Raw genomic sequence first — 119,700 nt, 5'->3', positions numbered from 1 at the left:
TTTGAAAGCTATTAAGTTTGCTAATTTGTTACAATAGCCATAGTTAACTAACATAGTCTCATGCTGTTTCACCCATGAAGTGGTCGCTCTGGCAAGTTTTCCTGGGTGTTAGTGGGCATTTTCCCCCCTGTGGCATGGGTGGCATACACTGGAACCGGGCCAGGCCTTCCCCCTCCCTTTGTTTCTCTCTCCTCTCTCTCTCTCTCTCTCTCTCTCTCTCTCTCTCTCTCTCTCTCTCTCTCTCTCTCTCTCTCTCTCTCTCTCTCTCTCTCTCTCTCTCTCTCTCTCTCAACCCAATGTTAAGCTCAGTGTGAATATATCTCATTGTGCCCTTCCTTTCTTTGTGAGAAAAGCCATTTAGGCACAGCTGTGCCTCCAGAAGAGCCCACACAGACTAAGCAAGCCACTTACCCCAAATCTGCCTCCATCAAAAGTACACTTGGCTTCCTGCCTGCATGCTGTGGTTGGATTGCCATTTGCATCCTGAACTTCAGGATTATAGTTAACAAAAGCATATCCCAGCCATTAGTCATCGGTCCATTTTTACCCAGAAATGATTGGTTTACTCATTTTCCTATTCTTCCCTTTGTTCTGCCGAATGGCAGCTTCTTTTAATTGTGAGAGTCTTTTTGTTCTGCCACCATTGTTTGCTGTTGCCCTTCTGTCTACAAGAGCAATTCATTCTGAATTGCCATTAGAGAGTGCCATTAGGAGGTTCTGGGCTCCAGTCACCCTAACACAATGCAGATTAGACAGGTACCTAGGGTTGCCACTTACTGAGGGGACTGGTTGTAGCAGGTCAGCATTCAGGATGAGCCTTTCTATACCTGCTTCTCAGGCTGGTTTGGGTCATCTTGGCATGAAGTAGTGATATGCATCTTTAAGAGACTTCCTGTCTCTAGGTTTGGGGGCAGGGAAGCAGCAGACTGGACAGCCACATTTGGAACCACATCTGAAGCCACATCTGGCCTGCCAGATCCCACCTCCTGGCAAAGTCTGCACTGAGAGGGCAGAAGGAGACTGTCATCTGGCAGGACAGGTCCTGCACCATCCTTGGGGGATTTCCCAGGGCATGCACAGGAATCCCAGCACTTCCTGAGGGGCTCTGAATTGTCCATCCCTGCTCATTTCCTCAAGACTTGACTTACCCCAAGCCTTTGCAAGCAGTAAGTCAACTAGGGCTGGGGCCATGGGTGGGTTTCCCTTTTGGCATGGTGGCTTGCTCCAGGGATGAGACAGCACCTGGAATTTTAATCGTACTGCCTAACCCTATGCAGTTACAGTGAACATAGAGGTGATATTTGCAAGAGCTATCCACTAGAACCCAGGATACATACTCGGGTGACCTGCCAAGGATAAAAATGGGGAGAGTTCAGTTTTCATATCATACAGTTTAGTGATTTTGTTGTTTTGGGGGAGCAGTGTCTCACTATGTATCCTTGATTGTCCTGGAACTTCCTATGTAAACTAAGCTGGCCTAAAACTCACAGAAATCTCCCTGCTTGTGCCCCATGCATGGCACATGTGCCCACATACATCATGGGTACACTTGCATGTACACACATTCTCACATCTTTAAATAGCAACTTTAAGAGGCAAATTTCAGAAGACTATCCATTCTGCACTCAAACAATTATAATAGAAATAATTATTGTGTATAAAAGTAAAATACTTTTTAAATGGCTTTGAAACACTGGATGCAAATTAGGTATCAGTGTCCTATAAATGTCTTTACCACACTACCTATAGTTTCTCAATTTCTGGTGTGCTATTACCGTGAGTGTAGCCCTTACCCTGTGCTTCTGTAGGCCCTTGGAAAATACCTGCTGTGACAGGCTGAGCAAAAGTCTGCAGCAAGTTGACCAGGCAGCTCCCACAGCTTACACTATCTAGGGCACCAGCCTCTCTGCATGAGGAAGACCTATTAGGTGCAGATTCAATTAGAGAAGTCTCCCTGTATCTCAGGCAGTTGAGCAAAGCTAAACCAGTGGATTAAGGTCTCTGGAACTCGTGGATGAGACTCCTTGAACAGAATAGTTCTATTACTCATATTTTCCTAGCCTGGCCTTGCTCAACATTTTCCAGTGCCCCCCCCACCCCCCGCCAGGATGGCATTCCTCCAGTTATTCCAAGGCCTGCCTACACATCCCGCTACTGACAGCAAGGCCTCTACTGAGGAAAGCCTCTCTTCTGTTTTGAAGAGCTGTTTCTAAGGCTACATTTGTGACAGTTCTGGTGGCTCTGACACCGCCACATCACCCTGCTAGTCCCTGTTGACTCATAGAGGGCCAATCACCACAGCAGCCCTTTCCCTAGCTTTTACTTTGAGAGTCTGTTTCTTACCATAGAAACTGCTTGAGGTTTAGAGAATATTCACATTCCCACCCAAGATGTGTCACTAGATCAACAATGAAAAACAAAACAAACCAACCAGTGCTCTATGGAATTGTAAAACAGCAACTGATGCTTATTTATTTTTAATTTTAACATTTAAAACCAATTGTGTGGTGGGAAGAAGATGTGGCTTGAAAAAGAATGTGAATAGAAAATATCTCAATCATTATGTAGAAAGGAAAAAGGAACTGCCTCTCCCATCATCTTACCATTCCCAGGGTGGGATACAGAAGTGGTTTTCTACCCTCTGGGCAGTCGGTTGGTCCCAGCATTTAGTGTCTGTGGAAAGACATGCTGGCACAGCCCATCCCACTGACCACACGCTTTTCCTAGTCCCTCTCATACAACCGCCCATAGAGAGCTGCTGTCACCAGGCCAGAGGACAGTCCACTCTTCCTCAAGAAATAGTGGTCATTCATCCACCCAAGCTGGTTAGGGGTATCCAGAGTCATCCCAGAGGTGAGAAATAAAGGAAAGATATAGGAAGTGCTGAAGTTGCCCCACAGGTGAAAGTCAAATAGGCCCTGTGCCTCTGTGATCTCTTGGCCACAAGTGTCAAAGCCAGGACCCCCACACTTGACCAGGGCACAGACTTGAATGTAGTACGTGCCGTGCACTTTGTGGAGTCCGTCAAAGACACCCAGGGCGTACAGCTCTTGGGACAGGGTGGGCCTTTCGTAAAGTAAGTGACAACAGAGGCTGTTAGAGCAGACCTGGAGATAGCCTTCCTTTCCCCAGACAGGGACCAAGGTGAAATTGTCATACATCATCTCTGAGTGGAAAGTAGGTGGTACATTCATGTTCCACTTGGCAGCCTCATCACAGTGCACTTCCTGGGCATCCTTCTCACAGTATGGGTCACCAGACAGGATTTTTAAGAACTTACTATGGGATGGGTCCGTTTCACTAGTTGCATTCTCTGTCCCAACTAGGCCCAGTGGGTTTGTGGCTACCTGGGCAATTATAAGGTGGCCGCTGGGGTTGTCCATGTCATGGTACCAAAAGGACTGAAGAGGGGTGTGTATGCCACTGCCAGTCATCCCCAGAGTTGGGTGGTGGATGTTAGCTGCCAGAACACTGACACTGAAGGCAGTGGCCAATGCTTTCTGAATTTCAATGGCTGCCAAGAGTGGCAGCTGGTTCATCCAGGCAGTGGGGTATACAATGTGCTTCACCTCAGAGTCTCTGAGAAGACGGATGGTGGGGTCAAAGAACAGGATGTCAAAGCAAGTGAGCATGCCAAACTTGCCAGCAAAGGGGGTATCAAAGGTGATGAGGTCCACAGTAGCTGGGGAGTCAAAGGCTGCCTCAAAGTACAGGTTGTGTTTACGGTAGCGGTCAACAAGGGTTCCATTGTTGCTGAACACCACATTTGTATTAAACTGGTATCTCCCATCATGTGGGCACTCGGGGTCACTGTGAAGACAAGGCTGTTTTGTTCCAAGATTGGCCACCAAGAACATCTGTCCTTTCATGGCCATACAACTCAAGCGCTGGAGGACCTGGGGTGGGTAACAAATAAAGTAAGTTTAAACCTGCCTTTTGTGTCATATTTTTAGTAGAAAAGTTCCTGCATTGTGTCTATTACATATAAACAGCTATCATAAGTCAGTAAGAAAAAAACTTGTGAGTGTATACAAAGTTATAAATAGGTGAATCACAGGACAAATATAAGAAGCACTTGCAACAATTCTTAAACAGAATAGGGACAAAAATGTAAATTCAGTGAGATAGTTTTCACCTTTGCTAGAAGAAAGTATTACATCTCATTTATTTATTTATTTATTTGATTTTTCGATAGTGTTTCTCTGTGTAGTCCTAGCTGTCCTAGAACTCACTTTGTAGACCATGCTGGCCTGGAACTCACAAAGATTCACCTGCTTTTGCCTCCTAAGTGCTGGGATTAAAGGGATGTACCACCACTGCCCAGTGAGTATTCCATCCTATGTTGACCCAAGGGCACAAAAGTAATCTCATAAACTAGTACTGGAGATACATAAAGTGAGATAAACACCTTTTAATCTCTAAATATAGTATTTGAAAAATGCATTAAACATGTATAGCTTTTGAGAAAATCAATTTCCAAGAGTTTAAAGGAAAACTTGAACATGCTTACAAAAATGTATGTGCAGGATATTCATTGAAACATTGCTTAAAATAGCAACAGTTAAGAAGGAGGAGCTTCACCAACAGGATGTTGGTGAAGGGGAAGCATGGCACGCCATTGTTAGAAGCCTCCAGAAAATGGAGTGGTGAGGACTGGGCATTGGTGGGGGTGAACTTTGACAATGTTTTGCTTAAACTTGTTTAATATGTTTCAGTTCATTTGTTTCTTATGTAATTAATTAACCAATGAAAAGACATTGAACTGAGTAATGTCCCCTATTAGCCCAGAGCCTGGGGAGTTTAGGTTTGGTGGTTTGGATCTCAGACCTCCTTCAGACTTCAGGCAGCATGCTGTGGCTTTTGGCCATTGTTCTGTTCAACCTGCTGGATTCCTTGCCTACCTCCGTGTCATTGAACCGAAAGGGCTCCAGACAGGGGTTCCACCTGACCATCCTGGGAGATGGCATGAAGTCCAAGAATGGGTAAATGGATGTTCTTGTGAAGTTGAACCCATGGATGCCATCTTCTGGGAACACTATAATCTGCACACCCTGTAAGGGGAAAGACAGAGGAGAGGGCCATGAGGTAAGGAAGCACCATGTCCTTTGCTGTCAGACAGCAGCAAGCTGACTGCCTGGGGCTGTGAAGGAGATGGCTTGACCCTCAGCTTGGATAGAAACTGGAAAGGCTTGCTCTCGGGTCATCAGCTGACCGCCCACGTGCTGGAGAGTGGTTGCGCATGTGTCAGTGTCCTCTAAGAAGAACCATGAGCATGTGGGGATGGAGGGGACTTGAGCAGCTCTGCTGAAGGCCCACCAAGCTCACCAAGTGAACAGTTAGGCCACCACCTTGCTGGCACAGTGGGAGGTCAATTATGAAGCACCTAGAATATTGGGCCTGTTCACAAATGGGATATCTCCAGCAGTTAATGCCTATCATCTCATATCTAAGTCACTTCTGGACAAACACTGATGTGGAGGTCCATCCATAAAACAGTTGACTGGCCGGGCGTTGGTGGCACACACCTTTAATCCCAGCACTCTGGAGGCAGAGGCAGGTGAATCTCTGTGAGTTCAAGGCCAGCCTGGTCTACAGAGCTAGTCCCAGAACAGTCTCCAAAGCCACTGAGAAACCCTGTCTCGAAAAACCAAAAAATAACAACAACAAAAAAACAGCTGGAATGTGGGTGCGTCCTGGCTGCAGTATTTAAGATTCCTCAGTAGTCACAGTTGGACTCTGGGGCATGAGTGAGCAGCAAGTATGCTGTACACATAGCAGCTCCTACAGGGGACCTAAGAGTCCCTTTAAGGGCTCTCGCTGCTCTCTGGGCCTCTCTCCACACTGTGGCATCTACAGCACCATAGGGAGATAGAAATAAACAGGGCAAGACACAGCTCTCTTCCCACCTCATTCCCCCAGGGTTCTCCAGTTCTGTGGATTAAAATGTCAAGCCCAATGCAGAGGGTGGAGGTGGCAGGCAGTGACAGTGTCTCATCTACAATAGCATGTGTGAGAGCACTTACTTCCTCAGTGAGCTGCAACTTTATTTAGGTTTGTTTTCTCTCTGTTCTGGTTATAAAAGCTCCAAATTTTAATCCATAAAAAATTTGGAAGACCAAAAAAAAAAAAAAAAAAGAATTTATTTACATCTTCTAACAAAGACGCTTGTTAACATTCTGCTAGTCCTTTTCCCTCTACGTATCTGGGTACAGTTGAGATGGGATATTGGGATATTGGGTAGCATGTGTCTTTCCCATAGAGAACATTCAGAAATGCTGTCTGTAACGGCCACCTCATGTAACATGCCACCATTTCTCCTCCATTGATCACCTGAATCCAATCTCTGTAATAAAAACAAGCATGTGGCAGTTATCTGAGTGTGGTATGGTCAGATCACTCCCTGATCATTTCCTTAGAATAAAGTGGATTGCACACATGAAACCACTGGGTTAAAGAGCAGGTAAAGTTTTACTTTTTTGAGACAGGGTTTCTCTGTGTAACCCTGGCTGTCCTGGAACTAGCTCTGTAGACCAAGCTGTCCTCAAACCCACAGAGATGCTCCTGCCTCAGTCTCCTGAGTGCTTGCATTAAGGGCATGCACCACCAGCCCACAAGTCTTACATTCTTAGTATGCATCAGCAAACCAGTGTGGCTCCCCATTGCCCAGAGGGATAATGACCTCTCCATTGCACACACATCCATGAATGTGCAAACAAACTGATCACAAACTCAGTGATCAGAAACCAATAATGAAGATGGCCTGCCCTTCCAGATTTGTAGGCTGGCCACAGAGTCAGGTGATTTGATTATGTTTAGAATGTACCACTGTTGGCTTTTGTCATTTAGGAGGATGCCAGAGGCTCTAGAGCTCAAGGCTGGTCTAGCAAATAGTTCAGCCTGTTTCATCAAAATCAAAATGGAACAAGTTCTCACATTAAAGACTACATCTATGTCTTATGGGATATTAGCCAGTTTTTTAGCCAACAACAAATTCTCCTAGCCATTTCTGGGCTGACTAACTGGCAATATTTCCATTTCTCAAATCCCCATCATTTCTAATGAGTTAAATAAAAACTGTTCGTTATGCCTTTGTCTTTGCATGAGTCACTTTTTTGTTTTTCCAGATAGGGTTTCCTCTGTGTAGTCCTGACTGTAGACCAGGCTAACCTTGAACTCACAGAGATCTGCGTGCCTCTGCTTCTGGAGTGGTTGTTTGATTAAGGCCTGCAACATCACCGCTGGGCTATGAGTCGCACTTTTAACTTCTTGAAAATTATGCAAGAAGTTTTCCTTCACACAAGAAAAGAAAAAAAAAAAAAAAGAAGAAGAAGCATGCCTTATGGAGCCTGTCCTTTCAGTTATGTCTACACATTGACTATGTGGCTTTGGCTGAGCCCTGACAGCTCTAACAAGGTCAAGAACTCCTGAAGAACGAAGGTCGCCAACCCTTGGAACTGCACAGTGTAAATCATCTTCAAAGTACACTCATCTTCCCACTGTGCCCATGGAGTCTGTGAGGAACTCCTGTCTCCAGTAAGACTGACGTAAAACTCACAGACAGCAGAGGAGCCACCCTGTGAGCAGCTGGCATGACTCACGATCTATGTGTGGGAGCTCCAAGCAAGGGATTCGGTTGTCACCATGGACAGATGGAGAAGCCAGAAGAGGTGAGCCTGCAGGTGCTGTGGTGGCACCGTGCCATTAAACGCCTCCACCACAGGACTTGCCCTTGTCTGGGTCATTGCTGGTAGAAGGCCTGAAGACACAGCCGGGATTTATTTTACACTGACTTCAGCAGAGACATAAATGGAATAAGTATCAAATGCATGAATGCTATGTAGATGTCAGTAAAGATCCCTAAATAGCCCAACATGCTGGAGTAGTGAGCAGCTCTGATGGAAAGCTTGCTCAGGTTGTCAGCTGACTGCCTGGGTGTAGTGGGGCAGTATGTGTAAAGGAACAGGACTCTTAAGTTCCTTGGAAACTGATGTTATTGCCAGAAGTCTACTGGGGACAGCATCTGCAACAAGAACTCTGAGAGAAGCCTGCCACCCACCCTGCCACCCAGCACTGGGAATGTGCCCACAATTCTAAGTAGAAGCCTGAAGAGGCCTGGAAGCTCAGTCTTTTCCTGTGGGACTGGGTCAGTAAAACTGTCCCCAGGCGTGCAGAAGATGGAATTCAGCTGCTTTTTCTGAGCTCAAGGCCAGAACTGTGGTTAAAACCTCCCCAGAAGTTGCACAATGGAACACATGGGCCTGAGAAATAGTATGTTCTGAGCTACTGAGGGGAGCCAAGAAGCCAGGTGCCAGGCTGGAACATGAGAGGAAAGCCATCCATGAGGACCAAACACACTAACTAGCCCAGGATTTTAAAATGTACCAAGAAGTGGTAGCCGTGTCCTTTCAGGTCATGAGGTGTAGGCAGGAGTGTGATGGAATCTACTGTTATGGCCAAGGTCTACACCAGCAGCAGAGGCATGGCCAGGTCTAATTAGCAGCAGGGGCAGACAGAGGTTTGGCTCACTTGCCATTCAGCACAGCAGGCCTTCCTCAAGGAGTGGGCACTTACAAGTTCCCATATGCTTTGAATGCTTTTCAGAGGTGGAGCTCATTGTGCTCAATGGTTTTTTTCTTTCTGAATATCAGTCCCGGGGGTGGGGTGGGGGGAGGGCAGGCTGTGCAAATTCCCACTGCCCAAACTGCACCCACAGCACCAGACTCAAAGCCTTGCTCTTGTTTATAGTTCACCATCGAATCCCAGGCCAAAAAAAAACAAAAAAAAAAAAAAAAAAAAAAAAAAACAAAAAAAAACAAACAAACCAGAGATTTAGGTAGGCAGGGCTTCTTCAACTTGGGGAAAACACTCCTTGGGGGTGACCTTGCTTAACAAGCTGGTTCTGACTCTGGAGGTCAGGGACTGGAGCAAGATGCCAGTCAGCTGACCCGTCAACTCCCATCTGCAAGCTGACCCGATTTCTCAGGGGGACCTTGAGAGCCCAGGGTTTCTCCTGGTTCAGAGCAGCTGGCTCTGAGACAGGACAAGAAAGCTGCTCTTGCCTTCTGAGCTGCAGCTATCACTTGCTGTTCATAGACGTCGAGGTTCTGCTTCATGAGCTCCAGGGCCTGCTGGCGGCTGCTGAGCTCCAGGGGGTTTTGGCTCAGGACGGATCTGTGCTCATACACTGCAGCCACGTAGTACTCAGTCTCGCGGCGCTCCTGGGAGCCCGAGCCGACGCCCAGCGCAAGCGCAGAACAGCCGAGGAGGAGGAAGAGAGCGGGCGCAGTGAGGGCTCCAAACATAATGCAGACCATAAATCTGGAATGAACCGGCAAGGGGAGAAGAGCTGAATAAGGAAGGCTGCCAAAGACTGAACTTTCGCAGCTGTGATTTATTAATCCTGGCAATTACACTCACCCGCAGCGATGCTGCGGCTCAAAGAGTTTGTTTCATGTCCCTAATAAAAGCCGGTGTGTTTCTCTCCAAACACGTAGAGCTGCATTTCAAACAGCTCATTGTGTTAATAGACCAGTTTCAGAACATTTCCAAAACAGACTCGTGTTTACCTCTGTTTTTTTTTTTTTTTTTTTTTTTTTTAATGCAGCGTGCAAGAAGCCTGCAGTGCACCAAGGCCTACACTGTGCGCTGCAGGAACTGTGCGGAATTTTTGACATATTTGACGCTATGTCAGAGTTGGTTTTTTTGTTTTGTTTTGTTTGTTTGTTTTTTTGTTTTGTTTTGTTTTACTCAGCTGTACAGATCAGCCCTCTAGGACAGTCCTGAGGCTCCTGAACGCAGAGCAGCTTCCCAGCTGACATTCTTCAGTCTATTTGGGGGCCCTCTGGAATCCTAGCATCTGCTGTATTACCCAAAGCGCAGCTGTGAAGAAGTCTCTCAGTCAGAGCCCCACAGGGCTTTCTGCCTTGAAGCTGAGTGAGCTTTGCTTCCCCCACCCTTATGTGTGCCACTCCAGTTCACTTGCTAAAAAAGACACCTGTAGGGAAATACAATCTTTCTTACAGTGCAGTGATAACATGGAATTTTCTAGAAAATAAATTGGAATTTTTGTATCGAGTAGACTCTACTTACCATAAAAAATGAGACACAAGAAGTGAATGACACTTCTATATCCCTTCCTGACACAGAAATGGTTACTCCCCATAACTTTGTGTGTTACTAAATGTTTTTCAGTGAGTGGCCCAATTCTGCTTTGAAAAGACACGGTGGCCTCCTGGCTAAGCCTCTCCCCTGGCACAAATATTTATCAAGCAGTATAACACAGCCAAGTGGCTGCCCAGTGAAGGCAGACAGCAGCTGACAACTGCCCAAGAAGAATACTGGTTCAATACCAAGGTAACAGTGACAAATCAAGGAATCCCACTACCGTTCTTTAAGAAGGAAGTGGCACCTCCCCCAAAAACCAAAAAAAGACATATGTCCAAATCTCAACTCGGGATGTTTATGTTTATATTCCCAAACAAACTCCTTGGCTACTAGCTTCCTTTTTATTATTTGGCGGACAGTTCCAGAAACAAGCCATAAATATTTCAGCCACAGAATAGACGGAGGAGGAATCCTCATTCAGAACCCTTCAACATCAAATGCTCCACAGGGAGAAGCCTTCTCCCTCCCACCCCCACCCATCTCAAACCGACATTTGTTTCCCCAGGGAATAAATGTACCATACAAAGCCCAGGGTTTGCTGCTACTTATCTGGACACTGTAAGCTATGTTCTATGGCAAGAACAAGGGGCCTTTGAGTGAGCAGTCATGAGTTTTGGAGTAGAAACAAAAGTGTAATTGATAAGCTTTCTTATTGGAACTTTGTCTCCAAAGTCACCAAGGGATAATTTTACATAACTCAAAAAATCTACTTTGCATTCCATTTTAAAAGGATGATAATGGAGTAGCTTGGGTGAGGTCACAGTCATAGTGACAATACTTTTAAAGTCCAAGTTGATGGCCCTCTTGAAGAGGTGTAGAAACAGGCTGAGGTAGAGACACATGAGGCAGGCTTTGGTGGTGGCCATGAACTCCCATGCTAGGAAGGGCCTTCGTAGTTTCTGTATAACAGATGTGGGCACACAAGACTCTCTGTACATTAGGGGAACTTACATATAGCAGCCTAGGGCTCTATCACTGAACCTCAAACCAAGCCCTGGGAGATAGAACATCTAACTCTAATCCAGAATATCTAATTGTAATCCAAAAAACAAACAACAGAACCAGTAGAATACCATATTCCTTTCTATTTTCAGGGGGAAAAATTGTATTCTTTGTAGAAGTCCAGTAAGAAAGCCCTAAGTGGCAATCATTCGTGTGTGTGAACAAAGTTAGATAATAATTAGAGGCTATGCACGTTTAACCAGGTATTCATGCTTCAAAGATTCAGGCTTAATGAGGTAGGAGAGAATGAGTAATTACAATAAAAATAGCAGCAAGAGTTTGCCCTTCCCGAACAGCAGTAAAGCAGAAGACATTTGCCCTAATGTGAAGCTGGCTTTCTCTCTGCACTTGGCATCAGAAAAAACCTAACAAGGCTGAGCAAGGACACTGAGGGCTCAGCAGCAGCAGCAGAAGGGGTGCTCAGTTTAAAGTGACAGGGCTGTCATCTAGTACCTGTTGGAAACAGAAGCAAACACCCACAACTAAACACTGAGCAGAACTAGAATCCAGATGCAGAGGGAGAGGACAAGACCAGGCGGCAGAAACACATAAAGACAGCTGACCTGACAAGGAGGAGCTAACGGGCCCCCAGACTGATAGCTGGGAAGCCAGCATGGGACTGACCCAGGCCCCCCTGAATATGGGTCTCAGCCAGAAGGACTGAGCAGTCTAAGGGACCTCAGACAGTGGAACCAGGATGTATCCCTGGTGCACAAAAGGACCTTGCAGACACATACCCCATGGAAGGATACTGCCTTAACCTAGAGACAGGAGAGAAGCCCTATCCCTACTTCAAATGACTTGACAGATTTAGATGAGCCCTCCTGAATGTCATCACCCTACATGTGGAATTGGGGTGGGGGGATGGGAGGGGAGGGTGGTCAGGGTGCATGTGAGGGGGCAGAGAGGGTAAGAGGGAGGGAGAAGGAACTGGGATTAACATGTAAAATAAAAATAATTTTAAAAATATAAACAAATGGAAATCCAGGATTTGAAAGAAAAATAAATAAAAAATAAAATCAAAACCCTGACTCTGAAAAGAAAGAAAGAAACCGTGGTACATTTACACATTTACACAATGAAGTACTGCTCATTGGAAACACACAGACAAACAAACAAAAGTGACAGGGCTGGGAACTGGGGATGTAACTCAGCTGCACAAACCAGGCAGGTAGTGTATGCCTGTAATCCCAACACCCAAGAGGTGGAAGCGGAAGAGTCATTAGTGCAAGGACATGGGCCAGGGGAGATGGCCTGGTGAGTAGCCATTCTAAAGTCAGATCCCCAGGAGCCACGCACGGCTGGGCATGGTGGCACACCTGTGCCCCCAGCACTTGGAGAAGTAGATAGGTTGATCCTGGGACTCAGCAGTCAGCTAGTCTAGTCACTGAATTCCAGTTCAATGAGAAGCTCTGTCTCAAACCAAACCAAACCAAACCAAACCAAGACAGTAGAGAATGCTAGAGGAGGTCTGCTGATGTTCACCTCTGGCCGCCAATGCACACGTCCATCACATGTATCACATCAAAAAACAAAAGGAAATTCAAGGTCATCCTTACACAGGCAGCTCAAGGCCAGCTCATGTTAAGAGAGGAGGGAGACAGGGAGGAAGGGAAGTACTAGAGTGACCAGCACTCCCAGATGTATGTACATGAGGCAGTTGCTAGGCGCTGGATCATGACCACATGTACAGGTACACTGGGACCCAGAGCTCCCTGGAACAAGGGGCTCTGAAGACAAGCAGTTCTTGGAAACCCAACCGGAAATCCATCTTTGGAGGCAGTTGGGAACATGACCCTCAATAAAACAACTAGAAGTAAGCGTCTGGCCCAACATGGTGGTAACATAGTCCTTTTGCTGAAGGACACAGAGGACTGCACTGTAGCAGGGCCTGGACCAATACACAGCTGTAGGGACAATGTACCTGTTCTCTGTAGGCATGCCCCTCTCTGAGACAGGGCTTGAGCTCTGAGGTACCCCACATCTAAGAAGATACTCACATCAGACATCCATATATTAGCAAACCGAGTCAGGTGCAGGCACAGGTCTGGAATGCAGCAATGAGCAAACAAGGTCTGGAGCTCATTGCTGAAAGCACAGGAGGCTGGACATAAGGAGACCAATCTGTATGTGTCAGATAGCAATGTGTGCAAAGGAAAAGCAGGCAGAGAGTGTGGGGTGGGCACAGTCTGTGACTTGTGGAGAAGGAAATATGAGATGTTGATTCTAAGCAAACACCTGACCTCAGGCGGAGAAGGCGGAGCATCCAGGCAGAGGGCCTGAGGTAACAGCATGCCCTCCATTCAAGAGATGGCAAGAGGGGCTGTATGGCTGGAGCACAGGAAGCAGATGGGAAGGGTGGCCAGTGGAATTACAGGAAGAGTAGTGTCTGTTTACATGACTGAAGACCTCCATGCACATCACTTGTCCTCCACCCACATCTCATTAGAGGCCTTAAGTGGAATTATGACATGGTTATTGTTTTCATTTGGAAATTAAGCATGACATAAGGAGATGTCATTGTGTGTCAAGTTGACAAAGGGTAGACTTGTTATAACCAATCTTGGTTGTCAACTTGACTACATCTGGAATCAACTAAATTCCAACACTCCTTCCAGGGATTTTTTAAAACTCAAGCAGGAAGATGTATCTATGTCTGGGCCCCACCTTCTTGTGGTAGGCCATATAAATGGGCACAGGGGAAGGAAACTGCCTGCTTGCTTGCCCTCAGTCTACCTGGCCAGTTCATTTATCCTGTGGCTGCTGGTGTTAAATCCGACTTCTTCAGGATTCCACTGTAGAGAGAAAACCAGCAGCTCTCCAGGAACCCTCCCAGACCCCAGTCTCAGATTGGGACTGCAGTGACAACCAGCCTTATGGATGGACAATTCTGTTGTGACTCAGCCATTGCTGGGCTACGAGGATGATAGCCTGCAAGCCAGATGGAAAGGTCGAGTGTTAATAAACACAGTGTGACAAGCAGTGATGGTGTGAGAATTCACAGCTGAGCACACAGGGAACAGTAAGGAAAGGGTCAGGTCCTCTGAGGTCTAAGCTGTGACTTCGCTTTTCCTTTAAAGAAATGACAGGCAGAAACGACTGCACTGTGACTCAGACAGGGGCCAAGCCCTGCTTCACTAACTAAACAACTTAAGTAAAAGAGAAATCCAATGCTTATGACATGTTAACCTAAATGTTGTCTTTCTTTCTCTCAGTAAAACCTCCTGAACTAAGGATGTGGCTCTGCCATACAGCATTTGGCCAGTTTGTGCAAGGCCCTAGGTCCAGGCCCACTTCTGTAAGCATCTTCCTGCACTGCCAAAGGGTTTCTGTAAGAGGGATTTTTGTTGTTGTTGCATTTGAATTAAAATATTGGAGTCTTTGTGTGTACCACCATATGGGGGAATCCCAGCTGATTTTACAGGTGTGACTGCCACCTGGTGGACCATCCAAGAATCACTACCATCATGGGTATTTGACAGGCAGTTAACAGGTGGGATTTTGTTTTCTTTCTTCCCCTCTCCTTTCACTTCTAATAGCTCACCTGTCTATTTCATAATGAAAAACAAACAAACAAACAATATCTTAATACATCTGATTTTTCTAGAATTTGTTCTTCCTGAACCAGGACTCAGAAATAGCACCTTCATTTCTCAGGTGCTTTGCCCATAAGGCTGAAAGGATCTGGGCAGATTTCCAAGTATTTTCATGAGCTCCAAGGGAAAGGTGCTATGAAACTATAATACCAACTATTCAGGAGGCTGGGGCAAGAGGATGACCTAGTTCAAGACCAGTCTGGGCAACAAATCGAGAGAATTTGTCTTAAAATAAAACGAGAGATGTGTGCCTCGATGGGCATCAGTGGGGGAACTGTGGAAATTTTCCTCTATTTTCCATTGAATTAACTAAAATTTAAGTCATAAGAGCCACCCCTAAAGGACCCAAAGGTGGCAACACAACTGGCCTGGAGTCACCCGTCGACCTCGCCAGGGAAGACAGACTCAGAAGACAGAATGAAGGCTGCCTTTTCTATTAAATGCTTGGTGGGCACCCAATCTCTGAGTGAACAATGGACATAACGTCTGTAGATGTGTGGCCGACAGAACCAGACATCTGCCACAATCAGTCCTGACAGTTCTCAGGAGGGAGAGCTGAAGGCATAGAAGAAGGCAGCACGTAATAGGGCCAAGGAACCTTGCTCCTCACATCAAAGTGGAAGTCCTTCACAGGTCAGTCTTTAACAGACACCACAACTAAGTGACAGTAGAAAGTGCGAAAGAGAAAAACCACAAAAGCTGAAGCAATAGTCCCACAGGAAACACGCAAAGGCCCCTTCTTCCAGGAAGAGGTGAGGGGTGCACACTGGCAAAGGCAACTAGGGCCAGCAAGAGAGGAACAGAAAAACTCATGGATCTTGATGCTGCCAGTTCCTAGATCAGGAGGAGAAGGAAGCATGTGACAGCATCATGTGAGACATAGGTATACCACAGAGAGAGGCTGGAGCATGATAAAAATGGCAGCCCCTGCCCGGGCCATTTATCCACTCAGCACATTTTTCTCACCAACAGAAATACAGATGTGAAGAAGTGAATCACACCTGCAGCATTGCCTAGGGGCACTGAGCATCTTTGTCTGGTCAGGAATGATGTGGGTACCTTCTTTTTCTGTAATAGAGGTACAGTCCCACCTCAGCTGTATCCTGACCCTAATACAAGTCCTACTGTCCTATGCTTTGCAGACTCTTTTTTTTTTTTTAAGTTTTTATTTATTTGTTATATATTTGTTATATTTGTTCTACCTGCATGCCAGAAGAGGGCACCAGATCTTATTTTAGATTGTTGTAAGCCACTATGTGGTTTTTGGGAATCGAACTCAGGACCTCTGAAAGAGCAGCCAGTGCTCTTAACCTCTGAGCCAACTCTCCAGCCCCCACTTTGCAGACTCTTAGCAGGACTGCAAAAGTTGCAGCTTTACCAAGCTTGAGGGGCCAAGTCCTCCAGACCTGGAGCATGCCAAGGGTACTGGGAATACAGCTGGGAAGGGAGGTTTCAGTGCCTTGCATGAAAGTTGTAGGTTCTATACTGCTTAGCATTAACTAACTGCAAAGCAGAGGAAGGCATCCCTGCTCCTTGGTTGGAAAGAGGTTGCTCTTTGGCTAGAAAGGGACTGAAAAGCCACAGCCAGGATTTCACACATGTCAAAGCTCACAGTCTTTTTTATGCCTCGCTCAAAAAAAAAAAAAAAAAATGGAGGGAATGTTGATTGAAGAAGTGAACCTGGGGAGACTAAATAAAAATTTGGAAAAAAGTTCAAACAGCTTGTGACATACACAAACTACTCCTGGACATCAGCTACCTATGAGTTGAAGCAGTTAAAACGATCAAAGAGCAGACTGACAAGATCTACATGCAAAATAGAAACATCAAAGCAGCACTTAACAGACAATGATGAACAGATTTTAACAAGAAAGTGAATCATAGGCACAAGAAAGAAAAGCCTTTGAGTAGAAAGAAAAGCCTTTGAGTTTACCTAGGAAACAAAAATTCAAACTGGTACCTCCCCAAATTTTGAGTTTAGAAAAAAATTAAGGCAAGAAAGTGAAATGATAAGTCATCTCTAACTGGCATAAACAAATCTGAAAATTTTTATTCTGAGTCACAGTTTGCTTCTGGAACTTTATCTTAGGGAGTCACTCAAATGAAGGAGGAGGGTGCTGGAGTGAGTGACATAGCATGGAAGTAAACAAAATGGACTTTCAAGTTTCAATATACAGCAGTTTATAAACCTGCTCTGACCCTTGCAATAATATAATAAAGTTAGAAAACTAAGCTTTCATTCCTTCTTCTACATGCTGAAAAGAAAGCATGTGATGTAGAGTGCTGAGTGTTCAATTCACTGGCATGGCTGATACTGGAGATACTGGAGTCCAACAGGAAAGTGATGAGCCGATCAACTTACAGCAGGAAGAAAGTCATGGAAATCAATGCATGTCAGCCACATGGAGTATCAAGCAGAAGTTTAAAACATAATTACGAAGAAACTTGATAATGAAATATGCTTAATATATGCTATAATGGGAAACTCCACAGCAACTGTGATGGCGTTGGGTAAAAGTATGTATACATGTCAACAAAGACTGTAAAGATGATGGACAAGTGAAAGCATACGTGTTATTTTATGGTGACTGACCATGTTTTGTGGTTTTGCTTTGTTTTGAGACAGGGTATCACTATGTAGATGGGGCTGGCCTTGAACTTGCAGTGAACCTCCTGCCTCTGCCATATATAAGGAGAGGAAGGAGCAGGGTGTGGCTCAAAGCTGTGACTGACAATTCCTAGATGACTACCAGGGCAGTTTAGCTGATAAAGCAGGTGCTTCAGGGTGAACCCTTAAGCTAGCAGGCTCCTCTGAGCAGCTGTGCAAGTCAGAAGAGCCAGGGTAAGTACATTCCAGGGAAGAACACTGGGAATCAAGAAAGTGCCAGAGAGAATCTCACAAGGATGGAGAAACACAAAGCTGCTGCAGAGAAAATAATGGAGCCTCAGCTCAGGCCCTGGCTCCCTGAAGTAGAAAGGGGCATGAGGTAAGCCTGGCAGCCTTGGTCTCAGACTGCAATCCTAGCCACAGAAGAAACCCTCTGTTCCCCCAGCCTTAAATCCTGGGCAAGCACTTGCCTGGTATGACAGGCCAGCATTGGAGATGTCCCTGGCAATGATTCCTAGAGACTTAAACCACTCGAGCCACAGTGGGGAGGCAAGAATGATGAGGGTGCCTGAAGGCATCTAAGCAGAGTCTGGTTGGGAAGTAGCAATGGGAGTCAGCCATGTGTAACAGTTTGAATGAGAAATACACCCCCTGAGCTCGAGTATTTGAACGCTTGGTGCCCAGTTGGTGTTGCCGTTTGATGAGGTGGTGGGTGCAACCTTGATGAAGGAAGTATGTCACTGAGGGAGTGGGGCTTTGAGAGTTCAGATTCCAGCACAACTTCCTGTTTGTTGTCTCCGCTTTGTCTTTGTGGCTGGAGATTAGATCACTCAGCTTCCTGCTCCAGATGTCTGCTTCCATGTTCTAATTCTTTAGAACTGCAAGCCAAAATCAACTCTGCAGTAAGTTGCTTTGGTCATAGTATTTTTATCACAGCCTCAGAATAGTAACTACTGCACAGCTGGAAAAGGAGAATTGAACATCAAACAGCTGACAGTCATGGTGTGGTCAGTGGCCTTGCCTTCTGGTGACACGTGAACCCTGTCACCTGTAGTGAGATGTCCAGCCCGCCCATAACTGTTGTGCTGACCATGTTGGGGCGTGGGAACAGATGTGGGCATGACTGGTGGAGTCTAGGTCTGGGTCCCACCATGGACACACTCACTCACTTCCTGGTTGGAGACAAAGATAAGAGGACATCCTTGGAGTGGAACCTGCTGAGGTCATCTGTTTCTTGTGTAAGTGAATTCTCTTCGAATAAACCTCAATCAGCCTGTATTGTGTGCCAAAATCTTTTTTTTAACTTTTTTATTTTATTTACTTTTACATATCGATACCAGTTCCCTTTGCCTCTCTTCCCTCCTTCCCTTCCTCCCTCCCACTTTTCCTCTCTCCCAGCTCACATGCACCCCGACCAGCCTCCCCTCCAATCCCTCCCCCCACCCTCCACATGTAGGGTGATACCATGCAGGAGGGGTCATGTAAATCTGACAAGTCATTTGAAGTAGGGACTAGGACTTCTCTCCTGTCTCTAGGTTAACGGAGTTATCCCTCCATGGGGGATGGGCCTGCAAGGTCCTTTTGTGCACCAGGAATACATTCTGGTTCCACTGTCTGAGGTCCCTTAGACTGTTCAGTCCTTCTGGCTGAGACCCATGTTCAGGGGGCCTGAGTCAGTCCCATGCTGGCTTCCCAGCTATCAGTCTGGGGGCCTGTTAGCTCCTCCTTGTTCAGGCCAGCTATCTCTATGTGTTTCTGCAGTGTGGTCTTGTCCTCCCTCTCTGTATCTGGATTTTAGTTCGGCTCAGTGTTTAGTTATGGGTATTTCCTTCTGTTTCCAACAGGTACTAGATGAGGGCTCCATGATGGTGGATAAGTTAGTTGTTGATCTCATTATCAGGGAAGGGCATTTATGGTAGCCTTTCCACTGTTGCTCAAATTGTAGTTGGAGTCAGTCTTGTAGGTATCTGGACATTTCTTTAGGTTCAGTTTTCTCTTCAATCCTATAATGGCTCCCTTTTTTATGTTCTCTCTCTCTCTCTCTCTCTCTCTCTCTCTCTCAGTCTCTCTCTCTTTTCTATCTTCTATTCCTCCCCTGACTCAATCTTCCTAGTACCACGTGCTTTCCTCTCCTCCCCTTCTCTTTCTCCTAGATACCTCTCCACAAACTACCTCCCCTCCCATGTGCTCTAGAGAAATTGTCCCTTCCCCCTTCTGTGAAGGACCTTACATGAATCTCTTAGAATTCACCTTGTATCCTAGTTCCTCTGGCGGTGTGAATTATAGGCTGGTGATCCTTTGTTCTAGGTCTAAAATCCACATATGAGTGAGTACATACCATGTTCCTCTTTATGTGACTGGGTTACCTCATTCAGGATGGTTTCTTCAAGTTCCATTCATTTGCCTGTGAATTTCAAGATTGTTTTTTTCTGCATAGTATTCCATTGTGTAATATGCCACATTTTCTTTATCCATTCTTCAGTTGACAGGCATCTAGGTGGCTTCCAAGTTCTTGCTATTACAACTAATGCAGCTATGAACATAGTTAAACACATGTCTTTGTTGAATGGATGTGGATCATTTCGGTATATGCCTAAGAGGGGGATTGCTGGATCCTGTGATAGACTGATTCTCATCTTCCTGAGGAACCGCCATACTGATCTCCAAAATGGCTGTACAAGTTTGCACTCCAACCAACAGTGAAGGAGCTTTCTCTACATCCTCTCCAACATAAGCTGTCATTGGTGTTTCTAATTTTAGCCATTCTGGCAGGAGTAAGAGGGTATCTCAAAGTTGTTTTGATTTGCATTTCCCTGACAGCTAAAGATGTTGAGCACTTTCTTAAGTGTCTTTCAGCCTTTTTTGATTTCCTCTATTGAGAATTCTCTCTTCAGTTCTGTACCCCACTTTTTAATAGGGTTATTTGGTGTTTTGTTGACTCATTTCTTGAACTCTTTGTATTTTTTATTTTGGAGATCAGCCCTTTGTCAGATGTAGGATTAGTGAAAATCTTCCTAGTCTGTGGGCTGCCGTTTGGTCTACTCAACTGTGTCCTTTGCCTTACAGAAGCGTGTGAGATTGAAGAGGTCCCATTTATTAATTGTCAATCTCAGTGTCTGTGCTACTGAAGCTAAGTTCAGGAAGCAGTCTCCTATACCAATTTGTTCAAGGATACCTCCCACTTTGTCTTCTAAGAGGTTCTGTGTGGCTGGATTTATGACCAGGTCTTTGATCCATTTGGACTTCAGTTTTGTGCGTGGCAATAGACATAGGTCTATCTGCAGTCTTCTACACACCATCATCCAATTGTGCCAGCACAATTTGTTGAAGATGCTTTCTTCCCCCTCATTGTATACTTTTAGCTGTTTTGTCGAAAATCAGGTGTTCGTAGGTGTGTAGGTTAATATCAAGATTTTCGATTCGATTCCATGGGTCTACTTGTCTATTTTTGTGCCAATACTATGCTATTTTCAGGACTATAGCTCTGTAGTAGAGCTTAAAGTCAGGTGATGCCTCCTGAAGTTCTTTTATTGTACAGGGTTGTTTTGGCTATCTTGGGTCTTTTGTTTTTCCATATAAAGTTGATTATTATCCTTTCAAGGTCAGTGAAGAATCGTGCTGGGATTTTAATGGGGATTGCATTGAATCTGTAGATTGCTTTTGGCAAGATTGCCATTCTACTATGTTGATTCTACCTATCCAAGAGCATGGGAGATCTTTCCATTTTCTGGTATCTTCTTTCATTTCTTTCTTGAAATACACAAAGTTCTTATTATATAGGTCTTTCACTTGTTTGGTAAGCATTACCCCAAGATACTTTATGTTGTTTGTTGCTATTGTAAAGGGTGATGTTTCTCTGATTTCTTTCTCCGCCTCTTTGTTGTCTGAATAAAGTAGGGCTACTGATTTTTTTGAGTTAATCTTGTATCCTGCTAGTTTGCTGAAGGTGTTTATCAGCTGTAGGAGTTTCCTGGTAGAGTTTTTTGGGGTTGCTTATGTAAACTATCATATCATCTGCAAATAGTGACAGTTTGACTTCTTCCTTTAATTCGGATACCCTTGATCTCCTTTTTTTTTTTTTTTTTTTTTTTTTTGTCTTATTGCTTTAGCTAGAACTTCAAGTACAATATTGAAGAGATATGGAGAGAGAGGGAAGCCTTGTCTTGTTCCTGCTTTTAGAAGAATCACCTTAAGCGTCTCTCCATTCAGTTTGATGTTGGCTGTTAGTTTACAGTATATTGCTCTTATTATATTTAGGTGTGTTCCTGTTGTCCTTGATCTCTCCAAGACCTTTATCATGAAAGGGTGTTGAATTTTGTTGAAGGCTTTTTCAGCATCTAGGGAGATGATCATGTGGTTTTTCTTTTTCAGTTTGTTTATATGGTGGATCACCTTGATAAATTCTCATATATTAAACCATCCCTGCAACCCAGGGAAGACGCCTACTTGGTTGATGGATGATTTCTCTGATGTATTCTTGGATTCAGTTTGCCAGTATTTTATTGAGTATTTTTGCATCAGTGTTCATCAGGGATATTGGTCTGTAGTTTTCTTTCTTAGTTGTATCTTTGTGTGGCTTGAGTAGCAAGGTGATTGTGGTATCGTAAAAAGAGTTTGGCAATGAACCTTCTACTTCTATTGTGTGGAACAATTTGAAGAGTATTGTTATTAGCTCGTCCTTGAATGTCTGATAGAATTCTGCACTGAAACCATCTTGTCCTGGCTTTTTTTTGGTTGGAAGACTTTCAATGACTGCTTCTATTTCATTAGGGATTATAGGTCTATTTAAGTTGTTTGTCTGTTCTTGATTTAATTTTGGTAAGTGATAGTTGTCCAGAAATTTGTCCATTTCCTTTGAATTTTCAAATTTTGGGGAGTACAGGTTTTCAAAGTATGACCTGAAAATTGTCTGGATTTCCTCTGTGTTCGTTGTTATGTTCCCATTTTTGTTTCTGCTGTTAATTTGCATGTTCTCTCTCTGCTTTTTCATTAGTTTAGATAAAGGTTTGTCTATCTTGTTGATTTTCTCAAAAAACCAACTCACTGTTGTTTTCCTGGTTTCTATTTTGTTGATTTCAGCCCTCAAATTGATTATTTCCTGTTGTCTACTCCTCTGGGGTGAGTTTGCAACATTTTGTTCTAAGGCTTTCAGTTGTGCTGTTAATTCTCTAATGTGACTATCGTCTGTTTTCTTCATACGGGCATTTAGTATAATAAAATTCCCTCCTAACATTTCAAAATGTCCCATAAGTTCGGGCAGGATGTGTCATTCTCGTTGAATTTTAGGAAGTCCTTAATTTCTTTATTTCTTCTTGACCCAGGTATAGTGCAATTGCACATTGTTCAGTTTCCATGAGTTTGCAGATTTTCTGTGATTTGTGTTGTTGAATTCCAATTTTAAAGCATGGTGGTCTGATAAGATACAGGGGACTATTCCAATTTTTTTTTATCTGTTGAGGTTTGTTATGTTGTTTAGTATGTGGTCAATTTTAGAGATGGTTTCATGTGTTGCTGAGAAGAAGGTATATTCTTTTGTGTTTGGATGGAATGTTCTATAGATGTCTGTTAAACCCAATTGAGACATAACTTCTGTTAGTTCTTTTGTTCTTTATTAAGTTTCTGACCGGTGGTCCTGTCTAGTGGTGAGAGTGGGCTGTTGAGGTCTCCCACTATAAGTGTGTCAGGTTTTATGTGAGCTTTGAGTTTTAGTAGTGTTTCTTTTATGAATGTGGATGCCTTTGTATTCAGGGCACTGATGTTCAGAACTGAGATTTTGTGCTGATGGATTTCTCCTGCAATGAAAACAAAATGACAATCTTCATCTCACTGGATTAATTTTGAAGTCTAACTTGTTAGATATTAGGATAGCCACACCTGCTTGCTTCTTGGGTTCATTTGATTGGAAGATCTTTTCCCAGCCCTTTACCCTGAGGTAATGTCTATCTTTGAAGCTTAGATGTGTTTCTTGTATGCAGCAGAAGGATGGATTCTCTCTTCATATTCATTCTGCTAGCCTGTGTCTTTTTATAGGCAAGTTAAGACCATTAATGTTGAGGGAGAGTAAGGACCACTGATTGTTAATTTTGTTTTAGATTTGTTGTTGGCAGTGGTACAGTCCTGCTTTACTCTTGGGTTCTGGTGAAGTGATCTTATCTATTGCCTATGTCTTTGGGAGTGTCGTTAACATCCTTGGGTTGGAGTTTTCTTTACAGAACTTTCTATAGGGCTAGATTTGTAGATATGCATTGTGAAAATCAGGATTTGTCATTAAATATCTCGTTTTCTCTGTCTATAGTGTTTGAGAATTTTGCTGGGTATGGTAGCCTGGGATGGCATCCGTGGACTCTTAGTACTTGTAGAACATCTGTCCTGGACCTTCTGGCTTTGAGAGTTTCAATGGAGAAGTCAGGTGTAATTTTGATAGGTCTGCCTTTATATGTTACCTGTCCTTTTTCCTTCACTGCTCTTAATATTCTTTCTTTATTCTGTATGTTAGGTGTTTTGATTATTATATGTCGAGGAGTCCTTTTTCTTTGGTCCAGCCTATTTGGGGTTCGGTATGCTTCTTGTACTTTCATGGGCATGTCCTTCTTCAGATTTGGAAAGTTTTCCTCAATGATTTTGTTGAATATGTTTTTGGCACCTTTGAGCTGGGCTTCTTCACCTTACTCTATGTCTATTATTCTTAGGTTTGTCCTTTTCACCATGTCCCACATTTCCTGGATGTTTTGTGTTAAGGATTTGTTGGATTTACGATTTTCTTTGGTCAATGAATCTATTTCCTCTAGTTTATCTTCCGGGCCTGAGATTCTCTCTTCTATCTCTTGAATTCTGTTGGTTATGCTTGCGTCTGTAGTTCCTGATTGTTTGCCCAGTCTTTCTATTTCCAGCAATCCTTCAATTTGTGTTTTCTTTATTGTCTCTATCAGTTTTCAAGTCTTGAACCGTTTCCTTCACCTGTTTGTTTTTTCTTGGCTTTCTGTACTTTCTTTAAGAAATTTGTTCATTTCTTCCACTTCTTTTCTTTGTTTTTTTCTTCCACTTCTTTAAGGGATTTTCTCACATAGTCTTTGAGGGCCTCTATCATTTTTATGACGATAATTTTTAAGTCGTTCTCTTCTGCTTCATCTGCTTTGGGGTGTTCATATCTAGTTGGTGTAGAGTCCCTAGATTCTGGTGATGTCATGCTTGTCTTTCTATTGTTAGGTGTTTTCTTGTATTGCTGTTTTCCTATCGCTTCTTCCAATAGGTGTAGGTGGGGTCTCTCTCTCTCTCTCTCTCTGATACTCCCCAGGTGGGCTTAGGTGGGTCAGAAGTTCTATGTCTGTAGCTCTAGGTGGTCCAAGCGCTCTAGGATGACTCTCCTCAGGCAGGGGCCCAGCGATGGGGGGGGGGGGGGTCAAAGATCCCGAAGGATGTTCGACGTGTGGATAGGTGGACTTAGTCTGGGCCTGGCACTCTCCAGCTGAGGCCTCTTTAGCAGCAGCCTGGTGATGGGGCTGAAGGAGCTAAGGCAGGGACTGAGAGTGGCCCCATGGAGATAGGCAGATCTCTGGGAGGGGCCTGGAAGTCTGGTAGAAGACCAGCGGTGGGAGTCAGAGACCAGGCAGGGGTGGATTCTGGGTGGTCCCGCGTGGATAGGTAGGTCTAGTGTGCTTAGAACAGCTCCAGGAACTTCTCCGAAGGTGGCAGGATTGTTGGTTCTACCCTCTGTCCCAGTGCTCAAGCAGAGGGGTGGAACAGTGGGCAGGGTAGGGTACCGGGTAGGGGGAGGGCAGGCTCTTCGTGGGGGTGGGTGGGTATCAGAACATCAGGTGTGCTCTCAATGGGGACAGGACACAGGGGGAGCGAGATCCGGGGCTAATCCAGGGAGTTCCCAGGGAAGGGTGTGTATGGGGGGGGGGATTCCACTCGAATTGGTCCCAGACTCACCTCTAACAGAAGTCTGGCGATGGGGGTCAAAGACTAGGCTGTGATTCAGGATGTTTCCACATTGATAGGTGGATCTAGCTGGGAGTGCCAAAATCTTATTACCCACATTAGAGCAGAGATTGGCAGCCCTGATCTCATAGCTGGAAAACTGTTCAGCCTTAGGAGCAGCCTTACTCACTACTGTGTGTACCTGAAGCCCAGTTCTGCTGAACTGCTGGATTTCCATAGCTTCCTCCTTCCTTGTAGGATGAATGGATATCCATAACCACTGTGTTTGTTACCAAAAGAGGGTCTGTAAATACTGTAGGCAGAGTAAACCCAAATGTCAACCATAAGTTTTGGATGATGATGGTAGATCAATACCAGCTCATCAATTCTACCAAACACATCACACTCTGGTCTAGTATGCTGATAATGATGCAGGCTATACAAGAATCAGGGCAGTGGATACAGGTTAAGTCTGTACTTTCTGTTCAATTGTATATGATTTGTAAGATTTCCTTAAAAGTAAAGTCTTTTAGGTATAAAGTAAGTTAGAAATTAGAAACCAGAATGGTAAGGTAGAATTGGGATATTTCCCAACCTTGGTATCGAATTTTAGTTTTTAATTGTCAGGGACAGTCTAAGAAAAAAATCTCAGGGTTGTAGTGAAATCTGTGCATATAGCTAAGAAGACACAAGGGCTGCAGAGATGGATCAGCAGTTAAGAGCACTGGCTGATCTTCCAGAGGTTCTGAGTTCAAATTCTCAGCACCCATGTGGTACCTCAGAGCTACCTACAGTAGTATCTGATGCCCTCTTTTGGCATGCAGGTGTACGTGCAGATAGAACACCATATACATATGATAAATAAGTCTTTAAAAGAGAGAGAGAGGGAGAGAGAGAGAGAAAAGATAGAAAAAAATCATGCATCTGCCTGCCTGAAAAAGTAACTGCTGGACCTACAAGCATGTATCTCATCTTCTGATCTTCTGCTTCGACTAGAAAATAAAATAGCATCAGCACCCCACCCTGCCATCCTCAGTATGATTCCTGAGAATTAACCTATTTCTGACCCCAAGAATCCTTTAAGTAAAAAGAGACAACGAGGGAGGAATAAGACCAGAATGCCCTGGTAAGTGCTTTCTGGAAACACAGACACAAATGCACACTTCTCTCTCTCTCTCTCTCTCTCAACACACACACATATACCACACATGCACACATACCACACTATACATACACCACACATATACGTACTACACATACACCACTACTACCACACACACACATACACACACCACTACCACCACACACACACACACACACACACACACACTGCACAGGGACACTGGGAACTGACAGACCAGTGCTGTCATCTGTGAGAAGCAGACAGAACTTGTTTTCCTACACGTCCTCTAAAGGCAGCTTGACCCTGCTGATCACACAGGAAACAAAGTCAGCTAAGAAGACAGACCCATGCTACATCAGCTCACCTACAACCCTTTCCTAGAGTAAAGAGGGTGGTGGGGAAGTGGAGGAAATAGGTACTCGTGGTCTCCATCATCACTGGACTAACCTTGTTAATAAGTTTCAATAAACCTTGTGTCTGGGTATTGTCTTTGGCCTCTTGGTAGCTTACCCACCTGCCATAATAGCAAAGCCAGGCTGTGGATACTACACTAGAGATGTTAGAACCAATGCTTTTGTTTACATTGGGTTTGGAATTCAAATTCAAATATACACAACGCAGATAACAAGATAAAAGAGTACTGAATATGTTCACAGTTATGAGATGCCTGGAAATGTCAGAACACATTCCCAGACCACACAGGCAGGCCATCTCAATTAGAGTCAACAAAATGTTCAAAATTACAAAACACACAAAGAAATTATAACTCAAGGGATTCAAAACTGTGTTCAGAACACAGCAAAATGAAACTCCCAAAAAATTCAGATTGTAACCCAAGTGAAAATTGTCAAATGCATTGATGACAACTAAAATGTACCCAGTGAGCCCTAAAGTGGATCAAAGTCAGAAGGAGAGGTTTTAAGATGTGAGAATTGCAGCTGGCAACAAACAACGCTTAAAATACAGGACAAAGGGCTGGATAGATACTCTGGTTAGTAGCACTTGCTGCTTTTGAAGAAGACCTGGGTTTGGGTCCCAGCACCTACATGGCTGCTAACAACCATTTGCAACTCCAGTTGCAGGGGATCTGATGCCCTCTTCTGACCTTGGGCTATGGTGCCCAGACATTTCAGGCAAAACAGCTGTACACATAATAAAGTTAAAAAAATAAATCTTTAAATTAAACAAAAAATACATAGCACAAAATGATAGAAACAAAGAAAGAGGGTAGGAGACAGGGAAAATCCCCATTATGCCCCACAATATTCCAAGAAGTAAATACAGAAAGGAGTGTGAGCCTCGAGTTCGATTATGAAGTACAGAAATAATCAGTGCAGAATGATGAGGAAGAAGACTCCTACAGCAAATCACGGTATTATGAAACTCTGGTTCTCTAACAAGTTTATGGACATGCAGCCGCAACCATGGGAAAACATGACCTTCAAAGATACAGTTATTTGGGATCATGATGGCTCAGTGGGGCAAGCTGTGGCAGCCTGAGTTCACACCACAAATCCCAATTAAAGGTGGGAGAGAACCAAGAACCAACCTTAGGGGGCTGTTCTCAGACCTCCACACATACACCTAGCATATGCCCCCCTCCCCACATCACAATTCTAATTTGAAAAAGAAAAGGTACAGTGATTTATGGTGATCTGAACAATAGCAGACTTTTCAATATCAGAGAAATAAATGAGATATCCTTCAAGTGCTGAGAAAAGAGAATTATCAAAACATAGTTTTGTTTACCTCCCACATAAATGCCTACGAATAAACCCAAACAGCACAGCAAGGATTCACTCACTCTGAAACAAGTAAACAAAAAGCTGAAGATATTTTGAAAATACTGTAAGAAAAGAAATTGAAGATTACTCACCAAAAAATTACCACAAGCATGATTGTAACTGAACAAACACTCTGTTATGAATGAAAGCAAAGTAACAACTTCTTATTTTATATTTAAAAACCAGCACAAAATAGACAGGAAATGAAAGCATTAAAAGAAAGAGAAGGAGGGAAGGGAGATACTGGGGGAAAAAAGAGGAACGAAATGAAATGTTACCTAACAAGGATTAAAAAAAGAAATAGGGGAAAAAATAAGGCTAGAAAAACAGCTCTGTGGGTAAAGTGGCTGTGTGTAAGCAGGGGGGCCCCAGTTCAAGTCCCAGCACCACATAAGAGCCACGTATGTTGGACTGCATCTGCAAGGCCAGCATTGACAGAGTGGATTCCAGGTGCTTCCTGTCCAGCCAGTCCAGCTGAATCTTTAAGTTCCAAGTTCAGGAGAGATTCTGGACAGCAACTGAGGAAGATACCTGATACTCCTAATGTCTACCTCTGGCCTCCACATGGTGGTGTCCACAAAGGCTCAGGCACATCCCCTCCCCCACACACAATTAAGGCAAATATGGAAATAGTCAAAGGAACCAGATAAGTTGTAAATATAGAAATGTCAAAGAATTAGAGAAGTTAGCAACATGCATGGGAATAAAGACCTGCAAAGGGGCCTGAAGTAAATGACCAGTAAGGACGACAGCTGGATGAGCTCCAACACAAGGGTAATGAAAAATCCAGGAAAGCAAAAGGCCTTGTGTGGTAGACATAACCTCAGGGACCTCCCAATATAATCGCCATTCTTCAAACAAGCAGTAGTACTTGGAACTCTGGCTGATACTGTCCCTGCAGCTTGGAGAGTGAAGTCAAAGCAGAACCTAAGCCAGACTCAGACTCCGATCCACAGAAACTTTCAGACAGTAAATGAGTCTTATTTTAAGCTGTTAAGTGGGTACTAAGACAATTTTTAATGCAATAGATATTTCATGATAGATCAGAAAAGACATTTAAGGATGTGCTTGAAGAATGCCCTCTAGGAACATAAGTATTTGAATGAACAAAGAGTGCAAAAGTCGCTTTGACCTGCAGGGACAGCTGCTCAGGGTGAGCAATGGGCCAGAGTGCAAGTCCAATACCCCCTCCACCTCCTTGAAACTTCCTAGGTCTGCTTTGAACACACTGGACCTGCCTGTCCATACAGGACCACCTTGAGGCCACACTCACCTGATCTTTGGGCCCCATTGTCAGCCCTCTGCAAGAGACTCAGGATCATCCAGAGTTACAGACATTAAACTCCTGACCCACCTACACCCACCAGAAGAACAGGATAGAGAGAGAGAGACTCCACCTGCACCCACTGGAAGAAGCAATGGGAAGACAGCAATACAAGAAAACACCCAACAATAGAAAGATCAGTATGACACCACCAGAATCTAAGGACTCTACACCAACTAGACCTGAACACACCAAGCAGATGAAGCACAAGAAAGTGACTTAAAAAATAACTTCATAAAAACGATAGAGGCCCTCAAAGATGATATGAGAAAAATCACTTAAAGAAATGAACGAAAAAACAAAAAATTGGAAGAAATAGAGGAAACACCAAGCAAAAAATGCAAGAAATGAACAAATCTCTTAAAGAAAGTAAGGAAAGCCAAGTAAAAACAATCAAACAGAAGAAGGAAGCAATCCAAACAGTCCAAGACCTGAAAACTGAAATAGAGACAATAAAGAAAAGATGAACTTAGGGAATGCTGGAAATAGATAACCTGGGTAAATGATCAGAAACTACAGACGAAAGCATAACCAACAGAATACAAGAGATGGAAGAGAGAATCTCAGGCCCGGAAGATAAACTAGAGGAAATAGATTCATTGATGAAAGAAAATCTTAAATCTGACAAATCCTTGACACAAAACATCCATGAAATGTGGGACAATGTGAAAAGGACAACCCTAAGAATAATAGGCATAGAAGAAGGCTAAGAAGTCCACCTCAAAGGTGCAGAAAACATATTCAACAAAATCATTGAAGGGAATTTTCCCAATCTGCAGAAGGATACACCTATGAAAGTACAAGAAGCATAGCAAACACCAAAATTGGACCAAAAAAAAAAAAAAAACAAAAAAAAAAAAAAAAAAAAAAAACCCAAAAAACAAAAAAAACCGCTTACCACCTCACCACATAATAATCAAAATGCCTAACATAAAGAATAAAGAAAGAATATTAAGAGCAGCGAAGGAAAAAGGACAGGTTACATATAAAATTACAGACCTATCAAAATTACACCTGACTTTTCCATGGAAATTCTCAAGGCCAGAAGGTCCTGGATAGATGTTCTACAAATACTAAGATCCATGGATGCCAGCCCGGGCTACTATATCCAGCAAAAGTTTCAATCACTATACATGGAGAAAACAAGATATCCAATGACAAAGCCAGATTTTCACAATACATATCCACAAATCTAGCCCTACAGAAAATTCTGTAAGGAAAATGCCAACCCAAGGAAGTTAACTACCCTCACAAAGATATAGGCAATAGATAATCCCAATTTACCAGAACCCAAAAGAAAAAGCAGGGCACATATATTCACAATACCACTGCCAACAACAAATCTAAAACAAACAAGAATTAACAAAGGTTCTTACTTTTTTTTTTTTTTTTTTGGTTTTTTGAGACAGAGTTTCTCTGTGGCTTTGGAAGCTGTTGTGGAATTAGCTCAGGCTGGCCTCAAACTCACAGAGATTCACTTGCCTCTGCCTCCTGAGTGCTGGGATTAAAAGTGGGTGCCACCAATGCCTGGTAGTCCTTACTTTTCCTCAACATTAATGGTCTTACTAGCCTATAAAAAGACACAGGCTAACAGAATGGATACGAAGACAGAATCCATCCTTCTGCTACATACAAGAAACACATATAAGCTTCAAATACAGACATTACCTAAGGGTCAAGAGTTGGGAAAAGATCTTCCAATAAAATGGACCCAAGAAGCAAGCAGGGGTAGCTATCCTAATATCTAACAAGTTAGACTTCAAACCAAAATCAATCAAAAGAGATGAAGAAAGTCATTTCATATTCATCACAGGAGAAATTCATCAGGACAAAGTGTCAATACTCAACATCTATGCTCCAAATACAAAGGCACCCACATTCATAAAAGAAACGCTACTAAATCTCAAAGCTCGCATAAAACCTCACACACTTATAGTGGGAGACTTCAATACCCCACTTTCACCACTACACAGGACCATCAGACAGAAACTTAACAAAGAAACAAAGGAACTAACAGAAGTTATGTCCCAGTTGGGTTTAACAGACATCTATAGGACATTCAATCCAAACACAAAAGAATACCTTCATCTTTGCTCCACATGGAAACTTCTCTAAAACTGACCACATACTAGGCAACATAACAAACATCAACATATAAAAAAAATTGGAATAGCTCCCTATATTTTATCAGACCACCATGCTTTAAAGTTGGAATTCAACAACAACACAAATCGCAGAAACCCTACAAACTCATGGAAACTGAACAATGTGGGTCAAGGAAGAAATAAAGAAAGAAATGAAAGATTTCCTAGAATTCAACAAGAATGAAAACACAATATACACAAACTTGTGGGACACTTTGAAAGCAGTGCTACAAGGGAAGTTCATTGCACTAAGTGCCCACATGAAGAAAATAAATGATAGTCACATTAGAGAATTAACAGGACAACTGAAAGCCTTAGAACAAAATGAAGCAAGCTCACCCTGGAGAAGTAGACGCCAGGAAATAATCAATTTGAGGGCTGAAATCAATAAAGTAGAAACTAGGAAAACAATACAAAGAATCAATGTAATTACGAGTTAGTTTTATGAGAAAATCAACTAGATAGACAAACCTTTATCCAAACTAACCAAAATGCAGAGAGAGAAAATGCAAATTAACAAAATCTGAAATGAAGAGGGGGATACAACAATGGACACTGAGGAAATCCAGAGAATTTTCAGGTCATACTTTGAAAACCTGTACTCTACAAAATTTGAAAATTCAAAGGAAATGGACAAATTTCTGGATAACTATTCCTTACCAAAATTAAATTAAGAACAGATAAGCAATTTAAATAGACCTATAATCCCCAATGAAGTCAAAGCAGTCAGCAAAAGCCTCCAAAACAAAAAAAGCCCAGGGCCAGATAGCTTCAGTGCAGAATTCTACCAGAAATTCAAAGAAGAGCTAATACCAATACTCCTGAGATTGTTCCACACAAAGAAGCAGAAGGTTCATTACTAAACTCTTTTTACCAGGCCACAATTACCTTGGTACCCAAGCCAAATAAAGACACAACTAAGAAAGAGAACTACAGGCCAATATCCCTCATAAACATCGATGCAAAAGTACTCAATAAAATACTGGCAAATCAAATCAAAGAACACGTAAGAGATCATCCACCATGACCAAGTAGGCTTCATCCCAGAGATGAAGGAATGGTTCAACATACAGAAATCTATCAATGTGATCCACCATATAAACAACCTGAAAAAGAAAAGCCAAATGATCATCTCCCTAGATGCTGAAAAAGCCTTCAACAAAATTCAACACCCTTTCATGATAGAGGTCTTGGAGAGATCAGGGACAACAGGAACATACCTAAATATAATAAGAGCAATATACAGTAAACCAACAGCCAACATCAAACTGAATGGAGAGAAGCTTAAGGTGATTCCTCTAAAAGCAGGAACAAGACAAAGCTTCCCTCTCTCTCCATATTGTACTTGAATATTGTACTTGAAATTCTAGCTAAAGCAATAAGACCAAAAAAAAAAAAAAAAAAAAAAAAAAAAAAAATAAGGAGATCAAGGGTATCCAAATTGGAAAGAAGTCAAACTGTCACTATTTGCAGATGATATGATAGTTTACATAAGCGAACCAAAAAACTCTACCAGGAAACTCCACAGCTGATAAACACCTTCAGCAAACTAGCAGGATACAAGATTAACTCAAAAAAAAAAAAAAAAAAAAAAAAAAAAAATCAGTAGCCCTACTTTATTCAGACGACAAAGAGGCAGAGAAAGAAATCAGAGAAACATCACCCTGATGGGAAATGTCATTCTGTAAATATGTTTCTCATACTGGTTAATGAATAAAGCACTGTTGGCCAATAGGAAAGCAAGATAGGAGGGACTAGGAGACAAGGAGGAAAGAGGAAGTAGAAAGGAGGAGTCAGCCTGGAGAGACGGGAGAGAGCAGAACCACTGGCCCCTGCTATCCGGTAAGATAAGACCACGTGGAAATACATAGATTAACAGAAATGGGCTAATACTGAAGACAGAGCTAGCCGATAAGAAACTAGTACCTGGCCAACATTATATCAAATACAGCGTCTCTCTGTGTATTAATTGGGGCTGGCACGGTGGCGGGACAAGACCAGCCATGGGCGGGAAAACCTACTCCTTACATCACCCTTTACAATAGCCACAAACAACATAAATTATATTGTAGTAATGCTTACCAAACTAGTGAAAGAGCTATATAATAAGAACTTTGTGTCTTTAAAGAAAGAAATGAAAGAAGATACCAAAAAATGGAAAGATCTCCCATGCTCTTGGATAGGTAGGATAAACATAGTAAAAATGGCAATCTTGCCAAAAGCAATCTACAGATTCAATGCAATCACCATTAAAATCCCAGCATAATTCCTCACTGCCCTTGAAAGGATAATACTCAACTTTATATGGAAAAACAAAAGACCCAGGATAGCAAAACCATCCCTGATTTCAAGCCCTATTATGGAGCTATATTCCTGAAAACAGCTTGGTATTGGCACAAAAATAGACAGGTAGACCAATGGAATCAAATTGAAAATCCTGATATTAACCCACACACCTATGAACACCTGATTTTTGACAAAGAAGCTAAAATTATACAATGGAAGGAGGAAGCATCTCCAACAAATGGTACTGGCACAACTGGATGATGATGTGTAGAAAACTGCAGATAGACCCATGTCTATCACCATGCACAAAACTTAAGTTCAAATGGATCAAAGAGCTCAACATAAATCCAGCCACATTGAACCTCTTAGAAGAGAAAATAGGAGGTTCCCTTGAACAAATTGGTACAGGAGACCACTTCCTGAACATAACACCAGTAGCACAGACACTGAGATGAACAATTAATAAATGGGACCTCCTCAAACTGAGAAGCTTCTGTAAGGTAAGGACACAGTTGACAAGACCAAAAGGCAGCCCACAGACTGGGAAAAGATCTTCACAAACCCCACATCTCACAGAGGACTGATCTCCAAAACATACAAAGAACTCAAGAAATAACCCTATTAAAAAGTGGGGTACAGAGCTGAATAGAGAATTCTCAATAGAAGAATCCAAAATGGCTGAAAGATACTTAAAAAAGGGCTCAATATCCTTAGCCATCAGGAAAATGCAAATCAAAACAACTCTGAGATACCATCTTACTCCTGCCAGAATGGCTAAAATTAGAAACACCAATGACAGTTTATGCTGGAGAGGATGTGGAGAAAGGGGTACGTACACTCCTCCACTGCTGGTGGGAGTGCAAACTTGTACAGCCATTTTTGCAGAGTAGTATGGCCCTTCCTCAGGAAAAGGGGAATCATTCTACCACAGGACCCAGCAATTCCACTCTTGGGTATATATCCAAATGATCCACATCCATGAAATAAAGACATCTGTTCAACTATGCTCACAGCAGCATTATTTCAAGAACCTGGAAGCAACCTAGATGCCCCTCAACAGAAGCATGGATAAAGAAGATGTGGTACATTTACACAATGGAATACTACTCAGTGGGAAAAACAATGGAACCTTGAAATTCGCAGGCAAATAGATGGACCTTGAAGAAACCATCCTGAGTGAGGTAACCCAGTCACAAAAAGAGGAACATGGTATGTACTCATTCATATATGGATTTTAGACATAGAGCAAAGATCATCAGCCTACAATTCACACAGCCAGAGAAAATAGGATACAAGGAGTAACCTAAGAGATCCATACAAGGTCTTTCATAGAAGCGGAAAGGAACAAGATCTCCTGAATATATTGTGAGGGGGGAGGGGCAGTGAGTGGAGATGGAGTTAGGAGAAAGAGTAGGGGAGGAGAGAACATGTGGGACTAGGAAGATTGAATCAGGGGACAAATAGACAAGAAAAAAAAAAGGATAACATAATAGAGGGAGCCATTATATGTTTAAAGAGAAAACTGACTCTAAAGAAATGTCCAGAGATCTACAAGGATGACCCCAAATAACAATCTTAGCAACAGTGGAAAGGCTATCTTAAATGTTCTTCCCTGATAATGAGATTGATGACTAACTTATGTGCCATATTAGAGCCTCATCTAGTAGCTGATGGAAGCAGGGGCAGACACCCACAGCCAGTTGCAGACGCGGAGGAGTAATAACAAAAGGGGTCAAGCCCAGGCTACAGAAATCCACAGAGACAGCTGACCTGAACAAGGGGGAGCTCATGGACCCCCAGACTGATAGCTGGGAAACCAGCATAGGACTGGCTCATACCCCCTGAATGTGGGTCTCAGTTAGAAGGCCTGGGCAGTCTAAGGGACCTCTGACAGTGGAACCAGGATGTATCCCTGGTGCATGAAAAGACTTTGGGAGTACATTCCCGATGGAGGGATACTCCCTTAGCCTAGAGACAGGAGGGAGGGCCTAGACCCTGTTCCAAATAACTTGACAGATTTTTATGATCCCTCCTGAAAGACATCACCCTCCCTGTGGATGGGGGGAATGGGACAGGAGGGATATGTTATGGGGCATGGGTGGGAGAGACAGGGAACTGGGATGGATATGTAAAATAAGGAAAAAAATATATATATATAATAAAATATAAATTACCACCACCAACAACAACAACAAAAGAATGCAAAACTCAAGAAAGGAAGGAGAACTTAGGGAAGTTCTCCATACCAAAGATAAAGAATCATTTGGAGACCAAATCAAAAGAGCAAAGGCAAAGGGATTTTTATGTGTTTTCTTTTGTGAGACAAGATCTCTCTCTTTGTGTTTGTTTCATTTTTGTTTTGTTTTGTTTTTCTTTCAAGGCAGGGTTTCTCTGTAGCTTTGAGGCCTGTCCTGGAACTTGCTCAAATTCATATAGATTCACCTTCCTCTGCCTCCCAAGTGCTGGGATTATAGGTTTGCCTGGCTAAAGACAATTTTTAGCAAATATTTATTTATTTAATTGTATGAGTATGGGTATTTCCTTCTATGTATGTATCACATGTGTGCAGTGTCTGTGGAAGGTATCAGATCCCCTGAAACTGAAGTTACAAGTGGTCATGAGCTGCCATGTGGATTCTGAGAATCAAATCCAGGTCCTCTGCAAGAGTAGCCAATGCTCTTAACCACTGAGGGATCTCTCCAGCCCAGGAAAAGGCATTTTTAAGGGCAAAAATCCAGGCTGTTACTGACACTTCCTCACAATAACATTAATGTTAGCAAAAGCCCACAGGATCATTTTGGAAAAGGAAATATGACTAAGAACTGTTACAAGATGTCAAGATTTGATTGAAATTTAAAAGTAACTAATAACAAGTTTGAAAATGTAAGAATTTGTGTTAGTCTCAACAGTTTCATCAGCCTTCCTTGAAAAACAAAACAAAACAAACAAAAAATTGTGCTGAAACTAGAGTTCTACTGAGCTTGAAGTAAATGAAAAACCCTGGCAGGAGCCTCATATATAAAATAAAACAAGGATGAGGTTTCTCTTCATAGAATTGCATGAAAATGTAGAACTGAGAAGAGTAGCCAAAGGTCCACGACCGAGAGAAAAGCAGACAGCAGGAAACACATGTGGAAATCAAGTGAGAAAATGAAAACTGAGAGGAAAAAGTTCTGTGAAAAGAAAAGGACATAGAACCTTATCAGCTGACCTAATTAGGAAGAAAAAAGAGAAATGTGAAAATAAGCAATAATAAAGTAAAAATAACAAGTACAGAAAAATGAAAAAACTTAGCTAAAATAAGGAATCCCCCAGAAAACATCTCCAGCACTTGGAAGGTTGAAGCAGGAAAATAACTGAGTTCAGGGTCAGCAAAACTGCTACGTTGTGAGTTCCATAGCCGCCTACATTGTCAGACCCTTCCCAGAAAAAAGAAAAATAGGAACACACACACACACACACACACACACACACACACACACACTTTAGCTAAAGAAGAAAACTGAGCAAAGGCAACAATCACAGATGAAATAGTTATGAAACAACCACTACCTGAATCTGGTCATCATCCCAACACCCCTCACCCCTGTTGCCCCACCCCACCCCCATCAAAGCCTCATCTTCCAATCTCAAAATAGGCCCAGATGGTTGCTGGAGGAATTCTACAGAGGAGCAAAACATCTCATTGCTCCTGGAAGCATCTCAGGATATAGAAGAATGTTTTCCCCAGGAGGTGGGACTCAGAGATTTAACTAGCTAGCACTCACTCCTTTTTCTTCCACCTCCATCTGCAGGATGTGTCTTCCATCTGTGGGAGTACCCTGTGGTGGCAAGATGACAGCTCTAACTCTGGGCACCACCAGGTGTTGAAGTAGAAAGTACTTGTCAGTTCCATGGACTTCCCCCAGGGCCCCTGCCGGGCAACCTCTTCTAGCTATGAGGAAGACTGGCTAATGTAAACTACTTTATCAACTTGAATACAATCATGGCTTTTGTCAGACATAGGAAACCGTTAGATATGAATTTCACATAAAAAAAATGTTGAGTATCTTTACACTAAACTTTTTCCACTAAGACTCTAAAACTAAAATTTAACTATGTATCTAGGTGTAGAAATTTTTGTTTTGTTGAGTCAGACAACCTTATCCATAAATGCTCCTGTAATCAAAACATTGACTTTTAGAACAATCACTTTTCTGTCCTTCCTCCCTTTCTTCCTCCCTCCTTCCCTTCTTCCCTCCCTTCCTTCCCAAACAACTTTGTTTGGGCTGGAGAGATGGCTCAGTAGTTAAGAGCATTAGCTGCCCTTCTAGGGGACCTGGGTTCAATACCCAGCAACCACATGACATCTCATGGCTGTCTGTACAGTTACATAGGATCTGACTCCAGCACACAGACATACACGCAGGCAAAAATGCCAATGCACATAAAGTAAAAACAAATGATTATTAAATAAAATAAAACAGCTTTGTCACTGCACATTAATTTACTGTTGCCCATTTGAAAAACAATAGATCTTTTAAGTGCCTTTGTGTCTATAGGCTCTTCTTTCCTCCTTATTTCCTCAAAACAGAGTAAAGATGCTCCCAGGAGATGGCTTGGTTTATAAGTGTCTGCTATGCAAGTTACAGTTCAGGTCTTCAGCACTCACGTGAATACAGAGGACAGTGGTGTATGATTTTAATGCCAACAGCGGGAAGAAAGGGGGGCTCCCTGGAGCTCACTGGCCAGCCAGTCTAGCTAAATTGGTGAGCTCCAGGTTCAGAGAGAGACAATGTCTCAAAAATAACATGGAAAGCAACTGAAAGACTCTCAACAAGTTACTGCACACTCCACACAGGTATGTGCATACAAAATACACACACACACAAAGAATGAGGCAGAAGCCAGGGTGGTGGCTCAGATCTGTAATTCTGGCACCTGGGAGGCGAGGCAGGAGGACTGAGTGAGATCAAGGCCAGTCTGGGCTATATCACAAGTTCCAGGCCAATCTCACTACACAGAGAAACCCTGTCTTAACAAAACAAGCAAAAACTATGAAGACATTGTCAAAATAGACAAATAAAATAGTATGATATAGGTGTTAAAAGAGGAAATAGAAAGTTTTATTTGGTATATATGGTAGAAATAGACCAAATGTGTATGTAATATATATGTAATTGTTTGAATTAGAAATGTATTCCATAGGCTCATATGTTTGCCCACTTAACCCCTTGTTGATGGTACAGTTTGGGGAGGTTATGGAGCTGTTAGGAGGAGTAGTCGTTCCAGATAAAGTATGTCACCGGGGTCACTTTAAGTGTTTATAGCCTCACTCTGCTCCTTACATATGGGAATCAATCCACCCACCCTACCCTACCTACCCCTGTTTTCCTGTGTGGATGAAAATGTGATCATCTAGCTTCCTGTTCCCACCACCCTGCCATGCATTCCCTGCCATGGTGGACTCTATCCCTCTGGAACTGTAAATCAAAATACACTCTTTGTTTTCAAACTTACTTTTGGTCATGGTATTTTATCATAGCAACAGAAAAGTAACATATATATGAAACTCAGTATGTATCTAAAGTGACATTAAATATAATTGTGGAATAAGAATGAACTGTTATAAATGGTGCTTGAACAATCAACTATTATGGTAAATTGACTATTACAAAAAGCAATCAATTAGTTCCCTCTCTATTTCCTCATAATGTAATTTATCTCAGAATCCAGTCTAAGTTCTTGTTGTGTCAAATGGGATATTGCAAAGGCTTACACAATGGGTCTATTTCCTCTCTGCAGCTACAAAAAAAAAAAAAAAAAAAAAAAAAAAAAAAACCCTCAGGTATCTAATGAGAGATGTCTTTCAATGGCAGATATGCCAGATGCCCAGACAAACAACCCTGTTTGTCAACTGCCAGTGTAAGAATAATCTATGTGACAGACAAATGACCACAGACTCATGAATGAGCCTGGGTTCACAGATATGTGAAATAGATGGTAGTCCTTTTAACCTCTAAATTTGGGAGGATAGATGTTCAAACAAACCTAATTGATAAAGATATTATGTAGAAATGACAAATGCAGCAGCCCCCATGTATATGTGTATTTCCTGGTTTGGGGGAACCAGGCCAATACAAGGCTTTCTCAGAAGCCCTGATGAAATAACAAAGAGAACATTAGTTCTGTGTCCTTATCCAGGAGCAGACATGGCAAGATCTGGTCTGGGCTGGGTTGAGGCCCAAAGGAGTTAAGTAAGGCTTTGGTTCCTGGGAACCTGGCTTTTCCCCTGAAGAGATTGGCATTGTCAGTTCCAAAGCTGCCATGGGCTCTGTCTACATACACACTTGAGATATCATATGTTCCCTTTGTACAACATTGCTTGATTAGCTTTCTGCCAACACTGTCCCATTGTATGATGGCTTTCTGCTGACTCTGTCCCATTTCCCTCCTGTAAAATGTACATAAGATGCTGTACTTCTTAATAACCTTGCTTCTCCCAGGCCATCAATTTATTTGAGACCCTCTGGTCCCAGAGTTTCTGGGTGTTTTGTTATTGTTGTTGTTTTCTTTCCCCTCATCCCTGGACTTCCCCCTCAAGAGACTGTCACTGAAGAACAACTAGCTGGTCCAAGTCATCTGATAGACTAGAGACTTAAGTATGAAGTTTGAGCTTGGCATATAGGTACACACTGGTGATCCCATCATTCAAGAAGCTAAGGTAGAAGGATACCAAGTTCAAAGCCAGCTAAGACTATACAGTGAATCCAAGCAAGGCCAAAGGAAATCAAACAAATACAAAAGAGAAAACAAACTTTTTAATACGGAAAAGACTTAATAACTTCAAATTAGGGACCGTTTATAAAATGAGATACAAAAAATAAAACATAAAGGAAAACAGTTGTCACAGATAATTATAAAAATCAGTATATCAAAGGTAAAAACAGGCAGATGTCTAGTTTGAGTCTAGCCTGGGTCAAGTAGGGAAATTTTTTCTCAAAAGCAACTGTAAACAAAATTAAAAGACAAACATTTGTGATATATAAAAGATATCTATAAGCCAGTAAGAAAAAGATAAGTAATCCAGTAAAGAAATTGGCAAGATATATAAACTGGTAATTAACAGACAAAAAGCCATCATAACTACATTTTGCTTCATTCATAATAAGAGTATCTTGGAAATGAGAAGTCATTTTATACCTATCAAATTGGCAGAAAACTTATAATTGTATTAGAGTATGTTAATTATGTATAATAATGGTTTTATTATGAGATTTTACACATGCACACAATGCATTTCAATCATATTCTCCATCATTACCCTTCTTTGTTCCCTGCTATTGGTCTTCTTCCTAACTAGCCTTCCTCAACAGTCATGTCTTTAGCTTTATTTACTCATTTTTTTATTTATTTACTTTTTTTTTTTTTTGAGACGGAATACCATGTAGCTCAGGCTGACCCTGAACTCATGATGTAGCTGAAGATGGACTTGAACTCATCCTTCTGCTCTGTCTCCTAAGTGTTAGAATTAGATGTGCACTACCATGTGAGGCTAGACCGGCAAAAACAGAAACAGTAAGTTTCCAATTGATGGAGAAAAAGGGCAGTTCTCACACAATGATGAATGTAACTTCTTACAGTGACTTTGGAGAACAATCTGTCAAACTGGTAATATCCTCACACCAGTATGACACACAGAAACTCTCACATGGAGGTAAAACATACAAAAATCTTCACAGAGTATACTAGTCATACCCCAAGAAACTAAATAACCTAAATGTTTGCTACTGTTTGGCCGTGGTCTCCTAAATGTTATTTTTACCTCAACATAGCTATGCTGGAAGGTGGGATCTAATGGGAGGTGTCTCCGTTATTTAACCTCATGAATTATTTAGGAATGAGTTGGTCGTCTCTAGTTTGGCCTTCTTTTTCTCTCTTTCTCATATATCTGCTTGTCTTTCTACTTTGAGGTCCTCACCAAAACCAGATGTAGCCATGTACTCCCAGACTTCTGAGCTGCTAGAACAGTGAACAAAAATAAATGTCTAAGTACTGAGCAGTGGCCAGGACTTGTAAAATAGACTCCATAAACCTTAGCTGCTTGGGAAGCTAAAGCAAAAGGTTCACCAGTTCAAGGCCTGCCTGGGCTACAGTGTGAGTTCAAGGCCAGGCTAGGCAACTCATAGACCCTGACTGAAAATAAAAAGCAGGGGGAAAGCCAGGGAAGGAGGTACAACAATTGTCTCCCCAGTGCCACAGAACAAATAGATAACGCCTAGTCTCGTGAGCACTTATACAACAACAGAAAATAGATTAAGACACTTTAAAATGGATAATAAGGTACTACAGATATTAAGTTCAAAGTAACGGCTCCCTCTACAGAGCGGGAAAAGAGATGCAGCCAGGGAGGGCCACACAGGAGGCTCACTGTGTCTGTTTACTGGGCTAGAACAGGAGCTGGCTTATGGGTATGTAGTGACTTCTGAGCCTTTCATGTGTCTGAAAGACGTCACAAATATTAACTATAAGAAAACAATAAGTTGTTGATAAGCCCCAAGAAGGAGCTCAAAGGTTATGATGAAGAAACCAGGTAAAGGGTTTAATTAAGTCTTTCACTACGAAAGTGTCCCTAGTTCAACCCCACACCCTGGGAACTTTGCAGTTTTATTTCAAGGAGAAACACAGTGTTGCTAAGCCATTATGCCTTCATAGCACTCATATCATTGTGGTGGTTATTTCTAATGCTAAACTCTTTCAAATTTACTTTAAAAAGAAAAAGAAAAACAAATCCATAATGGGTAAAACAGGAAAATCACTCGTTCTGTTTTCTTTCCATACTGTTCCCTACTTCAGTTCTAAGTTGAGGCTGCAATACACTGCTGAGCATAGTCCAGGCCTTGGGAGGGATCAGCTTTCTCTAGGTCAGGGGTACCAGGGAAATGTCTTCAGTGCCTTTCAACAAGACAGGGACCAGCAGCTTTTATTACTGATTTATTATTGAGCTGTCCTTGATAGCTTGAGAATATAAAATTGTTTTCCATTGTTTTGTTTTGTTTGTTTCTTCAAGCCCATCTCTAAACTTTGCTACTACACAGGTCATAATTTAAAGAGAAGTAAACAAAATCAACTTAACATGTTTCACTTGATCAACCATTTTATTACATTATTTTATGCTTGCTCTGTCTTTATTGACAATGTTTCCTACAGCACATTTCCTACTGTATAGTTTAAGGGTTGCTTTTAAAAATAGTTATTTATATAGATTTCCTTCTTATTTTTGTTCCTGGACTTTTACTTGGAGGTGGCATACCTTTGTACTCTCAGCTACTCAGAAGGCTGAGCCAAGAAGACCCAAAGTTCAAGGTCTACCTGGACAACTTAGTAAAACCTGTTATTAACATAAAAGAGTAAAAGCTGGGCTTAGTATTATGAAGGGCCCAGAGTAAGACTGAACATTAGCCCACCTACCAAGCTGCTTCTATGGCTTGACCCTTGTCCTATATTCTCAGTCACAGGAAGAGCAGTTGGTTAAAAATTAAGGTAGGCCCCCAGCTTTGTTAAGATAGCCACAGACTTGTGTAAACAAGCCTCTATAAACCCACTTTTGATCTTGTACAAATACCCTGTTATCACAAATTGTACTACTAATTATAAATGTTATCACAAGTTGTAAATTTCCAGAATGTCCTGTCACCCAGGACTTAACTGCAAATTATAAAAATTATTTTTCCTATATCACCCCTGACCCCCCCCCCACTCCTCCTGTTCTGGGTCACAGCGGTGATGGAATAAAGTTGCTTCTGCTCATCTAACTTTGGTGACCTTGACTTCAGTATTTGCTCCCAGTCCCAACAGGTGTAGTAGCTGCCAAGCATTCACAAGGCCCTGCGATTAATCCCTATACCAGAAAAGAAGATACATACTGTTTCCATTTTCTCCTAGGTCAGCCAGTTTAATTTTTAGCCATTCTACAATATGTCACAAATTTCCTATTAGCATTGATTGTCAACTTTAAACAGCCTAGAATTACCTGAAAAATTAGTCTCTATAAAGTAACTGTGGTTCTCTGGTTACATCCTGAGGGATGAATCGAGATGAATATTAATCAGTGCAGGAGGGCCTAGCTCACGAGACAGGCAGTCCCAGGCTGTATGATAAAGCTAGTTAAGTACCAGGCTGGGAGTAAGCCAAAGAGTGAGCCAGCAAGTAGATTCTTCCATGGTTCCTGCCTTGAGTTCCTAACCTGACAACCTTCTTCACAGATGGACTTGGAAGTGTAAGATAAAATAAACCTTTTCCTCCCTGAACATGCTTTTCGGCATGGTGTCTGTCACAACAAAATAAAGTTAGAATAACAAATAACCCTGACTCACTCTTTGTTTAACAACTGAGCACTACATTTTGGTAAAGCATGGTCTATTTTTTACAGGTTCAGATAGGGTTGTGCTTAAAAATAAGCATAAGGATTCCTAATGTTCTTGTGAACTGAAAGAGACAAAAATCACAATCCGGGAGCCATGGAACCATTGCCTATAGAAGATACCTTCTTCTGAAAGCTAATCTTCTCTGAGCATAATATTACAACTTTTTTTTTCAATCATTTACTTTTGAGTGAGGGTCACTCTGTAGCCCAGGCTGGCCTTTAGCTTGTGATCCTCCTGCCTTAACCCCTGAGTACAGGTATTATAGACATGCCTTACCACACCCTGCTCACAAGCCCTTACTAAATCACATGGTTACTTAGACATTATCTTCACCCACTTGGAAGAAAGTTGTCAAGCCGCTCCTCATAATCTCAGATCTAGACTCCTATAGTAATCACTATTTAGATCTGATGATTGAATCTGACCTTTGGAAAGCTTTGTCAACACAGCCTTGCCTTTTATTATTATTTTATTTCATGTGTATGGGTATTTTGCCTGCATGCATGTCTGTGCACTATGTGTGTGCCTGGTGCCCTCAGAGGTCAGGAGAGGGCATAGGTTTCCCTGAAACTAGAATTATAGATGGTTGTGAGACACCATGAGGGTGTTGGAAATCAAACTCAGGTTACCTGGAGGATCAGCCACTACTCTTAACCACTGAGCCATCTCTCCAACCCCCTAGCCTTCTGTTTTTTTAAAGAAAGTTAAATTTTAGGGCTGGGAATATAGTTCAGTGGTAGAGTACTTGCCTGGTATGCACAAGGTCTTATGTTCAACCACTAGCACTTTAAAAAAAAAAAAAAAGATGTATTCTTCCTTTGAGTAATAAGTGAATGTAAAAACAATGCCAAGTCTTTTCTTTCCTTCTTTTCTTCCTCCCTTCCTCTTCCTGTTTTTTTTTTTTTTTTTTTTTTTTTTTTTTTTTGAGACAGGGCTAGGTAAACTAGCTGGCTTCAAACTCAGATATCCACCTGTCTCCACTTCCCCACTGGGATTTAAAGGCCTTTTGATACGCATTCACATCACCTATGCCGAATCACTACAGGCATGAGAAGCATGAAATACTATACTGTGAACTGCAAGGCGAAGAACCAGCTCAATGACTTTTCTCTTTGCTAAATGGCAAAATATGGCCAGTTAAGACTGATCCTTTAAACACACACACACACACACACACACACACACAGAGTTCTGGCAAGGATTATTTTAAGAAAGAAATCCACACAAGGTGTTACAAATTGGTTATTGTCTATACAGCATGTGCTGCCAGTGTCAAGTAGGCTTAGCATCGAACCGGTAACTAGAAAGCAACCAACATAATTACTTTGGTAATAAGTTACGCAATCATACATTTAATTATTAACGTATGGCTCTAACAGACCTTAGTGATACTCAACTGGAACAAACATAAATACAAACCAGAGCAGAGGGCAGGGGCCACTGCGGTGTGAATAATGCTCTGGACAAGTTTATCTCGCGACAAGCAAGCTTGAAGATATCTATGATAAAGAGTAGACCTTTGCTCACAGACTTAAGTAACGTGCATGTTCTATGGAGTGCAAAACCACAAAGTTATGAAACCAGAGGGCACGGAAGCATGGCAACACGACCCACAGGACCTTTCCCTCAACTTTAACCCTTTCCCAAGCTACCAGCATCCCAGCAGCCTTAGCGCGGCTCGCCCCACCAGGGGAATCCCCGGCGGGGGACGGGGATGCGCGTATGGGCCACGCCCCCTCCCACAAGGTCCCCATCTGCCTTTACCCTGGAAGTGCGCATGTGCCACTAGCCTACGCGGGACTGAACCTACGCGGGGCCGAGTGGAGCCCGAAACTATGGCGAGCCACCTCAGAGGCTGGGTTTCCTACCTGCTCGGCATAGGCCGCGGTCTCCGGCTCATGCCGCCTCAGCCGATGGCGGGACCGGGACAAGTCACTGGAGAGTGGGCGTGCTTGCATCATCGCCTCACGGAGAACTGACTCCTCCCAGCCCCGCCCCTTCCCCCCTTTGCTGAAATCGGTAGGCTGCCCTCCCGTGCGTCAGCCGGTGTCACCTACAGCACGCCGTTGACTCTGAAGCTTGCTTGGCTAGGGAGGCCGTGGGCCGCGAGAGTGCCTTGAAGTAACTTTAGGTGCAAGATGCCAAGAAGTGACTCTGCAGAGGGTAGCGGCAATAGCGAGGAGCAGGTGTCTGGTGCTAGAGTCATCGCCCAGGCCCTGAAAACGCAAGTACGATGGATCGCTAGGGAGCTCAAGGCTCGGAGGAAGCGGGCGGGGGACCACGCGTTGTCATGGAGGCAGGCGGGCGGGCGGGCGTCCGTCGGTGTTGGCCCTTGCTTTGGATCTCAGAGAAGGACGAGAAGACTGGGTCACCTGCCTGGTGACTGGCGTTTATTCCTCTCTTTTCCCACCCCCTATCCCCAGAATGTGGAGTATATGTTCGGCGTCGTAGGCATCCCCGTTACCGAAATCGCCCTTGCTGCACAGGAACTGGGCATCAGGTACATCGGGATGAGGAATGAGCAAGCGGTGAGTGTGGACACAGCCGAATGGCAGCTACTCGCTGCACACAGCGTCCCGTCACTCCTAAATCATTGCATATACATACCAACGTTCCTACTTGACAGGAAAGTGAGGTGCAGAGAGATTGAGCCAAAACTTGCCCAATGTGAGTCATTGTGTAATGGCTTTTGAACTTGGATATTCTGAGTTTGGATCGGTGCTCATACTGTTCTACCCTAGTGTACTCTGCCATGCCCGAATGTCAGAATTGGAAGGGAGGGTTTTACCTTACTATTAGGCTGTAAGTTCTAGCAGAGCACTTGTGTAGTTTCATCACTACATATGTGTATTGTCAGTATCTCGTGTGGTTCCCTTACATGTAGGTGCTCAGAGAGCACCTGTGATGTGAATGATTGAAGACCAGGACTCATGCTGTGGGGTGAAAAATATTAGAGATGGTAAAGCTATTACAGGAACTCGGGTTTAACCTGGAATCCGGAAAAGCAAAGCATTTTATGATCCCACTTGCAACATTTCCTCTGGCTGCCCAGTCTTACCCCTTCAGCAATACTAGCTTAAAACAGCCTGAATCTGGTACAGATGGACTGGTTCAAGCCTGCTAACCTGAGTTCAGTCTCTAGGACCTACGTGGAAGAAGGAAGGAGATAACTCGTTCACGTTGTCCTCTGAATACACACCACACACACTTTAAATGACTAGAGAGATAGCTCAGCAGTTAACAGCACTTGCTGCTTTCTGAGAGACCAGGGTTTGGTTTCTGGCACCCATATGGTAGCTCACAACCTCCTATAACTCCAGTTCCAGAGGATCAATGGTTTCTTCTGGTCTCCATGGGCACACACGCACACGCACGACAGAGAGAGAGAGAGAGAGAGAGAGAGAGAGAGAGAGAGAGAGAGAGAGAGAGAGAGAGAGAGAGAGAGAATACATTTTTAAAAAGAGTCTATTCCGTCAGGCCAGCTGAGGCAGAGTCCTGTTTTCCACTCCCACTCCTGCCCTTTGACCTATGCTCTCGCCTCCTCTTGCCACCTTTTTTGTGACATCAAATGTGAGTTCCAGTGCAGCACAAGTTATGTTCACTTTTCATATCCCCACAGTGGTTGTTTGATGGAAGCCTTTGTATAATATAGGTGCTTACTACATTATTTACTAATTGAAAGATGTTTATCAACAAGGTTTGGAATTTATAGGCAGTGTTTTTAATCTGAAAACTGGTAGGTAATGAATTTGTGTTACTAACACTCATCCACCTCCCACCTTTTTTTTTTTTTTTTTTTTTTTTTTTCAGTGCTGGGAATTGAACCTAGGACCTTGTGAATACTAAACAAGCATTCTGCCACTGAGCTGTACACTTACCTTCCAGTTTTCTTACCTGGAACAATTTTCTAGCCTTTCTCCTGCATGGGAAATTATAGCTGTTGATTTACATTTTGTTGTTTTTCTAAAGGAAGTTATGCTTGTCACTGCATTTCTTTTCTTGCATTAGATGTGCTGAGTATATACTATATGCTTGGTATGTGTTGCATAAGCATTGAAGAGAAGGGGGCTTAAAGAGGAAATGACATTTATTTTCAATCTCCAAGTTTATCAGTTGGGAAAGTGAGGGCAACACACACACACAAAAGGCAACCTAGAATACAAGTCCTCAAAAAAGAAATACAAGCAAGAGACAATAGTAGCAGAGTATGTGGCTGATTTTCTGATAGCACAGGGAAGATTGCTCATGGAGGAAATGTTTGTTCATGAGGCATCAATATAGCTTAAAGGCATGGCAAACCATGAGAGTGGATAGGTAGGCCAAAGGATGCTTATGGAAAATCACAGCTGCAGTCTATGTCTACTCAAGTGAAATAAAAGATCTCAAGTTTTCAGCCAACCCAGTCAACTGAGACCTGGAGAGCTTGGGTTATCTTTCAGTGGTAGAGTACTTGCCTAACATGCCTGGTACCCTGGATTTCCCTAGTACAACAACAATAGAATTAAATAAACACATATAATCTTCTGAGAAAGCATCCCACAGAAGATGATGCCAGAGCTATCTTTGAAAAAAGAGTAGATGTTACCTAGGAAGGAAAAGGCTAGCTCTTGTGGACGTGATTGCTAGGGTAGGGGAGCAGATAAATGATAATGCTACTGCCTGAGGTTGATTAGAGAGGAGAAACAATCTAGAAAGGAAGATGGTGGGTTTAATGATGGAGTTGTTGAGAGGGAATGTGCAAGAAGACTCAGGATTCAGAGCATGTTTGTGCTTAAAAGAAAGGTTCACCTGAGTGCTGTTTGATTGCCATTCAGCTCCTTAGCACAGTTGAAACATTGATAGTGTGATTAGAAAATGGCAGATTGTCAGGAAGTTAGCTGTATTCTAAGTACTTTACATGACTGAGATCCCTAATTCATCCTCCCTAAAATGAATGGGTTACATTCATTTTATAGAGGAAGAAGCCAGTGTGCTAAGTTATTTGTCAGACTCACAGTAGAATGGTGGGGAACTGGGATCAGAATCAGAACACTTTGACTCCAGACTTTCCTGTCTTAAGAACGATGAGTACCAGTCCAAGGTGGTGGTGCAAACCTTTAATCCCAACACTCAGGAAGCAGAGCAGGGGGAAATCTATGAATTTGAGGCTAGCCTGGTCTACAGAGCTAGTTCCAGGACAGCCAGGACTACACAGAGAAATCCTGTCTTGAAGAACCAAAAAAAAAAAAAAAAAAAGATTTAAGTAATACTATAATGTCCTAGACAAAGAATAATTTTTAAATGCACTCAATATTTTTCCTGGGCATCTTGTATTTGATTATTTGATTCAATTTAGTGTTTTCTATCTTCCTTATAAGCTGGATTGAGGACAGTTGAGTGAAAAATGGCCAGGCATGGTGACTCCCAGCTGTATCCCATAGCTCACAAGGCTTACAAGGCTTCTTTACATTCAAGGTTGACCTAGGCTACAGGGTGAGATCTCATCTCAAAACAAAACACACAAAAAAAACGTGTTGGCCATAAAGAAATTTTCAACAGATTGCTTGCCAAGAATTGAAAGCATACAGTAAATAATGTGCAACTTGGCCATGTGGAAGCAAACTCAGTAACAGAGGATAACTGAAAAAAATCACATTTATTTTTAAAATATGTTTTTTTAATTTTGTTTTGTTACGATTTACTTATTTATTTTATGTGTGAGTGCTCTGTCTGCATGTATGACTTTATGCCAGAAGATGACATCATATCCCGCTACAGTCATAATGTGGTTGCTGGGAATTGAACTCAGGACCTTTGGAAGAGCAGCCAGTGCTCTTAACCACTGAGCCATCTCTTCATCCCAGAAAAGTCTCATTTAAAATATAGTAAATTAAAAAGAAAGGAAAAAGAAGCAACACACTCACTGGCTCCTATACTTATCTGAAAACTTCAAGCCAAATTGATCAGGGATAAAAGAGAAAACACAGATTACCTATGAGGAAAGGAAATACAGACCTAAATACGGACCCTAATTTGCAGATGGGGTGAAGAAATCATAGTAGAAAATAAAAAAATGTTTTTAAGCAATGATAATGAAAAGATTAGTGTCAAATGTAATTCATAATATATAGCTAGAATATTTTAGATGAAATGAATCTGTTAGTAAAGATTTTAGACGAATTCTGTCCCCTTATTTTTCAAGACTCTAGGAAAGGGAAATCAGATAAAACTCAAGGGAAAAAGTTAAATAATTAATGCATACGCAGAAATTAGTGAAGTAGGAAACAGTATAGACAAACTAAAAGCTTAAAAATCCCAGGACTTGGAAAGCTAATCACCATGGGCTAATAGCAAGTTCAAGGCTGCCCTGATGTAACGAGACCAGGCTCTGAACAAATCAACTAACCTTGTATAAGTAAAGTGACAGAGAAAAATGATTGATAAGAAAAAAGAGGACATTCCTTTTGATTTTAAAGATACTTAAGCAGTTGTAAGATGAAAAGCGGTAATGAAAATTGACTTGAAAAACTAATATTTAGATACCTAGATACTTAAACCATTCCTGGAAATTTATGGTTATTAGATCTCATAAAAAATGAGTAGTGTTCCAGTTATTTCTTTTCTCTACTATGTAAATTCTCATCTATTTTTGTTTTGTTTTGTTTTGCTTTTGAGACAGGGTTTCACTGTGTAGCACTGGCTATCCCAGAACTCACTTTGTAGATTAGGCTGGCTTCAAATTTAGAGATTCACCTGGCTCTCTCTCCCGAATAAATGCTGTGATTTAAGCCACTATGACCAGCTCAAATTATCATCTTTTATTAATAAATGTTCTTGTATGTATAGCAAAGAGTCCTGCATGTTTCATTCAGTCCTCTGTCTTTTTTTGTAGGCGTGTTATGCTGCCTCTGCGGTTGGATATCTAACAGGCAGGTAAACTAAAGTCCGCTTTATTTGAATACATTGAAAGTTTAGGGTAGAAATATATATGTCAACTGAAAGCTTAGTAGGCTTGAAAAGATTGTAGAAGATAGTATTAATAAGAAATAAGAGCTCTAACTTCCTTAGGCTACTTCATATAAAAGGCTGTATTCCAAAATGAGATTGCTAAAGCATATTCCTTTCTACTTATGTTAGCTAATTACTCACCCCTCATTTTTTTACTAAAAAATGTTTTTTTTAAATAACCTTTTTAGAAAACATAGAAAATATATAAGGAAAAAAAACTAAAATTACTGTAATTCCACAACCATTAAAGTTTTTTCATATATTCTACTTTTTTCTACATTCACATATTTTTTTAGGTGAAATTTGAACCTCTGATAAAATTTCTACCATACTTTTTTGGCACTTATATATAAGCTTTAGTAAGTTTTTTTTTTTTTTAATTTCTAAAAGTGAAGTTAGTAATTAAATTCTAAGAAATAACAAGCAAGCTTTCACAATCCTTTCTTTTTAATGGGAATCTTCTGAATTTGAGCCTGAAGAAAACCACATCTAAAACAGCCTGTGAACCACTCTGTTGCTTTATTTACATGTAAACAATGTGTTAATCTTTGTGTTGACCCTGAAAGGCATTTAAATTACAGTCATTGGTGCCTTAATTGATTCTTGAATGATGATTATTTTAGCAAGCTAAAAGTTTCATTTGAAATTTTAATTTTGAACACTTTAGAATTTTACTATCTAGTATTGTAGCATTAGCCATGTATAGGTATTTACCTTTAATTAGAAATGAGTAATGTGCTAAGTAGAGCCCCTCATTTGTAGTGGCCATATTTGTAAGTGTTGAGTGACTGTGTGGAGTCCATGTCATGTCAAATTGCACAGGGAGTGTGACTGTCACTGTAGAACCATCTAGGGATGGTACTGTTCTAGATACTTGGAACTGTGTTAGTGTTATTTTAAGTCTGAAAGATTCTTAAATTTGAAATGTAAAGTGGTAAATTGAATTATATAGCGATACTTAATTATTGAATGATTTAGGCTCAGAAAGTGTGTCAAAAGAAAGCATTCAGAAAGATTTGGAGAAAAACCATGCAGTTAGAACCATGTCCTCACAGAGATTTAGTATATTTATTTGTTAGAAAGTGAAAAAAAATCATATTTGCTTCTGTAATCAGTTTTAACCCAAGTATGATTGGAACAAAATGTGTAATGGTTAGTAAAATACAAGTAATGAAATAAAATACAAGAACTAGTTATATATCTTTAAAAAAAAACTTGATGTTACTCTTTTGTAATTAAGATATTCTAATAATTGTCTGCCAATTATAGTAAAGGCCTGCCTGTCTTTCCTCTGACCACCAAGAAGTTTCCATGGAAACCCTAATGTAATACTAATTAACTGGTAGTTGGTATGTTCCAAGCTAAGATAGATGACATCTGTACCTCTTCTTTTTCAGTTATTAGGTTTGATCTGCTGTTGATAAACTCTGCTTTACTTCTAGGCCAGGAGTATGCCTTGTCGTTTCCGGCCCAGGTCTCATCCACGCCTTGGGTGGCATGGCAAATGCAAACATGAACTGTTGGTAATTAAATCATTCTTGCTGAAAATATTTTTAAATATGTTTTTGCATGAAAGTGGAAGATCATTAACTGTGAAGTGGGCTCAAGATTGGGAAGATGGGTCAAAGGGCGCAAAGCCTGAGGATAAGAGTTAATAACACTGTATTGAATGTTGGAAATTTGCTGCAAGAATAGATTGGGATACTTTTAGGACATATAAAAAAAAACTGTGATATGATGAGTGTTAAGTTGCTTGACCATATCATCAGTTCACTATGGATATCAAAGTGTAATGTTGTAGCCTTTAAATATATGCAATGTGAAGAAAAAACAGTTAGCATTTTAGAGTTTCATTCTATGTATATATGTATTTATGTTTGTGTATGTGAGCATGTATGTAGCTCTAAATAAATAACTACTTTTAACTTTGTTAATTATTGAACCTAAGCCCTCACTATATTATGTATGCCAGGCTAGTCTTGAATAATAATTATTATTATTTAATTTTTCAAGACAGGGTTTCTCTGTGTAGTTCTGTCTGTCCTGGAACTAACTTGCTTTGTAGAACAGGCTGGCCTCAAATTCACAGATACCCTACTGCTTCTGCCTCCTAAGTGCTGGGATTAAAGGTGTGTGCCACCACTGGCTGTGTTTTGTTTTGTTTTTAATATTGTTTTTTTTTTTTTCTGTGTATCTCTGGCTGTCCTGGAACTTGCCCTGTAGACCAGACTGGCTTCAAGATCCTCTGTCTCCCAAGTACTGGGATTAAAGGCGTTGCCATGTCTGCCAAGTCTGGAATTCTTCTTCTTCTCCTCCTCCTCCTCATTATTATTATTATTATTATTATTATTATTATTATTATTATTATTATTCCCTCATATATTACATCCCAATCAGTTTCCCCTCCCTCTCCACTCTCCTCCCAGTCTCATCCACTCCTCTGTTTTTTTTTTTTTTTTTTTTTTTTTTTTTTTTTTTTTTTTTTCAGAAAAGAGCAGGCCTCCCATGAATATCATGTTGTAGTAAGGATGTACCACCCCTCATATTAAGGGGATGGAACAACCCAGTAGGAGAAAAAGTCCAAAAGTAGTCAAAAGGGTAAGAGACAGCCCCTGCTCCCACTGTTAGGAGTCCCACAGGAAGACCAAGGTGCACAGCCATAACATGTATCAGAGGCCTAGTTCAGATTCATACAGGTCCCCTGATTGGAATTCTTAAAGAGATTGGTCTACCTCTGCCTCCTGAGTGCTAGGGCTAAAGGTGTTTGGCATTATACCCAGCTAAGCTTGTGTGTGTGTGTGTGTGTGTGTGTGTGTGTGTGTGTGTGTGTGTGACAGAATATAGAAGTGTATATTCTTCATCTTGCTCTGCCTGGTCAGTATTTATATTGTTGTTTGTTACAATTTGCTTTATCATGTGTTTAATGCTTATTCTCCAGCTTTGCCTTTAACCTTTCTCAGCTACTTTACCAATAATAGCAGGGCAAAGGGGATTATGTTCTAATCAATTCAGAGCATATTTAATCTTTTTAATGTGAAGGACATTTTCATTTCTTGTATGTTTTTAAAATTATTTTTTAAAATTTTGTGTGTCTGTGTGCATATTCAGGGTCTAGCATGTGGAAGTCTGTAGACAACCCACAGAGGTTGGTTCTCTCATATGCTATGGGCTCCAGGGACCAAACTCACCTTGTGAGGATTGGTAACAAGTGTCCTTACCCACTGAGCCGTCTCGCCTGGGCTTCACTGTGTTTCTTCTAGCTCTTGTTCCCTGTCTTCTTTCCTTGTCTTCCTCTTCCTTATCTACCTTAGGGGTTGATATTAAAGCAAAACAAAACAAAAAAAAGTTTAAGTTTGTGGGGCTAGAAAGATGGCTCAGAGGTTAAGAGGACTAACTGCCCTTCCAGAGGTCCTGAGTTCAATTTCCAGCAACCACATGGTGGCTCACAACCATCTATAATGAGATCTGGTGCCCTCTTCTGGATTGCAGGAATACATGCAGGGAGAACACTGAGTACATAATAAATAAATAAATCTTAAAAAAGAAAAAAACTTTAAAAGTTTGCTGTATTTTTTTTTAATCTTGAGAAATAAAAATTGAGAACTATTACTCGTTTTGTCATTTCCAAATAGGTTTACTTGGGAAAATGTAAATGCCTTTTCTATTTCAGGAGAGGCATAAAATTGATTTTCTGTCACTATACCTGCAAGCCTAACGTTAGCATCTAGAAGGGGTGAAGCTAATGTAAGAAAAGCATTTACTAACATGTCGCATCTCTTTTATTTTGAGGACAACTACATCTTAAATTCTTTTAACTTCCAGGTTTTCTTCCTTTCTTCTTTCCTTCCTTCCTTTCTTTTTAAGGAAGATGTAGTTTTCTCTGTCTAATCTCTGTCTTAGTTACTCACAATTGTTTGTGATGCATTGGACACTGCTGAATGTTTTATATATTCTCATTTGTAACTATCTTTTAAAAATTATTATTTCAGGCCATTGATTGTGATTGGTGGTTCTTCTGAAAGAAATCAAGAAACAATGGGAGCCTTCCAGGAATTTCCTCAGGTATTCAGTTCTACCATCTGAGCAAGGATTAAATACCACTAAAGTAAAAACACTGTCTTGGTTAGTTGCGGTTTCGATTGCTGTGATGAAACACTGACCAAAACCAACTGGGGATGAAGGACTTTATTTCCCCATCCAGGGAAGTCAGGCAGGTACTATGCAGAGGCCATGGAGGAGCACTGCATGTCGGTAAGACTTGCTTTTCCTGGTTCACTTAGCCTGCTTTCTGATACAACTCAGGGCCACCTGCCCAGAGGTGACCTGCAGACTGAGCCCGCCCACATTAACCAATAATGCCCTATAGACTTGCCTACAGCCAATCTGATGGAGGTATTTTCTCAGTTAAGATTCTTTCCCCCATATAACTCTAGTTATGTCAAGTTGACAAAAAAAAATCATAAACACAATTTGTAAAATCTGTAAAAAAAAAAAAAATTAAAAATCTGTATTGCAAGATGGCTTAGTGGATAAAGGCACTTATCACCAAGCCTGAAGGGTATTGTTCTACCCCCAGAACAGACATAGTAGGAGAGAGACTGATTCTACAAGTTGTTCTCAGACTCCCACATGTGCCATGACATTAAGCCTGTATGCATACAGCATACACTAAATAAATGTAACAAAAGTTTTTAATCTATAAAATAAAAACAACAAAAAATAGAAGATTACAAGTGTGTGAAGAGATTTTTCTGAACAAGGCAGTATCAGGTTGTGTTAAGGGCTGAGGAGCTGGAGATATGGTTCAGCAGTTAAGAGCACAGACTGCTCTTACAGAGCTCAAAGTACAGTTCTTAACACCCACTGGTGGCTTACAACCATGGGCAACTCCAGCTCTTTGGGAATCTGAAGCCCCTTTTGGCTCCTGTGAGTATTGCACTCAGATACACAAATACACACATAAAGAATTAAAAGTAAAAAGATGTAGCTGGGTGTTGGTGACACACACCTTTTATCCCAGCACTAGGGAGGCAGAGGCAGGCAGATCTCTGTGAGTTTGAGGGCTAGCCTGGTCTACAGAGCTAGTTCTAGGACAGGTTCCAGAACAATGTAGAGAAACACTATCTTGAAAAACCAAATAAATAAATAAAGAAATAAATAACATAAAAAGATCTACAGCAGTGGTTCTCAACCTTCCTAATGCTGTGACCCTTTAACACAGCTTATGTTTTGGTGAGCCCAACCATAAAAGTATTTTCATTGCTACTTCATAAGTGTAATTTTCTACTGTTATGGATCATAATGTAAATACCTGGGTTTTCCAATAGTCTTAGGTGACCCCTGTGAAAGGGTCATTTGACCTCCAAAGGGGTCATAAGCCACAGTTTGAGAACTGCTCATCTAAAGAAATATACCAAAATTGACATGGCTTAAATGTTTTTCATTTTATTTATTTATCTGGGTGGTTTACCATGTATATGTCTGTTCACTGTATGTAGAGTACTTGTGAAGGCCAGAAAAGGACATTGGATCCCTTGGAACTGGAATTTCAGGTGGCTGTGGTCTACCTTGTGGGGGGGTAGGAATTTAATCTGGGTCCAGTAGAAGATCTGCCATTGCTCTTAACCACTGAGCCCTTTCACTAGACCCTGTAGATATAATTGATTGATTGATTGGTTTTTTTTTGAAGCCGCGATTCTCTGTGTAACGTCTTTGTAATAGCTTTGGCTGTCTTGGAATTCACCTCGAACTCATAGAGATCCGCCTGCCTCTGTATCCTGAGTGCTGGGATTAAAGGTGTGTACCACCACCACCAGGCCATTTTTATTATTTTTAAGTGTGTGTGTGTGTGCATGCGCGCGCGCCTGCATGTGGGTATGTGCAGGTGCCCACATAGACTGGAGAGCTATCAGACCTCTGAAGCTGGAGTTACAGACAGTTGTGAGCTACCTGATATGGGTGCTAGGAACCAAACTCAGGTCCTCTGGAAGAGCAGCAAGTCCTTTTAAGCTCTGAGCCATCTCTCCAGCCCCTCCAAAACTGACCTGACTTTTGAACTGGAATTAATTCCTTTACATAGTAATAAAGATGGATGAATTAAAAATGGGGGAGGGGGCAGAGTGGCGGTAGTACATACATTTAATCCTCAGTAGACAGAGGCAGGAGAATTTCTGAGTTTGAAGCCAGCCTGGTCTACAGAGCAAGTTCTAGGACAGCCAGGGATACACAGAGAAACTCTGTCTTGAAAAACAAAACAAACAAACAAATGTAAGAATAAAAATGGCTTTGGGGTATAACCCTCAGACTCTATAGAAATAGTTAAAAGAAAAAAATTCTCAGAATTATCAGGCTTGGTATACATTTATTTTTATTTTAAGAGAAAATAAATTTGTCAGCAAAATGTTCCAGCTTTAAAAATAATTTGCAGCACTGGGCATTGGCACAACTTTAGTCCCATCACTTGGGAGGCAGAGGCAGGTGGATGTCTGCAAGTTCAAGAGCATCCTGGTCTACAAGAGCTAGTTCCAGGACAGTTCAAAGCCACAGAGAAACCCTGTCTCGAAAAACCAAAATAAATAATTTGCAGAGGGCTGAAGAGATGGCTCAGTAATTAAGAACACTTGTAGAGGACCTGGGTTCAGTTCCCAGCACCTGAACTGTGACTCAAATTGTCCATAACTCCAGTCCCAAGGGATCTGACCTTCTCTTCTGACCTCTACAGGCACTATGAACATACTTGGTATAATATACATATGCAGGCAAAACACTCATATACACAGTTAGGTAAATAAAGCTAAAGAAAAATAGTGACAGAATACAAATAGCTAGGAGTGAATGGTTGACATGTAACATGAATGCATTGGAACTACACAGGCTAGGCAAATTTTCTACCACTGAGCCATACCCAAGGTTTCATAGAGAGTTTTGTATCATAAACTAATATAAAATACTACCCTTTGTATAAATTAATGGGAAAATTATGTCCTTATACTCTTGAAAGACAAAGTTTTACTGGTTAATTGGAACAGTATTCAAATGATGCTAATATATCCAGAAAAGTAGAATTGATAAATAATTGAAAGGAAATTTAGGTACAGACTTGGATATTCCCAACAGTTAGGAAGCTGAAGCAGGCAAGCAAGACCCCATCTCAGAATCAAAGAAAAGTAAAATTTAGGGCAGGCAAGATAGTACAGAGGGTAAGGGTACTTGCTATCAAGCCTGACAACCTGAGTTCCATCCTCAGAACATACATGGTAGGAGACTCAACTCCCACAAGTTGTCGTATCACCTCACACTCCACACACACAGTGTCTCAGGGTTTCTCTATTCTGTGAAGAGATACCATGACTATGGCAACTCTAATAAAGCAAAACGTTTACTTGGGGCTGGCTTACAGTTTAGAGGTTTAGTTCATTATCTAATGGCAGGAAGCATGGCGGTGCCCTGGCAGATATGGTGCTGGGGAAGGAGCTGAGAGTTCTACATCTGGATCTGCAGGCAGCAGGAAGACAAAGTGACACTGGCCTGGTTTGAGCGTTTAAAACCTCAAAGCTAATCTCAATGACACACTTCCTCCAACAGGGCCACACATCCTAATACACAGTGCCAGTCTCTGTGGGCCTGTGGGGGCCATTTTCATTCAAACCACCACATACAGAGAGTTAAAACACACTTTGATTTAAAATTCAAATATCAATTTCTTATTGGAAGTTCTTAAAACTGAAGGACATGAACATAAAAATCTGAAAACTCAAGGCTGATCTTGGGCCTGTCAAGCCTGTGTGACTAAGGCTTTCATCTTTTCCATAGATTCCATACTGCAAAGTACCAAGAGAAAGTTTTGTAGAGGTAGCACCCCCAGCTCCCATGTTCCCACAGCAAATACGTGAAAGGAGAAGCAGCAGAAATGGATGACAGATGAATTTTCATATTCCTAGCTGAGCACTTGCTTTAATAGGCCTGGCCAGCTTGCCTTCCCAACTCCCCAGCAGTTTATGAGAATGCCTGTTTGCCTGTATTGTGGTACATGGTATATATCATCTTCATTTTTGACAACCTGAGAAAGGAAAATAATGTGTTTTGTTTCCAGAATCATCCTGAGGGAAGACTTTGTAATTTGAATATTTTTTGAGATAATCTCAAAAAACAAATATAAATAAAAATCACATTTTTCTGTCTTGCCTCTAAATGTAATAAGTAATTAATGACTTGAATGTCTTGTCTTCCTTTATGAGAGCAATATTATTGTGTGCTGAATTGAAATTATCTTCATTTTCTGTGTAGGTTGAAGCTTGCAGATTATATAGCAAGTTCTCTGCCCGGCCAACCAGCATAGAACATATTCCTATTGTTATTGAAAAGGTATAGTATTTACTGAAAAGCTCTTCAGGGATAGGACCCAGCATCTCATACATGCCAAGCACATGCTTCTCAGAGCCATGCCTTCAGCACTGCTATTTTTGTTCTTAATGGAATGATAATATACCCAGACTGTTAAAAATGACGTTGTTAAAAAGCTATTTACATTCTAATGTTCATTGCCATTATATTTAATTACTGAAATAGAGATGAAGTCAGCTATTTTTGGAAAATAGTTTCTCCTGTATGTTAGTTTCTTAAATTATCTCTTTAGTTAAGCCAAAGTGAAGATAAATGTAAGATAAACGCCCTTGGGTTCTGATCTCTTAAGTTTTTACACAAATATTTGGAAGAATACATATAAGATCATTGTTTTTTAATTAAATAGTGCATTGTAAATTAATGTTAGCTAGCAAGAGTTTTATGTGAAATTATATTTGAGCTATTTCAAAACCACACGTTAGAGAATCAGTTTAACACATAAATTTCTGAAAATTGTGCCAAATGATTAAGGTTAAGAAGTAGGTGAAAGTTCCAACATAAACAGAAAGTAGAGCTTCTTCTTCAAGAGCATGAATTTCAGAGCCCTACATGAATTCTGTATTCCCTTTTAGATGAACAAAATACAGTTAATGAAGGACATTTCAATTTTAATTATGACTTTTTCATCCAACTAAGAATACCTCAAGAAAAATTAGTGTTCATTTCACACTTTTAGATTGACTTCAAGAAGAATATGGTAATTGAGGCATTTTGTTTGTCATAACACAGGCAGTGAGGAGCAGCATCTATGGTCGTCCAGGTGCTTGTTACATTGACATTCCTGCAGATTTTGTGACCCTCCAGGGGAATGTGGATTCTATATGGTAAGAGTTATTCAGAATTCTTCCTTACTATTGTGTTATCATACTTAGTCTTTAAAAAGAATTTATTTAGCAGTGTGTCAATTTCCAAGTGTCTCAATATTTTTTGATGATTTTGTGATTAAATTGAATCCTAGCCAGACAGCTTAGTTCTCATCATTTAGATGGTATTACTTGGTAACTGTCTGTGGATTTAATTACTAAATCAAATACTTGGAACTTCCCAATTCCTCATTCAAAGTTATCCGCCCATTAACCTCAGATATGTATCTACATTAGCGTATGTATTATTGACAAGCATCTTACTGTAAGCCAAGAGATTAGGTGGATGATTGGTGAAAACTTGTTAGGACTCAGAATAAAAAGTGTTTGTCTAGCACCCATGTAGCTTTAAAATGTGTGAGTTGTCCTGCACTTTTATCTCTTAAATAAGCACTGAGTGAAAAGAAGTACAAAAAAGTCACACTTGATATCATTCACCTTGATACAGATGTTACTGTGGTCCATCAAATCCCTAAGTGGTATTACTTTAGTTTTAGGAATAAAATATTTTTTTCTATTACCAACTTTTTAGAAAAATCCAGTAATGTACAAATAAATTTTTTAAAGATATATTTTATTTATGCATCCGTGTGTGTGTGTGTGTGTGTGTGTGTGTGTGTGTGTGTCTGTGTGTTTGCCGCATGTGTAGGGGTGTCTGTGGAGAACAGAAGTAGGTATCACATCCCCCGAAGCTAAAGTTACAAGCAATTAATTGTAAGCTATCTGTTGTGGGTGCTGGGAACACACATCAGGTCCCGGAAGAGCACTGAGTCTTCCCTCCAGCCCAAAAGAAATCCTTCTAAGGACTGACATTTTTAACATTTAGTACCTTTCCTTTTTATCATGCATATTTAGTCAATGTGTTGAATGTTATATTTAGAGGTTTTTAAGACTGGATTTCATTGTATAGTCCAAGCTGGTTTCAAACTTAGTCCTTTTGCCTTCACTTTCCAAGTAGTGGGTTCACTGTTGGCATATAAGTTGCATTCCTGCGTAGTTTACTTATTGAACATCATAACATACTTCATTGTTGGTTTTTGTTTTGTTTTGTTTTGTTTGTTTTGGTGGTGGTGGTAGTGGCGGTGTGTGTGTGTGTGTGTGTGTGTGTGTGTGTGTGTGTGTGTGTGTGTGTGTGTGTGTGTGAGGTAGTGTCTCACTGCAAAGCCTTGGTTGGAACTTACTGTGTAGACCAGGTTGGCCTCAAATTCATAGAGATGCCTCTGCCTCCCAAGTGCTGGGATTAAAGGCGTGCGCCACCACTGCCCAGCATGTTTCTTTCTTTTTTTTTTTTTTAAGTTATTTCTTAACTGCAACTTTTGTGGACCTTGCTATTATGGAAATGGCTCTCTAGTGGCTAATGGTCTGTGTATTTAGTGTAGTGGATACTTTCTGTCTGTGAGAAACAGACATGAGGACATCTATTGTGTATATTTATGTAAATATGCCAATCAAAATAATACTGAGGAATGAAGAACAGTGAGCCTTAGGGAAGTTTAAAATCTATAACCTTCCTTTAAAATTATGTACAGGTTGATGCCCCTATTTTATTTTGTGTCCAGATATTTGGATAATTTAGATACCAAGTTTTATATGTGAGAATAAATGCCATGTAACAGTGAGGACTTAACTATGATGTTTTAATAGTTCTTTTAGTAAGACCTGGTAAGATGCTGTAATTTTAATTTACTAGTGAGTGGAATATGGAACGGTGAGGTGAAAACAGCAGGGACTTTGGCAACAGGATACTGCTACAGTACATCTCTGCCATATGCCATCTGGAACCTGGTGCAAACTAGCTAACAGCAATACCTTACCTTGTTGTTTTGAAAAGCAAATAAGAGTAAATGCTACAAAGTATTACATACTAGTTTATAGTATTTTTTCTATTTTAGCTACTACTGTTTTCTGTTTTACTGTTCCTGCTGTAGTGCCATTGACCTAGATTTTCTGCCAATGAATTATCCATTTAACTGGCTATTAGATATTAAGGAATAATTCTTGATTTGTTAGTTGTGATAAGAATTTTATAGTTGTATAAAAGAAAGTCTTTATCTTTTAAAGAGCTTTTTAAAGGTCTGATTTCTGATTCAAGGGGGGTGTGGTGGGTACTGTGTGTGTGTGTGTGAATGTGTGTATGAGTTATACAAATGTGGTAAAATGATATTCTCATTGAATTGCCATATTGAATTTATGGAGTATTTTTTTAGGTAGGGTCTATGTATCCCAGACTGACTTGGGACTACACCTGTGTAGACCAGGCTGGCCTCAAACTCATAGAGATGTGACTTCCTCTGCCTCTTGAGTGCTGGAATTAAAAGTGTGTATTACCATGCCTGGCCAAGTATATGTATTATACCTTTTTATGTACAATTTGGAATTTTCACAGTAAGAAAACTTAAAATTAACCACTTTATTTTTAAATATTTATATGCGTGTGTGTGTATGTGTGTGTGTTTTGTCTGTATGTATTCTTGCAGTTCCCATTATATATGGTTGTGAGCCTCCATGTGGTTGCTGAGAACTGAACTCAGGACCTCTGGAAGAGCAGCCAGTGAGTGCTCTTACCTCTGAGCCATCTCTCCAGCCCTCAAAATAATTTTTTTTAAAGCTCTAGCTGTCCTAAAACTCACTATGTAGACCAGACTGGCCTCAGACTCACAGAGACTCACCTGCCTCTGCCTTCTGAGTGCTGGGATTAGAGGTATGCAGCATGACTCTTGTCCTAAAGCATTTATATGTGTGTGTGCATATGCATGCTTTAGTGGTCACAGGACAATTTGCTGGAGTCAGCTGTCTCCCTCCACCAGTCCAGGGATGGAACGTGGGTCCTCGTGTCATCAGACTTGGTGGCAAGTGCCTTTGCTTGCTAAGCCATCTCCCAGCCCCCAGCCTCTCTTAATTATAACATCGTTTTTCTTTTCAGGTACAAGGAGTGCTGCCTGCCACCTCCAGTTAGCATGGCTGAAACTCCTGCTGTGTGTACAGCAGCATCTGTTATTAGAAATGCCAAACAGCCCCTGCTCATCATCGGGAAAGGTAGCAAAAGAAAACTCACAGGCTATGAGAATGTCTGTCCTCTTTAGACACTGTCTTCTTTGTTTTTATGTGCTCTAGTGTTGGTAATCAGAATAAGTGGTCTTTTCATCCATTTTCAAATCATATAACTTATCCTCAGTGGCCCAGAGACCTCACTTTTACAAAGAATGGTTTCAGTTCTTGACTTAGAAATAAATATGTTTTTTTCTATTAGAAATACTTTGGAAAATCTAGAAAAGTTTTAGAAAAAAGAAATCTCTCCAAGGAAACCAATTTTGGCCTTCAGTAATGTATTTACTTCTTGTCTATTTTATATACTGTGATAATGTTATATAGGCAGTATTATGTTTGATAAGCTATTTTTCTTAAAATTATTTAAACACAATTTTAACATTAAATGATATACATTGACACTTGCTGCCAAATGTTTGTTTGTTTATAGTAGCTGTGATAAACATTCTTATGCAGAGGTTTTTCCATAGTTATGATTTATGGCAGAGCTCCAAAAAGAACTAACTAAATTAAAATGTGTGGATATCTGGAAGACTTTTGGTACTGTTGACAAATTGTTTACTCTTTAGGTGCCATAGAAACAATTTATATTCCTGTTAGTAATTTATTATTATTGTTTTTACTTCTTTCTTTTATTTTGTATTATTTTTTGAGACGTGATTTCCTACATAGCTCAGACTTGCCATGTACCCTGGGCTGATTTTGAACTCACCATTGTCCTGCCATGGCCTTCCAAGAACTGTGATTATAGGCATGGCTGGGAATATATCCTTGTATCTGCTTGCTGCTCTAGAACCACTAGGATTACCTATGACTATGCTCATCAATTATCACCTGCTTAGGCGCCAACTGACAAACTGAAGATAGTTTTAAAGAAGATGGTGGTGCTGAGGGTGTAGCTCCGTGCTAGAAGGTTAGCTTTTGGTTCCTGGGTTCTAGCCCCAGGGGTAGAGGAGCAAAGAAGAGGAAACCTTGAGGTCAGTGCTGAGTTAAATGCTTTGTATGATGTGTGGTTTTTTGACTGTCAAGTGACCGCTTTGAGTCTTATCACCTGACTTACAAAAGATAGCAGCTTCCTAAATAGGATATAATTAATAGCAAAGATTTGAGGTGGATTCTAGTTTTCATTCTTCCTTGAAAAACATTTACTGACTAGTACTTAAAATAAAGCAGCAATTGTATAAAATATTCATGAAGGATACAGTGAAATAATAATTTCCATCCAAAGGGAATGTACTTGCTAACAAGTATAGTATGCTGGTGTTTTGTTTGATTTTGTTTTGTTTGAGACAGGGTCTTTCTGTGTATTCCTGACTGGCCTAGAACTTACTATATAGACCACACTGGCCTCAAAATCACAGAGATCCACCTGCCTCTGCTTCTTGAGTTTTGGGATTAAATGCATACACCACCATCTTGGCTAATATATTCTTAATTTTTTATTGTTACTATTTTCTTCTGTTTTATTTTTGAGACAGGGTCTCCCTACATAGCCCTGGCTGTCTGAACTCACTCTGTAGACCATGCTGGCCTTGAACTCAGAGATCCACCTGCCTCTGCCTCCTGAGCGCTGGGATTAAAGGAGTGCAGTTTTAAATTCTTCTCAATTCTTGGATATGGTAGATGTGTGTATATTTTCATGCATGTGGACATATGGATACCAAAAGTTGGTATTAGGTATCTTCTTCTGTAGCTTTCTACCTTTTTTTATTATTATTTTATTTTATTTTATATAACAAAGTCCAATTAAATGAAAACAAACATTTATAGACAATGTTTGGGAATTTGGGCGTCGTTCTTTCCAAACTACTTCCTGCTGGTAAGGAGCGCTGTCATGGGGGATTCAAAGAAGATTCAGAAATCCTGGCTGTAGACTGTAAGGCTGCTTTGTCCAGCTGTTTTGAATGTAGGATCACCTTGTACTCTGTTTCAGGCGGTCTGGCGTGATCAAACCACATTAGTCTGGAAGGAATCCACATCTTTTCATTTTCTGTGGAAACAAAAATAGAAATCCTTTTCCCCAGTAACTTGTCCTTCAACTTAAATTTTGGAGTCAAAGCATTTTTTTTTAATTTAATTTATTATTTTACATGTTGATCCCAGTTCCCTCTTCCTCCCTCCCTCCCTCCCTCCCCTCCAGCCCTCCCTCCCTCCTCTCCCTTTTACCCTCTCTGCCCTCTCACATGCCCTCTAACCACCCTCCCCTCCCATCCACCCACCCCAATTCCATATGTAGGGGAATGCCATCCAGTTGGGGTCATGTAGATCTGACAGGTCATGTGAAGTAGGGACTAGGGCTTCTCTCCTGTCTCTGGGTTAAGGCAGTTATCCCTCCATGGGGGATATGTTTCTACCTTATTTTTTTAAAGTAAGGTTTCTTACTGAACCCAGGACTCATGATTCAACTAGAGAATCTGGCCAGTGATTTCTGGGACCGGACCAGTCTGTACTCTTCCAGTGCTAGGATTACAGATGTGTCACCACTATGCCTGGATCCAGACATGGGTCCTCATGCTTGTACTCTAAGCAACATACTTGCTCAGCTATATCCTCATTCTCATACTATACTCTTATTGCACAGGGAAGGTGGGATGGAGTTATAAGAAAGGGAGGTGTGTGTGTGTGTGTGTGTGTGTGTGTGTGTGTGTGTGTGTGTGTGTTGGGAAAAAGGAGCCACAGGACGTGACACCCATAGTTTTACCATGAAAAAACAGTAGTTCCCCAAATAGACAAGGCAAACAAAGGCAGTCTAGGGAGAAAACTGAGAATACAAAGGCACCAGGACAAGAAAAAGAGTAAGAAAACTTTCTGGCTGAAATAACAAGGACTATTTTTCATGGCATATGCATAATAAAAAATTCTAAGATGACCTTTTAGTGCTGAACGTGATACTGGATCTGAATGTACACTATACTATTTAGTAGGATTCCATAGAGAAATGGATAGTATGTTATTAGCTCTAAAGAATATAAAATTAAAGCTGGGCAATGGTGGCACATCCCTTTAATCCCATCACTTGGGAGGTAGATGCAGGCAGATGTCTGAGTTTGAGGCTAGTCCGGTCTACAAAGCGAGTTCCAGGACAGCTAGTACTGTTACATAGAGAAATTCTGTCTCAAAAAACCCAAAACAAGAAGAAGAAAAGAATACAAAATGAAATAGTGGTCATGATGGCTTCAGAAGTGAAATACCTATATGTCAAAACAGTAAGTTGTTTTCAGTGTTATTGAGGGTATGTTTTATCTGTAGCACACAGTTGTAAAACAGGTATGTTCTCACTCAGTCCTGTTACAGCCACAGCATTGTAGAAATTCTAAAGAGATCTGCAGAGCTTTTGAAACTCACACTTCCTGCACAGTGTACTGTAGAGGAGGCTTACAGGTAATGTAGAGCAGTTAGTGCAAGTACAGTCTTGTTTTTTCAGGGCCAAGGTCTTCCCTGCCATGTATGTTCATAGAATTGTGGGTAGTAGTTTACCAGTCTCCAAGCCTAAAGCAGGAAAGTGAAAGCACCAAGAGTTACAAGATACATTTTTGTTTAGAGGCAGTTCTTCAGAATAGTCTTCACCATTCATTTTCCTTTTAGGCTGATGATTATGCAGGAGAGAGCATTTGGGGTCATCTAAAAACAAATTCACATGATAAGTTGGAAGTTCTCAGTGCCAAGTGTAACTGAATCATCCACTGAGTTGCATTTTTTGTAGGTGCTGCTTATTCCCATGCAGAGGGCAGTATCAGGAAACTGGTGGAACAGTGCAATTTGCCATTTTTGCCCACCCCTATGGGGAAGGGTGTTGTCCCTGACAATCATCCAAACTGTGTAGGTGCTGCCAGATCCAGGTGCGTGGTATTCCAGGTTTTTGTTTGTTTGTTTGTTTGTTTGTTTTGTTGGTTTTCCGAGACAGGGTTTCTCTTTGTAGCCCTGGATGCCCTGGGACTCACTCTGTAGACCAGGCTGGCCTAGAACTCAGAGATCCTCCTGAGTCTGCCCTCTGAGTGCTGGCATTAAAGGTGTGCACCAACACTGCCTGGCAGTTGTTTGGACTCTTACCAATTTTCATTTTTTTCAGTATTTATAAACATTCTTTAATTAGAATCACACTACATAATATCTACTTTCTGATACCTACAGAGTAATATGCTTATAGGACTGTCTGTAGAATCTTTGGAATTTTCACAAAACAAAAGACAAAACAAAAAAACAAAAGATGATCGAGTTACTGAAAATTTGTGAAAACAAACTGCACATGAGGTAAAAGTACATATACAATATTTTAGATGTAGCTCAATTGGGAGAGTGCTTACCTAGCAGGTCCTGCATTGCATAAATTGGGTATGCTGGCACATGTCGTTAATCCCATCACTGAGGAGGTAGGTATAAGAAAATCAAAAGTTCGAAGTCATCCTCCTACATAGAGAATTTGAGACTAACCTGGACATGAGACCATGTCTTGGAAAAAAAAAAAAAAAACGAAATTCTGTAAATCAAATCAAATGATGGTTATAATACCCGCTTTCTCCTAGAAATCAGTGTGAAGTATGCATTGAGATAGGAGTATAGGGGTTGAGAGACTGGGTGTGGCTCACTAGGGTGCCTTTTTAGCATGCATGAGGTCCTGGTTCCATCCTGGAAACACCTACAAACGAAAACCTACCCAAGCATAATGGTGCATACCTGTAACCCCAGCATTTGGAGGCTGAGGGAAGAGGATCATAAGTTTAAGGCTAGCTTTAGTTAAAAATAAATAAATAAATAAATAAATAAATAAATAAATATCCTATTTTCAAAACAAAACAATGGCACATTATATCCTTATGTGTTTGTGAGATGTGGTATATGTTGGGAGGTGGGGTGCACACATGCAGTTGTGGATTCAAAACTTCCTTCACATTCCCCTTTAGTTTTGAGACAGGGTCTCTCGCTGAGCTAGTTGACTGCCTGGCTCCCACCTCTCACTACCTGTCTGTCCTCACCCCAGTGCTAAGATGGGGGCAGCACCACAACAGTCAGTCTTTATGTTAGTGCTGGGGGTCCAAACTCAGGTATTCCTGTTCAGCAAGCATTTTGTCCACTGAGCTATCTTCCCAGTCATCCAAAATGATTTTAATTAGAAAGATCAGATTTACTTTAGAAGCTCCAAAAATATTTTAAGAAGTTTAGAACAATTCAAGTAAGAATCATCAGTATGTTTGTTGTTCTTGTTAAATTGGTTTTTTTTTTTTTTTTTTCCTTTCTTTTTAAATAGGGCTTTGCAGTTTGCTGATGTGATTGTGTTATTTGGTGCGAGACTAAATTGGATATTACATTTTGGACTGCCTCCAAGATACCAGGCAGATGTGAAGTTTATTCAGGTACCGAGGGGGCTCTGATCGCCCTGTGCTGCTTTGTTCTCCTTGGCTTTTGTGAAGAACCTTTTCTCTTACAGAAATAGATTTTACAAATTATCTAACATAATTACAGGTACCAAATCTACAAAACGTCTTGTGCTAATTCTAATGACAAAAGCTCTCAAAGTTAAGTTTGAAACAGTTTGAAAAACATAATTTGCCTCTTCTTCACAGTTGGAGTATATATAGAGACAGAAAAAGAGGCTTAAGCAGGATGGTAGACTGAAGTGACACCCTCAGCCTTGTGAGGAGGTGAATTTTCTTTAAATGCCAAAATTGTGTCAACCTTTGAAATCTCCAAGTGACTTGGCTTTTACTGCCATTAACCTGAATGTCTGGAAAGTACCCTAACCTCTCCTTGTGATTCTACATGTATGTTCCTGGCACCTGCTGAGGTCAGAAGAGGATGTCACATACCCTGGAACTAGAGTAACAGATGAATGTAAGCCTCCCTGTGAGGCTCACAGAGATCTGCCCCTCTGCCCCTCCTCTGCCCCTCTGCGCCTCTGCCTCCTGAGTGGTAGGATTAAAGGCATTCACCACCAGCAACTGCAACAGCCTTTCTTAAAGGGTTTTAAGAGCTTGCTGCTCTTCCAGAGGATCAGGGTTCATGACAGCTCACAACCATCTGTAACTCCTGTTCTAAAGTATTTAATGCTTTCTTCTGTATTCTTTGGGCACCAGGCACACATGTGATACACAGACATACATGTAGGCATAACACTTATGCACAGAAAATACAATGTAAAATAAAAACAGTTTTTAGAGTTTGTTCAAAACAAAAAAGACCAAACATGGCTTGTTCTTCAGGTTTTTCTCTTTTTTAGATTGATATCTGTGCAGAAGAATTGGGGAATAATGTAAGGCCTTCTGTGACTTTACTAGGAGACATAAATGCTGTTTCTAAACAGGTAAAGACTTTCTCTGGGTTTTAGTTTGTGTGGTCTGGTTTCTGTGGGCAGTCAACTCTGGATAATGTTACTCTTGATTCATTTGGTGGCATGTCTAGTGACATCAATTTTAAACTTAAGTTTTTGATGGAAAATTAACATTAACTGTAACTTTGGAATTTAGTAAATTCAGCTTATTGTACATTGTTGATATTTGTAGAAGTTAAGCATTTTAGAACACTAATTTAATATCATGAAAATTTAAGGTCATTCAAACCAGAATTCAGTAAGTAGAGTCCTGCATGCTTTCTGAAAGAAATTATAATATGGCTTTAGTTAAACTTGATTTATACAATGGAAAAATCTAACAGTATATTTTTAGGTACTAAAAAGATTTTTACTCGTCAAGCTATAATCAGGACTTGTCTGGCTGGCTTTCTATTTATATGTAATCTATAGATATAATTGTGGCAGGAGATAAAATATGGTCACATCACTTGATTTAATATGATATTCGATGTCTTGAGTGCACAGCATTGAGATGCAGATGCAGTTCCTGTCACATGTGCAATAACTCTGCAGCACTTGGTCTGTCATGTGACTCACCATGCCACCCACCGATCTGCCACCAGTTGCTCACTGCAGGAAGAAAAGCAAAAGTGAGCAATGGAAGGGCAGAGCAGTGTACTGTGTGCCTTCTTTGAGAAAGTTTATTTTTAAAACAGGAAGAAAAGATTTTTTTTTTTCTTATTTGTAGCTTTTGGAACAGTTTGATAAAACTCCGTGGCAGTTCCCCACAGACAGCAAGTGGTGGAAGACTCTGAGGGAGAAAATGAAGAGCAATGAAGCTGTATCCAAGGTAATATAGGACCAGTTGAAATGCAAGATCCCTCCAGGTTGATGAGTTGCTTAGTCCTCCCATAGTGAGGCATAGGCAGTCCTAGAAAGCACAGCATTGTGTAAGCTTGGCTATCAAAAAGGGTGTTGCTGGGCCATGGCTCTCAAGAGGTCCAAAACCAGAAGTCAGACCAGAGCCTAATTAAAAATGGTAGCAAAGCCAGGCATGGTAGTGCACGCCTTTAATCCCAGCACTCAGGAGGCAGAGGCAGGTGGATCTATGAGTTCAGGACCAGCCTTGTCTACAGAGTGAGTTCCAGGATAGCCAAGACTACACAGAGAAACCTTATGTTGGGGGGGGGGGGAAGAGAGAGAGTAAATTCAACCATGTAAACAATTAAGAACAGTTAAGAAAAAATGTGTGTATGCCCATGTGGATGTTTACCTTGAAAAAGGCCTCCAGCTCCTTGCATAATTGAGCATCCAAAGAGTTATGGTACTTGAGATACTATGAAGTGATAGAAGAAAACAAATTGGATCTTGGAAAGTTGTCAGTTTGATTTTGGTGCATAACATCACAATTAAAACCTAGGGCATATAAGAATTGATGCAGAGATTTCACCTTAAATCCTAGGGTATGTTAGGATATGCTATCTGCCCTTAAGATATCTTTCCTTCAAGGCATGTGAGTATAATAATAGTTCCTTCATTAAAATGGAAAGTTTTATCAGTGTATAATCTACCCCGCCCCACTGCCATTTATCTTTTATGTCACTGCTGGAAACTCTTGGGCTTTCACATCTGCCCTTGTGACTTTGACTCATAGTGAAGGTTTGGAGATTGTCATGAGTTTTGAAATCACCACTGATCCTTCAGGTAGACTACAATGGAGTCACTTTCGAAGTGTTGATGTTTTCTGTTCAATGTCATTGTAAACAATGTGATTGTCAGATGAGATGTTGGGCTTTCTTCTTTTACTGTTTTGTGTATCTTGGGTGCAGTGTTCAGTATATTCCTAGGGTTTCTTCTTTTTAAGTTAATTCATTTTATTTTTTGTGAGCATATATGTATGTGTGTCATGTGTGCCTACCCTCTGAGGTGAGATGGAACTGGAATTACGGGTAGTTGTGAACTACCATGTTTGTGTAGGGAACCCAACCTGGGTCCACTGTAAGAGCAAGTGCCTGTAACATGAATAATAAAAACCCTGCGATGTATACTGGGGCTAAAGGTGAAGATCAGAGAAACAAAATGGCCAGCCCCTAGAGAGTTCTCATCTCTACCAATACTCAGACCAAAGGAGCAATCCTGTCTTCAGATTGCATCTCCTGAATGCATTGCTCCTCAAACTGCAATGAGATTATGTCTCCTCCCACGTTATATTCTTCCCAAGTGCTGGGATTAAAGATGTGGGTCCCCAAATGCTGAGATCATCTTTGTGTGAGCTCTGTTTCTCTTTTAGACTGGATCAATTTTGTGTAGCTCAGTGTGGCTTTGAACTAACAGAGATCTGTCTCCCAATTGCTAGAATTAAAGGTGTGTGCCACCACTGCCTGTTCTCTATGACTGTGGCTCGTTTTTGCACTCTTATCTGCAGCCAAGCTTTATTTATTAGATCATAAGCAGAGTATCACCACAAGTTCCCTTGACCACTGAACTATATCCCCAGCCCAACCTAAGATTTCCTTCTAATAGAATGATTTGCAGATTTGAAATTTGAGTCAGGCACTTTTGTCCCCCAATGTATCTGTCATCATAGAGTAAGTTTGTACTTTCGACCAAACATCATCGCAGAATTGATGTGGCTAACTCCACTATGCAGGAAAATCCTAATCAGTGACTATTTCTACTGCCAAGAGTTAGTTTCAGTTCTGTTTTCTATTATTTTAAATAATGCATCTTGTCCTTAGGGTTCCCTTAGGGTTTGCTCCTCTGTGTGATCTAGGGTGTGTGTGTGGGTCTTTCCTGGGTGGTGATGTGACCTTCAGCAAAGTAGGGTAGCACAGGTGAAGCTGCGAGCTTGGGGACCAGAGAGGACTGTCAGTGAGAAACCCAGTGGCTCCTCTTGGCACTAGTGGGCATGAGGGTGTTTGAAGATGTCTACCTTGTTATGACTCTGTCATTCAGGAACTTTTAAATAGCATATATAACATAGCTCTTTTCGCTGTCAAGAGAAGAGCCAGGTGTTCAAATCACCTCCTGTAATCTTTGCATTTTAATTTTAAATTTAGGACCATACATGATGTAAAACTTCTGAAAAATAGTTAATACAGTGTTTTTCTAAGAGTGTACAGGCATGGATCATTCTGTTTAACCCAATGTTGCTCAACCATCTTTAGGTCCATCACCAGGTCATTGCAATTCCCCAGCTTATTCATTGTGTCCCAGACTCATATTGTACAGCACAATGTTCTTAGCATGATCCTAGATTGTTCACAGTTCAAAGAGTAGCCACTGTATAGCTATTTGGGGATCTTCTAGCTTATTGGTGGTATTTAACTGTTCCAAAGTAACTTGGGTAATAGCTTATTGACATTGGTTGTTGTCATTATGTCCCAATATAATTTAGTGTATGTTTACCTCTATTTTTAGGAATTAGCTTCCAAAACAACCCTCCCTATGAATTATTACACAGTATTCTACCATGTTCAAGAACAGTTACCCAGAGACTGTTTTATAGTAAGTGAGGGAGCAAATACTATGGACATTGGCCGTACTGTGCTTCAGAACTACCTTCCTCGTCACAGGTAAGACTCCAAGAAAGAAATGACAGTGCATTTAATTTGAAACCACAGTAATACTGATGAAGAAAAAGTATTTTAGGATTGTACATGTCTGGTGTATAAGAATATATTTCCAAAGTGTATTTTAAAAATTTCTTTAGATTTATTTAGCTTATTTTATGTGTGTGCATGTTTTACCTGCATATGTATATGTGTCTGCCTGGTGCCCTCAGAAGTCAGTAGAGGACTTTTGGATCTTCTGGGACTGGAGTTACAGTCAGTTGCAAGCCTCCATGTGGGTACTAGGAATCAAACTCAGGTCTTCTGTAAGAGCAACACGTGCTCCTAATCTCTGAGCTGTCTTTCCAGCCATACATAAGTATATTCTTGTTTTTTTGGGTTTTTTTTTTTGTGTGTGTGTGTGTGTGTGTGTGTGTGTGTGTGTAGCCCTTTGTGTGTTTCTTTGTGTAGCCCTGGCTGTCCTGGAACTTGCTTTGTTACCAGGCTGGCCTCAAAATCAGAGCGACTCACTTGCCTCTACCTCCTAAGTGCTGGGATTAAAGGCATGTGCTACCACCACCTATCTCAACTATATTTTAAAGTGAGATCTTATAGTTTTAATGCTTCATAATTCTTGGTATAATGTGATGATTACTATATTGGGTGTTCTAAGAGTGTATTTGCATTCATCTAAGCAATTATGAGTGGCTTTTTCCTTTGATGCCACTTACCCTTGACAGATTTCTTCCTTATATTCCAAAAATTATGTCTATTTCTTAATTTTTCCCATAAACCACATAAATATAGATTGAAAGGTTCATGCCAACTCTACCCTATATGACATGTGCAAGACAGTTTGGTGTTGGCTTTGTTCCTAACAGGCTTGATGCTGGTACCTTTGGAACAATGGGAGTCGGTTTGGGATTTGCTATTGCAGCTGCTGTAGTGGCTAAAGATAGAAGTCCTGGGAAACGGGTCATCTGTGTGGAAGGAGATAGCGCCTTTGGATTTTCTGGCATGGAAGTGGAGACCATCTGCAGGTAAAACAGAGACGTAAGCATAGCATTTTATTCTCATAAATGCCAAAATTTATAATATTTATTTGCTTCACAAACAGGTGTCCTGGCACAACATTGTGTTTTGAGGTTCCTAGTTACAAACTTTAATGTAGAAACTCCCACTGTATCAACATGAGGACTCTCTGGAACCCTTACCCCAGCTGTATTAAAATTATAATGAAACTGTTCTGCTTAGGGCTCTTAGTACGGTTTTTATGAAACACATTTTGGGAGTTTCAAAGCTTTGGTGTGTAAAACTAATAAGGTCAAGCCAAGTTTGGCAATGCACTCCTGTAATCCCAGCATTTGGTATTAGAAATGGCAGTGAAGGCAGAAGGATCTGGAATTCAGGTTATCCTGAGCTGCATTGCAAGGTCAAGGTCAGCCTGGGCTATGTGAACCTGTGTGTTAGGGGAAAGCATGGTCTATTAGAGGTCTGTATTAACAACCACTTGACATATGCCAAAAAGATGATGTATGAAGTTGACACAATCATATTACTAGTTGTGTAATTACACAAGCCCTCAAGGGAAGTGTGAAAACCCACATTCTTTTTCAGCCTTTTTAGGTTTTTCATCTTTGTTATACTGCTTGAGATATTTGGATGCTTGTGTTCTGTACTGATCATGCCATGCTGTTATGATCAGACATGTAGACTGGGTATTAGTTGCTGTGTTTCTTTCACAGCATCCAGCATGAACTGGCTGCCATTGAGGCATTCAGCAATAGAATGGAACTTTTTCAGATAGTGTTCCTAGGAACCATGTAGAAATAGGCCTAGGAGGGTAGGGAATGGAGCAGGTGTTTTCCTTGTAACCACCTGGAAAAGTTTAGTAATTTGAGGTCCATAGCTAAGCAGACTACCAGCCCCTAGGCTTGAATACATCCTATAGCTGCAATGTTTCTATCAGTGGTTTGATATTTTTTTTTTAATTAGGATAAAAAATGCTTAATTTCCTTCTTAATATTGAAAACATCTTATAAAAAACATCTACTTTTAAGTAAAAATTTCAGTTTTAAGATAAGAAGTTGCTAGTTGGGGTCATCCTTATAGGTCTCTGGACATTTCTCTAGAGTCAGTTTTCTCTTCAAACCTATAGTGGCTCCCTCTATTATGGTATCCCTTTTTACTCTCGTCTATTTGTCCCCCAGTTCAATCTTCCTGGTCCCACATGTTCTCCTTTCCTCCCCTTCTCTTTCTCCTAACTCCCTATCCACTCACTGCCCCCATTCCCAATATGCTTAGGAGCTCTTGTTCCTTTCTCCTTCTATGAGGGACTTTGTATGAATCTCTTAGGTTCTTCCTTGTATCCTAGTTTCTCTGGCAGTATGAATTATAGGCTGGTGATCCTTTGCTCTATGTCTAAAATCCATATATGAGTGAGTACATACCATGTTCCTCTTTTTGTGACTTAGTTACCTCACTCAGGATGGTTTCTTCAAGTTCCATCCATTTGCCTGTGAATTTCAAGATTGTTTTTTTCTGCTGAGTAGTATTCCATTGGGTAAATGCACCACATCTTCTTTATCCATTCTTCTGTTGAGGGGCATCTAGGTTGCTTCCAGGTCCTTGCTATTACAAATAATGCTGCTATGAACATAGTTGAATAAATGTCTTTGTTGCATGGATGTGGATCATTTGGGTATATGCTTAAGAGTGGAATTGCCGGATCCTGTGGTAGACTGTTTTCCTGAGGAACCGCCAAACTGATCTCCAAAATGGCTGTACGAGTTTGCACTCCCACCAGCAGTGGAGGAGTGTTCCCCTTTCTCCACATCCTTTCTAGCATGAGCTGTCATTGGTGTTTCTAATTTTAGCCATTCTGGCAGGAGTAAGATGGTGTTCAGAGTTGTTTTGATTTGCATTTCCCTGATGGCTAAGGATGCCCAGCACTTTCTTAAGTGTCTTTCAGCCATTTTGGATTCTTCTATTGAGAATTCTCTATTCAGCTCTGTACCCCACTTTTTAATAGGGTTATTTGGTGTTTTGGTGACGAGTTTCTAGAGTTTTTTTTTGGAGATCGGCCCTCTGTCAGATGTGGGGTTGGTGAAGATCTTTTCCCAGTCTGTGGGCTGCCGTTTCAGTGGAGAGGCCACCCTAAATGTCCTTCGCTGATAATGAGATTGATAACTAACTTATATGCCATCATAGAGTCCTCAGCTGGTAGCTGATGGAAACAGAAACAGAAGCAGACACCCACAGCTAAACACTGAGCCGAACTCCTGGAATCCAGTTGCAGAGAGGGAGGAGTGATAACAAAATGAGTCAAGATCAGGCTACAGAAACCATAGAGATAGCTGACCTGAACAAGGGGGAGCTCATGGACCCCCAGACTGATAGCTGGGAAACCAGCATAGGACTGGCTCATACCCCCTGAATGTGGGTCTCAGTTAGAAGGCCTGGGCAGTCTGAGGGACCTCTGACAGTGGAACCAGGATGTATCCCTGGTACACAAAAGGACTTTAGGAGCACATTCCCCATGGAATGATACTCCCTTAGCCTAGAGGCAGGAGGGAGGGCCTAGACTCTGCTCCAAATGACTTGACAGATTTTGATGATCTCCCTTGGAAGGTATCACCCTCCTTGTGGAGTATGTGGGGGGAATGGAACAGGAGGGAGTTCGGGGGACATGGGAGGGAGGGATAGGGAACTGGGATCAATATGTAAAATAAGGAAAATTTTATATATACATATATATGTATATATAATTATGTATATATAATTATATAATATATATAAAAGAAAAGAAATTGCTTTAGAAAGAATGATCTCTTCATAGTTTACTTTCACTTTTAGGTACAACTTGCCAATCATACTCTTGGTTGTAAACAATAATGGAATCTACCAAGGTTTTGATGCAGACACTTGGGAAAAAACGTTAAATTTTCAAGAAGCTGTTACAGCGTGAGTAACTCACAACAATGTATTGTTAAATTATGTCGGGTATTTAGTCTGTCTTTTAAAAGTTTGCTGGATTGGAGTGTGCCTACCTGCTATTAACTTGGCAAATCTGTCAGTCCCTTTAAAAGGCAGAGCCACTTCTTCATGGTTCCTTTTTATACAGCTATTCAAGATTGTTTATAATCAGGGAACTACTGAGGATGCAGATCAAGATTTATGTCTACACTATTATTGATGCTGCACTAATCGAGGTTCTCTCAAGGAACAGAACTGCCAGTGAGAGTGAGAGCAGGTAGACAAAAAGCAGCTTTCCTTCCATCATGTCCTTTCATGAGGACTGCCACCAGAAGGTGTGGCCCAAATGTAGGCTGGGTCTTCCCAGCCCAAATGATCAGTTCAGAGACTGCCCTCGCAGACATGCCCAGCTGCTTGGGTGTTAGTTGATTCCATATGTAGCCAGGCTGACAGCCAAAATTAGTCATCACAGGAGCTGGCATGTTATTTGTGATTTAAAGATCTTCCTTTCTTTACCACAAAGCTAAACTTTTATCATCTGATGGCAGAGGCAAACTAAGACTGTTAGAACTGCCATGGGCATTGGCAAAAATTGATGAGACAGTTGGAGAGTAGAGAAGAGTACCAATATTTTCACTATGTATTGTTTTTCCATAACCATTTGTATTAATTACTTTTCAATTGCTGTGATAAAACAATGACCAAGGCAACTTATATATAAAAAAGTGCAATTAGTTCTGGAAAGTCAGAGCTAATGATGGTGGGATGAAGGCAAGACACGGGAGCAGCAGCTGCTCACATTTTTGGGCTCACATGATTGATTTTACATACCAACTACAGTTCTCCCCTCCTCCCCCTCCCTCACCTTCCTGAAACCCACTCCTCAGACAGGGCAAGGGCCCCTCATGAGGAGTCAGCAAAGCCTGCCACATTCAGCTGAGGCAGGACAAAGCCCTGCCCACTCCCCCACCAAGTCTGAGCAAGACATCCTACCATAGGGAATGGGCTTCAAAAAGCCAGCTCATGCTCTGGGGATAGATCCTGGTCCCACTACCAGGGGTCTACAAACAGACCAGGTTTCAAAATTGTCAGCCACATGCACAGGGCCTGTTTCAGCCCCATGCAGGATCCCCAAGTGTTGGTCTAGAGTATGTGAGAGAACTCACATCTTGATCCACAAGTAGGGGGCAGAAAGAGCACACTGGGAATGGCATAGTGTTTTGAAACCTTAAAGCCTGACCCCAGTGACACATTTCCAACAAGGCCACACCTCATACTTCTCCTCAAATAGTTCCACCAACTGGAGACCAAGCATTCAAACATAGGAGTCTATGGAGGCCATTTTCATTCAAATCACCATGCCATGCCTTTTGGTTTCATTCTCATTGGTAATGTAAACTGCGCTAACTGGTGTAGTATCTCCTAATAATGTTACTACTTAATTTTAGTTAAAAAATAAATAAAGTGAAAAGTTCAGTTTCTAGGCTGAGGATGTGGTTCGTTTGGATTACTTGCTGCTTATGCACAAAGCCAAATTTGATCCCCAGCATTTCTTACCTTGGGAGTGTTAGATCACACCTGTCATTCAGAAGATAGATACAAGAAGATCAGCAGTGCAAGGTCATCCTTGCCTGCATAAGCAAGTCTAGGCCAGCTTGAGTTACACAAAACCTAGTCTCATTAAAAAAAAAAACAAAAAAAAAAACCAATACCTTTTCCTCTTTAAATGAATTGTTGACAGTTGATGGCGCCATTTGCAGATGATCTGATGTTCTCTTTTGGCTTCCTTGGATACTTCACACCTGTTGTGCACAGATGTACCTGCCAGCAAAATACCCATATACATATAAAATAAAAATAAATCTTTTGTTGCTGGGCATAGAGGCACACACCTTTAGTCCCAGCACTTGAGAGGCAAAGGCAGATCTCCGAGTTTGAGTTCAGGCTAGTCTGGTCAGCAAACTGAGTTCTGGGACAAACAGGGCTACACAGATAATCCCTACCTTAAGATCAATCAGTCAGTCAGTCAGTCTTTTAAAAATCCAAATAGAGTACGGCTGCCATACTATACATGAAACACTTTATCATTACTGAAAAGTCTATTAGACATTGCCATATAAACAATTAAAAAAAATACAGGGAGCCAGGTATAGAGACATACACTTGTAGTCCACCTATTCTATCTGGAAGCTGGAACAAGAGGGTCACTTGAGCTGATGAGTCTAAGACATCAAGACTCCATCATATACAGGAAAGATTCAGTTGAAAAAAATGGGGAAAACTAACTCGAGCACTTGGGAGGCTGAGGCAGGAGAATCCAGAGTTGACTTTACCAACCTGAGTGATATACTGAGTTCCAGGCTAGTCTCTGCAACTTAGCAAGGTCCTATCTCAAAACAAGCAAAAATACAGAGAAAAGCAATGTACTGGCCTCTGAGCTCTGATGGTGTTGCCTCCATAACATCCCTTCCTCTGGTTCTGTGTGATGAACTGCCAGCTGTACCAAAGGACACATGACATGGGCCACACTGTTCTTTAACCTTGCCAGTTAGCACCCTGAAGACTTACATGACTACACACACATCACAGCCTGCAGCCACTTTGAGAAATACATGAATTTACCTGAATCATATTTAGCTAATGAAAATTCAGTATCAACAGAACCAAAGATGAAAATCTTTGAAAAGTTGAGATGATTGATGACTTCAAAGTTGCAGACTTTCAGATTGAAGGGTGTAGTCCACACCTAACAATTAAAATGTAGATGACTGTTTCAAGTGCTTTCAAAGGGGTTGTTGGATATCATCTTTAAGTCCTGGATCTAATGCTCAACTGAGTGTTTTTGTCTTTGTTCGTTTGTTTGCTCTAAAGAAAAAAAGAACTAGGTTTAAAAAATAAGTCCATGGGGGAGGGGAAGTCAGGTATGGTGGCACAAGCCTTTAATCCCATACTCAGGAGGGAGTTCAAGATCAGCCTGATCTACACAGCAAGTTCCAGTCCAGTCAGAGTTATATAGATCCTGTCTCAAAAGCAAATGAACAAACAAAGGAGGGAGAAAAAAAAAAAACCCAACAACAGCTAGTCAGTAACTAATCTGTCATTGTTTCATTAACTTAAGGATGGCATCACTGACAGATAGAGCTGCCAGTTCTTTTAATAATTAAGGCCTGGAGTTTGGGTAACTCACCAAAGGGGCATGAAAATACTGAAATGGAATAAGGGAAGGACAGGGAAAATTCCATTTGTTTTATGTACTTCTGTTACTTAGAGCTTTTCTGAAAAAAAGTATGTCTTGTGGGTGGGTCAGCTTATATTTTTCTCAGATTATGTTGGGAAATTACCTTTTAAGATTTAAATTTTATTGACTTACAAAATTGCATTTCAGTATCCCTCCAATGTGTCTCTTGCCAAACTCGCATTATGAGCAGGTCATGACTGCATTTGGAGGCAAAGGGTATTTTGTGAAAACACCAGAAGAACTCCAAAACTCTCTGAGGCAGGCACTGGAAGACACAAGTAAACCCTATCTTATCAACATCATGATTGAACCACAGAGCACACGGAAGGCCCAGGTAAGTTCAGTTATTAGGCAGAAAGCAAGAAGTGCATGTTCTCGCCTGACTCTCCCTGAAAGGCACACCCCCTGCTATCCAGAGTTTCTTCTAAGTTTGTTTCTGAGTTTGAGATATTGTTATGTGTGCTTGTTAGAGTAGCAAGTGAGCAAAACGAGGTTCAGCCCCCACCACCACCACTACCACAGAGCTCACAATTCAGCAGGGGAAGTGGACAGATAGTAGGGTGCCTCACAGCTCAGTGCTACTTGACAGAGCAAGGATATGACTGGAAGGAACAGGTGTTCCAAGCAAGTCCAAGGGAAGAAATGCATGGATGTTACATGCAAACTTCATGGGAAGTAGTGCTTAAACTGAGAGAGATCTGAATGAGTTAGCAAAGAGGAGGTGGAAAAATGGGGGCTCTGTGTCAGGAGGGAGCAGGCAAAGATAGAGGAACTGAAAGAAAAGAAAATGCATTGAGCACAGTGTAGATGAGCCTGCACTCAGTGAATCTGTGGGGTTGCATACCGCTCAGTTATGTGGCCTCTAATGTACAGTGACGCAGTAGTTAGTACCTCTCTCTCAGTTCCTAGACACAGATCTGCTGTCAGTTTCTGTCTTCTTTGAGCAAGATGGGGGCACAAATGGGCAGATATGGGTGTTAACAGTCAATAAAATACACAGCAATTAATTTGGAAACTGTCAGATATATAGAATTCTGCTGAAATTCTGTTTGTGTAAAGATAGACATCAGAGACTTCAGAATTTACCTTAGAGCCAAGAGAAAGGGTACCAAGAGCACAGCCAGCTGGTCAGGCAGATGAACACACTTAGGTTAGGCTGGGGAGCAGGCAGGTGGCCTTGGCCAGGGTCTTTCTAATCCTTGTAAGGCTCTCCTTCAAATCTGTTCTACAGTTTTCCATATGGTTATTTCTAGAGAAGTAGGAATTATCACCTCCATTAGTCATTCTGTAGGATTATCATTAGATTAAACACTTTAACATTTCTATCTTCATTCCAGTGGAATTGACATATTTTCACTTCCAAGCTTTTTTTTTTAAAATTTAATGTTTGTCTATCACTGTTTGCTATTGATTTACAATTCAGGCTGGCTGTTTCCTACTTTGTGTAGGAATATCTTTATGGCAGTGGTTTCTCAACCTTTCAAATGCTGTGACCCTTTGATACAGTTTGTCATGGCATGGTGGCCTCAACCATAAAATTTTTTGTTGCTACTTCATAACTATAATTTTGCTACTGTTATATATTTTAATGTCATTATTTTTGGAGGTAGGGATTTTCCAAAGGGGCTTGACTTCAGGTTGAGAGCCTCTTTGGTAACCTGTGCCTTGGCCAAGTGGGGTGGACACTGTTAGTCCTATAAAACACTCTGTAGTCCCTCCTGTTTGTGCTTCTCAGACCTGGGATCATGATCTCATTTTTTCTTTGCTGAGTAAATTTGTTTCTTTCCAACTGGTTTTCTGTGTCCTGATCACTGTTGGTGTAAGAAGAATCAGAAAAAAAAAAAAAAATGAATTTCCTAGGCTGCTTTACACAAGATTAATTAATTTTTAGTTCTTTTGACTAGACCAAACACAAACCTTATTTTATCACAAATAGTTCTTCTAGATTTTAAAGCAATTACAGTAAGTCTAATACAATTATTTCTTCTGACTGAATGTTACCTTTTTTTCCCCTAGGATTTTCACTGGCTCACCCGTTCTAATATGTGAATAAAATAGTTGATAGTTTTGAGGAATTTTCTCTTTCCAGCAAGGTAGAATTATTTTCCCTAGCAAAATTACCACACTGCTGAAATTGTATTTAAAAATATGTTTTAAATTATGTTTCATAGTAAAGAAATTGATTAAAAATAAAAGATTTCCATAATTTGTTATGATTTTGGGTCTTAAATGATCTGGAAGGCCAGTGCTAAAGGCTTGGTCACCAGCACTGGTGGGAGGGGGTGGGGTCTTGAGGAAGTGACCTAGTGGAGAAAGGTCACTGGAATTAGGACCCTGGCATGCATGCCACCCTCATCCCCCTCCACTTCCCAGATACCTGAGGTGAGCAAGCCCTCTTATGAGTTCCCTGTCATGATGGACCCCAGGCCCAAAAGCAGCAGGGCCAAGTGACCACAGACTGAAACTCCAAGAGCTGGAGAGAAGACTCAGCATTTGAGAGTACGAACTGTTGTTGCAGAAGACTTGAGTTTGGTTCTCAGACACATTGGGTGGCTCATAGCCACCTGTCATTGCAACTTCATGAACACCAGCTTCTGTAGGCACCTACACTCATAGGCATACACCCACACCCAGATACACATATATACATAATTTAAAATAAAATAAAGCTTAAAAACTATGAACTAAAATAAATATTTCTTCATTTGAAATTGTTTTCTCAGTTATTTTGTCAAATAATGGAAATTGACTATTTTCTACACAAATGATCAAATAATAGCACTGTAAGTGTCTAACTGCCAAGTTACACATTGGTTTCCTTTTATGTAAATCCATTTCCCAAGTTAAAACTTTTATCTTTTAAAATACTTTCTTGCCAGGTGATGATGGTGCATGCCTTTAATCTCAGCACTCAGGAGGCAGAGGCAGGTGAAACTCTGTGAGTTCAAGGCCAGTCTGATCTACAAAATGAGTTCCAGGACAGCCAAAGCTGTTATACAGAGAAATCCTTTCTAGAAAAAAACAAACAACAACAACAACAATAAAACAGTACTTTCTGGAGAAAGAAATGAAAGCTCCAAAAGTGATATTATACAGAGATACTTTCAGTAAAGTTGGAGTATGTAGACTCCTTTTACTTTTGATGACTTGGTTCTAGTATCATTGTAGTGGAGCTTGTCCTATAGTTGATGAGTTGAATGTTTGCCCTGGAAAGAACTTAATGATCCAGAGAAGTCACACCATTTCCAAACCATTGTAGCCATTGTAGATTAACTACCTTGTGTATACACACTGCACTGAGACCAAGAGAATTGTCTATGATGTATAGTCATGTGCCATTTAAGGACATTTTAGTTATTAATGGACCACACAATGATAGGCAGTACCTTAAGATTATTAGGAGCTAAAATTTCTCTCACCAGCCTGGGTTACATTGAAAACTCAAGGCGAGCCTGAGCTCCATATGGAGAGACGGTCCCAAAAGAGACCGGTCTGGAGGTGAGGCTCAAGTAGAGTACTTTTCTAGAACATACAAAGCCTGAGTTTAGTCCTCAGAACTGCCAATAAATAATAAGCAGAAAGAAAAGGACAAATGGTTCAGATAAAACCACTTGCATTGCAAGCCTGATGACCAAGTGTGATCTCTAGAACCTAGAGAGATGTAGGACAGACCCAAATCTACAAAGTTGTCCTCTAACCTTTACATATTAGCTGTGGCACACAATCCCTCCCTCACACATATATGCATTGTGTCCACATACACAACAATAGTTTTAAGATAAGGAATTGTGCCAAATAAGTCAGTGCACCCAAACTTGTGCTTATACAAGTAGAGGGGGAAAGACAAGCAATATTGCTTGGAATTTCAAGATTTTAACATATGTCTCATGATTTTGTTTTGTTTGGGAGGGGGTGTTTGAGACAGGGTTTCTCTGTGTGGCCTTGGCTGTTCTGGAACTCACCAGGCTGAACTCAAACTCACAGAGATCTGCCTGCCTTTGCCTCCCAAGTGCTGGAATTAAAGGCATGTGCAACCACCACCTGGCTGTGTTTCACAGCTTTTTAATACAGCTTAGTGATAGAAGTACTTTTATATCATTTTTGTGTCTTAGAAGATGTTAAAAGTGTTTTTGCAGTTGCTGGGAATTGAATCTAGGACTCTGTATTTGCTAAGCAAACAGTCTATCACTGAGCTACCTTCCCAGCTAAAAGTAAGCATTCCTTTTAAATCAGAAACTGTGTTTTAAAATATTAGAAACAGGAGCTGGGGAGATGGCTCAGTGCTTGCTGATCTTACAGAGGTCCCAGGTTTGGGTCCTAGCATCCACGTGGAGGCTCACAACTGTTTATAACTCCAGTTCCAGGGGATCCAATACCCTTTTCTGGTCTCTCAGAGACCAGGCATGCACATTGTACACATAGATAAATGCAGGTACTCAACATTATATTTATTTGTTTATTTATTTATTTTTTATTTCACATGCCGATCCCAGTTCCTTCTCCCTTCCCTCTCTCCCTCCCTTCCTCCCTCCCTCCTTCCCTTTGTCTTACCCTCTCTACCCCCTCACATGCATCCTGACCACCCTCCCCTCCCATCCCCCCCCACCCCAATTCCACATGTAGGGCAATGCCATCCAGATGGGGTCATGTAAATCTGACAAGTCATTTGAAGTAGCAACTAGGACGTCTCTCCTGTCTCTAGGTTAAGGGAGTATCTCTCCATGGGGAATGTGTCCTCAAGGTCCTTTTGTGCACCCGGAATACATCCTGGTTCCACTCTGGGGTCCCTTATTCTGCTCAGTCCTAGCTGAGACCCATATTCAGGGGGTCTGAGTCAGTCCCATGCTGGATTCCCAGCTATCAGTCTGGGGGCCTTGTTCAGGTCAGCTGTCTTTATGTGTTTCTGCAACCTGGTCTCGTCCTCTCCCTCTGCATCTGGATTCTAGTTCGACTCAGTGTTTAGGTATGGGTATTTGCTTCTGTTTCTAACAGGTACTAGATGAGGGCTCCATGATGGTAGATAAGTTAGTTGTTGATCTCACTATCTGGGAAGGGCATTTATGGTAGCCTTTCCACAGTTGCTCAAATTATTATCAACATCATATTTAAAATATGAATAAATAAATAGAGTTAAAATATTAGAAGTAGGTATAGATGTTATTTTTACAATTTTTATCCATCAGAGCATAAGACTTTGTATCAAAATTTAGCTTATATCTTTCTTATACCAGATCTGTCTGCATTGGCTAAGTTGGAGCACAAGAGATCACCTCAGTGTAGAATTTCTAGTTTTAGATAGAGCCCAGGAAATATTGCAGTGAGCATTGTATGGCTCCTGCTAGGCCCCTGATCCAAGCCTGCTTATATACTTTTTAAATGAGGAGAGCCTGAGCTGCACAGGAGAAAACATACAGAGAAGCATCTGGCCGAGGTAGCCCACATGTGCCTGCCTGACAGCCAAATGAAGATATGGATGGCTTACTATTTTTAAGTTGAACAATATAAATTCATATAATTAAGGGTAAATGCCCCTTTTCTGACCATGTTATCTCAAGTAGAAGAAAAAAAAAATGTTGGCTGATTAAAAGTCTGGCCAGCAGAGGTCAGTCCAGGTGTATTAAGATGATATTAACCCTCGGGCACTTTAACTGAGCACACCTGGCTTATTTTGAACAATAACTTTGCAGTTAGTCTTATCATAGTTACTTCTTAGAAGGATGGAATATTGATAAATTCTCTCTAGGTGTGTCTGCCTGTAATCCCAGGATTCAGAAGGACAGGACAGGGGAATCTTACATTTTAGATTAGCCTGAGCTACACAGTATGTTGCCCAGGCTACATTCAAACTCACAATTCTTCTGCCACCCCCTCCCAAGTGCTGGGTACTTTTTAAGTGAGAGATGGTGGGGAGATACTGTATTACCATGAAGGAGTGCCAGATGAGGATTTGGCAAAAAGCCTGAGCATTCTGCCTTGCCTCTGGGGAGGGAGTATGCTGCTGAAGGTTGAACCACTCGGGGTTATCTGGTTGTTATTTGCTGCTGTTAAACTGAAACTGATTAATGTGGAAGAAAACCACAGATGGCCTTCCACATTCTACCCACAGGAGTAGTGGGAAGAGCCGGCCGTGGATTCAGCCTTCACAGGCACAGTTGCCTCTACTTGCGATTTCCACTGGATAGTCTTCCATCTTCCCTCCTCTTCCGGCCATTTCTGTCCAGGAAGAGGGAGAGCTGGTCAACATACCCACAGCAAATTCAGATGCTGTGTTAATGCCTGCAGTGAGGGAGAAAGACTCACCTAGAAAGCCAGCCCCTTCAGTTTCAGGGCATGAGGGGACTGCTTACAAGTGGCAAGGGCCACCATTTCTATCCTTTCTACCCTATGGTGGTAGGGCCCGGCTCTGTGGTGTGGCTGATCTCCAGTCATGTGGGTTTTCTCCTGAGGCTTCTTCTCTTGGTCCCTGAGCATTCCTAATGGCAGCTTCCCCACTCACATAGGTGGAGTCAGGAAGCCTTGCTCCAGCTATTATTGCTGTCCCAACACCGCTCTCATTCCCACAGTACTTAAGCAAAGCCTTCTCCCCAATGCTCCCGCTACACAGTGTGCATCTCTGGAATATACAGATCCAGATCCATGCTAAGTTACCCCCCACACACACACAACCGTGTAACCCAAGTCACTCCCCTCATCTTCCAGACCTGCATCCTTTTGCTCCTGTTTAGTCAGCCCCATGGTGACTAATCAATCCTACTTAGACCTGGAGAACAGCAATATAGTACCACTGTTCTGGGAAGGAAGAGACACAGGACTTACATCACTAAAGCCCTAATAGAGTTGTAAGTGCAAGGTGCAAGGATGACCTGTCTTCCAAGAACCAGAAGCCCACCCAAATGCCTAGGTATTAATAAACCAGTAATGCTAGGGGGCAGAGGTTGGGGACATATGAGGCCCCAAATTAATTGAAGTTTAGGCTCTACCTTGGCAAAATAGAATTCAAATTTTAAGTCCAATTGCTGACAATAAATATTTCTTTCACACTTGAGAGCTGTACTCTGAATTTTATACCTGCAACATTCATAAAAAATTGATAGATCACTGTACCACCTGCCTCCACACCCTGTCAACTCCTCCTCCAGTCTCTCACTCTGCCACCCTGTGTCACTCTATAGTTTTTGTGATTATTTGTTGTAGAGAGCTGCAAAGTGCTGCGCCTTAAAGATGGCGCTGGCTTCCACCTTCCACCACCTTCCACCTTCCCTGATGGTGAGCACTCTCTGTCGTAAACAAGTCCTTATTTGGCTAAGCCTGTTCAGCTTGCTTGCTTCCGTATAAGAGCAGCCTATCTGCAGGGTCCACGTGGCTCACTAGGGTTGGTCATCGCAAGGGGATTTAAGCCTGTGTGGGTTTAGAAGAAGCTTGTTCAAGGATCCTGATTAAACTGCTAGAAGAAGATCTCCCCTGAGTTGCATCTTCCTTGCTGGTCGAGGGTGGGCACGACAATTTGTACTCTGTTATTTTTACATACTAACTGATGATTAGTCTGGTTAACTTGATTGGACTGAGGGATGACTAAGAGATGTTTAGTAAAAACTGAGCAAATGTTTAGTTAAAAACCATTTTGAGTGTGTATATAAGAGAGATTTTTTTCCAGAGGATATTAATGAAGAGGAGAAAACTCACTGAGTATGGATGGTGCCACCCCATAGACTGGGAGCCTAAACTGAATAAAGAGCAACGACTAAGCGGCTGAAGTCACTTCCTACCACACCTGACCTGCATTTGATCCCTGGGACCGACATTGTAGAAGGAGATAACCAACTCCTACAAGTTTCCCCCTGACTACACACACACACACACACATACTGTAGCATGCATGCTCTAGCATGTACACACAAATAAGTGTAATTTTAAAAGTCCTTAACATTTTTAAGTAGGAAGAAGGAAGCCTGTTGCCATGGGAATGTTATCTTTTCTGCTGCTTGATTGCCATGAAGTGAGCTGCTCTCCACCACCATGTCCTCTCTCCATGATGTTTCTGTCATATAATGGGTCTAAAAGCCATGGCAACAATCACACATGGACTGAAACCATGAACCAAAAGTCTTTGCTGCCTTAATTAAGTTGGTCACAGTGACACAGTCAGTCCATTTGTGCACTAGGGATAAATACTGGTTCCACTGACAGAGGTCCCAAAGCCTGCCCAGGCCTCCTAACTGGCACTCACATTCTGAGGGCTTGGTTCAGTCCAAAGCTGGTTTCCCAGCTTTACTACTGGGATACCTGTGCTGTCACTTGCTCAGGTCAGTTTCTGTGGGTTTCTCCAACATAGTCTTGACCCCTTTGCTCATCACTCCTCCCTCTCTGCAACTGGATTCCAGGAGTTCAGCTCAGTGTTTAGCTGTGGGTGTCTGCTTTTGCTTCCATCAGCTACTGGATGAAGGCTCTAGGATGACAAGGTAGTCAATCTCATTATAGGAGAAAGGTATCTAAGACAGCCTCTCATCTACTGCCTAGATTCTTAGTTGGGGTCTTCTTTGTGGATCTCTGAACATTCCCTAGTGCCAGAGTTCTCTTTAAACCTATACTGGCTCCCTCTATTAAGGTATCCCTTTTCTTGCTCTTCTCTACTCCTCCTTTGACTCAGTCTTCCTGATCCCTCATGTTCTTCCCCCGCCACCCTAGCCCCTCTTCTCCTCTTTTTCCTCCCTCCCTCCCCATGCCCCCAATTTGCTCAGGAGCTCTTCTCGGGGGGACCATGTATATCTCTCTTAGGGTCATTCTTGTTTCCTAGCTTCTCTGGAGGTGTGGATTGTAGGGTGCTAATCCTTTGCTCTATGTCTAGAATCCATATAAAGTGAGTACATACCATGCTTTTCTTACTGTGGCTGTGTTACCTCACTCACGATGGTTTCTTCCAGTTCCAATCATTTGTCTGCAATTTTCAAGATTTCATTGTATTTTTTTCCCACTGAGTAGTATTCTATTGTGTAAATGTACTGCATTTTCTTCATTCTTCAGTTGTGGGGCATCTAGGTTGCTTCCAGGTTCTGGCTATTACAAACAACACTGTTATGAATAAAGTTGAACATATGTCTTGTTGTATGAATGTGCATCCTTTGGGTATATGCCTAAGAGTGGAATTGCTGGAACTTGAGGTAGACTGATTCCCATTTTCCTGAGGAACCACCATACTAATTTCAAAGTGGCTGCATGAGTTTGCACTCGCACAAGCAATGGAGGAGAGTTCCCCTTTCACCACACCCTCTCTGGCATAGACTATTATTGGTGTTTTTGATTTTAGCCATTTTGACAGGCATAAGATGGTATCTCAGAGTTGTTTTGATTTGCATTTCCCTGATGGCTAAGGATGTTGAGAACTTTCTTAAGTATCTTTCGGCCATTTTGGATTTCTCTATTCAGAATTCTCTATTCAGTTCTGTACCCCACTTTTTAATTGGATTATTTGGTGACAAGCTTCTTGAGCTTTTTGTATATTTTGGAGATCAGCCCTCTGTCAGATGTGCAGTTGGTGAATATCTTTTCCCATTCTGTGGGCTGCCATTTGGTCTTGTTGACTATGTCCTTTGCCATACAGAAGCTTCTCAGTTTGAGGAGGTCCCATTTATTAATTGTCGATCTCAGTGTCTGTGCCTACTGGTGTTATGTTCAGGAAGTGGTCTCCTATACCAATTCGTTCAAGGGTATCTCCCACTCTCTCTTCTAAGAGGTAACTAACCAAACACATGAAAGACCTGTATGATAAGAACTTTGAGTCTTTAAAGAATGAAATTAAAGGAGAAACCAGAAAATGGAAAGATCTCTTGTGCTTTTGGATAGGTAGTAAAAATAGTAAAAATGGCAATCTTACCAAAAGCAATTTACAGATTCAATGCAGTCCCCATCAAAATCCCAGCACAATTCTTCACAGACCTTGAAAGAACAATACTCAGCTTTATATGGAAAAACAAAAGACCCAGGATAGCCAAAACAACCTTGTACAATAAAGGAACTTCTGGAGGCATCACCATCCATGACTTCAAGCTCTATTATAGAGCTATAGTCCTGAAAACATCTTGGTATTGACACAAAAACAGTCAAGTAGGCCAATGGAATTGAATTGAAAACCCGGGTATTAATCCACACACCTATGAACACTTGATTTTTGACAAAGAAGCTAAACTTATACAATGAAAACAAGACAGTATTTTCAACAACTGGTGCTGGCATAACTGGATTATGGTGTGTAGAAGACTGCAGATAGGCCCATGTCTATTGCCATGTACAAAACTCAAGTCCAAATGGAGCAAAGACTTCAACATAAATCCAGCCACACTGACCATGTGGTTTGAATATTAAATGGGGAGAAGCAGTCCATAGGTTTAAAATGCTAAAATAAGCTTCTGGTGAGAGTTCAGGAGAGTTCAAATTGTTAGTAAAAATATGAAGAATAAAAAGTGCTTATGAAGACTCACTCCCTTGGGAATTAAAGTAGAGTTCCCTCACGAAATTCGGGTTAAGAAAATATTTCCGTGTTCTAGATTTTGAGGCTGATTTTTTTTTTTTAATGAGCTAATTCAATTGTAAATCTCAAGGCAGCTTCGTGGCTATTGTATAATTTCGGCTGGAGGCTTTTCCATGTTTACAATAAGACTTGAGAGGAAAAAAGCATAGCTAAAAGTTAGGAAAGCAGTTTGTTTCCCCTCAAGAGGAGCCTACATAATTAGGGTCAAGGAAAGAGTGGCTGTTGAAGAGATTGGGGCTGTTAAAAATAAGGTAAGTCAGGGCTGGAGAGATGGCTTGGAGGTTAAGACCACTGACTGCTCTTCCAGAAGTCCTGAGTTCAGTTCTCAGCAACCACATGATGGCTCACAACCATCTGTAATGAGATATGGTGTCCTCTTGTGACATGCAGGTATACATGTAGGCAGAACACTGTATGTATAAATCTTAAATAAATACATAAAAAAGTAAGGCAAGTGGTTTATATCCAAGCAGTAGGAATGATGCAAGCAGTAGGAATGATGCAAGCAGTAGGAATGATGCCTTGAGCATTTTAGGAATGATATTCTATCCACCTTGGGTGCAAAGCCTCTCTTTGAGAAGAAAGCTGTTATGGGACCACTCAGGAAAATGTTTCACACCATCAGCAGATTAAGCACTATAAGGCTCCAAGGGTTACTGTGTCATGGAGGTGCCCATCTTGAAGCTTAGAAGGTGATTGCAGTCCCCACAGGAATCCCAGAGAGGTTTTTGTGTGCAGCTGTGAGGGTGAAGCCAAAGGCACAGTGGAAACCACAGGAGCCATCTGCCCAGGAGAGGTATGGGCAGGGAGCACACACCAGTCCAGGAGAGGTATGGGCAGGGAGCACACACCAGTCCAGGAGAGGTATGGGCAGGGAGCACACACCAGTCCAGGAGAGGTATGGGCAGGGAGCACACACCAGCTAAGAGGGAGGCCCTGTAGGCTACAAACAGCAAGGCTGTTGCTGTGGGACTACCCACAATGTACCTGGAAGTAACAGAATGTAATGTTTTCTCTTCTGGATTTTGGCTTGCCTGGATCCCATTCTTCCTTTCCATATCCCATTCTTTTCTTTCAGAATGGGAATACTTACTCTGGACTTATATTTTGGAAGTATGGCACTTGCTTTTTAATTTTATGGGGCTTCCCAGAAAAGGCTGATCTTGGACTTGTCATCAGTACCAGAACTGTCAAGACTTAAGATGTATTAGTGGTTGCAACCCCTTTGAGGTTCAAACGGCCCTTTTACAGGGCTGTGTATGTGGGTACATAAGGTATTCTACATATCAGATATTTACATTATGATTTGTAACAGTAACAAAGTAACAAATCACAGTTAAGAAGCAGCAAGTAGGCCTGGAAAGATGGCTCAGTGGTTAAGAGCACTGGCTGCTCTTCCAGCGTACCCATGTTTAGTTCCCAGCATCCTCATGGTTGCTCACAGCTGTCTATAACTCCAGTTCCATGGTATCTGACACCCTAACACAGACAAATGTGCACATAAAAATACATTTTTAAAAAAGTAATTTAGAAGAAAATGAAGTAGCAAGGAAACAATTTTAAGGTTGGGGTCACCATAGCATGAGATACTGTGTTAAGGGGTTTCAGGTAGAGAAGGACTGTACTAAATGCAGTGTACACTTTGTAATGGAGATGAGGATGTGGGCGCTGTGGTGGAACGGTATGGTTTGAATTGGAATGTCCTTCACAAGCTCACCCATCTAGGCCATGATTGTTCGTTAATGGGCTTTGGATAAGTGATTGGATCTGAGGAGTCTGACAGAATCAAGGGATTCAGAATGTGTGCTGTTGCTGAAAGGTGGTGAAAAGTAGGTGGGGGGAGTGGGTGAGTAAGGGTGCGCCTAGGAGAGCCATAGCATGTCCTCTGTTCCCCCTCTTAGGCACTTTCTGCTTCCTGCCTGCCACAAAGTAAGCTGTTTTGCTCTTATTACATGCTCCCTGCCATGATGGTCACTCATCTTAGACTGGAACCTGGGAAGCCATGAGTCAAAATAGTTCTTCCCTTTAAATACACTTCCTTCAGGTATTTTGAAACAATTATGAATGATGAGCATATTAAGGTAGTAACAAAAACCTCACGAATATATTACTAGTTGATGTTGTTTAGGGTTTGGTTTGAGCTGGTGTGTGTGTCAAGGATTAAAAGCAGGATTTTTTGCACATGTCAAGCCAATACTTTTACTACTAAACTATTCCTCCAGGCCCTTGATGTATGTATGCTTTTAAGATTTATTTTTTTAGTGTGTGTGTGCTGGGGAGTACCATGTGTATGCAGGTACCTATGGAGGCCAGCCATAAGGGTGTTGGATCCCTTGGAGCTAGGTTCCAGGCAATTGTGACCACCCAATGAGGGTGCTGGAATCTGAACTCAGGTCCTCTGCAAGAGCAGCAGGTGCTTTTAAATACTGAGCCATCTTTCCAGCCTTCCATGCACCCCACCATGTTTTTCAAAAATAGTGTATTAATAAAAGTAAATTCTGTAAAAATTACTTAAAGTTCATTAATAAGACTAACATATCAGGAGATATGTTGATTGAATGTCACTGAAAACCACACTTATATTTACATTTAAGTATAGGAGCTAGCTGGGTGGTGGTAGCATGCACCTTTAATCCCAGCATGTGGGAGACAGAGGCAGGCAGATCTTTGTGAGTTTGAGGTGAGCCTGGTCTACAAACTGAGTTCCAGGATGGCCAGGGCTACACAGAAACCCTGTGTCACCCCTTCCCCTCCACCCCACACACCCCCCAAAAAAGAGTAGGAGCTATATACCACATCTCACAGAGATACATAAACCAACACTCAAATGGATCTCAAGTAGAGAAAGCATGACCGAGTTACAGTCTTTTACAGAAAGAAAAAGATGAAGCTGGGTAAATAAACCATTTTCAAAACAGGTCTTGGGTGTGGGGCTGCCCCTAATTGTCTCCAAGGGTCTGTGATGTAAATAGGGCAGGAAGATCCAGAATGGACAGCAGTTAAAATGGACCACAAAGGGAATCTGGGTTTTCAGGTGTGGTTGGTTTACATATGAAAAGAGAACTGGCAACCACAGCAGGTGAAAGTTTGCCTTCCCTGGAAATGAACCAATTGGAGCAGGGCAGTCCCTTCAGGATGAGCAAACCCAAATTACAGGAGAGAAAAGGCGTGGTTAATAGAGTAGTCAAGTCAGTAGGAAGCACATGTTTGAGAAATTTGGAGTCTTCGTTTTTCTTTATTTCTGGAATATAACATCTTTCAATTTCACCAAGTGGTTTTTTGTTTGTTTGTTTGTTTGCTTGCTTGGTGTCCTTTGTCCTTCTGCAAGGTCTTTAAGGTTTTATCAAATTGACCTTATAGAACTTCTGTTAAATTTGTTCCTGGATGTGTATCGGTTTCATTGTCAATGTAGTTATGTTCTCACTTTCGTTTGCAATACATTTTGTGTATTGATGCTTACCTAATGAACACTTTCTTCTTGAGATGGGGTTCATATAACTTTAGTTGCCATTGAACTCACTATGTAGCTGATGATCATGAACTTCTGGTCCTCCTGCCTTCACCTCCTAAGAGCTGGGATTTCAGGAATGTACCACTGTGCTCCATTTATTCATGACTGGGGATGGAACTCGGGCCTTTGTGCAAGCATGCACCAACTGAGCTACATTCTCAGCCCCGAAGGAATTATCTTGAGACTTTTCCTTTCTCATCTATTGGCTCATACTCAAAAAGCAATGATCAGTGGTACTGGGCAGGTGTGTTTCTACATGTTTCAGAATCAACACATCCCTTCTCTACAAGGAACCTCCAGTGAGCATTTCCTGGGCCTGCTGTGTTTGCATATTGTTACAGTTTTTAAATGTTCTCCAAAATTATAAATGTTCTCCAAAAGCCCATATGCTACATGCATGGTTTCCAGCCTGTGGAATTGTTGGGAGGTGAAAGAGACTTTTTGATGGGAGATGTCATTCTGTATATGTGTATCTCTTATTGGTTAATGAATAAAGCCCTGTTGGACAATAGGAAAGCAAGATAGGTGGGACTAGGAGACAAGGAGGGTTCTGGGAGATGTAGTAGAGGGGAATCAAGATGTAGGCTGTAAGAGGAATAAGTGGTCCTGACTCTCTCTCTCTCCAGTAAGACCACGTGGAAACACTTAGATTGATAGAAATGAGTTAATAGCTAAGACAAAGCTAGCCAATACAAAGCTCTAGCCATTGGCCAACAGCTTTATAACTAACAGAGTCTCTGTGTGTGATTTTGGGACTGACAAGGCTCTGGGACCAGGCTGGTGGGAAAGTGCTCATAATACCTTTTAAAGGTGGGACCTAGTTGGAAGACGATAAGTCACTGGGGGTGCGCTCTTGAAGAGTGTGTTGAAACCCTGACCCTTCCTCTCTCTCTCTGTTTCCTAGTTGTCATGAGGCCAGCATGCTCTATTATATGGTCCCTGACCTGATGTCCTACCTTGCCACAGGCTCCAAAACATTGGGGCCTACCAATGTAGACCGAACCCCCAGAAACCATAAGTCAAAATAAATATTTCCTGCATGAAGCTGTTTTTCTCAGGTATTTTGTCACACCAGTGGAAAGCTGGTTATTCATTGTCTTTCCCAGAGATATATAATGGCACCCAAAATAAATAACTACCATTTCTTTATTAGGTAACTACAATAAATTTTTAATTTAATCATGCTTATGAAGTTCTAATCAATTACTTGTTACCTGAACTGCCTGCCTTCCAGGCATTGAGGTGTATGATAAAGGCAAACATTAAAATGGCTGGACTTTTGGTCTTAACCTTTGAAAACCATGGGCCAGCTTTCTCTTGGTGAGAGATGACCTCCCTTTCCCCCCATAGATGGAGGCACAGGTGAAGGGCTGTGGGCCCGGGTCCTCTCGAGAGACCTGTGATTATGCAGGGAGACATTTGAAAAGGCCGGTTGAACCACCAGATAGATGAGGGTGTTCATCAGACCCAGGGTGGATTGAGGGGGAAGGAGAGGAGATGCCCATGCTTCTGAAAGCCAAAGAAGATGGAATGAAGCCTCTCGCAGAGAAGGGCCTCCTTCCTGTCCTTGCTGGACTCATTGGTAGGGAATAGCAAAATACCTGGAGGACGTGGCCATGGTACAAACACCTGTGGCAGATTTTAGAATGGCAACCGGGGCTCTTGTCTCGGTTGTGCCTCCACGGTAGGAAGGAGAATTTCTTGGTTGCACCAAGCATACTCTGGAGGTCTGCTTGCCACTGCCTTTAGACTGGAATGGAAACGTGGGAGGCAGAGTTCATTCTGCAGGACATATCTGTCTGCAGCTGTCCATTTGGGACAATATCTCTGGGGAAAAGGCTTTGAGTATGGTGAGTCTGTAGGGCTCTGCTTTGGTAGGTGTACAACCACTGTGAACCTCAGCTTCCTCTTCTCTAGTGAGAGTGATAGAGAACCTAACTTAGAGTTGGGTGATAAGATATACTGTTCATGGAAATGCTTGGCAGCCACTTGAGGAATACATTACCCGGGGCTCTGACCTCTGCTCACATGTTGGATCCCAACCCACAAAGCAAAGGGTCAGCAGAAGTCTAGCTTTGGCCTGTCATGGAACCCTTTGGTAAGCAAAGTCCCCACAACCATACAGTGACTGTGTGTCTGATAGTCTGGGGAGCCAAGCACAGGCAATGTTTCCCATGGCAGGCTTCCTTCCACACCTCAGCGGAAGGCTGAGCTGTATTGTTAGTTCAGGAAAGGCCCATTCATCTGAGCCAAACTGAATTAGCCAGCAGTCAGCAGCCAGGAAGTCACATGCTGCATTCCCAAACCAAGTACAAATTAGTTTTAAATTATTTGTCGGTTGCTATTATCCATGCCACAGCTCCCTCCTATTAGGGTACATCAGAGAAAATTGGCTGTAGTCGATGAATGGATGTTTGATGTGGTCATTTGCTAGTGTGAGCTGTGCCCTTTCGTGTGTGAGGAGTGGAGTCGGCAGCCCACATATCATATTTCAGTCCATTGAGGGGCTTCAGATAATTTTGATCAAGCATATTGCAATCTGCCAGGTAAAATCCACACAGCCACGCCGTTTAAAGTCCCCCCCCCCCCATCAGTTTCCAGTGTGCAGCACAGTTAAGAACAAATGAAAGATAGTTACAAAGCTTTTGCTTCTATTCATGGGGACAAAATGACCTTGAAGAAAGCATTCAAAGAAAGGTTTATTTCCTTTTCTTTTAAATTCATTTTGTTTTATGTATACGGAAGTTTTGTCTTCATATATCTGGGTACTGTGTATGTGGCCGGTATTTAAGGGGAGGTCAGAAATGGGCTGTAGTGATGTGGATGAGAATGGCTGACATTGGCTCATATATTTGGGGACTTGGTCCCAGTTAGTGGAACGCTACAGGAATTAGATTAGAAATGTTTTCTTGTTGGAGGAGGTGTGTCACTGGGGACAAGCTTGGAAAATCTCAAAAGACTCATGGGTACCCAGTGCTCATTCTGTCTCTCTGCCTCATGAGTGGATTAAGATGTGAACTCTTGGCTTTTCCTTCTCTTTGCCATCATGGACTCCAACCCTCTGAAACCATAAGACAAATTAAATTATTTTATAAATTGATTTGGTCATGGTGTTTTATCACACAATAGAAAAGTAGCTAAGGCAGAGCTATTTTGCCTGCTTTTCCTTACTTTTGCTGGAAAGTTCATTTACCCTGTTACTGAGACATTCATACTCAGGTATTAGAACCTACTTCCTTGGGATTCCAACAGCCTGAAGACCAGTAGCTCTCTAGGACTTTCCTGGAACTCCAGCACTAGGCTGCAGCTGCTGAGACATCCAGTTCAGACTGAACAATGTCCACTGTTCAACTGCTCAGACCATGGACTATTAGCCACTCTAATAAATACCATACATGGGGGCTAGAGAGCAGTTGAGAGCACTGAGTATTCTAGAGGCCCCGGCCACGTTCAATCCCCAGCATCTACATGGCAGCTCACAACTGTCTAGGATTCCAGCTCCAGGGCTTTTAAATAGATGCGCATGCAGGCAAAACACCAATGGAAACAAAATAAAAACAAATTATAAAAATATTCCATACATATACACACATTGTGTGTGTGTGTGTTTTGTGTTCAGTCTATGAGTTTTGTTCCTTTAGAGAACCTTTAGAGAACCCTGACTAATACAAGAGCATTGGACCCCCTGGAATTGGAATTACAGATGATTGTGAGCTACCGTGTGGGTACTGGGAACCAGGGGCTCTCTAGAAGAGCAGCCAGTACTCTAACAGCTGAGCCATCTCACTAGCCCCCAGAACGCACGTCTCCTTTAAGTGTTTAGTCTGAGTCTGTCTTTATTGTTATGTCTGACTCTCAAGTGTGATCCATAAAGTCTTGGTTTCCAATGCAGTGTTCAGAGGTAAGGCTTTAGGGAAGTGACCTGTCTTAGTGGGTAAAGCCATTGATGGATTATAATTTGATAGCTTGTTGGGGACTAGGAGATGGGGCCTATTTGGAAAAAGTATGCCACTGAGAACATGGGTCTTGAAGGGCATTCCCTCTCTCTCTGTCTTCCTTTCCCACCTTTTGTCTTCTCCCTCCCCCACTCCTCCTCTTCCCTTCCCCCTCCCATCTCTTTCTTTTTCTTCATTATCACCATAAGATAAGCATCCCATCACAGCTCCCATTGCTGTGATATTGACTTCACCTTCCACGCAAGGCATGGATCCTGCCAACTAAGGATTGAAACCGGAAATCATGAACCAAACACAGTATGCCTGGGAAGCCAGTGTTTCCCCATCTTCAGGGCTGTGGTTACAACACAAACATAAAAAGCCACCATGCCTGACTTTTTTATGTGAGTGTTGGAGATCAAAGTTGGATCCTGCTTATGCTGCAAGCAATACCTCAACTAAGCTATCTCCCCAGGTTCCAGTGATGGCCGTTCAGTTACATATTATCATAATATTATATATACATTATAATGAGATATCTGATAATATCTGTGGCTAAAATTCCTTCCCAAGAGATACAAACAATATCTACCCTTACCTTAAGGTCTTAAAGAAAAGCAAAGTAAGATCCCACCACAGTTCTTAAATGAAGAAGCAATTTATTGGACTTACAGAGCATGGGTGAGAGGGTGCTGACATGAGCATGGGTGACCTCAAAACAGATGCAACACAGAGTCCTCACCCAGCATCCCATTGTCCTCATAGAGCCCCTTTCCCGGGCCTTGTGTAGAACTGCACACAAATGGTTGGGAGGAATGGCTGAATATCAAGGGGGAATGCAGTGATCTTCTCCACCCTTTCCCTCTCTAAGGAAGCCCCCAGGCCTATTTGAGAGGGATGGTTGTAAGTAGGTGCAACTGATTTCACGAACATGACAGTAGTGTTGCTCAGAATAACAGGACCTTCCAGCACATCTCACTGTGGTTCTGATTTGCACTCCTCTCATGATTAGTGAAATTGTGTTTTCCTTCCTGTACTTGCTTGGTGTTTCCATGTGTTTTCTTTGAGAAGTACCCAGTTATTTAAATGTTGGCATTCATCTTTGGAGTTCTTTATGAATTCTGGATATCATCTCTTACAAAATGAATAATTTGCCAATATAGTCTCCAATTTTATAGTTTGTCTCTTAGTTCTGTTGATTATTTCCTTTGCTGTACAGGAGCTTCTTGTATATAATATAGTCTGACATAATCCCATTACCTGTGCCTCTGGTCCTACCTAAATTATCATTGCCTACTGCTGGCCTTGTGCAACCTTTTCACATCGCAATATGACATTGTCATCTACCAAGTTTGTATTCAAGATCTGCCCAATCAAGTTACAAAAACAAAACACACAAAAATCTCATAACGTTTTAATTAAGTATGATTTTGTATTGGGGTGCATGCAGACCACAGACCTCAGGGTGGACACACCTATAAGTATTCACCTTGTGTGTTCTTGTAGTAATTTCAGTTTCAGGTTTAAAATTTAGGTGACCTACTTGGGATTGATTTCAATGTTCTATCACTGGAGGAAGAGATTGGTTTTAACTTCCACATATGCAGATCCAGTTTTGCCAGCACCATTTAATAATGTCACTTATCTTTTCTCGGTGCCTTTGGAAAAAAATAAGCCAACTGCATGAATGAGAATTAATCTCTGGTCCTCTATTCTGTCCCATTGTCCTGTGTGTCTGTTCTTATACTATATCATGCTGTCTCAGTTACAATAGCTTTGAATTATCTTTTGAAATTAAATACTGTGATGCTTCCAGGTTCTCAAGATAGTAGTTTCTTGTTTGTTTGCTTTCTGGCAGTACTGGGGGATTGAACGTAGGACCTCATGTATGCTAAGCATGTGTGGTTCCAAATTAACTAGGAATTGTTTTGTTTCTCTGTGAAGAATGTAGTTGGCATTTTGATGAGAATTGCAAAACTATGGATTGTACTTACACTATGGTTATTTTAATAGTACTGATTTTTTCTATTTATGAACTAGAGAATATTGTTCCATTTCGTATCAGCATGTCCTCTATAATGTCTCTCATCAATGTTTTATAATTTTCACTATAGAGATCTTTTATTTCCTTGGTAAATTTATTCATAAATTTTTGACATGGATATGAGATAGTTTTCCTTTTAAAATTTATTCATTTTTCTTTTATGTGTATTGATGTTTTGCCATGGTTGTTGGGTCCCCTGGAACTGAAATTACACACAGTTGTGAGCTGCCATGTGGGTGTTGGGAATTGAACCCAGGTCCTCTGGAAGAGTAGTCAGCACTCTTAACCACTGAGCCATCCCTCTAGCCCCAGGTCATTTTCTTAATTTCTCTTTATGAGGTACATTATTTGTACATAAACTATTATTGTTCTTATATGTTGCCTTTATATCCTCCAGCTTTGTAGAATACTTTTCTAAGTCCAACATTTTTTGATGGAATACTTGGTTCTTTATATGGATAGAATCATGTCATCTGCAAACACGGATAATTAAACTTCTTCCTTTCCAATTTGGATGCCATGTGTTTCTCTTGATTAATTGTGCTTGTTAAAACTTCCAATACTTTATTAAATAAGAGTGGTGAGAGTGGACATCCTTGTCATATTCCAGATCATAGAGGAAATGCTTCCAACTTTCTCCCATCCAGTATGATATTGGCTGTGTGTGCGCATGCGTGTGAGCTCTGTGTGTGCATGTATGTGTTGCATGTGTGTTCATGCTCGAGTGTGTGGTGCGTGTTCCAGTGCTGTGTGTGTGTATGCTTGAGTGCATGTGCGTGTGTTTGTGTGTGTTATTTTCCTTCTCAACTGAGTTATTTTTCTTCATGCCATGAAGGGATGTTGAATTCTATCAAATGCTTTTTCTGTGTCTTCAAACATTCCCCCTTCACTACTGATGTAATCACTTTTGTTGTGTGTTTCTGTTCAAACACCTGTGTATCCCAGGGATGAATCCTACCTGCCCTTGCTGTATGATCTTTTTGATATGCTATTATTACATACAGTTTGCTAGCATTTGATTGAAAAGTTTTTCATTTATTATGTTCATAAAAGATATGGATCTGTAGTTTGTCTAGATTAGTATGAGTAATGCTAACTGCATGAAGAAAATTCTTTCCATTTCAATGTTTATGTTACTTTTAGTTTTTAAAAATTGTATTCTTTTTTAGATAGGGTCTCAATATGTAGTTCAAGCTGGCCTGGAACTCACAATGTAAATTAGCTTGGTCTTGAACTTATAGGTATCCACTTGCCTCTGGCTTCCAAGTGCTAGTACTAAAGTGTGTGCCACTACACCCCGGCTTGTGTTTTTGCTGTTATTCCTTTCTTCACTTTTATTGTTCACTAATTATATATTTTCCCTTTGCTTTCTATTTTGTGTGTTGGTTCATCTAGTAAGGTGTGTGAGAGCATGTGTGTGTGCGCGCACCCACACCCACACCCATGCACATCCTTGTTTCTGAATGGTTTAAATGGCTCCTGCCACATGGCAAGGTATTTGGTAAGGCATTTCAAGGCAATATTCCAAATCTATGCTACTGGTGAAAGACCTTTTCCTCATATGTCTACCATGTGTCACCCCATGAAAATCCATGCCAATCCTTCCCGCAAAGATAAATAGAACCATCCATTTGACTGATCAGAACACTGCTTGGGTCATTCTACTCATGGGCAGAAGTCACTTTTGCAACTGCAATCAACCAAATGACTGCCACTCAAACAGAGGTAACTGTTGCTAATCTGGGTCTGGACTCTCCACCTCTCCTACTATATATATCTTGTAGGGCTCTGCATGGACCCCTGAGGCACCTTGAGCAAGCCTAAAGCTGTTGGCCAGAACTCCTTGCCCCAGAGCTGTTATTGGTACTCTTCCTGCCACCTGGAGTTGTCATTGGTACTCTTCCTGTTTTGCTAACACACACCAGGTGGGGAGGAGCTAAGCCTGAAAATCCTGTTATTTTCCACTATGCTGTAAGTTAGTATTTAAGCCCACTCCATCTCCTCAATAAATGGCACTGGGCATCCAGCATTCTGACATCACCATTGAACGAATGACCCACTGTCTTGTTTCTTATTTCAATCTCTAGGCCTTTGACCAACTCATGGAACAGGCGCTACAATATCTGGAGAAGGGCCAGCCTCAAATTCCCTGGGTATTGGCTTAATCTGTTGAGCCATCTTGCCTGTCTCTTAACCAATATCTTTTAGAACGAGTTTCCCTCCCAACACAGTAGGGAAGGAGCAGTATTGGGAAAGATGACTGCCATTGTTGTGACTGAGCTCCTGATGGTATGAGCACCTGACCCAGAGCTGTACCTACCTTGCCTGTAGATATGCCTACTTAGCCTTGGCTCCCAGGCCCTTTGCACACTGTGAGGCCTCCCTTTTACAGTTCTGGATCCGATTTAAGATGATGTTTCCAGAGGACAGACTGTGACTTCCTGAGGCTTGTCAGCTGCCCAGTTCTGTCTATCACCTGCTGATGCACTGACAGAGGTGGCTGGGACCTCTGAGAAGTGAACCACCATTCATTCTGGGTCAGAAAGACTAGGCACAGAGCTGTGTGTGCCTGCCAGAAGCAATAATCTGTCTCCATATGCCCCCTGTGGCATGTGAGCAAAGGACTTGAACTTGGAACACACAGAAGAAAAATTGTTTTTTCCTCCTAAGTTAATTCTTTGAGTTGTTTAAAATGAAAGTTAAACATTTTGTATACATTTTACATAACACAACTATTTATAAGTCTTTTGCAGGATGTGCAACATTCTGGATCTTTCTATTTGCATATATAAATAATCAATAAAGTTTGTCTGATTGTTCAGAAGTTGAGTGAGTGGATGAAAAGAAATGTACACCATAAAGAGAAGATTAAGATGTATGGCTGCATTCCTGTTCCACTGACAGTTTTCTACACTAGTACACAGGCCTGAACTACCTTTAAAATATTTCTTTATTCATTCTTGTGTGCATGTGTATGTGTGTGCATGTGAGTGTGTGTATGTGAGTTATGTGCATGTGAGTCTGTGTGCATGTGAGTGAGTAATGTTCATGTGAATACATGTGTGCATGTGTGTGAGTGCGTGTGCATGTGTATATATGTATACAAGTGTGATAGATATGCATGTGAGTATATGTGTTTATGTGTGACTGATGTGCATGTGTATGTGTGTGCATGTGAGTTTGTGTGCGTGTGTGTGAATGATGTGCATATGTGAGTGATGTGCATGTGTGAGTGTGTGTGTGCACTGTGAGTGTGTGTGCATGTGTATACATGTATACAAGTGTGAGTGATGTGCATGTGTGTGAATAATGTGCATGTGTGAGTGTGCGTTCATGTGTGAGTGTGTGTGTTGAGTGTGCATGTGAGTGTGGGTGTGCCACAGCACACAAATAGAGGTGAGAGAACAGCCTGTGGAAGCTGGTTGTCTTCTTCCACTATGTGGGTCCTTGGAATCAAACTCAGGGCAGCAGGCTTGGGAGCAAGGCACCTTCCCCACTTAGCCATCTCATAGCAGCAACATTTCTTTTTGTTTGGTGTTATATATGAATAATGCTTCTAACACCATAGTTCAAGGTAACTGTGATTAGTTAACCTTAACTGTTAATTTGATGGGATTTAGAATGAACAAAGAGATACATCTCTGAGCGAGTCTAAGAGGGTAATTCAAGGGAGGGCTAACTGAGGGAAGAGCCACCTTGATTGACTGGTGGTAGCACCATTCATGGGCTGGGGTTCTGCACTGAATAAAAAGGAAAAAAACCAGTGGAGATCACAAGCATCCATTTCTGCTTCTTGACTGCTGATGTCATGTGACCAGCTGCCCCACACTCCTTGCAAGCCTCCCTCGCCCCTCCCCCAGAAGCCCCGCCCATGCCCCTGCTCTCTCCTGCCCACCCTACCCCCCCTGGACAGTGCACTGAAAAGAAGCCTTCCATACGCTGCTTTTATCTGGTATTTGTCACAGCAACAAGGAAAGTGATGCATTACCATTTCTCCTGATAATGGCTTTAGCGTCTATATTTAGGTCTATAATTTATTTTGAACTGATATTTTAAGGTAAGTCTTGCTACACAGCCTGTGATCCTCCTGTCCCAGCCTCACAGAGCCGTGTTTATAGGCATACCCAGCTTGAATAAATTATTTATATTATATTTATTTATTAATTGTGCATGTTACTTGTGTATGTGCACATGTGTCTGGCAGGGGTGGGGCGGGGCGGGGCGGAGAGGCAGGATGTGCATAGCTGCACATACCTGTGGAGGCTGCAAGTTGATATCGCATGCCTTCCTCAATTACTTTTCCATCCTAACTTTTTAGATAAAAGTCTCTCACTGAACCTGGCATTCACCACTTCAGCCAAACTGGCTGGCCAGCAAGCCCAGGGGATCCATAACATCAGAGTAAGGGGTGTGTGCCCCCCTGTTCGGCTTTTCATAGGTTCTGATGATCCACACTTGAGTCCTTGGGTTTTGTACAGCAAGCACCACTAATTCTTACAAGTGGGACAAAGTAGGGATTAATCTTCACTTCTGTTTTCATTTCCAGTTTCACTTGTTACAGAGACTTTTGATTGTGTGTGTTTGCGCGTGCGTGCGTGTGTGTGCGCGCGCACACGCGCGCACACACACACACACACACACACACACACACACACACACACACACCAGGGACTCAAACCCAGGGCTTCGTACATGATAGCTACTAGGCAAGTGATCTGCCACTAAGATATGTTCCATCCTATGTTTGCTTCAATGACAGCGTACCATGGGCCACTGTTGCTATGTTTCCAGACTGATGAACAGCATATATTCTGGAACCTAGAACGTCTGGCATTTGGCTGTGTCCGTGAAGCTTCTCAGTCAGGTGGCACCCGTGTTTAACAGAAACCATTTTCTAGCCAACTTTCCCACCTGAAACTTCTGAGTGAAATATTCTGACTGACTTTACTGGTGTGAGCCTTTCTCGAAAGTTAGGAGACTTCCTCATGGACACAGAGCATCAATTGTTAGAGTCAGCAAGGTCAGTCCTTCTAGGAGGGTCTAAAGAAGATGTCATCTCTGCCTTTGTTAGTTGGGGTATCATAAGAAAGAGGCTCACAAAATAGTCGAGGAAAATGGAAATTTCCCAAGAATTCGTTAAATTCGGCACATCTATGTGAGACATTCCTGTGGTGACTGCATCAGCTTTTATCATCAGTTGTATCAATTATTTCTGCATCTTTTTTTGACACATGAGTGACATAAACACTTTGAGATGTGAGGGATTTTGGTGGCCGTCATTGCACCTCACCTACCACAGCTCTTTGGATTTCATTTGTACTGTCTTTAAGTTCTAGTTTGAATACAATTCATCTCACATTATCTCATCTAACCTTTCCAACAACCCTATTAAGGGAATTATGAGACAGCAAAGGTATATAGGGAGTAAATTAATTATCTCCTGCTACTCAGCTAAGCAAGGCCAAGTCTAGTTCTAAATTGTAGAGTTGTGGTCTTATATCTGTCCCCGCCACAGTCCACCTTACCCAAGATGAGATACGCTGATCACTGGATCTGAATAAATCTTTACAATGAATATATTATAAATTATAGCACAATGATCAACTCTATGGATAGTATTTTGTTTTTTACTTTTGATTTTTTTATTCATCTATTTATTTTACACCCTGGCCAAAGCAACCCCCCCCCATTCTACCCCTCCAGTCCCTTTCTCAGCCCTCCTTCTCATCTCCACCCCAATTCTATTCTCTTTCATCTCTATCCAGGAAAGGGCAAGTCTCCTATGAGTGCCAATAAAATAAGGTATATCAAGTTATATAGTAAGACTAAGCACCTCTCCATGTATTAAGGCTTGGCAAGGTGATCCAGGATAGGAGTAGGGTCCCAAAAGCCAGTAAAAGGGTTGGAGACAGCTCCTGTCCCTTCTATTAGAAGTCTCACAAGAAGACCAAGGGACACAACCCTAACATATACACAGAGGGCCTAGTTCAGACCCATACAGGCACCCTGACTGGAATTCTTAAAGAGATCTGCCTGCCTGCATAGGAGTTACTTCCATCTTCTGATGGAACTTCAACTTGAAGTTCTTGTCATACACGTCTTTTATTTATTTGGTTAGAGTTACACCAAGATATTTTACTATTGTTTTCTTATTTTAAATTTTTTTCTTATTTTTTTCTCATTTTACATATCGATCCCAGGTCCTTCTCCCTCCCTCCCATCCCATCTACCCCTGCCACTGCACAGGGAGGGTGATGCCAAGAGAGATCATCAAAATCTGTCAAGTCATTTGATGTAGGGTCTAGGCCCTCCCTCCTGCCTCTAGGCTAAGGGAGAATCCCTCTATGGGAAATGTGCTACCAAAGTTCTTTTGTGCACCAGGGATACATTCTGGTTCAACTGTCAGAGGTCCCTTAGTCTGCCCAGGACTTCTGAGAACCATATTCAGGGGGTCTGAGTCGGTCCAGTGCTGGTTTCCTAGCTATCAGTCTGGGGATCCATGAGCTCCCCCTTGTTCAGGTCAACTGTCTCTGTGGGTTTCTCCAGCCTGGTCTTGACCCCTCTTGTTATCACTCCTCCCTCCCTGCAACTGGATTCCAGGAGTTTGGCTCAGTGTTTAGCTGTGGGTGTCTGCTTCTGTTTCCATCAACTACTAGATGAGGGCTCTATGAAGGCATATCAGGAAAAGGCTTTATGGTAGCCTTTCCACTGTTGCTCAGATTGTTAGTTGGGGTCACCCTTGTAGGTCTCTGGACATGTCTCTAGAGTCAGTTTTCTCTTCAAACCTATAATGGCTCCTTCTATTATGGTATCTCTTTTTTTCACTCTTGTTTATTTGTCCCCCAACTCAATCTTCCTGGTCCCACATGTTCTCCTATCTTCCCCTCTTTCTAACTCCCACTCCACTCACTGTCCCCCTACTCCCAAAATGCTCAGGAGATCTTGATCCTTTCCCCTTCTGTGAGGGACCTTGTATGAATCTCTTAGGTTCCTCCTTGTATCCTAGCTTCTCTGGCCGTGTGAATTAATAGGCTGGTGATCCTTTGCTCTCTGTCTAAAATCCATATATGAGTGAGTACATACCATGTTCCTCTTTTTGTGACTGGGTTACCTCACTCAGGATGGTTTCTTCAAGTTCCATCCATTTGTCTGCAAATTTCAAGATTCCATTGTTTTTTTGTTTTTTCCTGCTGAGTAGTATTCTATTGTGTAAATATGCCACACTTTCTTTATCCATTCTTCAGTTGAGGGGCATCTAGGTTGCTTTCAGGTCCTTACTATTATAAATAATGTTGCTATGAGCATAGTTGAACAGATGTCTTTGTTGCATGGATGTGGATCATTTGGGTATATGCCTAAGAGTGGAATTGCCGGGTCCTGTGGTAGACTGATTCCCATTTTCCTGAGGAACCACCATACTGATCTCCAATGGCTGTATGAATTTGCACTCCCACCAGCAGTGGAGGAGTGTACCCCTTTCTCCACATCCTCTCCAGCATAAACTGTCATTGGTGTTTCTAATTTTAGCCATTCTGACAGGAGTAAGATGGTATCTCAGAGTTGTTTTGATTTGCATTTCCCTGATAGCTAAGGATGTCCAGCACTTTCTTAAGTGGCTTAAGCCATTTTTGATTCTTCTATTGAGAATTCTCTATTCAGCTCTGTACCCCACTTTTTAATAGGGTTATTTGGTGTTTTGGTGACTAGTTTCTAGAGTTCTTTGTATATTTTGGAGATCAGTCCTCTGTGAGATGTGGGGTTTGTGAAGATTTTTTCCCAGTCTGTGAGCTTTCATTTGGTCTTGTAGACTGTATCCTTTGCCTTTCAGAAAGAAGGCAAAGAACACAGTTTGAGGAGGTCCCATTTATTAATTGTCCAGATTAATAATTGAAGATGCTTTCCTACTTCCCTTGTATACTTTTAGATGTTTTGTCAAAAATCAGGTGTTCATGGGAGTGTGGGTTAATATCAGGATTTTAAATTCGATTCCAATTGTCTCATGTTTATTTTTTGTGCCAATACCAAGCTGTTTTCAGGACTATAGTTCTATAGTAGAGCTTGAAGTCAGGGATGGTGATGCCTCCTGATGTTCCTTTATTGTACAGGGTTGTTTTGATTATCCTGGTTCTTTTGTTTTTCTATATAAAGTTGAGTATTATCCTTTAAAGATCTGTGAAGAATTGTGCTTGGATTTTAATGGGGATTGCATTGAATCTGTAGATTGCTTTTGTCAAGTTTGCCATTTTTACTATGTTTATCCTACCTATCCAAGAGCATAGGAGGTCTTTCCATTTTCTGGTATCTTTAATTTCTTATTTTAAAGAAACAAAGTTCTTGCTTTATAGATCTTTCACTTGTTTGGTAAGCATTACCCCACGATACTTTATGTTGTTTGTGGCTATTGTAAAGGTGATGTTTCTCTGATTTCTTTCTCAGCCCTTTTATAGTCTGTATATAGTAGAGCTACTGACATTTTTGAGTTAATGTTGTATCCTGCTAATTTGCTGAATGTGTTTATCAACTGTAGAAGTACTCTGGTAGAGTTTTTTGGGTCACTTATGTAAACTATCATATCATTTGCAAATAGTGACAGTTTGACTTCTTCCTTTCAAATTTGTATCCCCTTGATCTCCTTTTGTTGTCTTATTGCTTTAGCTAGAACTTGGAGTACAATATTGAAGAGATATGGAGAGAGTAGACTGTCTTGCCTTGTTCCTGATTTTAGAGGAATAGCCTTAAGCTTCTCTCCATTCAGTTTGATGTTGGCTGTTGGTTTACTGTGTATTGCTTTTATTATGTTTATATATGTTTCTGTTATCCTTGATCTCTCCAAGACCTTTATCATGAAAGGGTGTTGAATTTTGTTGAAGGCTTTTTCAGCATCTAGTGAGATGATCATGTGGTTTTTCTTTTTCAGTTTGTTTATATGGTGGATCACAGTGATAGATTTTCATATGTTGAACCCATTCCTGCAGCCCTGAGATGAAGCCTACTTGGTCATGGTGGTTTCTCTGATGTGTTCTTGGTTTTGAATTGCCAGTATTTTATTGAGTACTTTTGCATCAATGTTTATGAGGGATATTGGTCTGTAGTTCTCTTTCTTCGTTGTGTCTTTGTGTGGCTTGGGTACCAAGGTAATTGTGGCCTCATAAAAAGAGTTTGGTAATGAACCTTCTGCTTCTATTGTGTGGAACAATTTGAGGAGTATTGGTATTAGCTCTTCTTTGAATTTCTTGTAGAATTCTGCAATTCTGCACTGAAGCCATCTGTCCCTGGCCCTTTTTTTTTTTTTTTTTTTTTTTTGGCTTGGAGGCTTTTGATGAGTGCTTCTATTTCATTAGGGGTTATAGGTCTATTAGCTATCTTTTCTTGATTTAATTTGGTAAGTGATAGCATCCAGAAATTTGTTCATTCCCTTTGAATTTTTGAGTTTTGTGGAGTAAAATTTTTCAAAATATGACCTGAAAATTGTCTGCATTTTTCCAGTGTCCATTGTTATGTTTTCCTTTTCATTTCTGATTTTGTTGATTTGCAGGTTCTCTTTCTTCTTTTTGGTTAGTTAGGTAATGGTTTGTCTATCTTTTTGATTTTCTTGAAAAACCTACTCCTTGTTACATTGATTCTTTTTATTGTTTTCCTAATTTCTACTTTATTGATATCAGCCCTCAAATTGATTATTTCCTGGCATCTACTCCTCTGAGGTGAGTTTGCTTCTTTTTGTTTTAGGGGCTTTCAGTTGTGCTATTAATTCTCTAATGTGACTATCCTTCATTTTCTTCATATGGGCACTTAGTGCAATGAACTTTCCTCATAGCCCTGCTTTCTAAGTGTCCCATAAATTTGGGTATGTTGTGTCTTCATTCTCGTTGAATTCTAGGAGATCTTTAATTTCTTCTTTGACCCAGGAAAGGTGCAATTGTTCAGTTTTCATGAGTTTGTAGGGTTTCTGCAATTTGTGGTGTTGCTGAGTTCCAACTTTATCTGATAAGATACAGGGGGCTATTCCATTTTTTTCTTTTTTGTATCTGTTGATGCTTGTTATGTTGCCTAGTATGTGGTTGATTTTAGAGAAGGTTCCATGTGGAGCTTAGAAGAAGGTATATTCTTTTATGTTTGAATGGAATGTTCTATAGATGTCTGTTAAACCCACTTGAGACATAACTTCTGTTAGTCCTTTTGTTTCTTTGTTAAGTTTCTAATTGGTAGTCCTGTCTAATAGTGAGAGTAGGGTGTTGAAGTCTCCTACTATGAGTGTGTGAGGTTTTATGTGAGCTTTGAGTTTTAATAGTGCTTCTTTTACCAATGTGGGTACCTTTGTGTTTGGGGCATATATGTTCAGAATTGAGACTTTGTAGTGATGGATTTCTCCTGTGATGAATATGAAATAACCTTCTTCATCTCTTTTGATTGATTTTGGTTTGAAGTCTAAGTTGTTAGGTATTAGAATAGCCACACCTGCTTGCTTCTTGGATCCATTTGATTGGAAGATCTTTTCCCAACCCTTTACCCTGAGGTAATGTCTATTTTTGAAACTTAGATGTGTTTCTAGTATGCAGCAAAATGATGGATTCTGCCTTCGTATCTATTCTGTTAGCCTGTGTCTTTTTATAGGTGAGTTAAGACCATTAATGCTGAGGGAAAGTAAGGACCATTGGTTGTTAATTCTTGTTTGTGTTAGATTTGTTGTTGGCGATGGTATTGTGAGTATATTTGCCCCGCTTTTTCTTTTGAGTTCTGGTGAAGTGGGATTATCTATTGCCTATGTCTTTGTGAGTGCAATTAACTTACTTGGGTTGGAGTTTTCCTTCCAGAATTTTCTGTGGGCTGGATTTGTGGATATGTATTGTGAAAATCTGGCTTTGTCATTGAATCTTGTTTTCTCTGTCTATAGTGATTGAGAGTTTTGCTGTGTGTAATAGCCTGGGCTGGCATCTGTGGCCTCTTAGTATTTGTAGAACATCTATCAGGACCTTCTGGCCTTGAGAGTTTCCATGGAGAAATCAGGTGTAATTTTGATAGGTCTGCCTTTATATGTAACCTGTAACCTGACCTTTTTTTCCTTCACTGCTCTTAATATTCTTTCTTTATTCTGTAAGTTAGGAGGGGGGTCTTTTTTTTTTTTTTTTTTTTTTTTTTTTTTTTTTTCTAGTCTATTTGGTGTTCTGTATGCTTCTTGTACTTTCATAGGCATGTCCTTCTTCAGATTGGGAAAGTTTTCTTCAATGATTTTGTTAAATATGCTTTCTGCACCTTTGAGCTGGGCTTCTTAGATTTCTTCTATGCCAGTTATTCTTAGGTTTGTCCTTTTCACTGTGTTCCACATTTTCTGGATGTTTTGTGTTAAGGATTTGTTGGATTTAAGATTTTCTTTGGTCAATGAATCCATTTCCTCTAGTTTATCTTCAGCACCTGAGATTCTGTCTCCAATCTCTTGTATTCTACTGGTTATGCTTGCATCTGTAGTTCCTGATCGTTTACCCAGGTTGTCTATTTCCAGCATTCCCTCAGTTTTTGTTTTCTTTATTGTCTCTATTTCAGTTTTCAGGTCTTGAACTGTTTGAATTGTTTTCTTCATCTGTTTGATTGTTTTTTCTTGGTTTTCCTTACTTTTTTTTAAGAGATTTGTTCATTTCTTGCATTTTTTTTTTTGGCTTGGTCTTTTTCTCTATTTCTACCAACTTTTTGTTTGTTTTTTTCTTCCATTTCTTTAAGGGATTTTCTCATATCATCTTTGAGGGCCTCTATCATTTTTATGAAGTTCCTTTTTAAGTCGTTCTCTTCTGCTTCCTCTGCTTTTGTGTGTTCAGATCTAGTTGGTGTAGAGTCCCTAGATTCTGGTGGTGTTATGCTTGTCTTTCTATTCTTGGGTGTTTTCTTGTATTGCTGTCTTCCCATTCCTTCTTCCAGTGGGTGCAGGTGGAGTCTCGCTCTCTCTCTATCCTGTTCTTCTGGTGGGTGTAGGTGGGTCAGGAGTTCAATGTCTGTAACTCTGGATGATCCAAGCTCTCTTGAAAGTCTTTCCTCTGGCAGAGGGTAGGTGATGGGGCCTCAGGGTGGTCCTGCATGGGTGGGCGGGTCCAGTGTGCTCAGAGCAGACCTAGGAAGTTCCATGAAGGTGGAGGGGTTGTTGGGCCCACACTCTGGCCCAATGCTCACCAGGAGCAGTGGAGCAGAGGAGCAGTGGGCCAAGCAGGACAAAGGTTCAGGGGAGAGCAGGCTCTAGGTGGTGAATGGAGCAGAGCACTTGGACTGTACTATCCAGGGCCAGAATATAAGGGGGGGGGGGGAGCGAAATGCTGAGCTAACCCAGGGAGTTCCCAGGGAAGGATGTGGGGCGGAGAATTCAGCCTGAACTGGTCCATCCCAGACTCACCTCTGACAGTGGTCTGTCGATAGGGTCCCTATGTGTGGCTATTGTAAAGGGTGTTGATTCTCTGATTTCTTTCTCAGTCCATCTATCATTTGTATATTAGAGGGCTACTGATTTTTTTGTTTTGTTTTGTTTTTAGTTACTCTTGTATCCATCCACTTCACTAATGGTGTTAATCGATTGTAGGAGTTCCCTGGTAGTTTTTGGGATAGCTTATGTATACTCTCATATCATCTGTGAATAATGATACTTGACTTCTTCTCTTCCAATTTGTATCCCCTTGATCTCCTTTAGTTGTCTTATTGCTCTAGCTAGAACTTCAAGTACTGTATTCAAGTAGGTATGGAGAGAGTGGTTAGCCTGTCTTGTTCTGATTTTAGTAGAATTGCTTTGAATTTCTCTATTTAATTTGATGTTGTCAATTGGCTTGCTTTATATTGGTTCTATTTTGTTTAGGTATGTCCTTTGTATCCTTGATCTCTCCAAGACTTTTATCACGAAGGTGTGTTGGATTTTGTCAAAGATTTTTTTTCAGCATCTAATGAGATGATCATGTGTTGTTTCTTTCACTTTGTTTATATGGTGGATTACATTGATATATTTTCAAACCTTGAACTATCCCTACATCTTTGGGATGGAGGATGAAGCCTATTTGGTCACAATGGATGATTTTTTTTGATGCGTTCTTGGATTTGGTTTGCCAGTGTTTTATTGAGTATTTTTGCATCTAAGTTCATGAATGAAATTAGTCTGTAATTATCTTTGTTCTATCTTTGTGCAGTTTGGGTATCAGGGTGTCTGTGGCCTTATAGGAAAAAAATGGCAATGTTTGTTTTGTTTGTATTTTGTGGAATAATTTGAAGAATATTGGTATTATCTCTTCTTTGAAAGTCTGGTATAGTTCTGCACTAACAGCATCTGGCCATGGACTTTTTGTGGTTGGGAAACTTTTAATGACTGCTGCTATATTCTTAGGGGTTTTCTGTCTATTTAAATTTTTATCTAATCTTGATTTAACTTAGGTAAGTGGTATCTACCAAGAAATTTGTCCTTCTTTTAGATTTTCCAATTTTGAAGAGTAGAGGTTTTTGGTGATTCTCTGTACTTCTTCCTAGTCTGTTATGTCCCCACCTTCATTGCTGATTTTGTTAATTTGGATATTCCCTTTCTGTCTTTTAGTTAGTTTGGATAAGGGTTTGTCTACCTTGTTGATTTTCTCAAGGAATCAACTCTTTGTTGCACTGATTCTTTGTATTGTTCTTTTTGTTTCTATTTTATTGATTTCAGCCCCCAGTTAGATAATTTCCTGCCATCTACTCCTCTTAGATGTGTTTGCTACTTTTTGTTCTAGAGATTTCAGATGTGCTGTTAAGTTGGTAGTGTGAGATTTCTCCAAATTCTTCATGGAGGCAGTTAGTGATATGAACTTTCCTTTTAGCACTACTTCCATTGTGTCTCATAAGTTTGGGTATGTTGTACATTCATGTTCATTGAATTCTAGGAAATCTTTAACTTCTTTCTTATTTCTTCCTTGATTCAGTGATAACTCAGTAGAGGGTTATTCAGCTTTAATCCATGGTAGTCTGATAAGATACAAGGGGATTTCAATTTTTTTGTATCTGTTGAGACTTGCTTTTGTGGCCAAGTATATGGCAATTTTGCAGAAAGTTCCATGAAGTGGTGAGAAGGTATACTCTTTTGTATTTGAATGAAATGTTCTGTAAATATATGTTAGGTCCATTTGAGTAATAACATCTGTTTTGTTGTTTCTCTGTTAAATTTCTATCTGGAAAACCTATCCATTGGTGAGAGTGGGGTGTTACAGTGTCCCACTATTATTGTGTGGGGTTCCATGTGTGATAAACTTTAGTAATGTTTCTTTTACAAATGTGAGCGCCCTTATGTTTGGGGTATAGATGTTCAGAATTGAGACATCATCTTGATGTTTTTTTCCTTTGATGAATATGAAATGTCCTTCGATATCTCTTTTGGTTAATTCTGGTTGGAAGTCTATTTTGTTAGATATTAGTATAGTTATACCAGCTTGTTTCTTAGGTCTATTTGATTGGAAACTCTGTTTCCAAACCTTTATCCTGTCTATCTTTGATATTGAGCTGTGTTTCTTGTGTGCAGAAGAATGTTGGATCCTATTTATGCATCCAGTTCATTAGCCTGCATCTTTAAAGTTATTGGCTAATTGAGTTCATTGACATTCAGGGATATTAATTACCAATGATTGTTTTTTGGGAACCAGCAGTCTGCTGACCCTGACCCCTGATGATGGGCAGGATGTTCATGGCCATGTCTTCTCTAAGTCATGACTTAACTGGCTGCTCAAGCTTTACCTGGCTGGCAGGGGACTCAGTTATGCATGTGCAAGTTTCCCTTTTAAAGCAAGCACACCTCTCTCTTGCTCTTTCTCTCTCTCCCTCTTGCTCTTTCTCTCTTGCTCTCTCTCTCTCTCTCTCTCTCTCTCTCTCTCTCTCTCTCTCTCTCTTGCTTTTGGTTGGCCACCAGCTATCCCCTCCCCCCTTCTCTCCCCTCTATCAATAAACTCCATGTGGGCGCTGAGTCTCGTGTTTGTGTTTCTTAGGCAAGAATTATAGCAAAAGAACAACATTGGTGCCATGGAACTCGGACAAGCCCTCCTCGAGGACTCGGTGGCTGTCTGGCAGGCGGCCAGCCAGAGACACTCAGGGACCCTGATTCCAAATCAGCAGTCCACTTCCATCCACCGTTCGCTGGAAATACCATCCCACACTGGCTACAATTTGGCAAGATACCCTTTTTCATAGTAACTCGTTTCCTTGGGGTCTGGGATATTTTCCATGGGTGAGTTCAGATTTCGGCTCCAAGCCTTCCTGCCTTCGGACTGCTGAGTCCTTATCAGGCACTTTGCCCTTGGCTACATTCTTTGGCTGGTGAGTTCCAAAAACGATTGGCCAGTTTTTACTTCATCCATGGGAAATAAACCAGCCTAGATGTCCCCTACAAAATAAGTCAAATTGGCCAACATTACTGCCAGCGAACACGTAGATGGAAGGAGTTTTTTCTACCTCTCTGCTAAACAATCTCTTTCCCTAAACTTGTTTCTGTTCTCTTCCCACCACGCTAAAACTCTCCTGCCTGCTGCAGCTGCAGCCTGTCTCGGCGGGAACCTCCCTCCTGAAAGTGTCCTGTTTTGCTAGGCATCTTATACTCCAGTTCAAATGTCTCACTCTCATGTTTGTCCTCTCTGCTGCCCTTCTCCTTTCTTTTTTCTCTGCGCAGATGCCAGTGGCTCACAGTGGGCTGAGCTGAGGCAGCATCTGCTAAAGGTACTCTGAGAGTTTTTCATTCTTCCCCACCAATGAGGTTTTCGGATTTTGTGCCCTAGCACCACTCATGCTGACCGGTGCATTTGTTTCTCAGACCCACGAGGGGTCTCTCGGGTTTTATACCCTAGCACTGTCCTTAGACTGGTACATACATTTCTCAGACCTACGGTGGTCTTTTTGGATGTTGTACCTCTTGGACTCTGGTGTCCTGTTAGTTTCACAAATCCTTCTGCCTCACTCGTGGAGAGAAAAAAGCCAACAAAATTATTTCTCAAAACTTTGTGATTTCTGCCAGCTGTTGGGAATGTATTTATGGCAGCCGCCATCTTGATCATGTGGCCTAGCCTCACCCCCCATGGTTCTTCCCTCTGCTACATCAGCCACCTAGGCAGAGGTAGTGTAGCCAGCCTCTGCTACCAACAGAACCTGTAATTCGTTTACCTTTTGCCTTTTATTCTTTGTCTCTAATTTCTTTTTCACTGACTATGTTACACATAGCTTCACACTCTAGTTCTTCTCATTTTTTACCCAGTCCTGTTTAATATATCTGTACATGTGATTTAAATTTAACTTTATATGTAAATGTAAGCTAACTCTATACAACTTAAATTCAGCTGTACTAAGTCTCAAATATTTCTACATTGTTATGTGTCTTTAAATGATGGTAAACATTTAAGATTATAAAGGTCTATTTCAAACTAACAAAATATTTATGCCACCCAGTCCTTCCTGTACACTGATTATAAAGGTTAAGCTTCTATTATCAAAGGGAGTTTTTCTCTACCTCTTTGTCCTTTACAGGTGTAAGTCTAACCTACTAAGTTAAAACCAGTTACAGTCAGGCTGGAGGGCTATGCTCGTGCTCTCTCTCTCTCTCCCCCTGCTTTCGGTTGGCCACCAGCTACCCCCCTTTCTATCCCCCTCTATCAATAAACTCCATGTGGGTGCTGAGTCTCATGTTTGTGTTTCATAGGCAATAACTGTATCAAAAGAACAACATTGTTAATTCCTATTATTTTGTTATTGTTGTTGGTAGTGTGTGTGTGTGTGTGTGTGTGTGTGTGTGTGTGTTTCACATCTTTGGGTTTTGCTGGTGTGAGACTATCTGTTGCCTGTGTTTTTGTGGGTATAGTTAACTTCCAGGGGTTGAAGTTTTCCTTCTAGTCCCTTTTTCTATAGGGATGGCTTTGTGGATAGATATTGTTTAAATTTGACTTTGTCATGAAATACCGTGTTTTCTTCATCTATGGTGACTGACAGTTTTGCTGGCTATAGTATTCTGGGCTAACATCCATGATCTCTTAGAGTCTGCAGGACATCAGTCCAGACCCTTTGCAGTGGATTTTTTTTTTGGGGGGGGGGTGGGTCAGGACCATCAGCTTCCCAATTATGACCTAGAGACTTATTATTAATTATGAAAGCTGGCCAATAGCTTAGGCTTGTTTCTACCTAGCTCTTATAACTTTAATTAGCCCTTTTCTATTAATCTATGTGCTGCTATGTGGTTCATGGCTGTTACCTCTCCTCCTGCATGTCTTGCTTGTTTCCTATCTCTTAGCATCTCCACCTTCTTATTCTTAGTGTCCTCTTTGTCCCCAAAATCCTGCATAGCTATGGGATGTTCAGTTTTTATTAAACCAATCCAAGTGCCACGTCTTCACAGTATACAATAGCCCTTCTGAACTTTAGGGTCTCCGTTGAAAAGTTCAGTGTGATTATAATAGGTCTGCCTTTATATGTTACTTGATTTTCTCCCCTTTCTGCTTTTAATATTTCTTTGTTCTATATGTTTAGTGCTTTGATGATTACAAGCATGTCTTTATTTAGGTTGGAAAAATGTTCTTAGATTTTGTTAAATATATTCTCTGCATTTTTTATCTGGGTTTCTTCTCCTTCTTATATTCCTATTATTCTTATGACTAGTCTTTTCATAGTTTCCCAGATTTCTTAAATATTTTGTGTAGGAACTTTTTAGATTTAGCTTTTTCTTTTGACTGATGGGCTTATTTCCTCTGTGGTATCTTCAACACCTGAGATTCTCTCTTCCATCTTTTGTATTCTGTTGGTCATGCTTTCATCTGTAATTCCTGTTTGCTTACCCAGATTTTCCATTTTCAGGATTCTGTTTATGTTTTCATTATTGTTTCTATTTCCATTTTCAGGTCTTGAACAGTTTTGTTTATCTGTTTTTTCTTGGTTTTCTTTTAGGGATTTATTTATTTCTTCCAACTTTTTGTTTGTCTTTTCCTCAATTTCTTTAAGGGATTTGTTCATTTCCTCTTTAAGGACTTCTACCATCTTCATAAAGTAATTTTTAAGGTCATTTCCTTGTGTTTCAGCTATGTTAGATTGTTCAGGTCTTGCTCTTGTAGAATAGCTGGGTTCTGGTGATGGCATATTGCCTTTTCTGTTATTGAATGTGTTCTAACACTGGGGTTTAGGTATCTGGATTTGGAATGATTTTAGGTCTAGGTGTTGATTCCTGCATTTGTCTTTGTTGGATGGGTATTTTTTTCCTTGGTTTCTCTTTTCTGTCAGGTCTTCTGGCCTAAATGGCCAAGGGTTCTGGTGACTAGTGTGTCTTCAGGTTCAGCAAGGCATTCTCTCTGGTATTTGTTTGTTTGTTTTTAATGTGGCTATGGGTCCCTAGATCTGGCCTGGTCTCTGGTCTCTGATGAGCTGGAAGTCATCTTCCAAAGCTGTAGGTCAGGATATGGATCCCAAGGGAGGGGATGCAGAATGGGGTTCCTAGATCTGGTCTGGCTGCTGGGGTACCTAGGATCAATTGGTCTCCAGTACAGCTCCTGACACTGGAGTCCCTAGATCCGGCCTGTGCTCCAGGAAACCTGATTTTTTTTTTTTTTTTTTCTGAAGTTGTAGGCCTGGGGTCCCTAGATCTGGCCTGGCTCATTTGATAAAGTGGAAATTTTCTTCAGAAGTTGTAGACACTGATATGGAGCCAGGCATGGGGGGTTGGTGTGTGTGTGTGTGTGTGTGTGTGTGTGTGTGGGTGGGTGGGTGTGTGTGTGTGTGTGTGGGTGGGTGTGTGTGTGTGTGCAGTCTGGGGTTGTTGGGAAGGCTTTAATCGGGTTTTGTGGTCAGTAGGCAGTGGGCATTGTCTTACCTGGGGTTTCTAGGACCAACCTGGCCTCCTATAAGGCTGCCAGGGCTTCAGACCCTAGTATGGAGCAGTTTGGGGTCATTAGGTGGGTTTTAAGGAGGGTTAGCTGGTGGTAAGCTGTGTCTTGCCTGGGGCTTCTAGATCCTGCCTGGCTTCTGGTAAAGCCAAA

The 119,700-nt window shown here is 41.3% G+C and overlaps 2 protein-coding genes across 3 annotated transcripts; one reads left to right on the top strand and one right to left on the bottom strand.

The window, feature by feature from the left end:
• Positions 1 to 2,488: 2,488 nt before the first annotated feature.
• Btd (biotinidase) lies at positions 2,489 to 46,350 on the bottom strand. The gene is made up of 5 exons (XM_051177848.1): positions 46,226 to 46,350; positions 8,972 to 9,318; positions 7,641 to 7,756; positions 4,902 to 5,051; positions 2,489 to 3,896 (listed from the first exon to the last, which is right to left on the bottom strand). The coding sequence occupies exons 1-5, from the start codon at positions 46,255 to 46,257 to the stop codon at positions 2,724 to 2,726; spliced, it is 1,818 nt and encodes a 605-aa protein (XP_051033805.1). The 5' UTR covers positions 46,258 to 46,350; the 3' UTR covers positions 2,489 to 2,723.
• Positions 46,351 to 46,435: 85 nt separating this feature from the next.
• Positions 46,436 to 82,783, top strand: Hacl1 (2-hydroxyacyl-CoA lyase 1). Of its 2 annotated transcripts, XM_051177849.1 has the most exons (17): positions 46,436 to 46,585; positions 46,781 to 46,885; positions 51,229 to 51,269; positions 52,787 to 52,867; positions 55,334 to 55,406; positions 59,631 to 59,708; positions 60,477 to 60,571; positions 63,534 to 63,646; positions 67,362 to 67,497; positions 68,904 to 69,009; positions 69,873 to 69,956; positions 70,693 to 70,794; positions 73,365 to 73,519; positions 74,377 to 74,535; positions 77,351 to 77,458; positions 80,856 to 81,042; positions 82,725 to 82,783. In XM_051177849.1, exons 1-17 carry the CDS (start codon positions 46,496 to 46,498, stop codon positions 82,755 to 82,757), a joined length of 1,746 nt encoding a protein of 581 aa, XP_051033806.1. In that variant the 5' UTR covers positions 46,436 to 46,495; the 3' UTR covers positions 82,758 to 82,783. The 2 variants fall into 2 exon arrangements, with proteins under 2 accessions (XP_051033806.1, XP_051033807.1); XM_051177850.1 differs by lacking the exon at positions 77,351 to 77,458.
• Positions 82,784 to 119,700: the final 36,917 nt, after the last annotated feature.

Source organism: Phodopus roborovskii, unplaced genomic scaffold (genome assembly GCF_943737965.1).
Source record: "Phodopus roborovskii unplaced genomic scaffold, PHOROB, whole genome shotgun sequence".
In the NCBI taxonomy this organism is placed as follows: domain Eukaryota; kingdom Metazoa; phylum Chordata; class Mammalia; order Rodentia; family Cricetidae; genus Phodopus; species Phodopus roborovskii.
Note: the sequence above shows the minus strand (reverse complement) of the source record. Positions and strands in the feature narration are given on the sequence as shown.

Excerpts from the sequence above, each read along its gene's own strand:
- Btd (XM_051177848.1), bottom strand. The coding sequence starts at position 46,257 with ATGAGCCGGAGACCGCGGCCTATGCCGAGCAG. Across the intron at positions 7,757-8,971 it reads AGGTCCCCCTGAGAAATCGG|GCCTTCTACCAGCAATGACC; the intron begins GTCAGCTTGCAG and ends CTGTGTCTTCAG. Across the intron at positions 5,052-7,640 it reads GGCTTCTCCATCTGTCCATG|GGTGTGCAGATTATAGTGTT; the intron begins GTGACAACCGAA and ends TTCCCCTTACAG.
- Hacl1 (XM_051177849.1), top strand. The coding sequence starts at position 46,496 with ATGCCAAGAAGTGACTCTGCAGAGGGTAGCGGCAATAGCGAGGAGCAG. Across the intron at positions 55,407-59,630 it reads CCTTCCAGGAATTTCCTCAG|GTTGAAGCTTGCAGATTATA; the intron begins GTATTCAGTTCT and ends TTTTCTGTGTAG. Across the intron at positions 81,043-82,724 it reads AGAGCACACGGAAGGCCCAG|GATTTTCACTGGCTCACCCG; the intron begins GTAAGTTCAGTT and ends TTTTTCCCCTAG.